Here is a 144,179-nt window from a genome sequence, read left to right as displayed (position 1 = left end):
GAGTTAGGTCGCTTCCTTTTGTCCAGTACAGTATGTCAGGCAGTTGTCATTTTGTGGCTATTTTGTGTATGGAAAAGTAATAGAAGTATGTCATTTACTATTTACTAATCTATATGAACATGTTTTAAGTGCTACCTTCATGTTTACTAGTCTCAATGTGCATGTGAGTTGTAACAGCTATGTAAAAGAGGTATAGCTGGTTATGGACATGAATATCTATTGTCAACATCCACTTGTCAATGCAAATGGAGTATAGGTGCAACAACTATGTCTCACATGTAAACTAGGCAGATACGTAAATTCCTGCCTGTCACATATTTATGCATGTAAAGTACATCTGAGGGTTTAGGGAATCTGATTCAAGGAAACAGTCATAGAATGCATAGCTTCGTGCTGTAAATCACATTTCAGATGTTTCATCTGACATCATATAGAGATATGTGTGGCATGTATGTGAATATAGTAATGATGTAGAAATTGAATCCCTCAACTATCATATGTTTTTGTCCAACATAGTTACACTGGCATGAGGAGAGGAAGACAACCTCCAGTGTACCGCCCACTAGTAGACCTGCACACCATGGAGGAGAGACACATAATACGAATCCATTGGATGAATAGGCATACAATCATAGATCTATGTCGTCAGTTGGAGCCAGAACTGATGCCTGCCATTTGCAATCCCAATAGCATACCTCCCAACGTTCAAGTCCTGTCAGTGCTACACTTCCTGGCCACTGGTTCCTTTCAGAATACAGTGGCCCTAACTGCAGGCATGTCTCAGCCCATGTTCATTCTGCTTTTGAAGGCAATTATGTCTGCATTTTTGAAACACTGGGACAGGTGCATCAGGTTTCCCCAATGTGAGGATTTGCCCTAGGTGAAGGCAGAGTATTATGCTTTGGGACACATTATGCATGTGGTCACACATGTAGCCCTGGTTCCCCCTCATTGCCAATTAACAGGTATTTAGGAACAGAAAAAACGACCACTCCATCAATGTCCAAGTGGTCTGTTTGGCTGATTAGTACATTTTACAAGTATGTGCAAAGTATCCTGGATCAGTCCATGATTCCTTCATCATGCGGAAGAGCAATATTCCACTGCTGATGACACAATTGTGCACAGAGAGGGTCTGGCTGGTTGGTAACTCATGGATGTCATGTGTGTGTGTAAAGTTTTTCTCATGCTATCACAAAAGTGCATGTCCAAGATATATGTTTGTGTTGTTGTACCTATTCCTTACAGGTGACTCTGGCTATCCAAACTGTCCTTGTTTGCTGACACCAGTGAGGTATCCAACCATATTACGGGGAGTCACTTCAGTGAGGCCCATGAAAGAACAAGGCGTGTCGTGGAGTGGACTTTTGGGCTCCTGAAGGCAAGATTTCGCAGCCTCGACACATCTGGAGGAGCCCTCCTCTACTCACCCAACAAGGTCTGTCAAATTATTGTTGCCTGCTACATACTCCACGACCTTGCCCTGAGACATCAGATATCATTCATACCAGATGAGGGTGAGCCACCAGATCCTGTGAGGGGAAATGCAGATTTGCTAGTGAGGATGAGCATGATGAAGATAGAGCTGGAGACATCAGGACAGATCTCATCAATCAGTACTTCAACTGACTAAAAGTATGTGATGTGTTTTTACAAATGAGAGTCCATGGTATATTGTATGGTGTATGCCTGCCATGTCATCTCCTATTTACCACCATCTGTGAGGTCTTAGGTTTCTCCAATGCCAGTGACTCTGATATGCATTCAGATTGTTTGGTAATGTGTAAATAACTGTTAAGTATACAGTGCAATGATTTGTAAAAGCACAGGCAAATTCACACTTGACCTAATGAACTATCAAAGTGATGTATGTGTACATATCTGTCCTATCACTTATTTTTGCCTCTCACAGATTAGCTGAGTTTCTGTTTGGCTCATCCTTATTTGGAGATCTCAGAGAGTGTCACATCCGGTTGGGATTTGCATGCTGACATGAGAAGTGGACATGTATGATGCCAGGTACTATTTATCATGAGTTTGTGGAATGTGACTTATATGGCCAGACTGTGAGGATGGTGGAATGGCAGTGTGCATTTCCACCAAGAAGACCTGTATGGTACTAGAGGTAGACAAAGGGTGCCATGTGTGTGGCCACTTGTGTCTGACACATGTCATGATGTGGAATCCAGGGCCTCTTCCATCACATTGGTTTCTGTTTTCTGTGGCCTACCTTGTACATAGCTGTCAGTGTGTTACTACTTTACAGACCACTGTGCATGTCTCTAAGGAATGACATAGATGAGTGGTAAGCCTACAGTTACCTGACCATGGTAAGTGAAAGGTTCCAGGACTGTGGACATCAGTACTGATCTCTGTTTGTATCATGGAGTATGGTTATTCGGAAGCAAAGGTATGGGTATGTGATAAGGCTTTACCTGGTAATGCATGGAACCCATCTATTTGCCTCCTGGGTTGCAGTAAGACTAACAGGTCCCTAACTTCAGTATTCTGTGGGTTAGTAGTGTATGATACCGGAGCTGACATTCTGGAGTCACCAGAAATGTTCCTCTATCTGCAGTTTGAAAATCTACTAATAAATATGTTGAGATGCACATTACAGCTGAATTTTGTCATGTCTATTTTACAATTCCAATGTCAAATCTATCCTGGTCATACAGTACACGTGTGATGACCCTAACAAATGTTGTAGATTAGAGTTTAAAAAGTTGGCACAAGAATTGTCATACATGACAGTTCTACATGGTTGATACATCACACTTACAAAGGACAGGGTCTAAGTTGTATTTATTGGAGATTGTACAGCTATATGAGTGAATGAAAAACGAAATAACACAATGAAAAGTGAGAAGGGGTCAGTCATGGTGGATGAAATCATCTGGGTAGGTGCTCCACTTTTTGGAGACACAAGTCCAGTGTTTATGAACAGTTATATGTCGGAACCACGGTTGCTTCGAGCACCCGTGACTCAACAACGAGGTCGGAACAACAACCTCGTTCTAACCACTAATGCCTTTACTACAAATGCGTTTACAACGATTTTGCCATTGTAAGCGCATTCCTGGTAAAGGCATTTGCGATCAGCATGCACGGTTCCAGCATGCTTTCCCCCCTCCCCCCAAACCCTAATCACCCCCAGCCCGCCACCCCACCCCAAAAACTAAAAATACCCCGAGTCCCCACCCCGCCCCCAAAACCTAAACACCCGAACCCACCCCTTAAACCTAAACCCTGACCCCCAAACCCTAATCACCCCGAGCCCCCCACCGCCCTCCACCCCGCTAAAAAATGACCCCAGTCCCACCCCAACTTACATACTCCTTCGCCTCGACTCCCTTCTTCTGTACCTTAACCACGCATGTACGTTGTTCAGACATGCGTGGTTAAGGTACCAAAACCAGGAAGTCGTGGAAAACGAAAGCGTTGTTTCGCTTTCGTTTTTCATGACTTTGTGGTTTCGGAGTCATTGTCCCGGGTGTTTCCCTCTATGAACCATTGGAAAATGGAGTTAGGTTTCATAACAGTCAACAGGGTGTATCTGTTGCACACAAGAGGAACCAATCAGGAGAGGTTCACTTCTTGGCAGTGGGTTTAGTCTTGGCATCTGCTCCTCGTGGATATATGAGTGGACGTCCACATTGGTGGTGGGGGGTTCTTCCGCTACAGAAGGTGGGGTGCCTGAGGCATGTCCTTCCCCTGGCAGGGCGTCCATTCCACTAGCAGCCGCAGATGTTGAAGGGCCTGATGAATCATTGCATGTGGAAGAGGCCTGAGGTTGAGTACAGACCTACTCAGAGTAGTGTTGATGTCCCTCATCACCCCAACAATGGACTTCAGGAGGGCATTTTGGGCCTGCCACTGCTGCATGGCTTCCTGGTGGTTGTCCCTCTGCAGCTGTTAGATTTCCCCCATCATGATGAGTACCTGGCACATCATGTTTTGGGAAGATTGGTAGGCTCCCCAAACTTGGGAGATGGTGTCCTGGTCAGTACTGTCCCTTTGAGCCCTCATCATCTGGCCCACACCATACCTCCCACGCACCCTACCCCCACGTGCCTGTGCCCCTGGCACAGTGTGCCCACTCCCACTGGTGACAGGACCATCATTGTCAGGGGTGACAAGAGGTGACTCAGATACTTGTACTGGGGGCACACAATGGTAGAGACTGTACTTGAGACACAGGTTTGGGGGCGATTGGTTGCCTGTGTTGTTGATGCATTAGGGATGGGAGGAGCCAATGTGGGTAGGGTGAAGCTAACAGTAGTAGACCGACCAGGTGTCCCTGATTGGCCAGCTTTGTCATAAGTGTCCAAACATCCAGGGGTGTGGTCCTCACTGAGATCTTCATCCAGAGGGGTTGTAGCAGTCTCGGATGTCCTCTCCATGGTGACATTGGCAAGGTTACCTGTGGGAAAAGTGGTACACACAATTTTTGTGAGTGATGCAACAAGTGATGTTTACGTTTGAGTACTAATGATGTTGTGTGAGATGCACACACTGCCTTTACATGCTCCCCTGAAATAACAATGACAGCTGCTACCAATTCTTAGTTAGAACAAAGTGAGAGTCAATTTTTTTAATTCCATACACCATGTTCAAAGCTGTTTGACTATGTTGGTAGTGTGATGACTGCTGATACCCTCTTCTGTTGTCTGACTAATAACATGAGTGATTACATTCTATGCCATCATATATCCAAATGAAAACTGAACAATGCACAATGTTGTGAGAGATGGCACACAGTATAGGAGTTAGCAGTTGATATTGGCCTGTATCTGGATGCATTGCAAGTGCATCCAGTTTGGCATCTAGTTCTCCAGGTGAGTCAATATTAATCCTAGGGAACTTTCTTTGAGGGTGGTTTGATAGGGCCCTCAGTTGTAGCTATGTTTTGCTATTAATGGTAGTGGAAGCGGGTCATTGCATTGCTGTCATTGCCATTAACTGTTTAATAGTGGAACATTCATGATGGGTTACATTACTTATTAGTTTCACATGCAAGACATCTCAAATTTGGTGCACTGTGCTGGATTTCTTTATGGTGGAATATGCCTTCTGGGAGTGGTAGTGCTGTCAGGTCCCAGTACTTCACATGCCATATCCAAGGACTGTGGACCCATGTGAGTTTAGTAGATATGTGGCATGCCAGTGAGTAGTATTTGTACACCTGGCACAGAGGGGTGGTGGATGGTTTTGGTAATTGAGGTGGGGAAAGGTGGCGAGGGAGCATGTAAGACAAAACTTTTTGATAACATGAATGTTGTGGGGATTTACCAGACTCCACTTCCCCAAGTATTCCTGTCAGGCCCTCAGGATGCAGGATGTCCAAGACCTTCTCTTCCCATGATCTGTGAACTGTGGGGGAGGAGGTGGGGGCCCACCACCAGTCTTGAGTACTGCCAGCTGGTACCCTGATGCCATGGAACATACCTTCCCCCTGAGGTCATTCCACCTTTCCTGATGATGTCCCTTGTGCATGGATGGCTGCCTGCAGAATTCACACTGTCGATTATTCTTTGCTCCAGCTCCTTTGTCCTGGCTATTGATGTTTGCTGGACCTATGATCCAACAAGGTGAGGCTTAACTCTGACAATTAGTCCACCATGACCCTCAACTCATCATCAGTGAAGCATGGGTGTTTTTGTGGGGACATGGTAGTGGTGATAAAAACGGTAAGGTAGTGTATACAAAAAAGGTGGAAGGTAATGTGAGTGATTAGGTGTAGGTGCTATGATGTGAGTGGATGTCGGTTGTTTTGCATTGTGTGTAATAGTAAATGTTGTGTTGTGTATGTTGCACAGGTGTGGGATGTGTGTGTGTGGTGAGATGCCTATGGGTGCCTAATCTTGCTTTTTGTTTCTCTGCAAAATGTTGCTTCTCCGTGGCTGTGTGTTGTGTTGTGCTTGCAAAGGATTGTGGGTTGTGCATGGGTGTGTTTTACAGTGCAGTGTGTCAGTGTGTTGTGTGTGTGTATGTGTGTCAGGTGTGGGGTATTCAAACTATCCAATGTGGAGTGGTGTTCTGATGGATGTGAGTTTAGACTTCCGCAGTTCGCACCGCTAATTGTTTTCCGCCATTGCAGAATAGCTTTCGTGATTTGTGGATCGTAATTTGATGGGAGGATTTTTACCGGGTTGGCAGTGCTGATGGTGAAAATGCCTCTTTTCCGTCCTCCAGTGTCCTGGCAGTTTCGGAAATTTGGCTGTTTTTATGGGGGACTTCAGAGTATGCCTCTTAATACGGCGGTTGGATGACCACCAACATTGTGGAATTTTGGCGCCCGCCACCACGGCGGTCTTACCGTCAGATCGCCAAACTCAAAATGAGCCCCTTAGTCTTTTCAGGCCACAATCAACAGGTGGATACATATCTTCCAGAATACATGTTTAACTGTATCTCTAGGCCTGGATTCATCAGGCCTCTGGAGTTGCGTGGGCAGTGACTCAGCTGCTGCACCAGGTATGGGCCTGCCGACATACTGCACCATGGGGAGCGGACAAAGCTCCTCCCAGCTGAAAGTAAACCCACTCTGACTTCCTGCCTTCCCCACACCACACCCAAAAGAAAACTTCCTCCACACATTTGACACCCGTTCCAAGGAGGTGGACCCATTATGTCTCATGGGAGGGAGAAAAAACATGGCCTTGAACCCTGTAGACGCAGTATGCATGCCAATCCCCATTCCAGAGGAAATACCCTGTAATTTCTAGATAAAGGAGCCAGGATACTGGCCAGATTCACAGCGTGTGTACCGGAAAAGTGGTCTGTGTAATGCCTCATAGCTATTTTGTATAGTAGGGAAGGTGTATACTCTTTAAACCTATGAGAACAAATTGGAGATATTCACTTGGAACTTGTCGGACACACCTGCTCATTGTGATACTTACGTCCATTGCTGAATATGAAGTCCTTGCAAAGGCAAAACAAGTTACCCAAAGTGCAAAAACTTCAGTTTATGTAGGGGAAACCAAAGTTCGAAACCTATATGAATTGAATAAGAAGACACAGAGAGGCTTCATGGCCATAGCTTTTAAATGTATAAAGTAAATAAACACGCAGAAACTTTTTTTTTTAATAGAAGTTATGTTAGAGCTCATAGTACTGGGCCTGACGTAAGAGTTAAGTTGCGAGATGTAGGGAAAAGCCATGCACAATATTTTCCTCCAGAAAGGAGAGAGCATGCAGTTGCCACCCAGCAGTTGTGGTGGAGTCACAATTGGTAACAGAGTTACCAAAGTGTATAAAATACTCGTGAAGAAATAGCGAACATGCACCTATTTATGTACACAGTGGTTAGAAATCCATGGTCGAAATGGCCACATACGAAATGTGGTTTCAAAACAGGGAAGAACATCAGCTAACAAGAACAGCCTGACTGTACTTATGCTCCAATAAATACTATGCTTTTGTTTCTTTGCAGTACGGCAGGGTAATCTTTCTCTATTATGAGCTTATTTTCAATTTTACAGCGCAGTAAATGACAGGGTTAAAAAGAAAAGAGTCTTTCCAACTGAAGATTATGGACAGTTTTTTGTTATCTCTGCTGTTTTCAATTATCACTTCTTATCCAAGTTTGACTTCTCTCTGCATTTTTTTCTTTTTCAGTGTATTTATTATCTGCCGAATTGGCTGAAGCTGGTGCATTTTTAAGGTTTTCTTTTTGCTAGAGGTAAGGATGAGACTGTTTTGACGTGCAATAGATACAGCTATACAGTGATAGTGTGTACAACAATTAGAGGTCTGCTTAAAAATGATATCCACTACTGCGGATCTGCACTTTATATTTCATGACTTCTCAGTCCTGTCTGTTGTATTACAATTTAAGGAGTACATTTGTTATGAATGTGTAGAGCCCCTGTTGTCGCGTTTTCGTGAGGGTGAGCAGTCCTGCAGTTAAACCTTTATATTTTTTAACACACTGTGTTTGCCTTCTATTTATTCCAAAGAGTAATCAACAGAGATTTAGAAACAGTGGAACTTAAATTGGTCGGTTTTCCTTCAGTCCCCCACTATTCTTCTTTCTATCAATAGGTTTGTTTTATTTTTATAAGTTCGGGTGTAACTTATATTTCTTTAAAAACACAGATAAGCACGCCAGAGGGTGATAGATGCAAAAAAAAACAATATCAACAGCCCCAAAAAGCAAAATATAGGGTGATTAGTAAACCAAGAGCCATGCTTAATCAAGAAAAAAAACTGGAAGTGACGTTCTGGAAAGTGTAGGCTGTAGCCCATACAGATAATTTACTGATAATCCTAAAATAAAAAAAAACATGAATAAATAAAACTTTCTTAAATGTAAGTGGAGCGGTCTCTCTCAAAGCTGGTTTATATCCTTGTATATGAACCTTGCCAGGAATGGAACTAAGGGCCTGATTAAGAGTTTGATGGTCGGACTTGTCATACCGGTGGTGTCGCCCCAAGCATATTACAACGTTCTCACCTGGCTGATCAGTGGGAACATTGCATTATGTGCTCCTGTCTGGACTATCAGCAGGAGCAATACTACAATCAATAAATCCCAAAAAAAATCTTAAGCGCACTACTCACCCGTTAGGGTCTCAAGTCGCCAATATTGGTCTTGGCTCCTTTAAGGATCAAAGCAGACAGCGCACATGCCAATGCCGCTGGGCAGGTGGGCCTCTGGGCATTCACTGTGTAGGGGCCTCCCTGTGCCCCCCGGCACTGGCTTTCTGCCAGCCTTTTCATGGTGAGGTCTCGCCATGGAAGGGCTGGCAGAAAGCTGAGTTGCAATCAGCCAGGTGGCACTGAGTTCACTGCCGCCGTGGCTGAGTACAACTTAGACAGCTGTCACCCTGTCAAGAATCATGTTCCTGGCAGGGACGGTGGTCCGTTGGCTGAGCCTCGCACAAGGGTTCTAATGTGGCGGTTGGAACATCTGGAGTGCGGCGGTCCGACCGTCACCGTGAGTGTGGTGGTCCTCGGGCTACTACACTCATAATGAAGCCCAAAATCCCAGTCAGGGTTCACTAGAAAGTGCTGTGAAGTACTGATATATGAAGACAGTTGTGAAAATTGCTTCTTCTCGTGTTTACATTTGCCAGGTATTTGGAGAAGTAGCTTTACAAATATTTTCAAAGGTTAACATTTTTTCTCAAGTTACAGCCTTTCACATTACATTTAAACCTAACCTGGCTTAAATAGTCGTTTATGACACTCCAAATTATCTCCTGGAAATAAATATGGGTTCCCTCTCAACATAGTCCCTCAAGGTTATGTTTTCAATATGTGTCAACCACGTAAGTTTGACATCAAATCTTAACCCAAAGGTGTAGCTGAGAATATCGAATCCTCAATATCGATAGAATAGAATATCAATACATCAATATGTTGCAAGGAGAGAGTCGCCACACACAGAGAACTGAAAGAGGTGAGTTGCTTTATTCGAGACAACAGCACAGAGCAGACTCTTCCCTGCTGGCCAGTAATCAACTGTCCACCTTGGAACGTCCACTCTTGAATCTAATGAAGGCACAATACTTAACTACATTTTACAGCACAATACAACAATATTAAGGGAAAAAAGAAGATTGAAAGGTAAGTTTTATGCATTTTCTGTACATAACTTCACATATGCATACCATGATGATGATGATATATATATATATATATATATATATATATATATATATATATATATATATATATATATATATATACTGAAAAAAACAAAGGTCACAGGGATGTTATAGTTAGGCTCACATTTAGCACATAAAAAACTGGTGTAATTCAGCAGGTAACTGTAACTTGCACCCCTGTAATGCACTGCTTAAGACCTCACATATAACGTCACACATGACATGGTCAGTGACATCACTGATGACATCTCAAATGACATCACTTATGGCATCATCCAGTGAGTGAAAGTGGTTGTGTAAATGTGTGAGTGGGTGTGGCTCTACAGGCGACTGGGTGCATGTTTGCTTGCATGGGTGAGTGTCAGAGTGTGTCTGTGACTGTATTAGTTAGTGAGTGGATAAGTCTGTGCCTGTACAGATGAGTAAGTGGATGTATCACTAGGGTTTTGCATAAGTATGTGGATGAGTCAGTGCCTTAATGGGAGAGTGAATGGATGTGCGAGTACCTATATTGGTTAGTCACTGGGTGTGTCAGTGTGTGCATTGGTGAGTGAGTGGGTGTATGAGTTGTTGTATGGGTGAGTGAGTGGGTGTGTGAGTGGTTGTTTGGAAGAGTTAGTGAATGTGTTAGTGACTGTATTGGTGAGTGAGTGGGTATGTCAGTGACTGTATGGGTGACTAAGTGGGTGTATGACTGGCTCTATACATAAGTGACAGGCTGTATCAGTGACTGTATAGGAGAGTAGGTGGATGTGTGATTAGTTCTCAGTAAGTGAGTTGGTGTGTTAGTGTCTGCATTGGTGAGTGACTGGGTGTGACAGTGATTGCATGGGTGAGTGACTGGGTATGGTAGGTGTTGTCCAGTGAGTTGCTTTGTGTGTAAGTGTCAGACAGGGAGTGGTTGTTTCTGTGACTAGATAGCTGAGTGTGTGGATGTGTGACTGCTTGTATGGGTGAGTGGGTATATTAGTAGATTTTAAGTGTATATATACTGTATATGTCAAACATGCTTTTCCTATGGAAACCTTGTCCTAACTACAACTACCTGCTGGTGACCGCCAGTAGGTAATATCTATATGTATATCTATATCTATTTATACCTAGTAGCGGTCACCACTGGGTAGTTGTAGTCAGGACCATGTTTCCATAGAAAAAACGATTTTTGACTTGGCCATATCTTTGGCACTGTTTGCCAAATCTTGACAAAATGTTTAAAAAAAGGTGTGCTGGTAATTCTTGTTGTGCATGGAAAGTTTCAGGATGATTCGTAAAGCAGGGGCTGAGAAAAAGAGGGGGGGGGAGGGTTAAAAAAGTTGTGTTTCCCAAATAATTCCTATAGGATATTTAGACATGACCACAGCCCAATCCATTGGACGTAATTACCCCAAATTTGGCAGAAAGCTAGCTTTCGGTAAGCACATTACACTTTCCCTTCTTTGGTGTAAATCTGTTCAGTAGTTTTGGAGATATTAAAGAGAAAACAAATTTTGTATATCTAGAGACGTGGATCCTTCGCAACTATCTTGGGGAGAATAAGAGCTTATGAACATCAAAAGTACAGCTCTAATTTCCTGCCAACACTTCAACAAGGAAGTGTTGGCAGCCATCTTGGGACTCTGTTTCAGCGGAGTCTCTCAAAAAAAGTGCACAAAAAAAGAAAGGGGCCAGGGTAGGGACAACCTGACCCTTTAGCTCTGGTGCTGGGGTCCTAGAGGGATCCCCCAGTTCTAAAAAGCATTTTATTTTGGGAATTTCCACCACGATTCACAGTGGATCCATGGATACAGTGAAAAAACAGTGCAGGCTCCCACACTTTTTAAACTGTACCCCCTGGATTGGCCAAGTCCCGGGGCATTCATATTTTGATGAAAGGGGCCGCTGTCCCAGGGACCATCACCTCCTGGGGGCAAATAAAAAGATGTGTGTGGGGGGCCACTCAGCCCCGCTGCAGCCCCTGGGACTGCCTCTCCCTGGGTCTATATTTAAATAGAGTGCGGGCCCCCACCCACAACCCCGTGGACTACCATCTCCCCAGGGCTATAATAAAACAAATGATAGGTGGTCCGTTTTGGACCCTCACATCCCAGGGGACCACCACCTCCCCTGGCTACGCTTGTTGGAGGGCGTCCTCACAGCCCTGCTCGTGGAGCCACTGATGGACCTAGGGTCCGTCACCCCCCAGGGCCTGCTCCTGTTATGACCCGGGGTGCCCACCCCTGAGACATAGCTGTTTGCTTTTGCTTGGTGGGAGCTTTAGTATCTCCCACCAAGCAAAAGCAAACAAAGTCCACTTTCTGCAAGAGAGAGCTGTCAAACAGCTCTCCCTTACAGAAAGGGGGGGGGGTTTATCTGTCTTCCCTGCACACACATATATGTGCAGGGAAGACAGATGAAAACATTGATTTAAGTAGCAGCTCCCTGCTTGTGGGAGCAATGCTGGCTCTCACAGGATGTGGGGAGCTGACTAGGACCGTGGGGGCCTTGAGGCTCTCCCTGCGGTCATGTCACTCTCTCTCTCTCTCTTCCATCCCACAATGGGATAGAAGAGAGAGAGAGAGAGATAGTGTAGGAGGCTGGACTGGCTTGTAGTGAGTACCAAGGGGTACTTGCACCTTGCACCAGGCCCAGTTATCCCTTATTAGTGTATAGGGTGTCTAGCAGCTTAGGCTGATAGATAATGGTAGCTTAGCAGAGCAGCTTAGGCTGAACTAGGAGACGTGTGAAGCTACTACAGTACCACTTAGTGTCATATGCACAATATCATAAGAAAACACAATACACAGTTATACTAAAAATAAAGGTACTTTATTTTTATGACAATATGCCAAAGTATCTTAGAGTGTACCCTCAGTGAGAGGATAGGAAATATACACAAGATATATATACACAATAGCAAAAATATGCAGTATAGTCTTAGAAAACAGTGCAAACAATGTATAGTTACAATAGGATGCAATGGGGAAACATAGGGATAGGGGCAACACAAACCATATACTCCAAAAGTGGAATGCGAACCACGAATGGACCCCAAACCTATGTGACCTTGTAGAGGGTCGCTGGGACTATTAGAAAATAGTGAGAGTTAGAAAAATAACCCTCCCCAAGACCCTGAAAAGTGAGTGCAAAGTGCACTAAAGTTCCCCTAAGGACAAAGAAGTCGTGTTAGAGGAATAATGCAGGAAAGACACAAACCAGCAATGCAACAACTGTGGATTTCCAATCTAGGGTACCTGTGGAACAAGGGGACCAAGTCCAAAAGTCACAAGCAAGTCGGAGATGGGCAGATGCCCAGGAAATGCCAGCTGCGGGTGCAAAGAAGCTTCTACTGGACAGAAGAAGCTGAGGTTTCTGCAGGAACGAAAAGGGCTAGAGACTTCCCCTTTGGTGGACGGATCCCTCTTGCCGTGGAGAGTTGTGCAAGAGTGTTTTCCCGCCGAAAGAACGCCAACAAGCCTTGCTAGCTGCAAATCGTGCGGTTAGCGTTTTTGGACGCTGCTGAGGCCCAGAAGGGACCAGGAGGTCGCAAATTGGACCAGCAGAGAGAGGGGACGTCGAGCAAGACAAGGAGCCCTCTCCGAAGCAGGTAGCACCCAGAGAAGTGCCAGAAACAGGCACTACAAGGATGCGTGAAACAGTGCTCACCGAAGTTGCACAAAGGAGTCCCACGTCGCCGGAGACCAACTTAGAAAGTCGTGCAATGCAGGTTAGAGTGCCGTGGACCCAGGCTTGGCTGTGCACAAAGGATTTCCGCCGGAAGTGCACAGGGGCCGGAGTAGCTGCAAAGTCGCGGTTCCCAGCAATGCAGCCCAGCGAGGTGAGGCAAGGACTTACCTCCACCAAACTTGGACTGAAGAGTCACTGGACTGTGGGGGTCACTTGGACAGAGTCGCTGGATTCGAGGGACCTCGCTCGTCGTGCTGAGAGGAGACCCAAGGGACCGGTAATGCAGCTTTTTGGTGCCTGCGGTTGCAGGGGGAAGATTCCGTCGACCCACGGGAGATTTCTTCGGAGCTTCTGGTGCAGAGAGGAGGCAGACTACCCCCACAGCATGCACAAGCAGGAAAACAGTCGAGAAGGCGGCAGGATCAGCGTTACAGAGTTGCAGTAGTCATCTTTGCTACTATGTTGCAGGTTTGCAGGCTTCCAGCGCGGTCAGCAGTCGATTCCTTATCAGAAGGTGAAGAGAGAGATGCAGAGGAACTCGGATGAGCTCTTGCATTCGTTATCTAAAGTTTCCCCAGAGACAGAGACCCTAAATAGCCAGAGAAGAGGGTTTGGCTACTTAGGAGAGAGGATAGGCTAGCAACACCTGAAGGAGCCTATCACAAGGAGTCTCTGACGTCACCTGGTGGCACTGGCCACTCAGAGCAGTCCAGTGTGCCAGCAGCACCTCTGTTTCCAAGATGGCAGAGGTCTGGAGCACACTGGAGGAGCTCTGGACACCTCCCAGGGGAGGTGCAGGTCAGGTGAGTGGTCACTCCCCTTTCCTTTGTCCAGTTTCGCGCCAGAGCAGGGGCTAAGGGGTCCCTGAACCGGTGTAGACTGGCTTATGCAGAATTGGGCACATCTGTGCCCAACAAAGCATTTCCAGAGGCTGGGGGAGGCTACTCCTCCCCTGACTTCACACCATTTTCCAAAGGGAGAGGGTGTCACACCCTTTCTCAGAGGAAGTTCTTTGTTCTGCCATCCTGGGCCAGGCCTGGCTGGACCCCAGGAGGGCAGCTGCCTGTCTGAGGGGTTGGCAGCAGCAGCAGCTGCAGTGAAACCCCAGGAAGGGCAGTTTGGCAGTACCAGGGTCTGTGCTACAGACCACTGGGATCATGGGATTGTGCCAACTATGCCAGGATGGCATAGAGGGGGCAATTCCATGATCATAGACATGTTACATGGCCATATTCGGAGTTACCATTGTGAAGCTACATATAGGTAGTGACCTATATGTAGTACACGCGTGTAATGGTGTCCCCGCACTCACAAAGTTCAGGGAATTGGCTCTGAACAATGTGGGGGCACCTTGGCTAGTGCCAGGGTGCCCTCACACTAAGTAACTTTGCACCTAACCTTTACCAGGTAAAGGTTAGACATATAGGTGACTTATAAGTTACTTAAGTGCAGTGTAAAATGGCTGTGCAATAACGTGGACGTTATTTCACTCAGGCTGCAGTGGCAGGCCTGTGTAAGAATTGTCAGAGCTCCCTATGGGTGGCAAAAGAAATGCTGCAGCCCATAGGGATCTCCTGGAACCCCAATACCCTGGGTACCTCAGTACCATATACTAGGGAATTATAAGGGTGTTCCAGTAAGCCAATGTAAATTGGTAAAAATGGTCACTAGCCTGTTAGTGACAATTTGGAAAGAAATGAGAGAGCATAACCACTGAGGTTCTGATTAGCAGAGCCTCAGTGAGACAGTTAGTCACTACACAGGTAACACATTCAGGCACACTTATGAGCACTGGGGTCCTGGGTTACCAGGGTCCCAGTGACACATACAACTAAAACAACATATATACAGTGAAAAATGGGGGTAACATGCCAGGCAAGATTGTACTTTCCTACAGATAGTCATTGCAATGGTCTCTCCATGCAATGACTACAGTAAGTAGTCATCTGTGGCATAATGGTGAAGGTCACAGACCCTTACACTGAAACTTGAGAATTATAGTTCAGGTGTGTCTGTGGTCATTCCATTATTTTCATTTCTTTAAAAGTTGAAGGTTCATACTGAAAGGTGATTTCACTCTTTTTAATTGATAAATGCATGTTTCTTTTTAATTTTCCAGAAATATCTTATTCTCAGTATATCATCCATCAAAGCCTAACAAATATGTTCTTTCTTTCACTCTCTCTCTCTCTCTCTTTCTTTCTCTCTCTCTCTCTCTATCAATTTCTCTTTTTGAATCTCTTTCACCTACTCACACACCATCTCAGACACTTACTCACCCACTCACAGACCCACTCACACTCATACACCACCCCAGACCCACTCACACTCCTGCACCCACTCACAGACCCACTCAGACCCTCGTACACCCACTCACAGACCCACTGAAACCCTCACGCACCCATGCACAGACCCACACAGAAACTGACGCATTCACTAAGACACTGAGGCACCCGCTAGCACACCCAAACACTCTCAAACCCACTTTCATCCCCAGATACACCCTCTCACACCTATTCTCAAACGCAGAGAGACAAGCTGCAGGCATCTCCCACCGTGCACAGCCTAAGTGTTGTGCGCAGTGTGGAGTTGGGGGGTTAGGGAGCTTGGCCGTGGGGTCTGGCCACAGGCCAGGCCCTACTGCTAACAAACAACATGCATGGCCTTTGGCCATGCACGGCGGTTGTTGGATTGATGTATAGTAATGGAAATTGCTTTATGTTGAAAAAAACATAGAAATTCAGTGAAAAAAACAAAGGTTACAAGGATATTATAGTCATAGTTAAAGTTATCTCAAGTAACTATAACTCTTGCCCTAAGGTAACTATAACTGGCACCCTCGCTATGCACTGCAAATTACCCGAGATATTACAGCACTCATCACATCTTTCATAACATCATTGATAATGGGGGTGATTCTAACTTCGGCGGGCGGCGGAGGCCGCCCGCCGAAGTTCCCCCACCAAAATACCGCTCCGCGGTCGAAAGACCGCTGAGGGTATTTTGGGATTTGCCCTGGGCTGGCGGGCGGCCGCCAAAAGGCCGCCCGCCAGCCCAAGGCAAATCAACCTTCCCACTAAGATGCCGGCTCAGAATTGAGCCTGCGGAGTGGGAAGGTGCGACGGGTGCAGTTGCACCCGTCGCGTATTTCAGTGTCTGCTAGGCAGACACTGAAATACTTTGTGGGGCCCTCTTACGGGGGCCCCTGCCGTGCCCATGCCATTGGCATGGGCACGGCAGGGGCCCCCAGGGGCCCCGCGGCACCCCCTACCGCCATCCTGTTCCTGGCGGGCGAACCGGCAGGAACAGGATGGCGGTAGGGGGTGTCAGAATCCCCCATGGCGGCGCAGCAAGCTGCGCCGCCATGGGGGATTCTAAGGGCAGCGGTAAACCGGCGGGAGACCGCCGGTTTACCCTTTCTGACCGCGGCCAAACCGCCGCGGTCAGAATGCCCTGCGGGGCACCGCCGGTCTGTCGGCGGTGCTCCCGCCGACCCTGGCCCCGGCGGTCTCAGACTGCTGGGGTTAGAATGAGGGCCAATATCTCTGTAATATTTAAAAAAGCTATGCATGGTGGGTGCATGAGGTGAAATCAAGACAATGCGTCTTGATATTATGCACCCTGACCTCTGATAGAGCTTGTGATGGATTTCTGAGCAAAACTTTGGGCCCTGGCACTACTCCTTTTACAAATTAAGCACTGGGTCAAAGAGTAAACGCTGGTTCTGACCAGCTATGCCACAAATGTTCCATGCCTGATGCTCTGTGTACAAATCCTCGGCTGAGAGGAAGAATCCTGCAGAAACGGCAGGCCTAATCATTAACAAAGATCTGTACATTGCAGCATCCACATAACTTCTGCTTCTCAAATTGTCTAGATAATACTACAAAGAGTTGCTTACACCAGTAGGACCAGGTTTCTGGCCAGTATACCGTTTAACTAAGCTGATTCACAAACAGTCACAAAGAACTGAGGAGGTTGTCCAAAAGGGTCCACTTCCACAGTTTGCATTTTTAGTGATGCATTTAAATTCTCATTAAAGAGAATGCACCATACATTTCCAAATCACAGATGGTGTGGATGTCTAACCTAGGTATGCATCAGTTTCTCTTACAGGCATCCACATATTGTTTTCATGCATAGATCAGGACAATTAGCACTCTGTAAACACTGCTCAATGTACATGAGCCCCATATTTGACTCTAAGGAGCATATTTAAGAGCCCGTATGTCATTTTATTTAAGCGAAGGCGGCGCTAAATTGTTTTTTTCCACGTGCATATTTACAAAGTGGTGCAATGCGTGAATTGAGCCACTTTGCAAAACCTTGCGCCACATTATGCCTGCGCCAGGCATAATGTAAGCAAGGAAGGGTGTTTCAGCACTAGGAGGCCCGCAAAAATGGTGGAGTGAAATTTAACAGATTCCATTGCCCCATTTTTGGCATCATTTTTAATGCCTGCTCAGAGCATGACGCTCCCATGGAACCCTATGGGCCTCCATGCACTTTGCTACACTAGCGTCAAATCTTTTGCTACTGACGCTAGTGTAGCAAAGCGCAACAATAGATTCAAAAATGTTGACTCTATTGTGCTAATGACTGCTATGGTGCGCTGTATTATAAGTACCGTGCAACCATAGTTTCAATAGGTGCCAGTAGGGGGGCACAGAAAAAGTGGCGCATTAGATGTGATGCACCACTTTTTCTTAAATATGGGCCTTAGCTTGTGCAGGTATGTTCTCCAAAATGTCTTAATTCTGGTCATCTCTGCTGCTATTTACATAAATGACATAAGTGCCTTTTTGGGAGACTAAAAAAGAAAGAATTTATCACCAACACAAACATGCTGTGCTCCCAGGCATTGCTTTACAGGCATTTGTCATTTTGACTTAGGATGTGAATCTCTAGAGGCGTTATGACCCACATCCAACCTGCAATGTGTCAGTGGCAATAAATCTGAGCCACAGAAGTGCTTAGGCAGACTCAACAGCCACAAAACGGGTCAAGGAACCAAAATATAGGATGCACCAGGACTGCTGCTCTCTATTTATGGGCCCATTGCCACAAGATATAGTAATAATAATAATAATAATAATAATAATAATAATAATAGATACATACATATATTTATTTCCTTGCTTGATGTCACCATAAACTTAGTCATGGAATAAACAATAAACCATTGTCAGTGGTGCATGGTGCCGTGCGTAGATTGGATACGAGAAAGGACCTGCAAATATATTTTAGAATTATTTAAAGCTTACGCTTGTCAAATAACACAAGATTCACTGCTACACACAACTCAAGGTCTTCAATCCTGATCAAGTTGCTCTCACGGCCCTGACCACATATGTTGACCTAAGGATGAATTGCAACAAGACTTGAGATTCTTCTCAGGATTATTGGCTCTATTATGGGCATTATATGCCTCCATTACTGGCAAACTCATCTCGATGAGCACTGTGGAGTTATCATATGTTAATTACATTGTTTAGCTGCAGCCATTGAGGAAGCCGGGGCTCTCAAAGTGACTGTTCAGGTTTGTTGGTGCATTGCATCAAGTGAGACTGCTTGTCAGAGCGCAACAACCGCACTGGATTGTGCTAACTGTATTCAGATCCTGTAGATGTCTCTCTGAATAATAACTATTGATTTAAAAATACTGGATTGTGTAGCGGTAGCTAGATTAAGGCGTATAAAATGGGTGTTACATAATCACATCTGGGCAGCTCTGAGATCAGCCATGCTCCTGCATTCAACACTTGAAGCATGTAAAGAGGTTTTTCCGGTCCGACAAACATATTGCACTGCCATGGTCAAGGGTGGGCTGGGCCAGGGTAGTCAGTATTTTTCTATCGTTCTATCATAGGCAGCATGCACTTCAGATTCTTGAGCTGCAAAACACAGGTATTTACACAAAAGTGTTGTAAAGGACTGTTGGAGTGTAACTTTTATAATCAATATTAACATGAAAAGCTTGCAATTTAATGTATAATGAAGCCGCGTAGAAAATATGTTAGAAGAAAAATAATGTACGTGTTTGAAATGTGCCCCCAGGGAGTGGCCACCAATCTATACGATGATTAATGAAACTGACTAATAATGAATTAACAGTGTACTAATGTATGATTTTGTATTAGCGTTAAGAGTTATGTATTAGGGTTATGCTAAATTACTCACTAGGCCTTAGTTAGCAAGAGTCTGGGCCTAGCTGCCTGTTCTCATATTAACTGTTTTTTCTAACGTGCAATGTGCTGCTTTCCTGAAGGACACGAAGCTGTACTTTTCCAGAAGCTAGAGATATGTGTGTAGCCGTAGTAAATTCTTTCTCATGGGACCCGACTTGCTGAAGGAGACATTTTTGCCGAATGCAACAGTGTAATTCGCAACAGGTCCAAGGTCGCCTGGACTAGGGGAAGACAATGGAACTACTGACTGGAGCGACAAGTGTAGCTTTTCTTACCTGACATTCCACCCGTTGAAGAAGTCAATCACAGGAGCCAATCAGCTGCATGAGAACTGTCAGATGAAAATTCTAGTGAGGTGTGTGACGGATTATTGGACAGAGATAACAATGCACCAAATACTGCCCAATGGGAAATTAGAGACTTGTTTGACAACTTTGATATAACGGTGTGACCTGAAGAGAAATCAGCCATTATCGAGCCATTCCTAGCCATTCTTACTCTGCCATTACGGAGCTATTCTTCGCCATTCTTCATCACCCTTTGCCATTCTGAGATACTTTGTCTTTAGCTGTCTTATACTTTAAACCATCCTCATCCCACTCCTTGCCTGTTATGCACTTCTCCTCCTTATGAGGGAAGAGTTTTCTTGCTATGCCCCACTGAGACTTACCTGCCTGCCCTGGCTGATGGCGAATCGACTAATGTCCTGAGGACGAAGACTGATCCTGCATGCTGACTCATTCGGATGGGTAACTATCTGATGATAAATTGTAATTGTCTGTTTGCCTTTTCTTTCTAGGTACCAACTGCTCTTTTGATAGAGGCCATATTTCGATGTTTTCCAAATTCATGTTGCTAAATTGTTTTGCATGAAGCCCAACATGCTGATGCTAATTAGAGGTTAGTTAAGGAGTTCAATAATATCGGGTGCGAATAGACAAATGACTGAATTTTTGCTTTGTTGAATAATGTACTAATGACTCATGTTAACATTGTGCTTTGTTCTAATGTTCATGACTTATGCTTTGATAAAGCCTTATTCGAGTTGCCAAGTTACAGTAGTATTGATGTGCTTATTGATGTTGCGACTAATAAATATGATACTAGAGTGTAACTAATAGGGAATAAATATCCTAAATCTTACTAGATTTGTGTGGTTATTCATGGCTTGAAGGTCATGGTGTGTTTGATTCTTAATAAATATTACTGATTAGCTTGATTGATCAGTTATTGTGAATATTGATGAGGTCATTGATCTATTGATTGAAATGCTAAACAGATATCTTGTTCTGGGAAGTCCCCAAACGTGGTCAAAAGATTAATTGGCCTAAAACGAGTCCCCTTGTAAGTTAAATTACCAATGTTTGGACGCATTATCAGTTCTGGCAGCAGAGGACGGTTTCGACCCTTTGGGGCCCAGGACGAGGGACCATTGTTTGAAAATTGTTTTAGAGATAATGCAAATTGGAGAGATGATGTGCCCTTAAGTCCCAAATGACGTTCCAGGAATCTCGGAGCTTGCTGAAGTGAGTTAGGGTATGTTCTCGGCGTTCTAGTGATAGTGTGAGTGACGTATGGTTTGCACTTGCACAGCTTATGCATATCGCAGGTGAATTGTGAGGTTTGTGAGAATTTAGGCCAGGTAATGTTTTAGTAGGAGTGTGCGTACTCCGCAGTATGAGAGTAGGGAAGTCGGCGAACTTCATGTGAGTGTGGCGCTTTGTGCTAAAAAATTGTCCACGTGGTTGTTGGTGATATACGGAGCCTGCATGGTCTAAGACTCCGGAGTATGTTGATGGTTTATGTTGTAATTTGCACGGTTTAATAGGTCAATCGGGAGTGGTTGACGAGTCGAGTTTGAGTCAAAGTGAGTGAATGAAAACTTCGATGGAGATTTGGTGAGTTCTAAAGTGCACTAGAACAAACCATTGACAAGTCGAGAGTAAAATTTGTGGGTCAAATTTTGCTTGCAAATGCGGGATCTGAGAAGGAGAGAGTAGCGACCAAGGTTAAAAGCAAAATGCCTGTAAAGTTCTGAAGCGATTGTGTTACCCTTCCCTGTAGTAAACTGGCAAATTTTAGTTTTTGTTGGTGCTCGCAATAAATTGCATTAGTTTTGTGTGAATCGAGAGTGAGGAAGACAAGCCGCAAGACTTTGTCAGCCACAGTGTGTGTGAGTGTGACATCATTGGAGCCGCGCTGGGATAGGTCAGTTAGTAAGAAGGGTCGCGCACGCATTGGCAGCCGTCCGTGAGAGGCAATTGGTTGAGAAGGTGAGTGAAGAGACTTCTGGGAATTAAAGTCACTTCCTGATCGATTGTAAACAAAATAAAAGACGTAAAAATGAAGTTTTTCAAGGCTCTAAGGAGCGCTTTGAGGGGAGATGTGTACATTACTGCAAGTGTGGGGGAGCCTACACTGCCAGAGGATACTCCGGCTTATGCCGTAATGGAGGAGAGGGGAGTCGCGCCATGTCTTTGGCGAAAGCAATGGTGTGAAATGACAGAGAAAGAAGGGTCTTTGGCGTTTCCGGAGCACGGAACATTCAATATAATGATTTTTGAAAATTTGCAGAGGGTGTTAAATGAGCAAAAGCCACCCCCGAGGCCAGCACAGTTTGAGGCATTAGCAATTTGGAAACTGATGGCCATATGACAATGGCAACAGAAATTTGAGAGGAGAATGAGGAAAGCAGAAAAGATGTTAGCGGAGGCTAGGTGGGATAGCGGGCACAGGATGTGGAGAAGGGAGATAATAGATGGAGTTAGGATGTTTCCGGCAATAACTCAAGAAGCCGGAACTCAAGGAGGGAAAGCCACTTGTAAAACGGATAAGGGGTCTAGCAAAGAAAAGGAGACTAAGAAGTCCTGGGCAGAGGCATATGGCTCAGATGATGATGAGTTCCTTAATCAGTTGCTACATGATCGAGCACCGCCTTATGCCCTAGATGATAACAGACCAAGTACTAGTGCAGGTCCCATAAATTCGACTCAGACCCAGGGGACAACAAACGCGGTACAGGTAAATACTGTTGCAACACCAGCTCCAATACAGAATAGTGTCAGTGTGTCTACTTCTCCAGAGATGCAGACACAGCTGCAGCCACCACCGGTTCAAAGGCTCTACCCTGATGTCCCAATATTAGAGACTACTACGAATTTGATGGTGCCGTCAGATCCGGCATATACAAGATCAAAGCTAATACAGATTGAGCCAACTCCACTTTTACTGCCTCAGGCACAGCAACAGATGGTTCCGAATTACACCTCAGTCATGGGACCATAGTTAGCCACAGCACCGATAATGAATCAGAACATAGGAGCTAATGCTCCACAGAGTTTGGGAAGCAGGCAGTCACCAGCCGCCATATCCTTACCTATCACAGTTGGTCCACCAGTACCCTTATATGCACAGGTGAAGCCTAGTGTATGCGATCAGGGAGTAATGACCCAAGAAGTGTCAAGAGGAGGGTTCATAGGGAGCTTTCAAGGGATGACTCCAGTGGAAAAGGCAATAAAAAGATCTAGATCCCTGTTAGACTTCAGTCCGATTGGGGTTCCTCCAGATACCATGAGACAATCAGGTTTGGGACTGCTGACCCCGCAGATCTCAAGTGCGAATGTACCGCAAACACCGATAATGCAGGCTGGAAATATCTCCTTGCAAGGTTTAACTGTGCAACAACTGAATGAATGGTTAGACAAGTTAAATTCACCACAGACTACCCTTGTGACAGCAGAGCGGTCGGAAAGCGAAGAGTACCTGAATTTTGTGAGGTTGGGCATGGAGGCAGCTGAGCTAGTAGAAGGGAGCATGGGAGTGAACAGGCTAGAGTCATATACTGAAGCAGAGTTGAGGTATATAAAAAAGTGAGCAAGGTGCACCAGAAGTTGGCAAATCTGGCAGAGAAATATGGCATAGACTTAGACAATACTAAACATCTGAAGAGAAGTTACAGGTTAGATTTTGAGCCCAAGGATTTTGATCACATGAGGTCTACTGGGAGGAAGGCACACCTTAAAGAAATATTGCAGAGTGCACAAGTTTGGGGAGCCTTAGAGAAGTGGGAAGGCAGATGGGCAAAGAAAAGAGATAAAAGCAAAAGTGACTGCTCGGAGCAGCAGGCGAAACCAGTGCCTGATACCGGTACAATAAAAATGTTACCAATGAGAGAGATGGCAGGAGGTGTTCTTGTCCATGTACTATTGTCGAGAGGTGACATTCTGTCATTCACAAATGACTTTCCCAGGCTGAGGGAGAAACCAATACTGTAGAGTGGTACCATCAGACAGATAGGTTTGTGAAGCTTGCGAAGAGGCTTTGGGAAGACCTGAATACTCTGTTTGAGATTACAGTTCCAGCTGACTTGTGGCTTGAGTGCAAGAGAAGTGTGGATTGGCCAACAGTGGAACCAGCGAGAGATAGAGCCACAGGAGTACCGCCTCCTGATGCAATGAGGTACTACTATAAGGTGATTGAGTTTTTGAAGCAGCAGGTGTTGCCGCAAAATATTAATTGGCAAAAGATTGATTGAATGGTGCAAGAGGCCAAAGAGTTGATCCATGCCTACTATGAGAGGTTGTTGAAGGCATTCAAGCACCACAGTGGTACAGAGGTCCTGGAGGCGAAGGACATGAATCACCTTGTGTTCAGGTTTGTTGAAGGATTGAGACCTGAGATTAGCCAGATGATTCAGAATCATTTGATCTGCTGGCAAGCGAAGCCGATTGACGAGGTGTTGCAGTATGCAAAATACTGTAGTGACAAAATTGAGTTGAAGCAGAGAAAGTTGAAGGAGAAGGTAATAGTGATGCAAACTAAGGCAGCAGAAGCAGGGATGCAGGGAAATGGTTTACAGCAGATGGTGCAACAGCCGCAAGGAAACGGGATATTTCAAGCGCACGTGAGAGGCAGAGGTCGAGGAGGTTTTGTGAACCGTGGTCCAGACTTTAATACCGTAGTGGTTCAAAATGATGTGCAGGGAATGAAGAAGGTGTTACCTTGTCATGCTTGCAGGGGCGTTGGACACTGGAAGTGGGAGTGCCCAATGATGGTGCAGGAGGGTGTTGTTCCACAAAGCAATTATGTTAATGCATTCCAAAATGTTAAAAGACCAAGAATGAGGGGTCCAAATCCGAACTTCCAGAATAACATGGTTCAGATGCAGGGTCTTCAACCCATGCAACAAGTGCAGATGCCACGTGTACAACCAGTGCAGATGCAGCAAGTGCAACAGCAGATTCCCGTGGTACCTAGACAGCAAATGCAGTTGCCCTTAGCACCAATGGGACATCAGCAGGTGATGCTTCCTCAACAGGTCACAGGTCAAGGAATGAGTCAAAATAACGCAGTACAACAGTTCCCATTGCATGGTGAGAATAGAATAAATGATGAATGGTCGGATGAGAGCTCAGATGGTGAGGAGTGTAGGCTTGCAGCGTTCTTAGAAGTAGATCAGAGAGGAACTTACTTGCAAGGGAAAGTAATGGGTCACAAAGTCTCATTTTTGGTTGACACAGGAGCTACACGCTCTACAGTCAGAAGTGCAGAGGTTCCGAAGCTGCCTCTTTTGGGACGTACAGTTAAGGTAGTAGGAGTGGCGGATCAGCTCCTGACTAACCCGATTACAGATCTGGTTCAGGTTGAGATCAGCACTTTTCAGGGATTGCACAGATTTGTGGTTTGTGACTCAAGTCCTGTGTCCCTACTGGGAAGAGACATACTGTGCAAGACGAGGTGTTCTATCACCTGTTCCAATGAAGGGATTGAGGTGCAGACAAACAGTGACGATGAAGGGGATGACGGACAGATCTCAGAGCCTGAGACGGAGACCACAGATGAGGCGTACCCCCGATAAGCTTCTTCCCAATGTTCACAGTGACTGATCTGCCAGCGGATTTGCAGGGGATAGTCAGAGAGAAAGTCTGGGACTTGACAGGAAACGCAGTTGGACTGATAAAAGGAGTAGAACCAGTTAAGGTTAGTGTGAAGCCAAATGCTGTGTTCCCTCAGGTACTGCAGTACCATATGGCGCAAGATGTCCTTATACAGGTAACACAGATAATTGCAGACTTTGTGAAGCAAGGAGTTTTGAAAGAAGTGATGAGCAGTCCATGTAATTCACCAATAATGGGACTGAGAAAGCCTTTTGGGAAAGTTTGAATTGTCCAAGACTTGAGAAAAATTAATGACACAGTGGTGAAATGTTGCCCAGTAGTGCCAAATCCAGCTGTGATCATGTTCCAGGTTCCATGCGATGCAGAGTGGTTCACAGTAGTAGATGTGTCCCAAGCGTTCTTTTCTGTGCCTCTTCATGAGGACAGCCAATTTCTTTTTAGTGTCAAATTCTTGGACAAGGTCTACAGTTGGTGTTGAATTCCCCAAGGGTTTTCGGAATCACCTTCCATCTTCAATCAGATACTGAAGAAAGATTTGGAGTCATTGGAATTGCCTTTTCAATCGACTCTAGTGCAGTACATTGATGATTTGTTGATTGCATCCAAAACAAAAGATGACTGCAAATATGATTTGATTGCCTTACTGAACCACTTGAGAAAGATTGGGCATAAGATGTCCCCCAAGAAGCTGCAGTATTGTCAGAAAGAGGTGAAATACTTAGGTCATGTAATTGAGAAAGGGTCGAGAAAGTTATCCAGGGAGAGAGTGACTGCTGTATTGCAGATGAATCCCCCAACGACACGGAGAGACGTTAGGATGTTTCTGGGAATGGTGGGCTACTGTCGCCAGTGGATCCTGAACTTCTCAGTCATCTCCAAGCCATTGGTGAGACTGACGGTTAAGGATGGGCCAGATGTCCTAACACTGACAGAGAAAGAAATGAAGGCGTTTATCAAGTTGAGAGAGTGTATGTGTAGGGCTCCAGCTTTAGGTATGCCTGATTACACGAAGCCTTTTGTTCTGTTTTGTCATGAACGTGATGCATGCTTTTTGTCTGTCCTAACACAGGTCCATGGAGGTGCAAACCGCCCAGTAGCACATTTTTCAGCTACTTTGGACCCAGTTGCAGCAGCCTTACCAGGTTGTCTGCGTGCAGTAGCAGCAGTTGGTCAAAGCCTCGCACAGTGTGAAGGCATAGTGATGGGACATCCTTTAACAGTTATGGTCCCACACTCAGTTGAGATCTTGTTAACCCGCACCAAAACGCAGCACATGACAAATGCAAGACTGATGAAGCATGAAATGATTATATTGGGGTCACCTAATGTAACGTTGAAAAGATGTACAGTGATGAACCTGGCAACTTTGCTTCCAAATGAAAATACAGAAGTTGAGGATGCTGATGATGTAGAACATGATTGTCTTGAGGTAACAGAAATGTGCACCAAACTGATACCTGATGTTAAAGATACTCAATTGGAGGAAAATGACAAAATTATCTTTGTTGATGGCTCATGTTTGAGAGACTCAGTAGGAATGCTGAGAGCCGGATATGCTGTGTGTACAATCACTGGTATCCTAGAAGCATCTTGGCTTGAGAGAGTGTATTCTGCTCAAGTGGCTGAATTGGTTGCTCTTACTAGAGCTTGTCATTCAGCTGCTGAATTGAAAGTGACTATCTATACTGATAGCAGATACGGATTTGGAATTGTTCATGATTTTGGCCAGCTATGGTCACAGAGGGGTTTCCTGACCTCTTCTGGTTCTCCAGTGAAAAATGGTGAAAGAATTAAGGAGTTGTTGTACGAGATTCAGTTACCTCATGAAATTGCCGTGGTAAAATGCAGCGCTCACTTGAAATCACAAGACTTTGTTTCAACGGGAAATGGATATGAGGATCAAGTTGCAAGGTTTTGCGCATTGAACTGTATATCACTCAAGGATCAGTGGGAATTGTTACCTGAAACAGAAAATGAGACATGCCCAGGTTACGCTATAAGGGTGGTTGACATGTTGGAGGAATTGAAATTGTTGCAGGGACGTGCTAGCAGAGATGAGAAACGCTCTTGCCTTAAGATGCAATGTGTACAAAGACCAGATGATTTGTGGGTTTCAGATGAGGGGAAAATGGTTTTGCCAAACAGACTTCTGTCACAATTTGCAAGGTTTTACCATGGGCAAGCACATATTGGGAGAGGTGCCATGATCAGGTTGTTCAAAATTAACTGGTTTAACCCAAAGTTCAGACAAGCCGCAGAAGTGATTTGTCCCAGGTGCATCATCTGTCAGCAGATGAATGCGGGAAAAGGGAAAGGGGTGAATTTGAGCCACATTGGGAGAGCCAGAAGTACATTTAGCAGAATGCAATTGGATTTTATTGAGATGCCAGTGTGTGGAGGATTGAGGTATGTGTTGGTGATTGTGTGTATCTTTAGTCACTGAATTGAAGCTTACCCTACACGCAGAAATTACAGTCTCACAGTAGTGAAGCTGCTGCTTAGGGAATTGATTCCACGTTTCGGGTTTCTGATCTCTTTAGAATCAGATAGGGGAAGTCACTTCAACAACGAGGAGGTTAAGTTATTGTGTGCAGCACTAAACATCGAGTAGAAGTTGCATTGTAGTTACAGCCCTGAAGCATCAGGACTAGTGGAGCAGATGAATGGTACCCTGAAGTCGAGAATGGCAAAAATGTGTGCAGCTACAAATTTGAAGTGGCCTGATGTCTTGCTTTTGGTATTAATGTCAATGAGAAATACGCCCAACAAGAAAACAGGACTGTCTCCTCATGAAATTCTCATGGGCCAAGCTATGAGCCTGCCCGCAGTGCCTGCAAATGCTCTTGTGAATATCACCGATGATATGATGTTGGACTACTGCAAGGGTCTGGCTGACGTGGTCCGCTCTTTCTCTCACCAGGTGGAAGCTACCACACTGCCACCGATAAATGATCCAGGTCATCAAGAAACACGTGAGGAAGTCGTGTTTGGAGCCACATTGGAAGGGGCCATATCAAGTAATACTGACAACTACTACTGCTGTGAAATGTGTGGGAATTCCAAAATGGATTCATGCCAGTCACACGAAAAAGGTGACATGCCCAACTGATGAGGAAATTTAATTGTTGAAAGTAACAGCAACAGAAAGGGAAGTCTCAAGGCCAGAGAGCAATCAAAGGAGAACTGAGACGGAAGGAGAGCCCGTTGAGGACGGCCTAGTCACTCCAATAAGAGGCGAAGGAGAAGAGATCCAGAGGGGTGAGCCTATCTCAACTGAGGCGCCAGGAGGACAGAGTCAGAAGGAGGTTCTCCCAGAAGCAGACGGATACGGACAAGATTTTGAGCCCCTGACAGACCCAGAAGGCGAAGGAGTTGAGGCGGAAAAGAGTCAGAGGCGGTCATTACAACATTGGTGGTAAAAGCCGCTTACCGCCATGCAGAAGACCGCCAACACACTGCCGCGGCCGCGGAATTCCGCCACAGCTATCATGACCCACATCTCGGAATCCGACAAAATTCAGACACCCACACAAGTCCGCCACACCAAAGGTCAGTGATAAACTGGCAAAAACAAAACCTCCACCGTCACGGCAACAGAAATATGCCCACAATATCACGACACACGAATCCACGTGGCGGTCTTTCAACCGCAGTATTCCATTGGCGGTACACACCGCTGCGCTCAAAATACACACACATATACAAAACACCACCACACTGGACAATTCGAAATACACACGCCTGATGCACATACACACACCACTCCCACACACCCAATACAATATAAAACACACCCACATCACCCACAAACCCCTACGACCACTATTACAGAGAGAAGGCCAGAGAGAGACACCACCATCCACAAACTAGCATCTACAGACACACAACACCATCACCCACACAACTTCCACGCACAAAACACCACACACCACTACACATCACCACACTCATCACCACAGACACCACCCCACACATCACCTACACCACCCCATTGCACGGCAAAGACACCCCAGGTTCTCGGAGGAGGAGCTCAGGGTCATGGTGGAGGAAATCGTCCGGGTAGAGCCACAGCTATTTGGATCCCAGGTGCAGCACACCTCAATTGCAAGGAAGATGGAGCTATGGCGAAGAATAGTCGACAGGGTCAACGCAGTGGGACAACACCCAAGAAATTGGGAGGACATCAGGAAAAGGTGGAACGACCTACGGGGGAAGGTGCGTTCTGTGGTCTCAAGACACCACCAGGCGGTTCAGCGGACTGGCGGCGGACCCCCACCTCCTCACCCACAACTAACAACATGGGAGGAATGGACTCTGGTAAGTCAAATCTTAACTACCATATCCCCCACCCTACCTGCATGCTATCACATACCCCCACACTCGCCCCCACCCCTATCACTCCAACTCCTCACAAATGTACCAATATCACAAACCACACATCCCAACACCAAGCCCTGTATGCAACACCAACGCATGGACACCCATCACTAAAGCATGCCCACAGCACATACCCATACACCCCCCTGAACCATCATCACACAAGCCCCCACACAGGAATGCCAGCACTGGGGTACACGGTCACCCACCCATTGCACACCATGACACACACAGATGCAATAATCATGCCTTTACACCCCTGCAGGACCACTACCCAACATCACCATACAGGAGGGTCCAGACATCTCCACTCCACCCACAGAAGAGGCCCACAGTGATGACAGCACCCCTGTCCACCTGGATCTAGATGACCAGCCCGGACAATCGTGGGCCTCAGGACAGTCGGTTCCCCTCACACAGGCACAGGCCAGCACAGACCTTCCCCCTCTGGAAACACAAGCACAGCACCCACCCAGCGGGCCCATACCTCCGTCCCTAGGACACGTCAATCAGCTGTGTGTCCACCACTTCAGGGAACCCAGGATAACCCACCACCCCCACAACAACAGGGACCTGGGGGCAGTGGCAGTGGGCACATGGTCCAGGGGACGGAGGCCCAGGAACACAGGGGAACTGGGAGGGCTGCTCTGCGACAGGGGGCGGACAGGCCAAGGGAACCCATTCTCCACGAGGCCCTCTCCTCCATCATTGGAGCATACCACCACTCCCAGGAGACGATGTCAATGGTACTGGCCAAGTTTCAGGAGACCCAGCGCATGCAGGAGGAACAGTATTTGGGGTTCAGGGAGGAACTCAGAACCATCAGCTCCGCCCTGGGCACCATCGTAGGGGTGCTGAAGGAAGTACTCAACACCAGGAGGGACACTGTGGCACTACAAGGGTCCCCTGATACTAGCATGGACAAAGAACTGCCCACCACCACTGCCGGCGCTAGTGGACAGGAGGCCCCGCCACAGGACCACCACACCAGCACCCCACCCCCTGCAGAGGGAGAACCACCTCGCAAACGGTCCCTGAGATCCAGGAACAAGACAGAGCATGATGCCAAGACCCCCGCCAAGAAATGAGACCACCCTGATTGTCATCCCACTGTCCCACTTTGTCACCCTGTCCATATTGAAACTGCCCCAGCTCCACTTCCTATGCCCATATGGGCAATGCACCTGTGAGACTAATAGACTGGACTCTGCCATGGACACTCCTTCGCCATCACCCCTCACCATTTAACTTCCCCCTCCAATATTTTGTATGTAAATAAACACACCTAAAGCACCAAAAGATCTTGAGTCTGTCTGCGATTTCGAAATAGTGTATTTGCAATTACAGTGACAAAATGTTCATGAAATAGTAATGTCAACATACACATGTCACACAGCTCTAGTCCATGAGGATTCTAAGCAGATGACACACGTTGAGACCCACACCTGTGAAACCGTAAGGGAAAGTGACAACTCAGTGACCATACACTGGGTGAAAACGACAGACAGGATAGAGGTAGAAGTGTAAGAGTACATGTAGTAGGCAGGAATGTATTCTCACCTGTGTTTCACTGGAAATATTGCTGGATTACTGAGTCCCTGTTCTGCATGTCTTCTTCCTCTGCTTCCTCCTCATCACTGTCCACAGGCTCCACAGCTGCCACACACCACCATCTGGACCATCCTCCTGCAGAAAAGGCACCTGTCGTCGCAAAGCCAAGTTGTGAAGCATACAGCAGGCCACGATGATCTGGCACACCTTCTTTGGTGAGTAGAATAGGGATCCACCTGTCATATGCAGACACCTGAACCTGGCCTTCAGGAGGCCGAATGTCCGCTCGATCACCCTCCTAGTTCGCCCATGGGCCTCATTGTAGCGTTCCTCTGTCCTGGTCCTGGGATTCCTCACTGGGGTCAGTAGCCATGACAGGTTGGGGTAACCAGAGTCACCTAATAGCCACACACGGTGCCTCTGGAGTTGAGCCATCACATAAGGGATGCTGCTATTCCGCATGATGTAGGCATCATGCACTGAGCCAGGGAACATGGCATTCACGTGGGAGATGTACTGGTCTGCCAAACATACCATCTGTACATTCATGGAATGATAACTCTTCTGGTTCCTGTACACCTGTTCCCTCCTGTGGGGGGGGTACCAAAGCCACATGGGTCCCATCAATGGCACCTATGATGTGATGAGGGGATATGTCCAAGGGCATAGAAGTCACCTTTCACTGTAGGCAAATCCTCCACCTGAGGGAAAACAATGTAGCTCCGCATGTGTTTCAGCAGGGCAGACAACACTTTGGACAATACGTTGGAAAACATAGGCTGGGACATCCCTGATGCCATGGCACAGTTGTCTGAAAAGACCCACTTGCAAGGAAATAGAGAACTGATAGCACCTGCACTTGAGGGGGGATTCCTGTGGGATGGCGGATTGCTGACATCAGGTCAGGCTCCAACTGTGTACACAGTTCCTGGATTGTGGCACGGTCAAACCTGTAGGTGATAATCAAATTTCTTTCCTCCATTGTCGACAGGTCCACCAGCGGTTGGTACACCGGAGGATTCTGCCATCTCCTCACATGTCCCAGTAGACGGTGTCTATGAAGGACAACAGCGAGCACAGAGTCAAACAACTCAGAGGTATGTACCCACAGTCTACACAGAACACCATTCATACACAAAATCTGGCCTGTATGTGTGTTGAGACTAGGCCTAGGTATGTGTGACGCAGTTGGTAATTAGGCCATGTGGGCCCCTGAAATGGCGGCTGCCTGACCTGTAAAGTGGGACAATGGGATGTGAGGTAACTGTGCTGGCGTTGTACACCGTCGCGGTAGGCGGTCGAAGACCGCGGCGCAATGCTGCATTGGTTAACATTGGACCCTATGAGTCCCATGAGCCAATGACGATGTACGTCGGCGGTGATGGTACGCACCGCCGCGGACGTGACCGCCGTGGACGTGACCGCCATTTTCTATCTGGTGAATCACTCGATACCTGATCTTCGACAGGAGAGGACCTACACTGCAAGTGCTGCTGTGACCTCGGTCCGGAAGAGACAATGGCTTGTGCGTCTGGGAAAGAGCCCCTGCCATCTCATCGGAGGAGTTGCAGGAGCTCGTCGATGGGGCCCTCCCCCAGTACACGCTACTCTATGGTCCTCCAGACCAACAGGTAAGTACACAGGGAGCATGTTGTATGGGCTATGCCTGTGTGGAGGGGGCTGGTAGTAAGAAGGAAGGGGGCAGAGTTCTGCATGCATGAAAGACGGTGGGTGCATGTGCCACATGGCAAGGGTAGGGATGGGGGCCACTCACTTTGACGGCGCAGTTGTTAATGACTTCTCTTCTTCCCCTGTACATTTCATGTAGGTCAGCGCCCACCAGAAGAAGGATATTTGGCGTGCCATCGCCAAGGACGTCCGGACCCTGGTGGTCCACCACAGACGGAGCACCCACTGCCGTAAAAGATGGGAGGACATACGCCGCTGGAGCAAGAAGACGGCGGAGGCTCAGCTGGGGATGGCCTCCCAACGTGGGAGGGGTGCCCGTCGAACCATGACCCCCCTGATGTTCCGGATCCTGGCAGTGGCTTACCCGGAGTTGGATGGGCGCTTGGGGGCATCACAGCAGACACAAGGGGGTGACTACACTCTCATTCAGCTGACTTTGCGCGCAGTGGAGGGGTCTGGGTGGGGGAGGAGGGCTGTGGGTTTCCCTAGGCCAGGGCAAGTTCCGTAGGCTAGGCCCCTTCGTAAGGCATGGCCCTGTGGCCCCCCACCCCACCTCTGTAGAGTGCCAAGTACAGCTATTCGTGCACCTGTGTCATCTATGTGTGCCGATGTCGTCCATAGCCTTGTAGGCCATTTCCCATGAATTGCACAGTAGAGCCCAACAGCGCGACATAGTGCAGGGGGCTTCTGTGTCTGTCTTGTCCGCCAACGGTAGCGGTAAGCCATGCACTCAACATGTCTTTCTTCTGTTTCCCGTCCCCCCCCTTTTTGTGGTATCCCTGTTCTTGTGTGCATTAGCATCATCAGGCGGAGGAGCAGTGGCACCGGAGCACGAGGGAGCTGCATCCCACATGGCCATGGAGGGCCACACTACAGACTCTGAATACACCAGTGGGACGGAGGGCAAGGGGAGCACCACGGCGGGACAGGAGCTGAAACCAGCGACACGGACTCGTCCTCCGATGGGAGCTCCCTTGTGGTGGTGGCAACATCTGTGCCCCCCACTTCTACAGGTTCAGCCGCCACCACCCCCTACCAGCACTGCCCTCCCAGCAGCCCCTCAGCCTTCGCCCCGTGCCCGCTCACCCAGGAGGGTGGGCATCACCTTCGCCCCAGGCACCTCAGCCCCTGTCACCTCTGCTGCCCTAAGTGAGGAGGCCATTGACCTCCTCAGGTCACTCACTGTTGGGCAGTCTACCATTTTGAATGCCATGCAGGGTGTAGAAAGGGAGTTGCAACAAACCAATGCATTCCTGGAGGGCATTCATTCTGGTCAGGCGGCCCTTCACCGATCCTTTCAAAATCTGGCCTCAGCACTGATGGCAGCCATTGTCCCTGTGTCTAGCCTCCCCCCTCCAACTCCCTCCACCCAGACCCGGACCCAAAGCCCTGTACCTCTGCCTATCCCAAGCACACCATCAGACCAGCCTGCACACACCTCACCACACAAGGGAAGCTCAGGAAAACATAAGCACCACACATCCCACAGGCACTCACACAAGCATCACACACATTCAGACATACCAACATCCACTGCCTCCACTGTGTCTCCCTCCTCCTCATCTCCCTCCTCCCTCCTAGTCTCATCTACACTCACACCTGCATGCACTACTTCTACAGCCACTACGTCCCGCACCAGCACACCCAACACCACACCCCGCTCAGGTGCAGTCACCACCCCCACTACCATTCACACGTCCCCTGTGTCCTCTCCCAGTGTGTCTGTGACGCCCCCTCCGAAGATACACAAACGCAGGCACACACCCACCCAACATACATCCACCTCACGATAGCCTCCAGCGCATGCACCTGCACCCAAAGCCACAAAACCTACACCTCCTACAAACACCACCTTTTCCTCCACTCCCAAACCCCCTCCAGCTACCCATCCCAGTGTCTCCAAAGAACTTTTCCTGTCCACCCTTAACCTATTTACCATCACCCCCGTCAAACTCATAGGTAACAAACTAGCACCTCAGCCACAAAATCTCCGGGACCAGTGGTGCCTGTTGTCACAGGTATGTGGAGTGCACCGGCCACCAGGACAGCCACTGTGTCACAGAGCCACAGCACAGCCAGTCCCCCCGTGAAGCACCAGAAGTTGGCCAGTGCCCGGCGGGATAGGGGGAAAACTCCAGCCACCCAAGCCGCTCCCAGGGGTCCCGGTGGGAGTGTGGACTCAGCTGGGACTCCTCCCAAGGTGGGGAAGGGCCAGAAGAAACCCAGCAAGTCTGGGAGGAGAAGCACGGTGGAGAAGACCGCCATCATCCCCGCTGCCCAGGAGGGCCCCACCAGCCCCATCGTCGCTGCCCAGGAGGCCACCAGCAGCCCCATCGTCGCTGCCCAGGAGGCCACCGCCAGCCCCATCGTCACTGCCCAGGAGGCCACCGCCAGCCCCATCGTCGCTGCCCAGGAGGCCACCGCCAGCCCCATCGTCGCTGCCCAGGAGGACCCCGCCAGCCACAGCCCAGCTGCCCAGGAGGGCCCCTCCAGCCACAGCCCAGCTGCCCATGAGGGCCCCGCAGGCCACAGCCCAGCTGCCCAGGAGGGCTCCGGCAGCCACAGCCCAGCTGACCAATGAAGGACCGCCAGCCCCAGCCCAGCTGGGCAATGAAGGACCGCCAAGTTAAGCACTGCTGAACAGGGCAAGCACCGCTGAACAGGGCAAGGACCGCCAAGTCAAGCACCGCTGAACAGGGCAAGCACCGCTGAACAGGGCAAGGACCGCCAAGTCAATCACCACTGAACAGGGCAAGCACCACCAAGTCAAGCACCGCTGAACAGGGCAAGCACCGCTGAACAGGGCAAGGACCGCCAAGTCAAGCACCGCTGAACAGGGCAAGCACCGCCAAGTCAAGCACCGCTGAACAAGGCAAGCACCGCTGAACAGGTCAAAGACCACCAAGTCAAGCACCGCTGAACAGGGCAAGCACCGCTGAACAGGGCAAGGACCGCCAAGTCAAGCACCTCTAGCCCATGAGCGGCAGGGGCACTGATGCAACAGGGACCGTCACGAGGTGAGTGATGCACTCTGGGCACCAGTCCCCCTCCAGAACCAGTGGAGAAAGACATCCACTATGTCTGTCCTTGGCAGGATGAAGCACTCTGGGCACCAGTCCCCCTCCAGAACCAGTGGAGAAAGACATCCACTACGTCTGTCCTTGGCAGGATGAAGCACTCTAGGCACCAAGCACCCTCTAGAACCAGTGGAGACAGGCATCCACTTGAGAGACTGTGGCTTGCACTCCCCAGGATTGAACAGTGGGCAACCCACCCACTGTAGAGACTTGAGAGACTGTGGCTTTGCACTCCCCAGGATTGAACAGTGGGCAAACCACCCACTGTAGAGACTTGTGAGACTGTGGCTTTGCACTCCCCAGGATTGAACAGTGGGCAACCCACCCACTGTAGAGACTTGTGAGACTGTGGCTTTGCACTCCCCAGGATTGAACAGTGGGCAAACCACCCACTGTAGAGACTTGTGAGACTGTGGCTTTGCACTCCCCAGGATTGAACAGTGGGCAAACCACCCACTGTAGAGACTTGTGAGACTGTGGCTTTGCACTGCCCAGGATTGAACAGTGGGCAACCCACCCACTGTAGAGACTTGTGAGACTTTGGCTGTGCACTCCCCAGGATTGAACAGTGGGCAACCCACCCACTGTAGAGACTTGTGAGACTGTGGCTTTGCACTCCCCAGGATACATCAATGGGCATGGAGCCCCCTCGTGGATCTGGCGTTGTGCACTCATCCGGCTGAGGTGCCCCCCCTTCCCTCCCCCCTGAGGTGCCTGTTGTATTTCTATCTGAAGACCCTGCAGTGTTCTCTCTGTTTTGATCTGGTATCGTGTGTGGGCCTCGCCCATGCATTTTGGGCCCAGTGGTCCACGGACTATAAATGGTGCTATACCTGGACTACTAATCTTGGTGTATATTTTGTTAATAGTGTATATATGTATATTTTTGCTTACTGATTTTTTATATATTACAGTGGTTACACTCATTTCCTTTTGTCTTTGCATTCTTCCGGGGGGGTTGGAGGGTGTGACTGTAATGTATAGATATGCATTGGTGTGTGTGTTGTAGCGGGTGAGGGTGGGGGTGGTGGTGGGGGTGTTGCATGTGTGTGTCCCTGTTTTTTCCCTCCCCCTCCCCTGTGTCGTAGGTGCAGTACTCACCGTGGTCTTCGCCACCGGCGTTGGTGCTCCTGGTACAGGAGCAGGAAGACTATCGCAGGGAGAATATGGAGTTCCGGCTCCATGGTGTCCTCCTTCCCCGTGGAGTGTGTAGAGGTGAGCGTTTTCCCTTCGAATTTCCTGTTTCCGCCGTGTTTTTATCCGCGGTGTATCCGCCCCGGAAAAGGTGGCGGATTGGCCATAATAGTGTGGTCGGTACATTGTCCTGCGCCTGTCTGTTGGCGGTGATCGGCAAGCTGTTTGTTTGTACCGCCGTGGAGGTCGGAGTGTTAAAGTGGCTGTCTTTGTTGGCGGTTTCCGCCACGGTCGTAATTCCAATTTTTTTACCGCCGGCCTGTTGGAGGTCTTACCGCCGCTTTAACATCGACCGCCAGGGTTGTAATGACCACCGGAGTGTCCAGACTCCTCCTGAGCAAATTGCAGGTCCATCAAGAGAAAACACGATAGAGTCAGAGGAGGGCGACGAGCTGCAACAAGGAAGATCAAAAACCAGAGAGACACAGAAAGGAGATAAGTGGCCAGAATTGCAAGTGACAAAAGGAAGAGTGGTTGTTGATGATGCGATAGAGGAAGAAGTTGATACAACAAGGAAAGAAGATCTGAGTGAAGGAGAGTTGCAAGGTGACCGCAAGTTGAAAAGAAAGAGAGTAGCAAACAGAAGGTACACGGGTCCGGAATGGGCATATGCAACGTCAGCTAAGTGGCAACAGGAGTTCTTGGCGTTCTGTTTTAATTGAAACATCCCAGGTCAGTACTTTGGTACCTGAGACTGGCCAGAGAAAGAGACTGTGTTGATGTAAAAAAATTGAGCTAAAGAAAACTGAGAAAAGAGACTGATAAATTACCAGATGTGACACTGTTAACCTGATTTGACGTTTGAAAACTGATTTTGACAAGCTGCTAACCGGAATTGACAAGGATCCTGGGAGTGAATGTGAAATCTGTAAATAATTGGGGAAGAAAGACTTTCGCTTGCTTTAACTTGCTGAAGAGGAAAAAAAAAAAGAGAGCTTTAACCATCCTCTGTTGGTTGTTGTTTGAGCTAATAATAATTCACTTTCTGATCCTTTACAGATCAAAGTTAACACTAGAGATGATAATAAGGGAAGTAGGCATTGTAAATGTTTGGGTGTTGCTTTGGGCATTGTATGTGTGATATTCATCATAGTTGTGATTGTGGGAATGCCTTTGGTGAATAAGAGTGAAACTAACAATGCTACAATTCCTGAAACAGCTGCTACACTAACAGCTTGGGAGAAGTTCGAGCAGGACACAAAATATTTGCATGAGGGAACTAACGTAAAAGGGGAACTATCGACTAATGTTTTCTATCGCTTGCTGAGTCAGTATGTTGACACTGTGGATACGAAAGATTGTTATGTGTGTACACAAATTCCTGTTTCAGTGCAAGAAGGAGTTCCCTACCATAGTTTGCCTTTAAAGTACGGGATAAGCTGTAGTCTGTTACTAACATGATTCTTTAACCAGGAAGAGACCCAGTACTTTTATTCGAACAATGATCTTGTGTTTTCTTATGTGCCTATCATAGAGGACTTAAATAGTGTAGAAAAATACTATAACATAAAATTAGTTAAGGGATTCTTTGAAGCGACATTAACGATTAGTACATCCTATGAACACCGCAATAATCTGACATGCTTGCTTACACCTCTAGACAAAAGCTTTCTAGATCACACGGAAGATAGAAGGAGGGCATTGAAGGGGAAATTGGAGAAAGGATTGCAGCAGCGAGCTTTTGTAATTAGTGAGAGCTATAGTGCAATTAGGGAACAGGGGAAATTAGCTTTAGATGCACTACACGTAGGTAAGCTTTGCATTATGCAACCAAAGTCATATTATGACAATGTGTTTGTGGGAACGAGTGAATGTAAGCATGTGTTTTTGTTTCAGAGTAAATGGATGTTCATGTTAATTGGACAGGATCCAGAGATCCCTGGGATCTATTATATATGTGGACTTAGTGCTTATTACCGTCTGCCAAAGGGATGGTATGGGACATGTTATTTGGGGATAGTTTTCCCAAAGATATATCAATTAGAGGACTTGAAAAAGTTTCAGAAATTTTCTGAATTACATCATACTAGACAAAGGAGAGAGACTGCTGCTTGTGTAGTAGGAGACATATTTGGAGCAATAATTCCTTCCGCGGGACTTATCTTGAACTCCATAAAGATTCGAAAGTTGTCTACTATTGTGGATAACATGCTGACAAATTTTACAGGAGCTATACTCCTGATGGATACTGAACTTGCTGCCGAGAGGGCTATGACTCTTCAAAACAGGCTTGCTTTAGACATTCTTTTAGCAAAAAAAGGCGGAGTTTGTAAAATGCTTAATGAGCGACATTGTTGTGCCTATATACCTGATAACAGTAATGAGATTAGAAGTATGCTTACCAACCTAACAAGAGATAGTACAGATTTGAAGGAGCTGAAAGAACCTGGAGTTTGGGAAAAAGTTGGAAAGGGACTTGCTAAAGTGGGAAGTTGGTTTAGTAATATTTGGCATGGGATACTGGGAAAAATAATACAGGGAATATTGATTGTTTTAGCTTTCTTATTTGGATTATGGCTGTCATGCAAAATTAGTAAAAGAATTAAATTGAAAATGGCGAAAAATAATACGAGGAGGGAAGAAAAGAAAAGGGAGAAAATGTTCAGAGCAAAATTAGAAGGGGCAAAGTTAAGGGAGGAAATTGAGATGAGAGAATTCTAAGATGCAAATTGTAAAGAAAGGGTTTGTGTGATGACAAGAGTCATCAGAGAAGGGATTGTTGGAGTGTAACTTTTATAATCAATATTAACATGAAAAGCTTGCAATATAATCTATAAAGAAGCCGCACAGAAAATGCGTTAGAAGAAAAATAATGTATGTGTTTGAAATGTGCCCACGGGGAGTGGCCACCAACGTATACGATGATTAATGAAACTGACTAATAATGAATTAATAGTGTACTAATGTATGATTTTGTATTAGCGTTAAGAGTTATGTATTAGGATTATGCTAAATTACTCACTAGGCCTTAGTTAGCAAGGGTCTGGGCCTAGCTGCCTGGTCTCATATTAACTGTGTTTTTCTAACGTGCAATGTGGTACTTTCCAGAAGGACACAAAGCTGTACTTTTCCAGAAGCTAGAGATATGTGTTTAGCCGTAGTAAATTCTTTCTCATGGGACCCGACTTGCTCAAGGAGACATTCTTGCCGATGCAACAGTGTAATTCGCAACAGGTCCAAGGTCGCCTGGACTAGGGGAAGACAATGGTGAAAAGTCTAGTAAGGTGTGTGACGGATTATTGGACAGAGATAACGATGCACTAAATACTGCCCAATGGGAAATTAGAGACTTGTTCGACAACTTTGATATAATGGCGTGACCTGAAGAGAAATCAGCCATTATCGAGCCATTCCTAGCCATTCTTACTCTGCCATTACAGAGCTAGTCTTCGCCATTCTTCATCACCCTTTGCCATTCTGAGATACTTTGTCTTTAGCTGTCTTATACTTTAAACCATCCTCATCCCACCCCTTGCCTGTTATGCACTTCTCCTCCTTATGAGGGAAGAGTTTTCTTGCTATGCCCCACTGAGACTTACCTGCCTGCCCTGGCTGATGGCAAATCGACTTATGTCCTGAGGACGAAGACTGATCCTGCATGCTGACTCATTCGGATGGGTAACTATCTGATGATAAATTGTAATTGTCTGTTTGCCTTTTCTTTCTAGGTACCAACTGCTCTTTGATAGAGGCCATAGTTAGATGTTTTACAAATTCATGTTGCCAAATTATTTTGCAAGAAGCCCAACATGCTGTTGCTAATTAGAGGTTAGTTAAGGAGTTCACTAATATCGGGTGCAAATAGACAAATGACTGAATTCTTGTTTTGTTGAATAATGTACTAATGATACTCTGCTAAAGTGACTCATGTTAACGTCGTGCTTTGTTCTAATGTTCATGACCTATGCTTTGATAAAGTCTTATTCGAGTTGCCAAGTTATAGTAGTATTGATGTGCTTATTGATGTTGCGACTAATAAATATGATACTAGAGTGTAACTAATAGGGAATAAATATCCTAAATCTTACTAGATTTGTGTGGTTATTCATGGCTGAAAGGTCATGGTGGGTTTTATTCTTATTAAATATTACTGATTAGCTTGATTGATCAGTTATCGTGAATATTGATGAGGTTTTTGATCTATTGATAGAAATGCTAAACAGCTATCTCATTCTGGGAAGTCCCCAAACGTGGTCAAAAGATTCATTGGCATAAAATGAGTCACCTTGTAAGTTAAATTACCAAGGTTTGGACGCGTTATCAGGACAATTTAGACTCGGAGTGCACTTCTTGGCTTTTGGCTGCTTTTGCTGAGGCTAGAGGAGCACCCACCATTGTCATCCACATTGCTGTGTTCCACAAAGAGGAAATGTGTTTTTTATAACAAGTTCATTATGAGGGAATCATACTTGAGATAATTTACTGACACTCACCAACATGTGATGGAGGGCAGTGCGATAGTTGTAAAGTACTCTCACTAGACTGCCAAGTATGAATGTGACAACCCAGCATAGTTATAAAATCTGAAGTTTGCAAAACGGCAAGAATCTTTAAGTAGAGATGAGAAATATTGGGAAACATGTGGACCCATAAAGGCATTTGGACAAAATATTAAATTAAAAATACTGTGATACATAAATATTGTGTCAAGAATATTGACATGTCAAAAATACCTGGGGGAGGCATATCAAAAGTAAGTTATAGTTTGAAGTGTTGTTTTTATTATTGTAAAACATACTGTTTTAAAAATATTGTATGTTATATTGTTTCTATGGGTTAATTTATAAGTAACAGTTATGTTTTAGTATAGTTGTATGTTAATTTGTGTGGTAGCATGTTTTGTATTTTTTTTAAATAATTTAATAAAGTATAAATCAATATTTTATTTTATATTTGGTTCATTTTAATAACTTAGGTATATATAATTATGTTATAGGAGCAGGATTTTCGGCATTTAGGGGAAAAGTGTGGGGAGATTATTAAAATATGGAAACAATATCTTGCTTGTATATTCAATTTTGTTTAGCGTATTTAAACATTGAATATTTTCTAAATACTTTAAATTAATGAATTAGGGCCTGATTACGAGTTTGTTGGCCCGTAGACTGCCGTGGCGGCCGCGGTCTAACCGGCATCAGGTTCTCGGGCAGACCACTGTATTACGATGCATGCAGTTTCATAGACAAAAGACTGTTGCGGTCCTGCCGGCACTGCCATGCAACCCAGACCACCACAGTTGCGAGATAGGCCAATGAGGCTGCTGGAGGATGGAGCGCTAGTCTTTCCCCCGGACATAATATGATGTTCCTTTTACACCAACGTCAGTGTTGTGATCCAACCACCACGTCTCAGCTGGCAAAAATTGAGGCATAAAAGGCAGGAACCCACCTGCAGGCAGCTTCACACATCCTGTGCTGCCACAGAGCCAATCCTTCATGTCCTGCCGCTGCTGTTGCTGATAGAAGGAGCCCAAAATCATTGCCGTCTTGGACGCAACTGACGGTAAGACAAAACACCTGACCGTGTCCCCAAACTCAAAAGCCAATCGACGGACTGCCATAGACCTAGTATGGGGCCCTGTGCACCATGGACCAAGTATATATTTGTGTGTCCTAGGTCAGAGTAGTGCACAATGTATGACCCAATCACAGCCCTGTGACACCTCCTGTGGGCAGGTCACTGACACTGCACTGCCACACTCACAAAACCACATATGTCTGCACATCCCAGTTTCAGGGGCAGTGAAGTGTACATAACGTTGTGTCACACAACAGGAACACCACACCAATATCACACCTACGAATTGAACTGTCAGACTCATATTGCTCACATGCCATGGCCTGTTGTGATATTGAAGGCACATATGTATGGATGTGTCATTTAACCCAAACACTCCTTTCTTGCAAGATCCCTTTAACGACCCACGCATATCACCCACATTGCAAGAGAATGAAAAGTAAATGAGATGCACAATACCTTGTGAGAAAATATCCAAAGCTCATAATGTAAACAATACCTGCAGAATAGGAATGAGAGCATCAGGGGGACTCCAGGAAGGATGCTGCCTGGGACAAATTTCACTTTGCACATGCCCCTAAAACACTATTTGCACAGGAACTGGGCTCCATGTCTCTCAGGGACAACCAATAGTATAACCAAGGGCCATGCCTATGTGCCAAATGTGTAAGTGCAAGTAAAGAAAGCAAATACAACAGCAACAGCATAGGTCACACATTCAGATGAAGTAGCTGGAAGGTATACACATGAAAATGGACACATAGCCAGTCAAAGGTATAGGAAGGTAGAACAATTGAACAACTTCCATGTGTAGACAAACAAAACTCTAGCTCGCGGACATGATAAGAATGTCCAATTGGCATCAGGGGGACAAATGTAACCCAGTAGATGTTGACATTGACCAAACAAAAATGAAATACCATATCAAACCACATACAATGCATTGACACCCCAATTGGATTTTAACCCACATGTCTATCCATTGAACATCTCCCCTTATCCTGAGTGACACCGGCGCTCCTGCCAAAGTCAGATCCTGCCAACTACAGCAAATGGATCAGCAATCAGGGTGAATCAAACACAACTGTAGGCATACATCACAAATTACTCAGGAACAACAAAAAGGTAGAAAAGTAATGGCAGGACAAATGTATAGCCAAAAAAAGAGAGCTTGGGTTTATTAACATAACTTAAATTTTGATTCAAAGCCAATGGCCAGTCAACATACATCAGAGCATGCACACTGCTGTGCACACCACATTGATTTCCTGATCACTGCCATAGAAACCTCCACAGGAAGGGACATCAAGTGGGTATGCCAGGCACCTCAGTGATCACCCTTGGGTGGGTCTGGTTTAGGCTGGGTAGGCTTGATTTGGGAGGGGTGGGATTAACTTTTGGAAGGGTGGGCTCCTTCTTAGGGGTGGGTGGGATATGGCTGGTTCCAGGGGGAGGGGACATGACAGGGTAGTACATGGACGTGGAAGGGATGGGTCAGGATGTGGGTGAGGTCCTTTGGGTTTTGGGAGGGGAATTTCACAGGGGTAAGGGCAAGGTCAAATAAAAACCTTTCATTGGAAAATGGGTAGGGTCTGCAGAAGGGATTAAGGGTTGGGAGGTGGAGGAAGTGCTTTGTTGTATTGTGTCTGGTGTGTGTGTCTGAGCTATGCTTAGATTTGGGTGGTGTCTGTTGTGTGCGTGAATGTGGGCATTTGCATCTCTTGGGGGCTGTGAGATGGAGGTGATGACTAAGGTGGGTGTGGTGGCTGTGTATGTGGGTGGTGGGGTGCTGTCGGGGGTATGGTGTGTGTGTGGTGGCTGTGTCTGTAGGTGCTGATTTCATGTCTGAGTGTATGGTGTGTGTGGTGTGTGGGTCTGTGGGTGTTGGGATGTGGTCAGGGGTATGGTATGTGTATTATGTGGGTCTTTGACAGTGGTGTCTGGGGGAATGGTGTGCATAGTGGCATTGTCTGTGGGTGTTGGGGTGGTGTCAGGGAGTATGGTGTGTGGGTTTTTGTGTGTTGGGGTGGTGTCTGTGGGAATGGTGGGTGTAATGGTATGTGTGAATGACTGTTGAGTGCTTGCATGCCAGTGTGTCTTGTGGCACTTGTGCTTATGTGTGCTGCTTGTGTGTGTTGAGGTACCAGGTACACAACTACCTGCCCCTGGATGGCATTCAGAAAGGCAGTGTGACCCTTAGAGATACTCCTTAGGATGTCAACAGCCTCCTCACTCAGGGCAGCAGGGGTAATAGGGCAGGGGGTGAAGTGCCTGGTGCGAAGGAGATGCCCACCCTCCCGAGTGAGCGGGCATGACCAACTAGGTTGGGAGCAACAGAGAGGGTGGAGATGGAAATGGGGGAAGTGGACAAGGATGGAACAGGTACAGGTCCTGATGGCTCCACCACCACTAGGGAGTGGCTACTAGAGGATGAATCCAAAGATGCAGATGTTGGCCCTGTGTCCTCTGTGGCACTCCCCTCAACCTCTGGGCTACTAGATCCCTCCATGTCTAATGTCTCTTGACTGGAGGTATCGTGGCCAGCTGCTTCCCCACTGGTTTTGGCCCTGTCTCCTCGGCTTGCCTGTGCTGATGCTGAAATTACAAAGACAAATAGAGTCATTACATGTGCCTGATTGCACTTGAACAACAGCTTTGATCACCAAACATTACCATAATGTACAGTAGCACTCAGCCACAAGCTACAGCAAAGTGGCTCCAACATTTGCTGTACCATATGCATGCATGCTACATGAACTGTGAAAAGTTGCCCACAGGAAAATCAGGCTCACAGACAACTCCAATTGCATAGGTGTAGTTGTGCAATCACAATACCTATGGAGCAAGTAGGATACCTTATCACCTTGAATGGTTTGGCTTAAGTAGCATTCCTCAGTAATATGTTATAGTATGCCAATGCCAAGTTCAATCTCACAGATCCAACACAAGGTCATGCATCCAGCTAATCTTCATATACCCAATACTACATCATGATGAAAGGATGGCCAAATAACTCAGCCACGTTGCAGCAATAAGTACAGTAGATGGAAGAAGGTGACATGGAAACACTCATGTCACACTGTGAAAAATGGTAACTTTATAATATGTCCATTGACTAAATAGATTAATGGAAGTTGTACTAATGTTGCTCTGATAGATAACCGATTATGCACAGAAACGTGCACTGGAGACAATTTGGCCAAAATGTCTGGGAGATTTGTCTGCAAATATCCACACCACAATGACTCAGCTAGCCCCAGAGAATATCACCTGTCTTGATTGGTACTGCTGGGAATATCCTACTCAGAGTGCATCAGCAAAAGCCAATACTCCATTGAATGTAGTAGAGGCTCAGGGAATCCCCAGTGTCTAAAGAAGGCCCTTATCATGTTGCCCAATGGGAAGGCACATCTCTTTCCCTTGTTGTCATGCAAGCACAGATTCACTTGGATGAATGAGTGTACACAACCAAACATTACCATAATGTACAGTAGCACTCAGCCACAAGCTACAGCAAAGTGGCTCCAACATTTGCTATACCGTACACTCATTGCATAATGAGCGTACACAACCACATATGAGTCACACATTCCTGCAAGTCACTCCCTGATGCATGTCAACAGTTAGGTAATTATCCTTCACCATCTACCACATGCTAAGCACTTTGCCAAATGATTCTACATCAATGGCAAGAAAATTTTAAAATGGTAGTAAAAACGGTAGTTCTACCTGTCATGTCCTTCATTGCTTCTGGAATTGCACATGTCAAATTACATGGAGTGATGTGTGAGGGTATGTGTGAGCCACTAAGCAATGGTGGCGCACCCCTGTCTGTGGCACCACATGAACTATAGCCCCATCACACATATCCAATTCCAAACACATGTTGGCATGCACACATATGTGAGGGAATCAGACATCATTCCATGAAGACAAGTAGACAATGCATGAAGCAGCAGTGAAAATAAATGTCAAAAGTGAAAGGTACACATGCTAACATGTAGGCACAAGGAATGATGGCAACAGTGATGTGACCAAAATCATGTCACTGGACATTCACAACTTACCAAGGGAAAGTATTGCTCTGTGACTCCTCTCAAAGGACAATGTATGCTCTGTCACATGTATGATGGCCACCTTCGCATGAGAGACAGTAATGAGGCACCAGCACTTGTCACTAGTCACACATTGAAGACAAGTGGCCTGTGGGGTACTGATGCCAATACACGCACTTGAGCATCATGTTGTTTGTTGTTGGGGCGGACACACTAAAGACTGTTAGGTACAAATGACACACACAACAACAATAAACATGACCTGATTGATCACTATACTCATCCATGTGTTGGCCCTTGGCGAATATATATTGGTAGTGGACTACTGTGTCCTAGGTCACTGGGCAAGGCGCATCAGCATGCACCAACTTCCATACTTTCACAAACAAATACTCATCTTGTGTGTCACACATGGTTCTTCTCCAATCTTCAGGGTGAGATGGCAGACTCTAACACTTCAACTTGGCAATGTAACAGGCAGGAAAATGTCCAGGACTCACCCCCTTGTAGCTGCTCCCCTCAAATTATCATCAAGCTCGAGGCAGGCCACTGCTAGAAATTGGGCCATCAGGGGGATCAGGCTCTGGTATTTGCCCCGCCCATGTTGGGAGGACAGCCCCAGCTGGACCTCTGCAACAGGGTGCCCACTCCAATTGGGTCCTGAACTCTCAGTGTCAGGAGTGTTGTGTAACACCACAGGATCCAGGACTGGGGGGCACAAGATGGTTGAAACTGTGCTAGGTACACAGGTTGGGGAGTGCGTTGTTGCCTGTGATGTTGACGCAACAGGGTTGAGAGGTGTTGTTGTGGGCACAGTGAGCCAGGATCGTCCTCCACATCCAAAAATCCAGGAGTGTTGTCATCACTGAGGGTTTCATCCAGGGGTAGTATGTGAGTCTGGTCAGTGGCCAAGGTCTGCCCATGGGCTGTGCCAGCTCTACCTGTTCAGTAATAGAGTACATTGTTATTGGTTGAAGTGTGACATCTACATCCAAAGATTTTGTGTTACAGTAAGTAGAGACATGGGGCATTTTTAAGTGGTGGGTTAGACTATTGTGCCATGTGACCATGGTATTGGAGTATTTGACATTACATGTGTGAAGCTTGTCTAAACTATTTGACTCAATAAGCTCATTAGATTTGCTGATCAGTTGTACTTTGGAAGAGGGAATGGCATCCTACCAACAGTGAAGCCAGCATGGGGATGAGGCAACATGTGCATTTGGACCATTCAGAGGCCTAGTTGAGTGTGATACAGGGAAACACACAACTGTGTTGTATCTGTATCTGCCATCATCATATGTGCAGCATTGTGTCAATGTGTTTGCTGCTGCTACCAATCTGCCCTAGGAATACTTGGTGTACACACTTGATAAGGTGTCATCCCTGTCCTCAGTGATTTAATCTTGGGATACGAGGTCAAAATGGAGCTAGGTAGACAGAGAGGTCTCTGAGTTGAGAGTTCACAAACAGGTGTGTTTGGGTATATGAACACTGGGCTGGTGATTGGAGTTACAGCAACAGAGCCTCCTGGGAGTTGCAGTCAGGTCACTTCCTCCACTTCCCAACACTTGTCAAATGGTATACTCCGAGGTGAGTAAACTTAATTTGAGAGTTCACAAACAGGTGCATTGGGGCAAGTGAACACTGGGCTTGTGGTTGGAGTTACAGAAACAGGACTTCCTGAAAGTTGCAGTCAGGTCACTCCCTCTGCTTCCCAATACTTGACAAATTGTATGCTCCCAGGTGAGTGAAGAGCATTTGTGAGTTCACAAGCAGATGTATTTGGGCAAGTGAACCTGTGCTGGTATTTGGAGTTACGGAAACAGCGTCTAAATGGCTTTGCAGTCAGGTCATTCCCTCTACTTCTCAACACTTGACAAATGGCATACTCTCCAGTGAGTAAACCTAATTTTACAGTCCATAACAGGTGTATTTGGGCAAGAGGACACTGGGCAGGTGTTTGGAGTTACACAAGCATGGCCTTCTGGAAACTGCAGTCAGGTCACTCCCTCTGCTTTCCAATACTTGACAAATGGTGGGTGGTACCTACAGTATTATATAAGGGGTTTTAGGGCTGATGAAATCTCTCTGAACAAAATCAGATATTGGTTGCAGTGGAGATGCGAAGTGAGATTTTCAGGTGAATCCACTGGGCCCATGATTGTCAGCTGTGTTGTTCTTGAATGCATCCAATGGGCACTTATCTGTTGCTTTGCAGGACGAGTACTGTGGTGATTGACTGCCATTGATAGTCGGCCACAAGAGGATTGGCATGTCGACTCTGTATTTTTAATTGGGTCAGTGGTTGGCTGCTGCACTGACGGTGCTGGAGTACGGACCGACATGATAACAGACCACTGCACTGCTGGCGGTCAGCACTTTGGCTTGGCAGGTGGCAGTTCTGCCTGTATGCATCGTAATACGGCAGTCTAGGGACCGCACAGCAGTGGTCTTTTACTGCTGCGGTGGCCACCTGGCCGTCCAACGGCCAAACTTGTAATCAGGTCCTTAATTTTTAAATTGTTGATTCATTTTTCTATTTTCCTTTAATTTCATATTTCAAATTTAGTATTTATGTAAATTACAGTAACATTTTTATAAGAAATATATGTGTGTGTGTATATAATTCAATGAGTTACAAGACTTTAAAAACAATTTACATGTTTTATTGAATAACTGTAATTCAAAATTGTATATTTTTTATGTTAAGTAAAATTTGTAATTTTGATGTAATCATTTACTAATGTTAAAATGTGTACTTGAAATTTATATCTATTATTATCTTTTCTTGAAATGTAAAAACAATGATTTATTATATGGTTTTAGTATAGTAACAAATAGAAACTTAGGGCCAGATGTAGCAAAACGCCAATTTGCGACTTGCAAATTACGAGTCCCTGCGACTCGCAATTTGCAACTCGCTAATTGGTATGCAGTATGGTGTCTCAGACACCGACTGCGACTCGCTATGGGGTCGCAATGACCCACCTCATTAATATTCATGAGGTGGGTCGCTAATTGTGGTCCCATAGCGAGTCTAGGCACTCGCAAACATGGAGGCCTGCTGTCGTCAGCAGACCTCTATGTTCGTGACTGCTTTAAATAAAGCAGTTTTTTTTTTTTAAGTGTAGCCCGTTTTCCTTAAAGGAAAACGAGCTGCACTTAAAAAAAAAAAAAAAACCTTTAGTTTCGGTATTTTTTCAGGGCAGGGAGTGGTCCCTTGGACCACTCCCTGCCCTGAAAAAATATTTGTGGGTCCATTCAAAAAGTGGAAGGGGTCCCCATGGGGACCCCTTCCAATTTGCGAGTGGGTTACCATCCACTTCAAGTGGATGGTAACTGCGACTCCATCAGCGACCGCATATGCGGTCGCAAATGGAATTGCATTCCACTCCGAAACGCAAATAGGAAGGGAACACCCCTTCCTATTTGCGATTCTGAAATGGATATTGCGAGTCGGTCCCGACTCGCAATATGCATTTCTGAATAGCAAAGAGGCTTTTGCGCCTCGCAAACGGCGATTTTCGCCGTTTGCGAGGCGCAAACCCTTTGCTACATCTGGCCCTTACTCTTTACCAATCATTTTGTGTATAAATAATTACAGATCAAATTATAAAATTATTTTTAATGCAATTTTAATGTTTTCATATGCTTACTTTTTAGGTTTTGTATTTAAGTATTTTGTATAAATATAAATGTATGTTTAAAACTTTTAAAAAATGTGAGTTTTAAAATGATGTTGTAATTTTTTTAATACAATATATTTTGTTATTTTATTTAGAGAAAAAAATGTAAATATAAATATGTTAATTGCAAGGTTAATTTACATATGTATGTGTATATATTAATAGATGATTTTTTAAATACATAATTTAATCGAATTTTGTAATTTGTTTACTTAGTTGTGATATGTCAGATAAGTGAGAATGGTCACAATTTTGTTATGTTTGGTGTTGCAAAAACAAGGCCTCATGGTAGTTGTAGTCTCTTCAATGACTACTTGCCAACACATACAAAATGGTTAGTGTTATGTACCTGTTCACATACTGCATTTGGGATGGACCATATATTGATGCATATAATGGGTCATGAAATGAGATTTTTTTGTGGGACTACACTTTAGACTCCATTCCAATATGTGGCATGTGATGGTAATTGATACATGTGATCTTATATGCAACAACACACATTGACAACAATAAGACAACCTCTTTCCTACTATGTGGATTACATGTTAGAAAACTAGGTAGACAACACAATGGCAAACGATGTTTGGGGGCAGACAGGACATTGAGGTCTTGTGACAGTAGTGAGATGTACCTTACCAGATTCTTCTCCCCCAGGTATTCCTGCCAAGCCTTTAGGATGTAGGATCTGCAACACATTCTCCTCCCACTGGAGCCAACTGATTGAGTTGCTGGGAGGACCACCACAAGTCCTGTTGGCCTCCAGGCACTGCTTAGAGACAAGGGAATGCCCCTCCCTCCTCAGGTCATTCCACCTCTTCCTAAGTTCCTCCTGTGTGCTCAAGCTGGTGTCTACTGCATTCACCCTGTCTACTATTATGGTCCACATTTCCCTTTTCTGAGTAACAGTCGTATGTTGAACTTGGGCAGCAAACAATTGTGCCTCTATTCTTATGATTTCATCCACTATGACTGTCAACTCTGCCTCTGAACAACCTGTTTTTAGGGCTGTGACATATCCCCAAATTAAAGTCATTGACAGTGCAACAAAAAACTACACAAGGGGATGAGAAAATAAGTGCTGGCAAGGTGTCTGATGAGTAGTAAGGGATAGGGGAAAAAAAGGCCTGCCTTTTCTCATCAAAATGCTGTGTCCAAATGGCCGTGCTGCAGTGGAATAGCAAAGGATCATGTCTGGAACGGGGTGTGTTTTATGGTGTGATTTGCATGCATATCCACTTGACAAATGGACATCAGGTGTGTTGTATTTATAGCCATCCAAGGGCCACTGTTATGATGCTTTGCAGAGCGTATACTGTGGCGGACGACCGTCATCAGCGAACCGCTCCAAGGAGAATGCCAGTGCTCACTGTGTTTTATCGTAATTGGCATGGCAGGTACCCACTTCCCTGGAGGCGATGGAGTATGCATAGCCAACATTGCAGTGTGCTGCTGTGCAGACGGAACACACTCCGTCAACGGGGTCGTCAGTCCAGGCTGCATGCATCATAACAGGGTGTGTGAAAGACCATCAGCTCGATGGAGTACTTGGGACCACCACAGCGGCAGACTGGTGGTACGACCGCCAAACTCGCAATCAGGACCTTAGTTGTGCATCACTTTCAAAAAGTCTGTATTCTATACAATAACTGCATAGGTAGCAATAATTGCAGGGCCAGTTCACATTAAAATATTTTGATGAGATTATAGGATACTGGTAATTCCATATCTGATGATGAGACCAAAACGTAAGCAAACACTCCTAAGAATAATTGTACAGGAATACCCAGAACAAAGAGAAAATAGGATCTCAATGGAAGAAGGTATCCAAATGGGGCGTCAGATTTCATAAGGTTTGTGACACATTATTACATGTGTCCACTACCAAAGAGCAATTTACTTCTATAGGTGTTCACACAGTAGGCTCCCCACCACCAAAACATGGCAACATCCAGTTGGCAGAGCAACAGAGTATTTGGGGACACCCAATGACCAAATGTCATGGGTGTACAACATAATCACAAGAGGAATAATGACCTTGTTTTGATTCACATGGTTTCATTTCTAGCTTTTTCCATTTTGTTGCTATATTCTTTTATGTATTTCCAGCTGAATATCATTTCATTTGTGTTTGCCCCTGCACCTTTTATGAAAATATCATACAAGTACCTCATTTGTGGTCTGTTTCACTGCAATGCTTCTTGTTTGTCTCAGAAATAATTGTGTCTGTTCACTTCTCATGTTGCACCCTTCCATGACTTCATCATCATCATCATTTACATGTGGCATCTTAGGCTATCCATTTACCTCCCAATCTGTCAATCAAGGCCTCCAAGCATTGCTGTGGCTATATTGTAGCATGGCACAAGGTCATCTGCCAATGATTAATAGACTTTCCTCACAGTAGACCAAACGATCAGCTAATCATATGAGCATTAGGATGGAATAACATGGTTTCTTGGTGGATATCTTACAGAAGTCTAAATGAGTAATTGATCAATTTAATGAATTGGAAAATACAGATGAACAGTACAATAATCTTTGATGTATTATTGTCTTAGGAAATGTTAATCAATTGATCCCTCAAGAGTCAATTTGTTTATGGTCGTGTAATGCCCAAGGCTCAAGTGGGTTATATTTAGGCAACCCCTATGTATGCACATAGTAGTTGGGTATACCTAGGCAGATGTGAGGGTCATAGTTTACCAAAGAGAGGATTGATGTCTCTGGGGAACCTGTAGCAGTGTTACTGTAGGTGGTGACTTTAGGTCTTAGACTCTGTAGGTTATTTTCACTAGGGAGTAGATTTGATAGGTAGTATGTCAGAGCCACTGACAGCGAGCCATACAGAAGAACAAATTTCTAGATTATTAGATAATCCATCTCTGTTAAATGGGCATACTGATACTCCTGCCAGCAATAAATTGGAAAAACCAGAAAAACTTAAACTTCTGAAAAAACAACAGAGTAGGACACATCTACATGTCCAAGTTTTATTGGAAAATTTGAGGAATAATATTATTCCGTTGGGATTGCAAGTATGGAACATCCCCATTATATTTACAGATGATAAACGGTATTTGACACAATTTGGGGTAGGACTAAATGCCCCTGTGATTGGTCGGCTCTCTCTGTGGAAACAGCATTAAAGTTGGAGAGCAATCCTTACCTGAAGCTAAAAAGCCTATTGAAGAAGCTGATAAACAGATAGTGGAATTCAAGACTATCACTATCAATTGGAAAACCACAAATGTAGTGAGAGACATTAAGAATTTTAGTCTGGAGAAGACATCCATACTTAAATGAAGAATTTTACAAGTCAAGTTCTCAAAACAATCCTTAAGCGTATGGTAGATTTAGAAAAAGATTTAGTTTTGGAGATCTCCTAAGATTCCAACTCAGATTCTAATGATGGGGGGCATACAAGATATAGAAACTTACAAGTAGAGCCCATTTTTTCAAGAGAGGCAACAGGAGAGCTGGGTGCAGCAGAGGGAGAGGCAGAGGGAGGAGCAGAGCTACATTTACCGGGGAGATCCAAATACTCAGTAAAACTTACCGGTGGTACAGCTCAGGAGAAATCCCCATATATATTCTCTCTAATGGAGTTTTTACACAAGCTGAAATTTCACTTTGGAAGAAGGGACTGTCTTTTGTACCTACCAAATATCAGAAACCCATAGATTCTAAATTTGAGGTTTTACAATTCCTAAGGAAGGGGAGATTACAGGTCTTTTTGAGAAACAAAGAAAGCAATTCTGAACGTTAGATACCCTTTAGGATTAAGTCCACTTTTTGCCCTCCATCTTCGATAGTGCCATCCCAGGTCTGATGTTTGAAGAAACAGTACTAAGAGAGGTACATAAGAAGAAACAATTTCTAAGACAAAGCTTAACAAGAGAGGAAGACATGGCTATCAAATCTCTGTGTTTGTATTCTAATTTGGTGATTGAACCAGCGGACAAAGAAGGAGGGATAGTGCTGTTGAATAAAGAGAAATATGAAAATGAAGTCTTAAGAGAATTGAATAATAATGAACATTACCATAGACTTCAAGGTGATCCTACCCCTGAAATCAGTCACCAGATATCTGTAAAAACCAAAGAACCAGTGGATAAATGTTGGATAGGAGGCAAAGAATGTGACTATTTAAATATACTCAATCCTAGAATGGCAGCCTTTTACATTCTACTTAAAATCCACAAAAATAGCTAGGAACCTCCAGAACGTCCCATAGTCTCTTGTTGTGGCTCTATATTCGAGTCATTGGCCCGATACATTGAGTCCTTTTTGAAGCCATTTGTGGCAGAAACCAAAGCCTACATCAGACGAAGATTTGGCAGTAATGAGAGATGTACTTAGTAAAAGAGCCGCGCCTCATGAGATACCTACCAAATTCTTGATGGAGTTAGCATCAATGTGCCTTAAAAAGAGGTTTTTTTCATTCAAACAAGAGCTCTTCTTAGAAGCAAAAGGTGTGGAGAAGGGCTGATAAAGGCTGATAAATTCTTTAAGAAAGGCAATCCGAAAAAACTGGTCAAGAATGCATTAAAGCGAGCATGATTTACTCCCAGGGAACATTTGCTTATCCCTTAAGAGAAAACACAGGAAGCACCATTGACGTGTACTTATATTTCCTCTCAGTGCCAATAAGATCAAGCAAATCATTACTTCCAACATCAAATTAGTTAGTAGCTTCAGAGAGCCAATACCTCTTTTCGCATTCAAGAGGAATAAAAATGTACATTAACATCTGGTTTGGGCACGGTGTAAAGAGGCAATGCCTACACCAACTAAAATACTTTGTTTACCTGCCCCTAATGAACACTACAAACGTACTAAAAGTAGAGCTTGTGATTTGACAAAATAACAGTCAGGAGGTACACACTAATGGGTAGATATGGGATCAAAAAGATTTTTCTAACTGTAATACTAAAAATGTGGTGTACTATATAAGATGTCCGTGCACTTTTATTTACATAGATCAAACAATCCGACAGATTAAACAGAGGATTTTACAGCACAGGTCTTGCATAGGATGTAAGACACAAGACACTGGGGCCCCGTTAGTACACCACTGGAGTTGTGCTCCAAAGTCTCTATTTCGTTTGCACATCCTTTGTGCAGTAAGATTCTGAGCACTTCATTTTCAAGGTCAGTTGTTCTGACTCTGTGAAAGCAACGTCTCAAGGGGCATATTTATACTCTGGTTGCGCCGGAATTGCGTTGTTTTTTTTTACGCAAATCCGATGCAAAACTAACTCCATATTTATACTTTGGCGTTAGACCCGTCTAGCGCCAAAGATCTTGGAGTTTGCATCATTTTTTAGCGCAGACACCTTCCTTGCGTTAATGATATGCAAGGTAGGCGTTCCCGTCTAAAAAATGACTCCGAGGCATGTGCGCCGTATTTATACTCCCGGGCAAAAATGACGCGGGTCAAAAAAAATGACGTCCAACAGCTTTAGCGTCATTTTTTAGCGCCTGGTCAGGGCAGGCGTTAAGGGGCCTGTGGGCTCGGAAGGAGCCCAGAGGTGCCCTCCCATGCCCCCAGGGACACCCCCTGCCACCCTTGCCCACCCCAGGAGGACACCCAAGGATGGAGGGACCCATCCCAGGGAACTTAAGGTAAGTTCAGGTAAGTATATATATATTTTTTTTTTTGTGGCATAGGGGGGCCTGATTTGTGCCCCCCTACATGCCACTATGCCCAAATGGCCATGCCCAGGGGACATAAGTCCCCTGGGCATGGCCATTGGGCAAGGGGGCATGACTCCTGTCTTTGCTAAGACAGGAGTCATGTCAATGGAGGGTGGGAGTAAAAAAAAAATGGCGCAACTCGGGTTGAGGCAGATTTTTTGCCTCAGACCGACTTGCCCCATTTTTTGACGCCCAAGCTCCATTTTCCCCTACGCCGGCGCTGCCTGGTGTTAGTCATTTTTTTTTACGCACACCAGGCAGCTCCGCCGGCTAACGTCATTCCATAAATAAGGCACCCGCGTGGCGCTTTGGAATGGCGTTAGCCGGCGTAAAAAAAATTTACGCACAACTGCGTTGGCGCAGTTGTGCGCCAAAAAGTATAAATACGGCCCCAAGTCTTTTGTGCAACAGGCCTCGGTGTGTGTTTCTTTAATTAAAAAAGTGCAAGAACCACTTGTGATCCGAAATAATCAGGGCTGCATTAATTCGTTGGGTCAACAATATTTTAAGATATATCTTCTGAGCATTACAACATAGATTTGTTCAAGATAGAATTGTTCATGCCCATGATAGGAACTTGGCATAGAGTGAAAACGAGCACAGTCCCAGAACAGCCTACTAGTAGCAGTTATGATCGAGTCTGAGAAGGTCGTTGAATTCTGTTAGGATGGCCTTCTGATAAATTTGTGAAAAACTTTAAGATAATTTATAGACAACCCTATGCTTATCTCATTATAGACAATCAGTTATCTGCAAATTTCAAAATCTTTGTGGGTTTTAGCATTCAAGATACCCATAGCTGACATCTTGCTCAAAAGTTATGTGAAGCTGTATACTTTTTGGAAGTCAAGGGTAAGATCGACTGCTTTAATGAAAATTATTTTCCATATGCTGCATAAATAGAGGATGTTACAGCCGAGCAAAAGGGCATCTCATGGATTCGGTTTGACAGAGAAGCTATTTAGACTAGACAGGCAAGTTTGAAGGACGAAACTGTCCACCAAGCGCAGTGGCTTTCAGTAATAAAAATAGGAATGCTCCAGCCCTGACTGCTGTCAATTATCTATGTTCTTTTTTCCTCTCTGATACTGTTTTTTCATTTTCTAAAAAAAATACTACTGACGATTTACTACTTATTCTGTGTATTACATAAAGTTATGACCAAGGTATCTGTGCTGTGCTCAAACGGTATTGTAAATTTGCAAGTATCACATAGAGAGGCAGATTTATTAACACTTCCTACTAGATTTGAATCGCAAACTTGCACAAAGTAAAAAAAATGGTAATTACTTTCCATTCAAAACTTGTTTTGTGCTGTAGCCCTAAAGAAATGCAAAGTAGTACAACGAGCAGCATTGTGCTACTTTGTGTCAAGGGCACATAACATTGATAGTTCAAAGGCATCTCCATGCAACCACCATTGTATAATGGCACTAAGACCTATCTAGTAAAAGCAGTAGGGCTTAGTGCCAAAAATATACCCCTCGTCGAGGAAGACGTAACATTAGAGAACAATTTTCTTTTCTCCAAACTTTTCCAACTTTATATTTGCGCTTTACTCTGCAGAATTCACGCAAACGTGCAAAAGATTTAAAGCATGTCTGTGAACAGTATGATGTGTTCATATGGTACCCTTCCAGTCCACACGTGCACTATTTTGCAAGGATGCATGTGTGCCTCCAGAGTCCCTGCAATGCACCAGGGTAGCCTCATGTCTCAGTAGATATGGTCCTGTTCTGCTCTATCTTGCCTTTTGTCGTAAAGTAGCACAACAACTTTGGCACTGGTGCTGCATTGCATCAACTGTTAGTAAAATTGACCAATAATGTGTAATCATTTAATGTGCCAACAGGAAGCAGCAGATGCTGATTTTTAAAACATAAGTAGGGCATGCACTGAAATAATGCACAGTGAAGTGTTACCCACTGGTATTTTTCTTCTATTTTACAGTGCAGATTATGTTTAATGTTTTGTTACACCTCTACACATTCTGGCTACATTGACATTCAACAGCTATAAAATGTGCCACTAATAAAATAACTTTTTACAGATAATAACAATATTTCATGTTATAGTCCGCAACACCATAGAATTGGTAAAATGCCACCATGAACTTAATAACACAACGCTGTCTCGTAAATGTTTGGTTGGAAGAAGCCACATTTATTGCCTGTTCTTCTAGGTCAAGCAGAAATATACAGGGCAGCTGGAGATTTTGGTTCAGAAACGTCTACGTTAGAGGATTAAATTAAATAACACACTCGCACATCTAACCGTATTTGTATAATACTTTTGTGCCATTATTTACAAGACAGCACATGTGCAGCATGTGATAAATACAGATGCACATAAAGAAAAGTGCATGGCAGGCAGCCATTACCATTTAACTGTCATGATAGTCACCAATTTTAATATCTGTTGTTCATGTTTGACACAGTAACTTAAATATGTGTGCACAAAAGATTGAAATAACTGTGCAATTAATCAATATATAAATAACTACACTTTGTCAATAAATGCAATCTAATAGAAATGAGGCTGGTTAATACCTGACCAAATAATCTACGGTTTTCGGCCTTTCAGGGTGATTTTGTGAGTGCTGTTTTCTAAACAAACAATATTTAGATGGTTCACATCCAAAGACCTGTATTACAAATAATTGTTATTGATAACTAAAATGTGTATACTGCACAATCTGCCAGATATATGGTGTTGAACCTTCTTAGGCAGTCCAAGGTATGACTTTCTAAATGTTTACATCACACAGTGGAGTCTAATTTGGTTTTGGGATGTGTGCGATCATTTTTTTTTTATGGGTTGTAGTATTTTTTAGTGGGTGAGATGGAGGTATGAAAAATTTACAAGTGTGGAAGTAGCTGACGGTAAGAGCTTTAAGTTCCCAAAACGTAGATGATATTGAAACAGATTTACTTAAGTCCAGAATAAAAAACCTCTGTGTCCAGCTTCTTAACTCACTCCAACGGCCAGCCTCCCTCCAGCCCCGATCTGGAACGCAGGCCAGCATGAGTTGGTAGGATACAACACCTCATGCCAGGCCAGCATGGGTAGCTAGGATACAACACATCCCCATTCTTACAAAAAAATAATAATAAACATATGCACATGTCGTATATTGTAACATTACATCTAAGTACATTTAAAAAAAATAAACCTATGTACATAATTATCATAACCTAACATTGCATCTAAGTATAACATAATTATATAAATTCAAAACATACATAGGCCCTCATTACAACCCTGGCGGTAAATGCCACTTACCGCCCTGCAGAAGACCGCCAACATACCACTGCGGCCGCGGAATTCCGCTACAGGTATTACGACCCACAGCTCGGAATCCCCCATACAAGTCCACCACACCAAAGGTCAGTGATAAACTGGCGATAACAAGCTGCCACAAGACCACCAGCTGGCCCATCCTACTGCAGAAAAGGCACCTGCCGTCTCAAAGCCAGGTTGTGCAGCATACAGCAGACCACGATTATCTGGCACATCTTCTTTGGTGAGTAGTAGAGGGAACCACCTGTCATATGGAGGCACCGGAATCTGGCCTTCAGGAGGCAGAAGGTTCGTTCGATCACCCTCCTAGTTCGCCCATGTGCCTCATTGTAGCGTTCCTCTGCCCTTGTCCTGGGATTCCTCACTGGGGTCAGTAGCCATGACAGGTTGGGGTAACCAGAGTCATCTGCAAATATCGAGGGACAAGTGTTAGACACACACTAACCCTTAAGGACAACCCCATACCCAGACACCTATTTACACTGTATTGGGTCCTAGGCCTCACCTATTAGCCACACACAGTGCCTCTGGAGTTGCCCCATCACATAAGGGGTGCTGCTATTGCTCAAAATGTAAGCATCATGCACTGAGCCAGGAAACTTGGCTTTCACATGGGAGATGTACTGGTCTGCCAAACACACCAACTGCACATTCATCGAATGGTAGCTCTTCCGGTTTCTGTACACCTGTTCACTCCTGCAGGGGGGTACTAATGCCACATGTGTCCCATCAATGACACCTATGATGGGCAAATCCTCCACCTGAGGGAACACGATGTAGCTGCGCATGTGTTTCAGCAGGGCAGACAACACTCTGGACAACACATTAGAGAACATTGGCTGGGACCTCCCTGATGCAATGGCCACTGTTGTTTGAAAGGAACCACTTGCCAGGAAATGGAGTACTGAGAGGACCTGCACTAGAGGTGGTATCCCTGTGGGATGGCAGATAGCTGACATCAGGTCTGGCTCCAACTGGGCACACAGTTCCTGGATTGTTGCACGATCAAGTATGTATGTGACTATTATGTGTCTCTCTTCCATTGTCGACAGGTCCACTAGCGGTCTGTACACCGGAGGATGCCGCCATCTCATCACCTGCCCCAGTAGATGTGCCCTATGGAGGAGAACAGCGAGCAGAGAGTCAGCCAACACTGAGGTATCCCAAAATGTCATTTGCACAAATGTATTAATCTGCAATGTGCCTGGAACTGTAGGCCTACATAGGTGTGACGCAGTTATCATTAATGCCATGTGGCCCCCTGAAATGGCGGCTGCCTGACCTGTAAGGTGGGACAAGGGGATATGAGGTAACTGCTCTGGCGCTGTACACCGTCGCAGTGGGCGGTTGAAAACCGCGGCACAATTCTGCATTGGTTAACATTGGGCCCTATGGGTCAGAGGAGCCAATGACGATGTACGCCGGTGGTGACGGCACGCACCACCGCAGACTTGACCGCCATTTTCTGTCTGTTCACTCACTTGATACCTGACCTTCAACAGGAGAGGACCTACACTGTAAGTGCTGCTGTGACCTCAGTCTGGAAGCGACGATGGCCCATGTGTCTCGGGAAAGGGCCCCTGCCTTCACTTCGGAGGAGTTGAAGAAACTAGTGGATGGGGTCCTCCCCCAGTACACGCAACTGTACGGTCCTCCAGAAAACAGGTGAGTACACTGTGAGCATGCTGCATGGGCAATGCCTGTTTTGAGTGGTGTGGATGGAAGATACATGGGGGGGGCTGAGGCCTGCCTGTGCGGATGGGGAGTGTATGTGAGTCAGGGCAAGGGTGGGAACGGGGGGCAATGAGTACGATGGTCCGGACAGGTAAGTAATTTCCTTTCCCCCTGTACCATGCCTCTAGGTCAGCGCCCACCGGAAGAAGGGTATTTGGCGTGCCATCTCCAAGGACGTCTGGACCCTGGGGGTCCACCACAGATGGAGCACCCACTGCCGGAAAAGATGGGAGGACCTGCGCCGCTGGAGCAAGAAGACGGCAGAGGGATGGCCTCCAAGCGTGGGAGGAGTGCACGTCCCACCATGACCCCCCTGATGTTCCGGATCCTGGCGGTGGCCTATCCGGAGTTGGATGGGCGCTTGAGGGCATCACAGCAGCCACAAGGGGGTGAGTACACTCTCCTTCAGCGGACTTTGTGCGCAATACGATGTGTAAGGGTGGGGAGGTGGCCAGTGGGTTCCCTAGGCGAGGGCGATCTTGGTAGGCAAGGTCCCTTGTGAGGCAGGCTATGTGGCACCCCAACCCCACTAGTGGTTAGAGCCATCTACACCTAGTCAGGCTCCTGTGACTTCCAGGTGTGCAGCAATTGGGCTTGGGCCTCGTACCCCATGGGCATGTGATTAATCTAGGAACTATAAGTGCATGGCGTAGTGCAAAGGGCTGCTCACTGTCTGTTGTGTACGCCAACGGTAGTGGTGTTGTTGCACTGAACATGTCTTTCTTCTGTCTTCCCCCCCCCTTTTTGTGGTCTCCCTGTTCTTGTGTGCAATAGCATCATCAGACGGAGGAGCTTTGGCACCGGAGCAGGAGGGAGCTGCATCCCGCTTGGCCCCGGAGGGTGAAGCTACGGAGTCTGAAGCCACCAGTGGGATGGAGGGCGAGGGGAGCTCCCCACAGCAGGGACAGGAGCATACACCAGTGACAGCGACTCCTCCTCTGATGGGAGCTACCTTGCGGTGGCGGGCCCCTCTGTGCCCACCGCATCAACAGGTACACCAGCCACCACCCTACCAGCACCTCCCTCCCAGCAGCCCATCAGCGTGTGTCCCGTGCCCACTCACCCAGGAGGATGGGCATCTCCTTCACCCCTGGCACCTCAGGCCCTGCCCCAGTCAGCCCTGCTGCCCTCAGTGAAGAGGCTATTGACCTCCTGAGATCTCTCACTGTTGGGCAGTCTACCATTCTGAATGCCATCCAGGGTGTTAAGAGGCATTTGCAACAAACAAATGCATACCCGGAGGGCACTCATTCTGGCCAGGCAGCCCAACAGAGAGAATTTCAGGCTCTGGCCTCAGCACTGATGGCAGCCATTGTCCCTGTGTCCAGCCTCCCCCCTCCAACCTCCTCCACCCAGACCCAATCCACTGTACCTCAGCCTATCCCAAGCACACCATCAGACCAGCATGCACACACATCAACACGCAAGAGTGGCTCAGGCAAACATAAACACCACACACCCCACAGGCACTCACACAAGCACCATACCCATGCACACATACCAACATCTACTTCCTCCACTGTGTCCCCCTCCTCCACATCTCCTTCCTCCCTCTCAGTCTCGTCTCCCCTCACACCTGCATGCACTACATCCTCAGCCACTACCTCCATCACCAGCACGCCCATCACCACACACCACTCACCACCCCCACTACCATTCACACATACCCAGTGTCCTCTACCAGTGTGTCTGTGAGCCCTCCTCCCAAAGTACACAAACACAGGCATACACCCACCCAACAGCCATCCACCTCACAACAGCCTCCAGCCCATGCACCTTCACCCAAATTCAGCAGATGTGCACCTCCTACACCACTACCTCTTCCTCCACTCCCAAACCCCCTCAATCTACCCGTCCTAGTGTGTCTAAAAAACTTTTACCGTCAAACCTTGACTTATTCCCTTCACCTCCCCCCCCTGTCCTTCCCCTAGGGCCAGGCTTTCCAGGTCCCAGACCAGCACCTCAGACACCACATCCCCAGGCACAGTGGTGCCAGCAACTGCGGGGTCATGGAGTGTGCCAACCATCAGGGCTGCCAGTGTGCCACGTAGCGAGGGCAAGGACATTCCGTCACCTGCCAAGGTGAAAAAGGTGCCCACATCCCGGAGGGAGAAGCCGAAAACACCAGCCACCAAGGGGTCAGCTAAAACGAAAGGGGATAGTGGCAAGACAACTGCACCACCTTAAAAGGTGGGGAAGGGCCAAAAACTGAAGGGCAGGTCAGGAGAGGGCATGGTGGCACAGACTGAAGGACCAGTGTCACACCTTCTGTCCACGTCCACGCCAACCTGTACGGCGGTGAACACCGCCACCTGCACCGCCACCTGCACCGCCTCTGGCATGTCTACAGCCACTGCGACAGTCCCCAGCCTCTTCCCCGGTGGGCAGCTGTCCAAGGCTGCAGGAGACATCCTGCTTTCTCCCTCAGCAGGTGCACCGCCACCACAGACCCCGCAGCCAGCACCGCCTCCCCAGACCCCGTAGCCAGCACCGCCATCACAGACCCCGCAGCCAGCACTGCCACGACAGACACCGCCGCAAGCACCGCCACGACAGACACTGCCACAAGCACCGCCAGTGGCCCTGCGGCATCCTCGGACAGTGGCACCAAAGCAGACATGCCTACCATCCCCAGTGGTCAGTCGCCGGAGGCTGGTGGTGAGTTCCAGGACCCTGGGCAGCTTCCATGAAGCATTACTGTCATCACTGTTGTCACCTGCAGGTGGAATGCGAAGCCGCAGCAGTGTGGGGTATGTCGCTGCCTCCATGGCGTATCATGCTACCTGTACCTCGGCAATCTCGTGGCACACACACCCAGGTGAGGGAATTGTACCGGCCACACTGCACGTGGAGCACTCTGGGCACCACGCCCCTTCCAGAACCAGTGGAGAAAGGCATCCACTACCTCAGTCCTTGACAGGATGAAGCACTCTGGGCACAAAGCCCCCTCCAGAACCAGTGGAGAATCACATCCACTACCTCAGTCCTTGGCAGGATGAAGCACTCTGGGCACAAAGCCCCCTCCAGAACCAGTGGAGAAAGGCATCCACTTGAGAGACTGTGGCTTTGCACTCCCCAGGATAAAGCAGTGGGCAAACCACCCATTGGAGAGACTTGAGAGACTGTGGCTTTGCACTCCCCAGGATAAAGCAGTGGGCAAACCACCCACTGGAGAGACTTGAGAGACTGTGGATACATCAATGGGCATGGAGCCCCCACGTGCAGCAGTGCGTCATGCGTTCATCTGGCTGAGGTGCCCCTCCTCACCCTCTCCCTGAGGTGCCTGTTTCATTCCGATCTGATGCCCCTCCAGTGTTCTCTCCGTTTCCAATCAGGTATCTAGTGTGGGCATCGCCCATGCATTTTGGGCCCAGTGGTCCACGGACAATGATTAGTGCACTATCCGGACTTGTGTAGTTGGTGTACATAATTGCGTTTACTGGATTTTGAACTTTGATAATGAGATTTCACATGATTACATTTGTTCAAATCAATTCCTTTTGTCCTTGCGTTCTTCCGGGGGGTGGCAGACCAGCATCGGCACTATCTGCAATTCGGGCTCCATGGCGTCCTGGTTCCTCGTGGGGTGTGGAGAGGTGAGTGTTTTCCCTTCTGTGTACTGTTTCCGCCGTGTTTTTGTTCGCGTTGGTTCCGCCCCGGAAAGGTGGCGGATAAGCATCTTGTGATAGGGTGGGCGGTACATTGTCTTCCGCCTGTCTGTTGGCGGTTACCTCCGCGCTGTTTGTTTGTACCTCCGTGGCGGTCGAAGTGTTAAAGTGGCTGTCTATGTTGGAGGTGTCCGCCACGGTGGTAATCCCATTTTTTTTTTTGCCGGCCTGTTTGCGGCATTACTGCCGATTTAACACCGACCACCAGGGTTGTAAGGAGGGCCATAGTCTTTATGCCAGACGGGTTCTTGTCTGCAACGACTGGTCCTTTCTACCAGAACCTCTGATGGTGGTGTAATTCCTTCTTCTCTCTCTCTCCAAACTTTGTACTCTAAATCGTTGCACAGGGTAACTTTTCTTACATTTCATTTCTTATCATTGTTTAACTGCACACTGTTACCAATTATTTTTCTTATTTCCTTGGGCTTAGACCATTTAGTGAGGCCTTGCTTCTGGTTGCCCACTAACACAGTTCGCACCCAATCCCCAACTGCAAAATTACGCTTACACTTTCTCAGCTTGTTGTTATGTATTTGTATATATTTATCCTGATATTTGGCCACTCTCTGCTTCAATAAACTCTTGTCAATCTCTTTCTCACTGGATTTATGCATCCATGTGGGTGTTACAAGTGTACACGCCTGTCTACCGTTCAATAAAGCAATGGTGTATCCCCAGTAGCTGTATGGGGCGTATTATGATAATTCCATAACATGCCTTAGACTGCATCCTTGACATTCTCTCCACACTTCTCCGCCAATTGCACACATTCTTTCACTACACAATTAAATCTTTCCACAAGACCATTTTCCCTAGGATGGTACACATCAGTCCTATGATGTGTTATTCCCGATTTCCTAAAAGCTCTTGAAGTTCTTCAGCCACAAATTGTGGGCCATTGTCACTGACCACACATCCAGGATAACCTTCACTCCTAAACACTTCTTCACAGAAATGTATTATGCATCCCACTTTAGTTTCCCTCACAAATGCCACTTCAGGCCTTTTAGAAAAGTAATCCACTAGATCTATGGCCCACCTTACTTCTATTCTCTTACAACTAAGTGGACCACAAATGTCAATGGTGAGTTTTTCCCAAGGCTTCCCAGGGAACATAGTAGATGCAATAGGCATCTCTTCTGACTTATGACTCTTATCACTGCACATGCACGCCGAGAACTGCCGCACAAATCTTTCAATTTCCTTGTCCATACTCAGCCACCAAAAATCGATACGTGCTCTCCTTTTCATGCTGGATATACCCCCCATGACCCTCGTGTAAAAGCTTGAGCAACATGTTACGCAATTGTTCTAGCACCACAAGTCTTTTATTTCTCCTTAAGATGCCGTCCAACACAGATAGTTCCACCCAAATCATTTTGTAATCACCATACTCCTTCTTTACACTTTCCTCAAGCCATGATGATGAATTAGCTAAACATTTGCTGAGCTGTCTTAACACATCATCATCTGATATTGCTTGCTTCCACTCCTTTTCCGTAATTGCTTCTCCACATGATTCACTCACACTCACAACTAACCATTCTTCCTGATCGCTGTCCTTATTCTTTTCCTCATCATCGTTTTGTAATGGTAGTCTAGATAATCTGCATTGCAATTTTTGTTACCCAGAACATATTTCAAAATGAAATTGTACCATTGCAGACAGTACAACCACTTGGCAAATCTAGGTGTTGCCTTGCCTGGCCCTTTTGGGTTGTCCATATCTATTAAAGGTTTGTGGTCAGATTTTAATTCAAATGTGGTTCCCCATACATACGTTTTGAAGTGATTCACACCCCACCAGCATGCTAATGCTTCCTTCTCAATTACTGAGTAAGTTCCCTCTGGCCTTTTTGAGAGTGAGAGAAGCAAAGTCTATAACTCTTTCCTGACCCAATTTCCTTTGCATTAACACTGCCACAAGAACATGAGCACTGTCATCTACCTCTATTATGGAGTCATTCTGAGGATCAAATGGTATAAGTGCCACAGGCTACAAAATGTTGGATTTAATCCTTTCGAACGCCTGTTGACACGTTTGCGTCCATGTGTATTGCTCTACTTTTTTCATCAAATCCCCAAGTACATGCAACCCTGTCTGCAAAATGTTGCACACATCTTGAAAAGTATTCAGCTAACCCCAGAAATGAACTCAGTTGATCTTTATCTATCGGTGAAGGTGCAGATTCAATTGCTTCTAGCAGCTTCATTTTTGGTTTCACACCCTCAGCAGACAAAGTATGTCCCAAATAATCTACTTGTGGTACCCCAAACCTGCATTTATTGACACTCGCTGTTAAACCTGCATTCTGTAATTTTGACAGTACCTTATTTAACCTATTAACATGACCTTCCATACTTGCACCCCATACTAAGATGTCATCCTTGAAAAACTAAAACATTTGACATCCCTGTCAGTACTTTGTTCATTGATCTTTGAAAGACTGATGAAGATGAAGCCAAACGAAAGCCATTCATAAAAACTGAAGTGCACCCTATGATGTTATGAAAGATGTAAGGTGTTTGGATTCGGCGTGTAATTTGATCTGGTGATACGCACTCGACAGATCAATAGAAGAAAAGTACTTGGCATTGTTAATGCTTGATATCATCTCATTTATACATGGCAGGGGATGGCAGTCTATCCATATGCATTGGTTGAGATCTCTCAAATCCACACACATGCACACCTTTCCATTAGCTTTGTGAGCCAAAACTATGTGAGTAAGCCAATCAGACGATTCTATTGGTTCAATCTTACCTGCAGCACACAAGCGATCAAGTTCTTCCTTAAGCTGAGACCTCAAAGCAAGAGGTATGTGTCTCACTTTATGTATCTTGGGTACGTTTCCTGACTTCAGTACAATACAATTTTAGAACTTCTTTAAGCACCCTAATTATTTGGTAAATAATTTTGGGAATTTACTTACCCATTTATCCCATTGTTGTACATTAGTTGACAATACCTGGTCAGGGTGGTTAGGATCAAGAATTATGCCCAGTGCCTTTTGCTCCTTCCAACCTAAGAGTGCTCTGCTGCTTTCTACAACATACACCCTTACCTTGGCATGTCTATCCTTGTACATCAATTTGCAATCAAAATATCCTATCAGGGATAGTTTTACACCACAGTAACCTTCAGGCTCCACATCCGATAGCATTAGTTCGCATTCACCTAATTCACCGAATTTTTTCCATAGATGCTTGTCAATAATGGTATAAGGAGAGCATTAATCAGCCCATAATGTAACTTTGTTTCCATTAATTTCCATTATTCATGCGGGAGGATAGCATCCTTCTTTTATCTCCCCAACAGTGTCAACATTTTTTTTTTATATCTTCGCATATCACTAAAACATCAACAGTATTCTTAACCTCATCAATTTCAGAAATATCAGTGTAATTGTCACAGCGTTTGTTTTCAATATGAGACTTTTTTCTTGTTTTAATCGATGCAGGGGACGCCCAAGTAAGAGTAACATATAATCTTTTATTGTTCTTATGTATCCCCGAAGAGCACCGCCGTCGCGTCTCCTGGCCTGCTTCTGCCTCTCACAACCGTCTCCACACGAATGCAGAGCACGAGATGCGACCGACCGCTCCGCGAGACAGTTCGGGTTCCGCACGCAACACCGTGCGCCAAACCTACACACAACATATTATCTCCTTTTTATTTTTTTAAATAAGAACAACTTACATAGAGAAGAACAAATTACATAAGAGCATTGCATAACTTTTACATTACATAACAATCACATCAGTGTGTCCTTGAGATGACAACAAATTAAAACATTCTTGCTAAACACTATGATGTTCCCTGAGTTTGATCGGTACCCGTTTCTCCCGGACAGATCTCCTCAAGGTGTAGGGTTCTAACAAATGGTTGTCTGACACCTTCCGTTCCTGATGGACGCCCTCTGACCCAGAGATTCCACTTCCTTCCATTCCACAGTGACTGACATCCTTTACCTTAACAACCTTACACATATTCCACCATTGACCACTCTCAACCATGATGGCATTGCCACATACTTTCTTCACCTTCACTGGACATCCATAGCAGGCCTCCCCTTTCCGCACAAATGTCTGTAACTTGACGCGCACCAGATCTCCAGGTTGAAATGAGAGTTTTTTTGTAGAATTCTTCAGGTCATACCTAGCTTTTACCTTTTCTTGATTTTTTTTTACTTCACCCAACACCCAATCCTTGTTCACAGAATCAGGAAATTTACCAGAGACAACTTTGGCCAACCATGCTGGAAACAGTCTTGACGTGCTACGTCTTCCTTTGAACAGTTCAAATGTAGAGAGTTTTGTCACAGAATGTTGAGTGGTACGATAGAACCACAACATAGAATTCACTGCTTCTTCCACATCCAGCTTACTTGCTTTAGCCCACTTGATACACTCTACAACCACCCTATTCATTCTCTCTACTAAACCATTCGTTTGAGGATGGTATAGAGAACTTTTCAAATGTTTCACACCAGACTCTCTCAGAAACGTTTCCATGTCATTACCCACAAACTGTACACCATTATCCGAAATCAAGGTCTCTGGAAAGCCTTCCCTCCAAAAACATTCTTTGAGAAACTGAATCGCACTACCAGCAGTAGGCTTTGCAAACAACCGCACTTCTGGCCACTTACTAAAGTAGTCCATTAGTACAAAAGCATAACGCATGTGGCTGGGGAGAAAATTGAAAGGTCCAACCATATCGACCCCAACTTTAACCCAAGCCTTGTCTGGTAACGAAATGGGTTGTAATGGAGGTTTTACAATCTTCAACCCTTTTTCTGCACCATTACACACCACGCATCCACCCACCACTCTTTCTACATCCCTGTCCATAGAAGGCCACAAATAGTGTGCTCTAATACATCTCTTAGTCATAGTGGCACCAAGATGACCCTCATGAGCATGATCCACCAACCTTGTACGAATCTCACACGGGGGTACACATTTATCATTCCTCAAAATGATCCCGTTTTCAATTGACAATTCATCGCCCACCTTGGCATATGGTTGAACTTCAGGATTCAAATTTCTTTCTTTAGGCCATCCATTGATTATATGCTGCTTAACAATGGACAACACCTCATCACTGCTTTCAGCCATCCTCCACACAGTCTCCGTGCACACCTTGGACTCATCAGCAACAACCGCAGCTATAAAACAATCTTCCACATCATCCTCCAAATCAAGATTAATTTCTTCATTGATAGGTAGACGAGATAGAAAATCTGCTGTGAAATTATCTTTCCCCGGAATATACTTGACCTGAAAGTCATACTGCAACAATTTTGTGGTGAGGCGTGCGATACGAGGGGTCGTATAGTTAATTTTATACCCATTTAAAATGTAAACCAACGGTTTATGATCTGTTTGGATTACATAGTTTCTGCCCCACACATAACTCCTAAATTGCTCGCAAGCCCAATAGCATGCTAGCAACTCTTTTTCAATCACTGAATAATTCAGTTCAGGATCACGTAAAACTTTAGAAGCATAACTAATAACTTTCTCCTGTTTTCCCAGACCTTGCGACAACACAGCCCCCAACCCATACCTACTAGCATCAACCGTAATGGTACACAATTGGCTGGGGTCGTAAGGACTAAGTGGTCTGGCGTCCACCAACTCTTGCTTAACCCTTTCGAAAATCGTTTGACACTCACTGTCCCATTTAAATTGAACTTTGCTTTTGAGCATATTGGTCAAGACTTTCATTTTGCTAGCATAGTTGGAAATTAACTTTGAGTAATATTCACACATGCCAACAAAAGATCGCAACTCATCTTTATCTTTAGGGTTAGGAGAATCTACAATCGCCTTTACTAGCCCAGGACGAGGTGTAATACCTTCCCCAGACACACAATGGCCCAAAAATTCTATCTTTTTCTTTTAAAACTCACATTTTTCTTTCTTTACACAGACGCCAAAGGACTGAAAAATCTTAAACACTGATCTAATTTTCTCACTGTGATCTTCTAAACCCATCGTGTTAATCAACACATCATCCTGAAAGATTAGTATACCATGAATTTCCCCAAAATGTTTGTGCATGATGCGTTGGAACGCTGACGCAGCAGAAGCCAACCCAAATGGCATTCTGCAAAACTGGAAAGTGCCAAAGGGTGAATTGAAAGCTGTGTAATGGCGCGAATCCTCATCCAATTCAACCTGGTAATATGCAGATGCCAGATCAATTTTTTAAAACCATACTGAGCCCCTGAGCCCTTCGAGTAGGTCACTGATCTTGGGTGAAGGATACGAGTCTACCCATATTTCCTTATTGAGACTCCTGAGGTCCACAAATAAACATAGGTCTCCATTACGTTTACGGGCAACAACCAAGGGAGAAAGCCACAAACTGGACTCAATTGGTTCAATAACACCATTCTATTGAAGCTTGTTCAATTCAGTTTTAAGATCTTCTCTTAAACTAAACGGCACTGACCTGACTTTATGTCTAACAGGAATGGCCCTATCCTTAACCTTTATCTTATGCTTGAAACTTGTAATCTTTCCCAAACCCTGGGCAAAAATACCAGGAAACTCATCTTCAAACTGTGCCTTGGAATCTGCGTTCTCCACCATCAACACTTGTTCTTTAGTTCCAGGTTTCAGCACCATACCAAACAAACCCTGATGGTACCACCCCAAAATGTTCAAACCCTTGTATGCCACATAGATTTTACCAAAAATCCTCCGACCCTTGAACACTTAACTTTCTTCTATGTAACCTTCTAACTCAATTTTTCTGCCTTCATAAGAGACCGGTGACCTATCGGGCGGGAATAACTTTCTGTCACCCCAAATATTATGGAACAAATCTGATGAAATCATAGTAATGCATGCACCAGAGTCCACGAATAAACGGAGCAATTTATCCACAACCCAAATATCTACCATGGGATCTATGCATTGGTTTTGCTCCTTGACCCCTAAAACTTTATCTGTGACCACAACAATCATGTCTGGAAAGGCTTTTACAAAACAATCTTCTCTATTTTCCTCATCATCCTCCACTACACACGTTACATTAGCTTGCTTATTACTTGTGGATTGACAGACTTTAGCAAAGTGACCAACTTTGCCACATTTTCTACACACAACGTTCATTGCCGGACACGTTTTGCCATCCTTGAAATGGGGCATGTTTCCACATCTAAAACAAATATTCGAAGACCTAAAAAAAGGATTGTCACTTTTCTTCATCTCAGCATTCTTTGCTGCGCCCATTTTTGTAACAACACTGACATGAAGAGGATCCGAGTCCTTCACAGCAGAGCTAGAAGAGAGTTCCATCAAAGAGATCTGGGCCAGCTCCACGCTCTTGGCTACTTTGATAGCTTCATCCAACGTTGGATTTCCCATGGTGAGTAATTTCTGCTGAATGTGTTTATTCGAACAATGACCAATGAACTGGTCCCTTATGAGTTGGTCTTGAAAATCCCGAAATTCACACTTCGAAGCCAGTTGTCTTAGAGCACTGACATATGCATCAACATCCTCACTTTGAAATTGCTGACGCTTGAAGAATTTGTGCCGCAAAACTACTAGACTCGGTAATACATCAAATCTTGTGGACAACTTTTTGGTAGTCATCAAATATTCATCTAGTTCTTCTTCATCAATTTGCGGTAGGTCAGGTAAGTGTTTGAAGATTTCTCTCCCTTCATACCCCAACGAATGTAAAAGCAAACATTTTTTTCTTTCAGGGCGAAAACGAGAGGCTCCTACAGCACCCAGGTAGGTTTCAAAACCACCAAACCATTGTCTCCATGGAATGGGAGGGGCACCAGGAGTTTCCAAGAAAGGTGGTGGAGGATTGACTGACTGCATTACTTAAGACCAGACGTGGCAATCAAAGTCAATGTGATGTGAACAACATAGCTATAATATTCTACTGGTGATATATTTCAGTGGAGATTCAAGCACAAAGTACTTCCAAGATGGCGCCTGAAAAGGCCATTCACAGTACAAGTAAAACACTGTCTATATCACCAATACAACTGCTGACAAACAAACCTCCACAGGGAAATACCCAGCATACACTTGTTTTCTTCAGTAAAACGATGTGGAAGGCGCTCCACACGAAGACAGAGCCAAGGAATATTGTCTATATGTTCTCTCACCAAACGCGTAGTAAGAAACCAGCTCGTCGCCAAAAATATGATGTTGTAATCGATGCAGGGGACGCCCAAGTAAGAGTGACATATAGGTGGTCATTACAACCCTGGCGGACGGTGTTAAAGCGGCGGTAAGACCGCAAACAGGCCGGCGGTAAAATTTTTGGAATTATGACCGCCACTTTAACACTCCGACCGCCACGGCAGTACAGACAAGCAGCGCGGCAGTCACCGCCAACAGACAGGCGGGAGACAATGTATCGCCCATAGTATTACAACCCGCCAATCAGCGACCTTTTCCAGGGCGGATTCTCCGTGGATAAAAACACGGTGGAAACAGTTTCTGCAATGGGAAAACGCTCACCTGAACACATCCCACGAGGAAGGAGGACTCCATGGAGCCTGAACTCCAAATCCTACCGGCCCTTCTCTTCCTACTCATCTACGAAGACCAACGCCAGCGCCGGCGACGACAACGGTGAGTACGGCACCTATGACATAGGGGAGGGGGAGGCAAAAGTTAGGGGGACACACATGCAACACCCCCACCCTCGCATATTACAACACACACACCAAAGCATTCACAAAAATCACATCAACAACCCACAACCCCCCCGGAAGAAAGCAAAGACAAAACGAAATCAGTCAAAACATTGTAATGTATCAATATACATGTCTCAAAAATATACAGATATATTAGCTAACTATACAAAAGTATATACATTCCGAGAAGTAGTGCAGATATGCACATATAAATGTCCGTGCACCACTAGTCCAAAAATGCATGGGCGAGGCCCACAAAAGATACCTGTCCACACAAGGAGAGAACACTGCCGGGGCATCAGATAGAAATACTTCAGGCACCTCAGGGGGAAGGGAAGGGGGGCACCTCAGCCGGAGGAGTGCAAAGCCAGATCCACAACGGGGCTCCATGCCCACTGTTGCATCCTGGGGAGTGCAAAGCCACAGTCTCTCAAGTCTCTACAGTGGGTGGCTTGCCCACTGTACCATCCTGGGGAGTGCAAAGCCACAGTCTCTCAAGTCTCTACAGTGGGTGGGTTGCCCACTGTACCATCCTGGGGAGTGCAAAGCCTCGGTCTCTCAAGTGTCTACAGTGGGTGGCTTGCCCACTGTACCATCCTAGGGAGTGCAAAGCCACAGTTTCCAAAGTAGATAAGAGCCTCCACTGGTTCTGGAGGGGGACTGGTGCCCAGACTGGATTAGTCTCCCCGTGGAAGTTCCTGTACCGTCCCTGTCCCACCCGCACATGGGATAACGATGCTTGATGTGGCGGACATTTCATTCTTCCCCGGTGCATGCCCTGTTCAGCGGTGTTTTGCCATGGCGGTGTCTGGACTGTTCTGTGGTGCCTTGCCATGGCGGTTCTGGACAGTTCAGCAGAGCTTTGCCATGGCGGTGTCTGGACTGTTCTGCGGTGCTTTGCCATGGCGGTTCTGTCAACACCAGAACAGTACGCGCTCTATTGGCGTCAAAAAATGCAAAAAAACATCACTTTAAAAATAACATGATTCATGCATTGTGCTGATATGTTGTATTTTACCCTTTTGCATTGCAGAGTTCAATCCTAAACACTTATTCTTAATATGTTTACAAATACTGTTTCTTTGCAAGGTATTGCTACAGGTTTTCAGAGTGGGTTAGGGTGTGGCCTCTTTCCAGGGCCTTCCAGAGACTTTCCCTACAACATGCCTGGGCGTGGTTCTGGGCTGGGCCAAGACTCTATATAAGGAGAGTCAGCCCAACTCCCAGTGCTCACTATTCAGAGGTTCCAGTGCAGAAGAGCAGCTATTTCCAGAACTTCAGTTCCAGTGGCCTTTTTGATCTCCCAGTTCTGCTTTGAAATCTTCATTGGTGCATCTTGTTCCTGGGTGGTAAGACGGAAGTTGGGTTTATTCCCAATACCGTTTATTTTATCTAGAATTATCTCATTCTAAGATCTGATCGTTTATTTATGTTAACAATTTGTTTTAAGGTCATAGTCATAAAAAGTGCACTCGAGTATTTTTGTTAAAGTGTGTACATGGATGTTTATGAATCGGCAAGAAGCGCAATTCGTTTATAGTTTTGAAACTCATGTTCATTGCGCGCCAGTGTTTATTGACATACATGTGGATATTTATGAATCAGCAGGAGGCACAATTCGTTTGAAAAGCTTTGAAATCTTGAGTTGCATTGCGCGCTGGCATTTATTGACACATACATGATTGATCACGAATCGGCAAGAGGCGCGGTTCGTTTATGAAGCTTTAAAAGCTTGTGGAACATTGTGTGTTACTATTTATTGACATTTAAAAGAAGGTTTTGAAGTGGCACGATGTATAATTCAATTTATGATAATTTCAAAACCTGTCGCTATTTATTGTGCAACCATTCCTTGACTTTGCATGGTGGCATTCGAGTCAGCAGGACATGCAATTTTTTACTAGAGTTTATTTATGTTGTGAACTGCATATTACCATTCCAGGATAATTGCTTTGTACAATTCGAGTTGACAAGTATGGGAAATATTTCTTGAACTATTGAACCCATTGAAAAATATTTCTTCTCTAGTGTTTTGAGAGTGTAATTTGTGTTGAAAACATTTCAAGGATAATATATATAGGATCAGAAGTTCTAGATGCAATATTATATGCTCCTATTATGCATATTCTTGTTATTCTAATTCATGCTTGAATAAGAAAAGTTTTATTTAAATTAATCTTGATTCCATTACAGGTATCTGATCATCACAAAATCTGTTCATTTTTAAAACTGCAATTCAAGATTGCTCATATTTTCAGAAAGACTATGTTTATTAATATTTACTTCAGGTAATATTGTGTGTTCTAACCTTTTTTCCCATTAAAGGTCTCCTTCCCAGCAGTACCCTTACTAATCCCCTCTTCCCCTCTTGAACTCTCACAGTCTCTGTGAATTGTCTATCAGAGTCTTGGAGTTGTTCATTAGAGGACGTGTTGGGAATGTGCGCAAACCCCGAGGATCTGGTGACTCTGACAGAATAGTGAGCCCACGAATTATTATCCTCCTGGTTTGTGTATGTTCTCAGCATGGCCACGCTAGACGAGTTAGTTAAGGCTATCACCCAGCTCCAAGCAGAGGTGGTATCATCCAAAGAATTGACAACCAGCTTAGCAGAGAGAGTGAGTCAGTTGCAAGATAAAGTAGTGAAGAAGGAGCAAAGTCCCACAGGGGTGTTTTGGCCAGGTACTTCTTCTCAGGCTTCTGGAAGTAGTCCAATTTCCCTAAATGTTCCTGCTGCTATTCCTTTAGCTCCCCCAGAACCTTTCTCAGGTGACCCATTGAAAGCGCAATCTTTCCTGGTTCAAGTGGAACTACACTTCACCTGCAGACCAAATACCTTTCCCGATGCCCAGTCCAAAGTAGCTTTCTTGTTATCATATCTGACTGGAGATGCAGCTACTTGGTCAATTCCTCTTGTGTGTAAAAATAGTCCCTTGTTGTATAATTGGAGAAATTTTGTTTGTGAATTTGAGAGAGTTTTTGATCGTAGAACTGTAACACAGTCAGCAGATCATGAATTATTAAACTTACGCCAAGGAAATCAAGACCTAGTGTCGTATTTAGCCAACTTTAACCGGCTGGTTGCCGAGACTTCCTGGCCTGAAGAAAAACAAGCGGTCTTGTTTTACAAGGAACTCAAAGAGGAATTAAAAGATATCTTAGCACAAATCGATCCACAACCTACAGACTGTCAAGAGTTAATAAATCTTGTCTTGAGACTTGACCATCGTTTAGCAGAACGTAAAGGAACGCACAAAAAGATTGAAAAATATTCATGGGGCGTTCATGATAACAGAGATTCAAGAACTCCGAAAGAAAGAACGTCGGAACCGATGGAAATTGGAACCATCAGAAGACCTTTGACTAAAGATTAAAAGGACTTACGCAGAAAAAATGGACAATGTCTTTATTGTGGGCGAAAAGGTCATTTTGCCAAAGATTGTCCCATCAAACCAAAGAACAAGCAAGGTCCAGTTCAGAAGGTCGCAGCCAATGCACCAGTCGAGTTGGAAAACTAAAACACCCGAGATGCAGAGAAGGATTGCTCTTGGGTGTCACCATGGACCCTTCACAATCTAGACATCTTAAACTGGAAATAAGAGTTCAGGTCAAGAAAGAGATCTATTTAAAAAAAGCTCTAGTCGATTCTGGAGCTACTGGGAATTTTGTTGATGTCCAATTGGTTCGTGCATGGGGGATCCCATGTATTGAAAAGAAAAACCCAGAAATCATCCAGGCAGTCGATGGAAAACTCTTGACTGGTGGTCCGGTAACTCTTCAGACTATCCCCTTGTCAATGATTTGTGAAGATAAGATTCTAAGAAAGAAACATGAAGAGAAAATCATTCTAGATGTGATCCATGCTCCCCAATATGGGATTATCCATGGCTTGCCATGGTTAACTCATCACAATCCAGAAATCAATTGGGCAGAACGACAAAAAATTGTGTTCTCATCTGTAATGAACAATGTCTCCAAAACAATCAAGCACCAACAGTTTGCAACTCTAACATAGCTACTGCTGCGGAGAAAGGAACTCAGTTGCCCAAACAGTATTCATCGTACACAGATGTTTTTGATGAGAAAGGAGCAGAGACTCTACCTCCTCATAGATCTTATGACTGTCAAATTGACCTAGCCCCAGGTGCGACACTTCCCAACTGTCGTGTATATGCTCTGTCAGAACATGAAAACCAACATTTACGAAAATACCTAGATACATTTTTGGAGAATGGCTTCATTCGCCCCTCTAAGTCTCCTGCAGCTTCGCCTTTATTTTTTGTTCCAAAAGCTAATGGAGAACTTCGAACTTGCATTGACTATAGAGGTTTAAACAAAGTCACCATCAAGAATAAATATCCTTTACCCCTAATTCCGGTTTTATTGGAACAAGTAAAGAGAGCAAAGATCTACACGAAGCTTGATCTTCGAGGTGCTTATCATTTGGTCAGAATGAGAGAGGGTGACGAATGGAAAACAGTGTTCAAGACAAGATATGGCCTTTTTGAATATACTGTCATGCCTTTTGGTCTGTGTAACGCTCCAGCAGCTTTTCAATTTTTCTTGAATGACGTTCTTAGAGAGTACCTCGACATATTTGCCATAGTCTACATCGATGACATTTTGATCTACTCAGACAATGAAAACGAACATGCACAACATGTCAAGAAAATTCTTGCAGCCCTTCGAAAACACCATTTATATTGTAAACTAACCAAGTGTGAGTTTCATGTTACCACGGTGGAGTTTTTGGGGGTTATTCTTACCCCTCAAGGTATGGTGATGGCAGAAAAGAAAGTAAAAGCTGTATCTGAGTGGCCCATTCCAAAAACTGTTCGTGATGTACAGTGCTTCCTGGGGTTTGCAAATTCAATCACTAAGCTACTAAGAAAGAAAGAAAAGTTTGTATGGTCCCCAGAAGCTGATCAAGCCTTCTCGACTTTAAAGAAAGCTTTCTCCACTGCCCCAGTTTTAACTCATCCTGATGCGAATCAACCTTTTATAGTGGAAGCTGATGCTTCAGATGTAGCAATAGGAGCCGTCTTATTACAACGAAATAAAGACACTGGTCAACTTCATCCTGTAGCTTATATGTCTCGGAAGTTGAACGAAGCCGAACAAAACTATGTCATTGCTGAAAAAGAACTTCTGGCAATTCGGGACGCCTTTAAAGAATGGAGACATCATTTATTGTGTGCCAAATACACTGTTACAGTATATACTGATCATCGTAATATTCAATTCATGAGTTCCGCCAGACTTTTGACCCCTAGGCAATTACACTGGATGCTTTTTTTTGCCGAATTTGATTTTGTAGTAACCTTCCGGCCTGGTAAAGATAATCGCAAGGCTGACGTCTTGTCCCGTCAAGAGTCTACCACATTGCCTGCATTACAAGGTTCTATGTATCATAAAAACTGAAGATTTCTTTGAAGAAATTTGCAATTCCTTCACTGTTGAAAAATGGCAAACATGGGCCCAAGCTGATCCCAAAAGGTCAATCAAACAAGGTTTACCCTTTCATGACGCTCGTTTATTCATACCCACTATCAAACTTCGCAAGATAGTGTTTCATTGGTTACATGTTATACCTACGGCAGGTCATCCAGGTATTCCTAAAACTCTTGAACTGATCCAACGTTATTTTTGGTGGCCTACCCTAACAAAAGATGTAAAAGCAATGGTAAACAACTGTGAAGTTTGTGCTCGCATTAAAACAAGTCATTCTAAACCAAAAGGATTATTACATCCACTTCCAACTCCAAGTCATCCATGGGAACACATTTCATTAGACTTTATTACAGGTCTGCCAGTGGTTCAACAGCATTCAGTAATTCTGGTGATAGTAGATAGTCTCACAAAATATGGACATTTTATTGCCTGTAAAAAAATTGCCCACTTCTAGTGAATTGGCAAACATTTTACTGAACAGAGTGGTTCGTTATCATGGACTACCAAAGGTTATCCTCTCCGATCGGGGGTCACAATTTTCCTCCAATTTCTGGAAGACATGGTGTAAAACACTCCAAGTGACATCTACACTATCTACTAGTCACCATCCTCAAACAGATGGTCAAACAGAAAGACTAAATCAGACTTTAAAACAATACCTACGTGCCTACGCTGAAAAGACACTTCATTCTTGGACATCTATGCTCTGGTTAGCTGAGTTAGCTTACAATAACTCATTCCACACTTCCATTGGCGTTACACCCTTTTTTGGTTTATTTGGTTATCATCCTGACACCTTGCCCATCACAATTCCTCAAGAAAGTTCTCTTACTCCAGCTGTGTCAGAAACCATTCAGCATTTACATCAAACCCAGAAGCTGATTCAACAGTATCTAGAAAAAGCCAAACAAAAATATAAAAGACATTATGATAAGAAACATTGTGAGGGACCGCAATATAAACCAGGTGACAAAGTGTGGCTTTCCACAAAACATATAGGGGGTCATTACAACCCTGGCGGACGGTGTTAAAGGTGCGGTAATACCGCAAACAGGCCGGCGGACGAAAAAAGGGAATTATGACCCTGGCGGAAACCGCCAACAAAGACAGCCACTTTAACACTTCGCCCGCCACGGCGGTACAGACAAGCAGCGCGGCGGTCACCGCCAACAGACAGGCGGAAGACAATGTACCGCCCACAGTATCACAACAGGTCAATCCGCCACCTTTTCCGGGGCGGATTCACCGTGGATCAAAACACGGCAGAAACAGCTATTGCTATGGGAAAACGCTCACCTTCTACACATCCCACGAGGAACGACGACTCCATGGACCCGGAACTCCAAATACTGCCTGCCCTTTTCTTTCTGCTCCTTCACGACCAACAGCGACGTAGGCGCAGAAGATACCGGTGACTACAGCACCTACGACATGGGGGAGGGGGAAGGCAAAAGTTAGGGGGACACCCACCAAACACCCCCACCCCCACCCTCGCATATTACAACATACACACCAATGCAGTCACAAAAAGAACAGTAACAACCCACAATTCCCCCGGAAGAATGCAAAGACAATGCGAATTTCGGTCAAACTTTGCAATGTGCCAATATACATGTCATAGAAAAATATACAAATATATGTATTCTAAATTCACTCGTATTTACATATATACAATCCGAGAAGTAGTGCAGATATGTACACAACAATGTCAGTGCACAAACAGTCAAAAAATGCATGGGCGAGGCCCACAATAGATACCTGACCAAAATTGGAGAGAACACTGCTGGGGCATCAGATAGAAACACTACAGGCACCTCAGGGGGAAGGGGGGGCACCTCAGCCACATGAATGCAAAGCCAGATCCACGACGGGGCTCCATGCCCATTGATGTATCCTGGGGAGTGCAAAGCCACAGTCTCTCAAGTCTCTACAGTGTGTGGTTTGCCCACTGTTCAATCCTGGGGAGTGCAAAGGCACAGTCTCTCAAGTCTCTACAGTGTGTGGTTTGCCCTCTCTTCAATCCTGGGGAGTGCAAAGCCACAGTCTCTCAAGTTGATGCAGGTCCATACTGGTACTGGGGGGTGACTGGTGCCCAGACTGGATGAGTCTCCCCGTGAAAGGTAGTGTCCTGTCACTGTCCCAGCTGCACATGGGATAAGGATGCCTGATGTGGTGGCCATTCATTCCTACCCGGTGCATTGCCCTGTTCAGCGGTGCTATGACATGGCGGTCTTTGCCCTCTTCAGCGGTGCTTTGACATGGCGGTCTTTGCCCTCTTCAGCGGTGCTTTGACATGGCGGTCTTTGCCCTCTTCAGCGGTGCTTTGACATGGCGGTCTTTGCCCTCTTCAGCAGTGCTTTGACATGGCGGTCTTCACCCTCTTCAGCGGTGCTTTGACATGGCGGTCTTTGCCCTCTTCAGCGGTGGTATGACATGGCGGTCTTTGCCCTGTTCAGCGGTGCTTTGACATGGCGGTCTTTGCCCTCTTCAGCGGTGCTATGACAAGGCGGTTCTGGTACGAACATTGGTGTGTGGCATGACGATTTCCACCCTGGACATTGGTGTGTGGCATGACGATTTCCACACTGGACATTGGTGTGTGGCATGACGATTTCCACACTGGACATTGGTGTGTGGCATGACGTTCTATCATTGCCAAGCGGGGCTGTGGCATCCTGGCCCGGCCTGGGCTGTGACTCCGGCGGTGCTCTCCGGACCAGTGACGATACTTGAGCCCTCCTTGGCTGTGACTCTGGCGGTGCTCTCTGGACCAGTGACGATACTTGTGCCCTCCTGGGCTGTGACTCTGGCGGTGCTCTCTGGACCAGTGACGATACTTGTGCCCTCCTGGGCTGTGACTCTGGCGGTGCTCTCTGGACCAGTGACGACGGTGCTGGCGGTTGTGTCTGGACCACCGGAAATGATGGAGCACTTCTCCGCCGTGACACTCACAACAGGCTGGGCAGACTTCCTCTGGACCTTCCCCACCTTTTTTGGAGTTACAGCTGACTCACCAATCGCCTTCGATCCCATTTCACTTGTTGTCCCACCAGGAGTCATCCACTCTCCAATTTCGGAGCCTTTACAGGGGGTGGGCTGCCAGTGCCTTGGCTCCGGGTCCTACTGCCTGCCCTGGTGGCCGGTGCACTCCAAAGACCTTGAACAGGCACCACTGGTACTGGAGGATTTTTGGCTGAGGCGCTACGACGGGACTGATGAATTGGAGGGGGGGGGCAAAAAGGTCAATTTGACAGAGGGACAGTTTCTGACGAACACTGGGATGGGTAGCTGGAGGGTGTCTGGGAGTGGAGGAAGAGGAGGTGGTTGTAGGAGGTGTCACTTTAGGTGTTTTGGGTGCAGGTGCAGGTACGGGAGGCTGTCGTGAGGTGGATGGATGTTGGGTGAGTGATTGCCGGCGTTTGGGTACTTTGGGAGGGGGCGTCACAGACACACTGGGAGAGGACACAGGTGACGTGTAAATGGCAGTGGAGGTGGTGAGTGCAGGTGAGCGGCGTGTGGTGCTGGGTGTCCTGGTGCGAGTCCTAGTGCCTGTAGATGTGGTGCATGCAGGTGTGTGTGTAGACGAGACTGGAAGGGAGGAGGGAGAAGAGGAGGAGGGGGACACAGTGGAGACAGTGGATGTTGCTGTGTCTGTATGGGTGTGATGCTTGTGTGAGTGCCTGTGGTGTGTGTGGTGCCTATGTTTGCTTGAGCTACTTGTGTGTGTTGACTTGTCTGCATGCTGGTCTGTAGGTGTGCTTGGGATGGGCTGGGATACAGGGGATTGGGTCTGGGTGGAGGAAGTTAGAGGGGGGAGGCTGGACACAGGGACAATTGCTGCCATCAGTGCTGAGGCCAGAGATTGCAGGGTTCGCTGAAGGACAGCCTGACCAGAATGAATGCCCTCCAGGAATGCATTACCGTGTTGCAACTCTCGTTCTACACCCTGGATGGCATTCACAATGGTAGACTGCCCAACAGTGAGTGACCTGAGGAGGTCAATGGCTTCCTCACTGAGGGCAGCAGGGGTGACTGGGCCAGGGCCTGAGGTGCCTGGGGCGAAGGTGATGCCCACCCTCCTGGGTGAGCGGGCACGGGCGAACGCTGAGGGGCTGCTGGGAGGGCGGTGCTGGTAGGGGGGGTGGCGGCTGTACCTGTAGAAGTGGGGCGCACAGATGGTGCCGCCACCACAGGGGAACTCACATCGGCGGACGAGTCTGTGTCGCTGGTTGGTGATCCGGTGGCCGACGTGAAGCTCCCCTCGCCCTCCGTCCCACTGGTGTATTCAGAGTCTGTGGTGTGGCCCTCCATGGCCATGTGGGATGCAGCTCCCTCGTGCTCCGGTGCCACTGTACCTCCGCCTGTTGATGCTGATGTTCAAAAGGACAGGGAGAGCAGGAAAAGGGGGGGAGACAGAAGAAAGAGAGTTTTAGTGCATGGCATACCGCTACCGTTGGCGGACAAGACAGACGCAGAAGCCCCATGCACAACGCCGCGCTCCTGCCCTCTGCACATGCAATTTCATGGATATGGCCTACATGGCAATGGTGGAAATCTGCACACATGGATGCCACAGGGGCAACTATACCTCAACTTGCTAATTTTCTGAGGTGTGGTAGAGTGCCACATGGCCTACATAACGGAGGGGCTTGCCTAACTAACTCGCCCTGGCCTAGGGACACCCACAGCCCACCTCCCCCACCCAGACACCTCCACTGCACGCAAAGTCAGCAGAATGAGGTTGTACTTACCCCCTTGTGTCTGCTGTGATGTCCTTAAGCACCCATCCAACTCCGGGTAGGCCACCGCCAGGATCCGGAACATCAGGGGGGTCATGGTACGACGGGCACCCCTCCCACATTGGGAGGCCATCCCCAGCTGAGCCTCCGCTTCTTCCTGCTGCAGCGGCGAATGTCCTCCCATCTCTTCCGGCAGTGGGTGCCCCGTCTCTGGTGGGCCCGCAGGGTCCGGACCTCCTTGGCGATCGCATGCCAAATGTCCCTCTTCTGGTGGGCGCTGACCTACATGACATGCACAAGGGAAGAGGAACAGTCATTACCAATTGCACCATCAATGTGTGTGGCCCCCTCCATACTCTGACCATGTGGCCCATTTATTCCCATGCTTTACTGTAGTATGACTTCTGCCCCCTTCCCTCTTCCACCCAGCCCTGTCCACCCAGGCCTAGCCCCTACAACGTGCTCCCTGTGTACTAACCTGTTGGTCTGGAGGACCGTAGAGTAGCGTGTACTGGGGGAGGGCCCCATCCACAAGTTTCTCCAAGTCCTGTGCAGTGAAGGCAGGGGCCCTTTCCCCAGACGCAGCAGCCATTGTCGCTTCCAGACCGAGGTCACAGCAGCACTAGCAGTGTAGGTCCTCTCCTGTCGAAGGTCAGGTATCTAGTGATTGAAGAGATAGAAAATGGCGGGGACGTCCGCGGCGGTGACGTCCGCGGCGGGGCGCATCATCACCGCCGGCGCACCTGTTCATGCTCCTGGGACCCATAGGGTCCATTGTTAACCAATGCAGCATTGCGCCGCGCTCTACGACCGCCTACCGCGACGGTGTGCAACGCCAGCGCTGTTACCCCACAATCCCATTGTCCCACTTTAGAGGTCAGGCAGCCGCCATTTCAGGTGCCCACATGGATTCATTTTCAACTGCGTCACACATACTGAGGCCTACACTCAACACACATACAGGAAGGGTTTATTGTCTGGTGTAGTCTTGTGTGTGACTGTGGGTACATACCTGGAGGAATAGTGACTGTTTCTTCGCTGTTGTCCTTCGTAGGCACCGTCAGCTGGGACATATGAGAAGATGGCGGAATCCACCGGTGACCCGACCGCTGGTGGACCTGTTGACAATGGAGGAGCGACATTTAATCGTGACCTACAGGTTTGACCGTGCCACAATCCAGGAACTGTGTACCCAGTTGGAGCCAGAGCTGATGTCACCAATCCGCCATCCGACTGGAATTCCCCCCTGACGTGCAGGTGCTGTCAGTGCTCCATTTCTTTGCAAGTGGGTCATTTCAGACAACAGTGGCCATGGCATCAGGGATGTCCCAGCCTATGTTTTCCAACGTGTTGTCCAGAGTGTTGTCTGCCCTGCTGAAACACGTAAGGAGATACATCATTTTCCCTGAGGTGGAGGATTTGCCTACCGTGAAAGGTGACTTCTATGCCCTTGGACATATCCCCAACGTCATAGGTGCCATTGATGGGACCCATGTAGCTCTGGTCCCCCCCGCAGGATTGAACAGGTGTACAGGAACAGGAAGAGTTATCATTCGATGAATGTCCAGATGGTCTGTTTGGCAGACCAGTACATCTCGTAGGTAAATGCTATGTTCCCTGGCTCAGTGCATGACGCCTACATCCTGCGCAATAGCAGCATTCCCTGATATGATGGGTCAACTCCAGAGGCCCCATGTATGGCTATTGGGGGACTCTGGTTACCCCAACCTTTCCTGGCTATTGACCCCAGTGAGGAATCCCAGGACCAGGGCAGAGGAACAGTACAATGAGGCCCATGGGCGGACTAGGAGGGTTATCGAGCGCACCTTCGGCCTTCTTAAGGCCAGGTTCAGGTGCCTCCATATGACAGGTGGATCCCTATTCTACTCACCGAAGAAGGTGTGCAACATCATCATCGCCTGCTCCATGCTCCATAACTTGGCATTGCGACGCCAGGTGCCTTTTCTGCAGGAGGATGATCCAGATGACGGTGTTGTAGCTGCTGTGGAGCCTGTGGAGCCTGTGGACAGTGATGAGGATGAAGCTGAGGAAGACGAAAACGACAACAGGGAGTCAGTCATACAGCAATATTTCCAGTGACACACAGGTGAGAACTTTTTCTTTTTTACCATTACATTGACTTTCACACATCTACCTCTATCCTGTACCTCCATTTCACTCACTATTTGACAACTGAGTTGTCCCCTTCCATTTCAGTTTCACAAATGTGGTAACCTACGTGTCAACTGTTTGCATCCTTGAAGGGCTTGTGATGTGTGACATAGGTATGTTAGCCTTCCAATGAGTAACCCATTATGAAACTGTAATTGATAATACAGATTTACAAATCATAGACTGACTCCATTTCTTTTTGGTGTTTCAAGGGTGTTTATTTAAGTGCAAAAAAATGAAGGGGGGTTGTAAAATGGTGATGGGTGATGGTGGAGGAATGCCCATGGCAGAGTCCAGTCTATTAGTCTCACAGGTACATTGCACATCTGGGCATTGGAAGTGGAGCTAGGTCAGTTCCGATTTGGACAGGGTAACAAAGTGGGACAGTGGGGGGACAATCAGGGTGGTCTTATTTCCTGGCGGGGGTCTTGCAATCTTGCTCTGTCCTGTTCCTGGATCTCAGGGCCCGCTTGCGTGGTGGTGGGGTGCTGGTGTGTTGGTCCTGTGGCGGGGCGTCCTGTCCACTAGCGCCGGCGGAGGTGGTGGGCATTTCATCGTCGTGGCTAGTGTCAGGGGCCCTTTGGAGTGCCACGGTGTCCGTCAAGGTGTTTTGAATGTCCGTCAGCACCCCTACGATGGTGCCCAGGGCGGAGCCGATGGTCCTGAGCTCCTCCCTGAACCCCAAATATTGTTCCTCCTGCAGACGCAGGGTCTCCTGCAACTTGTCCAGGACCGTGGCCATCGTCTCCTGGGAGTGGTGGTATGCTCCCATGATGGAGGAGAGCGCCTCGTTGAGAGTTGGTTCCCATGGCCTGTCCTCCCTCTGTCGCACAGCAGCCCTCCCAGTTCCCCTGTGTTCCTGTGCCTCCGTCCCCTGGACCGTGTGCCCACTACCACTGCCCCCAGGTCCCTGTTGCTGTTGGGGTGGTGGGTTAGCCTGGGTGCCCTGTAGTGGTGGACACACCGCTGATTGACCTGTCCTGGGTAGGGAGATTTGGGCCCGCTGGGTGGGTGCTGTGCTGGTGTTAACAGAGGGTGGAAGCTCGGTGTTGGGCTGTGGCTGGGCAATGGGAACCGACTGTCCCGAGGCCCACGATGGTCCGGGCTGGTCATCAAGATCGAGTGGGGCAGAGCTGCTGTCGTCACTGTGGGCCTCTTCTGGGGGTGGAGTGGTGTTGTCTGGCCCCTCTGGTGTGGTGACGTTCCTTCGGGTTCCTGCCGGGGTATAAGTACATGATTATTGCATGTGTGTGTTTCATTGTGTGCAATGGTTGGGTGTGCGTGAACCCCAGTGCAGGCATTCCTGTGGGGGGGCTTGTGTGCTGATGGTTCGGGGGTGTTCTGGGTCTGTGCAGTGGGCATGCTTTGGTGATGGGTGTCCATGCTTAGTTATGTCATGCAGGGCTTGGGGTTGGGATGGGTGGTTGGTGTCATGGGTAGATAGGTGAGGATTTGGGGTGATAGGGGAGGGTGTGATGATGGGGGTGTGTGATATCATGCAGGTAGGGTGGGGGTTATGATAGTTAAGATTTGACTTACCAGTGTCCGTTCCTCCAATGACTCCTCCGAGGTCCTCAGGATGCAAGATGGACAAGACTTGCTCCTCCCATGTTGTTAGTTGAGGGGGAGGAGGTGGTGGTCCGCCGCCAGTCCGCTGTACCGCGATGTGGTGCCTGGATACTGTTGAAAGCACCTTCCCACGTAGGTCGTTCCACCTCTTCCTGATGTCCTCCCTATTTCTTGGGTGCTGTCCCACAGCGTTGACCCTGTCGACTATTCTTTGCCATAGCTCCATCTTCCTGGCTATTGATGTGTGCTGTACCTGTGAGCCAAATAGCTGTGGCTCTACCCGGATGATTTCCTCCACCTTGACCCTGAGCTCCTCCTCGGAGAAGCGGGGGTGTCTTTGGCGTGACATTGGGTGGTGTGTGTGTGATGTGGTGTATGTGTTGATGAGTGTGGTGAGTGTGGTGGTGTTTTGTGCATGGATGTTGTGTGGGTGATGGTGTTGTGTGTCTCTGTGTGGTGGTATTGTCTATTCTGTGCTCTCTCTCTGGCCTTCTTTATGTATTTTTGGTCGTAAGGGTTTGTGGGTGATGTGGGTGTGTGTTTTATATTGTGTTGGGTGTGTGGGAGTGGTATGTGTATCAGGTGTGTGTATTTGGAATTGTCCAATGTGGTGGTGTTTTGTATATGTGTGTGTATTTTGAGCGCAGCGGTGTGTACCGCCAATGGAATACCGCGGTTGAAAGTCCGCCGCATGGATTCGTGTGTCGTAATAGCATGGGCGTGTTTCTGTTGGCGTGGAGGTGGAGGTGGAGGTTTTGTTTTCGACAGTTTAACACTGACCTTTGGTGTGGAGGACTTGTGTGGGTGTCTGTATTTCGGCGGATTCCGAGATGTGTGTCATAATAGCTGTGGCGCAATTCCGCGGCCGTGTATTGGCGGTCTTCTGCACGGTGGTAAGCGGCTTTTGCCGCCAATGTTGTAATGACCCCCATAATCTTTTATTGTTCTTATGTATCCCCGAAGAGCGCCGCCGTCGCGTCTCCTGGCCTGCTTCTGCCTCTCACAACCGTCTCCACACGAATGCAGAGCACGAGACGCGACCGCCCGCTCCGCGAGACAGTTCAGGTTCGGCACGCAACACCGTGCGCCGAACCTACACACAACAGTTCTACACATGCAAGAACAATTTATCTGTTCTATCTTGGAATGAATCAGCCTTAAGTTACTTCAAATACCTAGAAGTAAGTTCTACACGTATTTGCTCTATCTATAGTCTTTTGTAATGAAGGTTCCTTAAGTTCTAATAATTTCTCTTGAATTTTGGTGTTGTTGGTTCTATTTATAAATTGATCCAATATGATTTTTTCATGTAAGTCATTAAGGGGCATATTTATACTCTGTTTGCGCCGAATTTGCGTCGTTTTTTTCGACGCAAATTCGACGCAAAACTAACTCCATATTTATACTTTGGCGTTAGACGCGTCTAGCGCCAAAGTATGAGGAATGAGCGTAATTGTTTTGCGTGAACGCCTTCCTTGCGTTAATGAGATGCAAGGTAGGCGTTCCCGTCTAAAAAAATGACTGCGACGCAAATGCGTCGTATTTATACTTCCGGGCAAAAATCACGCCCGGGAGTGGGCGGGGCAAAAAACCCCGCATTTGCGCCTCTTTTTAACACCTGGGTCAGGGCAGGCGTTAAGGGACCTGTGGGCTCAAAATGAGCCCACAGCTGCCCTCCCAGGCCCCCAGGGACCCCCCCTGCCACCCTTGCCCACCCCAGGAGGACACCCAATGATGGAGGGACCCATCCCAGGGACATTCAGGTAAGTTCAGGTAAGTATAATTTTTTTTTTTTTTTTGGCATAGGGGGGCCTGATTTGTGCCCCCCTACATGCCACAATGCCCAATGACCATGCCCAGGGGACATAAGTCCCCTGGGCATGGCCATTGGGCAAGGGGGCATGACTCCTGTCTTTACTAAGACAGGAGTCATGTAAATGGCGTCTGGGCGTCGTTAAAAATGGCGCAAATAGGGTGGAGGCGATTTTTTTGCCTCTACCTGACTTGCCCCATTTTAAGACGCCCTAACGCCATTTTCCCCAACGCCGTCGCTGCCTGGTGTACGTGGTTTTTTTCCACGCACACCAGGCAGCGCCGGTCTGCTAGCGCCGGCTAACGCCATTCAATAAATACGGCGCCCGCATGGCGCTTCAGAATGGCGTTAGCCGGCGCTAATCTTTTTGGCGCAAAACTGCGATAGCGCAGCTTTGCGTCAAAAAGTATAAATATGGCCCTCAATCTTCAAAATATAGCTAAGGTTCTCCAAGCTGAAATATATTGTTCTACAGATTCACCTGACAACTGAGGCCTTGAAAAGAATGTATGTCTCTCCACTACTATACAAGTCTTCTTTCCGTAATTGTCATCAAGTGCTTTCATTGCGTTCACATATTCATCTGATGTGATAACTTCAAGACCAATTATTTCTTCCACATCTCCTTCCTGGTTGCTCGCTATATTACGCGTTGGTTTGGGCAACGTCTTCAACACCTTTGTCCCCTCAATTCTTAAACAATGCTTCAGTAAAGCTAATTTACATGATGCTTCAAAGGTTGTACCTCCTACTGCTTCCAAATAAGTTTCAAAAGACTCTCGCCAGTCCTCCCATATCATTACTGGAGGACCTGGACTTTACAGAAATTTTGGAGGTCCTAAAGTTGACGTATCCATTGCAAGTTATACCAGTATAAATACTCCTTATTGAAAGTTCTTAATGTTAATAGTAATAAATATACCCTTACACAACAGTATATCTTGAAATTATTCTAACATTTATGAGAATTCAACAAGTTACATAGATATGTATGTTACTAATTGTATATCCCAGATACATCAAATGAATAATCAGGAAGAGGAAAACACTGAATAAAGGCTTGGAAAAAAAATAAAAATAAAAGTAGTCACCGTTGCCTCTTAATATAGTTCAGCCTCATACACTGATAACCGATGCTGCTGGCAAAAGCAATCCACTTACAAAATCCACATTGAAAAACCTGATGCTTCTTACTACATGACTTCCTGAAATCTTTGCAAAAATGTCCTCTGGATGTTGCCAGGGAACGCATAGGAACACGTGTCCACGTCGCACATGTTGATCCTGTTATCAACTTAGCGCTCTTACGTAGTGTTTGCGACTAATGACACGCTGCAAAAGCCTCCTCTGGACATTGCCAGGGAACGCACAGGAACAGGTGTCCACATCACACACGTAGAGGCTGTTACGCGCTTAGCACTCTAAAGTAGCGTTTTCTACTAATGACAAGCTGACTGATGTTTCACCAGCTAATTTCCTTGGAAGATGGTTCCAATGTACAACGGAACCTCCGTGACCAACGGTATTGTTTAAAAATAAAGTTGTAAGAGTTTGTTAACGCGTCCGTCTATGTCGATTTATACACATCAGGACTCGTTTTAGGACGATGAATCTTTGGGCCCAGTGGTGAGATACCGTAGGACGAGATAACTAATCAATATATCAATCAGTACGTCAATAACATTTTCAATAGTTAACACCAAAATATATCTTACTTTAGTCATTAATAAACCTTCGGCGCAATCATGACCTTTCAGTCACGAATAACCACACCTTAATGGAGTTTTATGAATTTTAATCCCTATTGATTACAATCTAATAGCAAAAGCATTAATCTCAAAGCCAGGAAACATATAAGCACAGTCACAAGATGATAATCCTAATAAGCTTTCAATAATGCATAGATCAGTAGCATAGATAATCAGATGGATATAAGTGAATCGTAATACATCGAATACATCGAATGTTCTAAGGTACTAGTTCAGCATAGCATCACGTCAGTCACGTTGGTTTGTCAGTCAAAATGAATACCTCGTCTAACCTCTAATTAGCATTAGCATGTTGGGCTTCATGCAAAACAATTTGAACACCAATTTGGAAAACATCTAACTAAGGTCTCTAATCAAAACATACAGCAGTTGGTACCTAGAAAGAAAAGGCAAATAAATGAATTTTCATTAGCAATTTTATAATTACCCTCCTCTGATTAAGTCAGCATTCAGGATCAGTCTTCGTCTTCAGGACATCAGTTAGATCGCCAACAGTCTATCTAAGTTAAGGGCAAAGACACTCTCCTCCTACGGAGAAAAGTGTAAGGGGCAGTCTATGGGCAAAGATAGTTTTCTCTAAGTCTCAAGTCACCAAATAGAGTGACAGAGTTTCAAGATGCAATCAATATCATTCCCTCCCTAATTACCGTTTATCTCTTGTGTCATGGGTTTTTATCCTTTTTTCGTGATACATTCCCCCAAAATTCTATTGGTCAGCCAATACACCCCACCATTGTTTTCCTATCAAATTATACATTAAGTAATGCATTTTGTCATTTTCGATAAAACATTATGTTCTAATTGGTCATCATAATTGACGTATTTTCGTAGGTGGTTCATCCGGGATTACTTCATTGTCTTTATACATATCAGGTCACAAGTTCTCTTCTTCTCGCTCCATCGTCCTTGGAAGTGTCAAATAATGTTTCAAAGCACATAACTCTAAACTAAAAACTGCTAGCATGCGGATGGGAAAATGTGGTTCTGTTGCAAACTATTGAAAGGAAAAGAACAATCGCTGGGTCATGGTCTTTTACAAGTCAGCACACTGAAGAGACAGAAAAATACACTTTAATATGAGTGCTACACAGCTTTGCTTGACTCATGCTAACTTAAGATATACGAGTTCTAATGAATGCAGTTTTATACGTTTTAATAGGCACAGTTTTAGCAATCTATGAACGATTATTTCTTATAGATGACATTAGTTAACAAACATAAAATCATTTATGTTAATGTATATATTTCAATGAATATCTTATTTAATGTAGCATTGTTAATCATAAGCATTTCACGTCTATAATATGTAATAAAAACTACGCTCTCTCAGTCCCTCCTCTGATGACGCTCGTCATCACAAATCTTTTGGTCTTAATTTTTCACCTTGCGCGTAATACGCATTTCAACATCCTGCCCTTTATGTGAGCTTTCCCATATTTAATTGAACATTTTCTCTCTTTCACTTTCTTCGTTTCTTTTGGTTCTTTTAGTCAAATTTCTTTTCACTTTATCTTAATCTTGCATATTCCCCAAAATCCCAATAAACAAAACAGAACAATTAATAATCCCATCATGATTTTTGCAAGTACCCCATTCCAAATGTTGGTAAACCAGCTTCCCACTATGGCAATTCCTTTTCCAAATTTCTCCCAAACACCAGGTTCTTTTAGACCCTTCAAATCTGTACTATCTCTAGTCAGGTTAGTAAGCATGCTTCTAATTTTCTTACTGTTATCAGGTATATATGAGCAGCAATGACGTTCATTAAGCATTTTGCACACACCTCCACTCTTTGCTAAAAGAATGTCTAAAGCAAGTTCAGTATCCATCAGAAGTATAGCTCCTGTAAAGTTTGTCAGCATGTTATCCACAATAGTAGACAACTTTTGAATTTTCATAGAATTTAGGATAACCCCCACTGAAGGGATTATAGCTCCAAATATGTCACCAATGACAGCCGCCACTGATTCTCGTTTTTGTCTGGTATGTTGTAATCCAGACGTTTCAGGTATTTGTTTTAAGTCATCAATCTGGTAGATCTTTGGGAATATTATTCCCAAATAACATGTCCCATACCATCCCTTAGGGAGACAGTAATATGCATTTAACCCACAGATGTAATAGATTCCAGGAATTGCTGCGTCTTGTCCATTTAACATAAAGGTCCATTTGCTCTGAAACAAAAACACAAGCCTACATTCACTCGTTCCTACAAACAAATTATCTTGATCAGATTTTGGTCTATATATGCAGAGTCTACCTACGTGTAATGCATCTATAGCTAACTTGCCTTGTGTTTTAATTGCAGTATAAGCATAATCATTTGCATAAGTGCGTTTTTCTAAACCTTTTTCTAATCTTTCTTTTAATGCTTTGCGTCTATCATCTGTATGATCTAAAAAGCTTTTTTCTACAGGAGACAGTAAGCATGTTAAATTATTGCGATGTGCATAAGCAGTTCCAAATGTTAGTGTTGGCTCAAAGAATCCTCTAACTAATTTTATATCATGCTCTTTAGCTAGCTTATTTAAAATTTCTATAACAGGCACAAAAGAAAACACAACGTCTAAATTTGAATAAAAATATTGCACATGCTCTTGATCATAAAATCTTGTTAGTAGCAAGCTACAGCTGATCCCATACGTAAGAGGGAGTCTATGATAAGTAACTCCCTCCTGCACTGATGAAGGAACTTAAGTACATACATAACAGTCTTTCGCATCCATAGTTTCCACATACTCATTTAGTAAGCGATAGAAAACATTAGTAGAAAGCTCCCCTTTTGCATTAGTTCCCTCATGCAGATGTCTTGTGTCTTGCTCAAATTTCTCCCATGGTGATAGTTTATTAGTTGTAGTAGTAGTCTCAGGTTTTAAAGTTGCATTAATAGTTTCACTCTCTCTCCATGGCATCCCCACAATCATTATTGCGCATACAACACCTATCATAAGTCCTAACCAGCCACACACTTTACTTCCTTTGTTACTATAAGCCATGTTTGTATAGAATCAGAATAGCAGATCAACAATCAACTCTGAGCAGTAAACTCTCTCTCTGCGTATTTTACAGCGTCTTCACTCACTCCAGGACCCTTTTCGTCAATTCAGGTTAGCAGCTTGTCGTAATTATGTTTCTATAAGTCAAATCCAGGTTTAATGTCACTTTCCGGTAGTTTTTTTTTCTCCTTAAGATTCTTGATTATTATTTTTCAGCTTTCACAATTTCGATCTTTTATCTCAGTTTTCTTGTTGTATATTCTTCAGGTACCGTAGTACTGGCCTGGTATTTCTCGATCAAAACAGAATGCTAAGAATTCTTGCTGCCATTCAGAAGTTGTAGCATATGCCCATTCAGGACCTGTATATCTTCTGTTTGCTATTCTCTTTCTTTTTAATTTTCGTTCTCCTTGTTGTTCTCCTTCACTCAGATCGTCAGTTTGTGAGGTATTGCTTTCCTCTATTATTGTCTCGTTTGCTATTTCTCTTACTCTAAGGTGTGATTTGTTTGGCCAATTGTCACCTCTGTTCGTCTTGCTTCGGCGTTTCCCTTCAGTACCTTGGACAGCACCCTCCTCTTGTAATATGGTGTTTTCTCCTGATAGGCTTGGAACTTGTTCAGGAGATTCTGATTCGTTCTGATTTAAATTTGCCACTTCTTCGTCTCTCTCTCCTTCTTGTTCGACGCTGTATTCAGACTCTGAATTGTATTCATCTGCTTCTGGGAGACCCTCTCCTTGCCTTTGTTCTCCTGCTGCCTCCACTGAGATTGGCACTCCGTCACCTCTCTCGAACTCACTGATAGTTTGAGGGACACGGCTGTTCTCAGCAGGCTCTCCTGTAGTCTCAGATCTTTCTTGACTGATCTCTGACTCTGAGACTTCTCCTCTTGAAGTTGCTGTACCGGAATTTTCAAGTTCCTCTTCAACAGGACACGCTACCCTTTTTGTATGGCTGGCATGTATCCAATTGGGAAACCCCGGCACACTTCACAGCAGTAGTGGTCGTCTATATCACTTGATATGGCCCTTTCCAACGCGGCTCAAGACAAGATTTTCTTACGTGCTTCTTGACAACCACCCAATCTCCAGCTTGCAGAGAGTGTCCTGGTTCGCCAATTAGTGGTAACGTGTTAGCTTCCACCTGGTGAGAGAAAGAGGGAATCACGTCAGCCAAACTTTTGCAGTAATCCAACACCATATCATTTGTAATATTCACTAGTGCATTTGCAGGTACCGCCGGTAACCTCATTGCTCTGCCCATGAGGATTTCATGTGGGGACAATCCCGTTTTCTTATCTGGCGTGTTTCTCATAGACATCAGCACTAGAGGTAATGCATCTGGCCACTTCATGTTTGTTGCTGCACACATTTTTGCTATTCTTGATTTCAAAGTACCATTCATCTGCTCGACTAGTCCTGAGGCTTCAGGGCGATAGCTACAATGCAGCTTTTGTTCAATGTTGAGTGCGGCACACAGAAGTTTAATCACCTCATTGTCGAAGTGTCTTCCCCTATCTGATTCTATAGAAACCGGAAACCCGAACCTGGGTATTAATTCTCTGAGTAGTAGTTTTGCAACTGTAAGACTGTCATTCCTACGTGTGGGATATGCCTCAATCCAATGGCTAAAAGCACACACAATCACCAACACGTACCTCAATCCTCCGCAAACAGGCATTTCAATGAAATCCATTTGTAGTTTATTAAATGGACCACCAGCTCTCCCAATGTGGCTCAAAATTACCACTGTTCCTTTCCCAGCGTTCATCTGTTGACAGATGACGCACCTGTGACAAGTAATTTCTGCGGCATGTCTGAATTTTGGATTGAACCAATCAATCTTAAATGATCTGATCATGGCATCTCTTCCTAAATGTGCCTGCCCATGATACAATCGGGCAAATTGTGACAGAAGCCTGTTTGGCAAAACCAGTTTTCCCTCTTCTGATACCCAAATATCATCTGCTCTTTGTACACACTGCATTTTCTGCCAGGAACGTTTTTCTTCTTTGCTAACGTGGCTTTGTAATGTCTTTAATTCGTCTAAAGTATCAACCATTCGTAATGCTAGACTTTAAGGTTGTGTCATTCTCAGGTTGTGGTAACAGTTCCCACTGCTCTTTAAAAGATATACAGTTTAATGCACAAAATCTGGCAACTTGGTCTGCATAACCATTCCCCATTGACACAAAGTCTTGTGATCTGGTGTGAGCACTGCACTTCACCACGGCAATCTCGAGAGGCAACTGAATCGCATGTAACAAATCTCTTATTTGTTCTCCATTTTTTACTGGTGAACCAAGGGATGTCATGAACCCTCTCTGTGACCAGAGTTGACCAAAATCATGTACAATTCCAAATCCGTATCTGCTGTCTGTATAGAATGTGACTTTCAGATTTACAGCAGCATGGCAGGCTTTTGTTAGAGCTATCAATTCTGCCACCTGTGCAGAAAACACTTTCTCGAGCCAGGAGGCCTCGACTATACCAGATATGGTACATACTGCATAACCAGCTCTCAAGGTTCCTGTTGAATCTCTTAGACAGGACCCATCAACGAACATAATGCAATCGTTTTCCTCTTACTGGGTATCTTTTATATCTGAGCGAGGTTTGGTACTGAGCTCAGTCACCTCCAGACAATCATGCTCAAACTCTTCCCCATCTTTTATTTCTGTATTCTCAATGGGAAGTAGAGTTGCCGGGTTCAGCACAGTGCACCTTTTCAATGTGACATTGGGTGACCCCAGAATAATTGTCTCATATTTGGTAAGTCGTGCATTTGTCATGTGTTGTGTCTTAGTTCGTGTCAGCAGAATTTCAACAGAATGTGGAACCAATACTGTCAAAGGGTATCCCATGACTATGCCCTCACATTGTGAAAGGCTTTGACCAACTGCTGCGACTGCTCGCAAACAACCCGGTAAGGCTGCTGTGACAGGGTCCAAAGTAGCTGAAAAATATGCTTTAGGGCGACTTGCATCTCCATGGACCTGTGTTAAAACAGACAAAGAACAAGCATCACATTCATGACAGAACAACAAAAATGGTTTCTCATAATCAGGCATTCCTAATGCTGGAGCCCTGCACATGCACTCTTTCAGCTCCAGAAATGACTCAAGCTCTTCTTTTGTCAATGTGATTGTGTATGGTTCATCCTTAACTTCCTTTCCTGTCAGTTTCGTTAATGGTTTTGAAATGATCGAGAAGTTGGGTATCCACTGGCGACAGTAGCCCACCATTCCCAAGAACATCCTGACATCTTTCTTTGTTGTTGGGGATTCATTTGTAAAACAACTGTTATTCTCTCTTTTGATATTCTTCGGGACCCTTTTTCAATCAGATGCCCCAAATACTTCACTTCTTTTTGACAGTACTGCAGCTTTTTAGGTGACACCTTATGTCCGTTTTTCCCTAAATGGTTTAATAATGCAATGGTATCATATTTGCAGCTGTCTTTGGTTTTGGATGCAATCAACAAATCATCAATGTACTGTACAAGAGTCGAATTGTAAGGCAGCACAAGAGGTTCCAAATCCTTCTTCAATATCTGATTGAAGATAGATGGTGACTCAGAAAACCCCTGAGGAATTCTGCACAACTGTACACCTTTTCCAGGAATTTGAAACTGAACAAAAACTGCCTGTCTTCGTGAAGTGGTATCGAGAAAAACGCTTGTGATAGGTCTACTACGGTAAACCATTCAGCATCACAAGGAACCTAGTACATTATTACCGCTGGGTTAGGAACCACAGGGCAGCATTTTATCACAATTTCGTTTATTTTTCTCAAATCCTGCACAATTCGAACTTTCCCACAGGGCTTTCTCAAACCCATAATTGGAGAGTTACACGGACTGCTCAGGACCTCTTTCAAAACTCCCTGTCTGAGAAAATCTGCAATTATCTGTGTCACTTCAATAAGGACATCCTGAGTCATGTGATATTGTGAACCTTGTGGGAACACTGCATTCGGCTTTATCTGCACCTTGACTGGACCTACTCCCTTGATTAATCCAACCTCCTTTCCAGTCAAATCCCACACCTTCTCTGTTACCGATCCTTGCAGATCAGCAGGTAGATCGATCAAGGTAAACACTGGAAAAAGGGTAATTAGAGGGTAATCTTCATTCATCTCTCCTCCTTCTTCTATGAGTTGACCCTCATCTCCCTCATCATCACTGTTTGTCTGTACCTCTATTCCACCATTGGAACAGGTAATCGAACATTTGGTTTTGCATAATAAGTCTCTTCCTAATAAGGATTCTGGGCTTGAGTCGCATACAACAAATCTATGCAGGCCCTGAAAATTTCCGATTTCAACCTGCACTGGGTCAGTGATTGGATTAGTCAGGTACTGGTTAGCCACACCAACCACTCGTATGGTGCGCCCTGAGAGAGGTAATCTTGGTACCTCTGCACTGCGAACCGTAGAGCGTGTAGCTCATGTATCGACTAAAAATGAGACTTTGTAGCCCATTACTTTTCCCTCCACATATGGGCCTCTCTGGTCTACCTCTAAGGATGCTGCGAGTCTGCACTCTTCACTGTCTGAGCTGTCATTAGACCAATCCTCATTCATCTCATTTTCACCTCGTAATGGGAATTGTTGTACAGTGTTGTTTTGATTTGTTACCTGACCTGTGACCTGTTGAGGAAGCGTCACCTGTTGCTGTCCCATCGGAGCCAGGGGTAACTGCATTTGCTGTCTAGGCACCATAGGGATCTGCTGTTGTATTGGTTGTACTGACACTGTTTGGAAACGCGGCATTTGCATTTGCTGCATAGGTTGCACCCCTGATATTTGCACCAAATTATTTTGATAGTTTTGATTCTGGTGTCTCATTCTTGGACCGCGTGAATTTTGCAGTGTACCGGCATTAATACTCTGCTGAACTGTACCATCCTGCATTATATTCGGACAATCCCGTTTCCAATGTCCCATGCCTCCGCACGCATGACATGGTGACATCTTTTTCACTCCTTGACCATCACCTTGAACAACAACATTATTCATGTCCGAACCACGGTTCACAAACCCTTGACCTCTACCTCTCGGCTGTGCCTGAAACACACCATTCAAATGCGGTTGTTGCTGTATCATTTGCTGAACACCATTTCCCTGTATTCCAGCCTGTGCAGCCCTTATCTGCATCACCATCACCTTCTCCTTCAACTTTTTCTGCTTCAACTCAATTTCGTCACTACAGTATTTCGCGTACTGTAATACTTCATCAATCGGTTTAGCTTGCCAACAAATCAAATGATTTTTAATCATTTGGCTGACCTCCGGATTCAGCCCTTCGACGAATCTGAACACAAGATGATTCATGTCCTTCGGTTCAATTGTTTCAGTACCACTGTAATGTTTGAATGCCTTTAACAGCCTTTCATAATATGCATGTATTGACTCTTTAACATTTTGAGAGGTCCGGTCGATTTTCTGCCAATCAGTTACCTTCGGCGAAACCTTTTGTTTCAAAAACTCAATTACTTTATGATAATATTTCATCACCTCTTCAGAAGGTGCTCCAGTCACTTTATCCCTTGCTGGTTCCTTTGTGGGCCAATCTACCCCTCTCTTACACTCGAGCCACAAGTCTGGCGGAACAATAATCTCAAACAAGGTATTTAAGTCTTCCCAGAGACATTTCGCAAGCTTCACGAATCTATCTGTCTGTTGTTACCACTCAATCGGTTTTTCTCTTAACCTAGGATAATCATTCGTAAAGGACAAAATGTCTCCCCTGGACCAAGGCACATGCTCCAAAACACCACCAGCTGTTTCTCTCATAGGTAGGATTTTCACGGTCTCTAAATTTGGTGTGACTGTTGTTTCATTAGATCCTGGACTATCTCCTTCTCCCTTATCTCTTTTCTTTACCCATCGGCCTTCCCATTTCTCTAGTGCACCCCAAATTTGTGCGCTTTGCAGCAACTCTTTCAAATGTGTCTTCATGCCTGCAGATCTCATGTGTTCAAAATCCTTAGTGTCAAAATCTAATCTGTAACTCCGTTTCAAATGTTTCGTGTTTCCAATGTCGATATTGTATTTGTCTGCCAAATTTGTTAATTTCTGGTGTACTTTGCCTACCTCTTTGGTGATTTTAGGGCATAAGTACCTTAATTCTGCCTCAGTGTAAGACTCTAACCTATTTACTCCCATTGTTCCATCCACCAATTCAGCAGCTTCTGCTCCTAGTCGTACTATATTTAGGTATTCATCTTGTTTTTCTTTCTCAGGTTCGATTGTAATCGCTGTAGTCTTTTGTGATGTGCAAGTTTTCTCTAACCACTCATTTAACTGTTGTACTGTAAAACCCTGCAGTGAAATGTTCCCTGCATGTATCATTGGAGTGTATGAGGTATTTGTACTCATAGTTTGGGGAGTCAGGACTCCCAACCCTGCTTGTCGCATTGCCTCAAGAGGTGCCCCTATTGGACTGAGGTCCATTAAGGGTCTTGATTGTTCACAAACCTGTCCTCCCTGGGCCACTATTTGTGGAGTTATAATAGGCCCTCCTCTTATCGTTTCATGAGTTATGACCCCCTGTTCGCGTGTCCCTGTTTTCTCCTGTGCATATAATGGTACTGGGGGACCAACAGTAATAGGTAGTGATATAGCGGCAGGTGTCTGGCCTGATCCCAAGCTTTTTGGAGCGGTGACACCATAGGTCTGTTCTAATAACCCTGGTGCAGGTCCTTTCAAAGGACCCGCTACTGGGTTATAACCAGGTATCAGTTGTGGCGGTTGTGACACCAACTGTGGAGTTGACTCAATCTGCATTAACCTGGGCTTTGTATATATCGGGTCTGGCGGTACCACCAAGTTCGTAGTAGTCTTGAGTACTGGAACATCGGGATAAATTCTTTTTATCTGTGGTGGAGGTTGTAACTGTATCAGCGAGTCTGGTGCAGTGGGTACACTGACACCATTCTGTATCAAAGCTGTATCGCTAGTCTGCACTGTATCAGTAACACCCTTCTCCTTCGTCTGGTTCCCAGGATCCAAGCTAGTACTTGGAGCACTGTTGTTCACCGCATATGGTGACGGACGATCATGTAACAATCTATCCATAAACGCCTCATCATCTGAATCGTCCTCTTCTTCCCAGGATCTTTTATTCTCTTTGTGTTTGCCTGGTTCTTTGTCAGTTTTGCAAGAAGCTTTCTTTCCCTGTGTCTCCTCTCCCTGGGTTATTGCCGGAAACAGCTTTAACCCATCCACTATTCCTCGTCTCCACATTTTGTTCTCATTATCCCACCTAGCCTCTGCATAGGATTTTTCTGCCCTTGTCAATCTTCTGTGAAATCTTTCTTGTCTATGTTTAAGAGCCATCAGGTCCCAAATTGCCAAAGCCTCATATTGTGCCGGTCGAGGAGGTGGTTTCTGCGTACTTAAAATCCACCTCAAATGTTCTAACACCTTTTGATTAAACGTTCCATGTTCCGGAAACGCTAGACACCCCTCTTTCTCGGTTAATTTGCGCCATTGTTTTATCCATAAACACGGTGCAACACCCTTTTCCTCCATAACCGTGTAAGCTGGTGTACCTTCAGGTGGTGTAGGTTCCCCATCAGTTGCAACAATATACACATCTCCTTTCAAAGCGCTTTTAAATGCCTTAACAAAATTCATTTTATTTTATATTTAATCAGAAAACGGCTTAGTTCCCAGGACACTCTTCACCTACCCTTTGCTCAACCTATTGCCTTTCATGGACGGTAACCAATCCGTGCGCGACCCCTCTCAACATCTGACCTATCCCAGCGCGGCACCACTGACGTCACACTCACACACACTGCAGCTGACAAAGTCTTGCGGCTTGTCCACACCTTGCTAACTCCTCACAACTCATACAAACTAATGCAAATTATTGCTAGCACTTGAATGACAACACAAATCTGCCGGTTTACTACAAGAAGGGTAACACATTTGCTTCAGAACTTTACAGAGATTTCACTTGAAGCCTCGGCCGCTACTTTCTCCTTCTCAGTTCCCTCATACGCAAGCAGAATTCGACCTGCAAATCCTACTCTCGACTTGTCAATGACTCCTTCTAGTGCACTTTAGAACTTGTCAAATCTCCATTGAAGGTTTCACACATGTATCATAACTCAAAACTTGACTTGTCAACCACGCCCGATTGACCTACTAAACCGCACAGATTACAACATAAACCATTTTAACATCATACTCCGGAGTCTTAGACCTCAATAGGCCCATATACAACAACCAACCACGTGGATAATTTTGAGCAACAAGCGCTGCATTCACATGAAGTACGCCGACTTCCCTACTCTCATGCTGTGGAGTACGCCCACTCCTTCTAAACAACACTTAATTTGGCCTAATCGCACTCAAATATTCACAATCGCCTGCAAAGTGCATAAGATTTAATAAGCGCAAAAGACCCTAATCACACATACTATGGTGCCGAGAACATTCCCAACTCATTTAGGCAGGCTCCGAGATCCCGGGAAAACCATGGCGAATCTAGCAACTCATCATTTCTCCAAATTGTATTATCACAAGAAAACAATTAAACAATGAAAACTCCGTCCTAGGGCCCCCAAGGGCCAAACCGTACTCTGCTACCAGAACTGTTAACGCGTCCGTCTATGTCGATTTATACACATCAGGACTCGTTTTAGGACGATGAATCTTTGGGCCCAGTGGTGAGACACCGTAGGACGAGATAACTAATCAATATATCAATCAGTACGTCAATAACATTGTCAATAGTTAACACCAAAATATATCTTACTTTACTAATTAATAAACCTTTGGCGCAATCATGACCTTTCAGTCACGAATAACCACACCTTAATGGAGTTTTATGAATTTTAATCCCTATTGATTACAATCTAATAGCAAAAGCATTAATCTCAAAGCCAGGAAACATATAAGCACAGTCACAAGATGATAATCATAATAAGCTTTCAATAATGCATAGATCAGTAGCATAGATAATCAGATGGATATAAGTGAATCGTAATACATCGAATACATCGAATGTTCTAAGGTACTAGTTCAGCATAGCATCACGTCAGTCACGTTGGTTTGTCAGTCAAAATGAATACCTCGTCTAACCTCTAATTAGCATTAGCATGTTTGGCTTCATGCAAAACAATTTGAACACCAATTTGGAAAACATCTAACTAAGGTCTCTAATCAAAACATACAGAAAGAAAAGGCAAATAAATGAATTTTCATTAGCAATTTTATAATTACCCTCCTCTGATTAAGTCAGCATTCAGGATCAGTCTTCGTCTTCAGGACATCAGTTAGATCACCAACAGTCTATCTAAGTTAAGGGCAAAGACACTCTCCTCCTACGGAGAAAAGTGTAAGGGGCAGTCTATGGGCAAAGATAGTTTTCTCTAAGTCTCAAGTCACCAAATAGAGTGACAGAGTTTCAAGATGCAATCAATATCATTCCCTACCTAATGACCGTTTGTCTCTTGTGTCATGGGTTTTTATCCCTTTTTCGTGATACATTCCCCCAAAATTCTATTGGTCAGCCAATACACCCCACCATTGTTAACCTATCAAATTTACATTAAGTAATGCATTTTGTCATTTTCGATAAAACATTATGTTCTAATTGGTCATCATAATTGACGTATTTTCGTAGGTGGTTCATCCGGGATTACTTCATTGTCTTTATACATATCAGGTCACAAGTTCTCTTCTTCTCGCTCCATCGTCCTTGGAAGTGTCAAATAATGTTTCGAAGCACATAACTCTAAACTAAAAACTGCTAGCATGCGGATGGGAAAATGTGGTTCTGTTGCAAACTATTGAAAGGAAAAGAACAATCGCTGGGTCATGGTCTTTTACAAGTCAGCACACTGAAGAGACAGAAAAATACACTTTAATATGAGTGCTACACAGCTTTGCTTGACTCATGCTAACTTAAGATATACGAGTTCTAATGAATGCAGTTTTATACGTTTTAATAGGCACAGTTTTAGCAATCTATGAACGATTATTTATTTTAGATGACATTAGTTTACACACATAAAATCATTTATGTTAATGTATATATTTCAATGAATATCTTATTTAATGTAGCATTGTTAATCATAAGCATTTCACGTCTATAATATGTAATAAAAACTACGCTCTCACAAGTTAAATGTATTAGCGCGCACATGTGCAGCCCCGTTGGTATGCCTTTCACTTCTGTAGCTGAAAGCAACTTCTAGCGATGCATGATCCGTTATGCCAGCCAGTAGAGATCTAAACAGCAGTATGGGGGTGATTCTCACCCTGGCGGGCGGCGGAGGCCGCCCGCCAGAGTTCCCCCCTCCAAAATACCGCTTCGAGGTCGAAAGACCGCTGAGGGTATTTTGGGTTTTGCACTGGGCTGGCGGGCGACCGCCAAAAGGCCGCCCGCCAGCCCAGTGCAAAACACCCTTCCCACGAGGACGCCGGCTCAGAATTGAGCCGGCGGAGTGGGAAGGTGCGACGGGTGCAGTGGCACCCGTCGCGTATTTCAGTGTCTGACACCCCATACCGCCAGGAACAGGATGGCGGTATGGGGTGTCAGAATCCTCCATGGCGGCGCAGCGAGCTGCGCCGCCATGGAGGATTCATTTGGGCAGCGGAAAACCGGCGGGAGACCGCCAGTTTTCCGCATCTGACCGCGGCCAAACCGCCGCAGTCAGAATGCCCTGCGGGGCACCGCCAGCCTGTTGGTGGTGCTCCCGCCAACCCTGGCCCCGGCGGTCCATGACCGCCGGGGTCAGAATGACCCCCTATATCTCCACACTTCGACCAGTCAGGTTTTACCTTGCAATTGTCCCCGTAATACTTAATTGGATACGTTAGTACAGTCTCCAACTAAAAGTAAAATCCAACACTCTATGGGGATCGGGTATTTTCATCCCAGCAGGCAAAAACAGAAAAAACGCTTAATTTCGGTTCCTGGCAGACTTCGCACACAGCTGAACACAAAAACAAATAACCGCTTGACGTCAGGTTTCTGCCAGACTTCGCACACAGCGCAACACTTACTGCTTAACATAAAAAAAAAACTTGCTTATGCTATCAAGATGAATCTCACTGGACTCTCTTTGAGCGTGCTGCAAGTGAGTAAGCATCCACTCTGTGCTCCCTTTGCAAGTCTTGACAGAGGTGGCAAGGGGTTTCCAATATTTCAAATTGAAGTTCTGGACCGCAGCGAATGTATGGATCCCATCCTTGTTGCCATTTTAAAGTTCATGAAATGTAGATGATATTGAAATAGATTTATTTAAGTCCAGAATAAACAACCACTCCATGTCCTCTCTGTGTCCAGCTTCTTCACACTCTCCAACTGCCAGCCTCCCTCCAGCCCTGATCTGGAACCCAGGCCAGCATGAGTTGCTAGGATACAACACCTCATGCCAGGCCAGCATGGGTAGCTAGGATACAACAAAGAGCTTTTGAATGCTATACTAGCCAGATCATTCCAGATGTCGCTGTATTGGGTGTCTGTTCAGAGTCCTTCCTTACTGTGTGCATTTATGAAATGATGAGCTAAATGTTCAGGGACAGTGCTCTTGTAAACTGGTTGACTCCCAACTTCATGGTATGTCTCCACTGTGTTGCTTGCACAGAGGTCTGTAGGAGGGCCAGTGTTGCTGGGGAACCAGTCAATTACGGCATATTGGATATGCGTTGAGTGTGTGTGCTGTTAATATAAAACACAACATGTGGGAAGCCAAAAGCTTACAATTCGTTTAATGCAAAAATTACAACTGCACAACAGATAGAAAGAGATAATTGTCATTTCAAATGACCAGAGGTCTCTCTCAAAATGGCCAGTTGGAGAATGTAATTCTACAATGCATCCAAATTTGAGTGGTGTATACATAGGTTTAGTACTTGCACATGTCTTTACCATACTGTCAGTAACTAGTGTGGGCAGGAGTTCCTTTCGGTCGGGGTTCTCTAAATTGAGATTTCTCAGCTTTCGTCTCTACTACTTGTTGCTCGCTCACACCTTGGTAATCAGAAAGAGTTAAGCTGGCCTTGTGACTACAGCCCAGCTTCTGAAGGGGTAGAAAAGGAGATGGGAACATGAAACAGAGTTCTCTCAGGTATACTTTCTTCTAAATTATCTCATGGATGTGGGAGGGAAGGCATCGCACACTCGCTCTCAGTGATCCCTTGCATTCAATGGACCTTCAGTCAAAACCCGAAGGGGTTAATTAAGGAGTCTGGCTGGCTAGATCAGAGGCCCTCTTTCTCACTCATGTTCATTCTCCAAGGGTCTGTGCTTTGGGCCCTTTCCCCTTGTCACACTATTTCTACAGCCAATTCACTGTAACTCATGCATTCACACTGATTCACATTCTCTAGCCACTGGACTCCTCCCAATCCTATCTGCCTAACCAACGTGCTTTCCCTGTTGCCTCCTACCCAGACAACAATTGTGTGTATCCTTTGTGTCAACATATTTACAACCATAAAACAGTGCAGGCACGTCAAAGCATGCAAGCAAACAAAAATATGATAAGCGCATTTAGACTTCATCAACATTTCCTTAGTTCAGTTGTTCCCCTGCTTTCAGTAATATTTGCAGGCCCAGTGTAGGTCCAGTGGTGGACCATGCTCCACTCCAGCTGCCCTGGAGAAGTTTCCCTCTTATCTCTTTTATCCAGGATCATCGTGTGGAATCCAGTCCATTGCTCTCACATATAGTGCTTAGGGAGCTAATTTCCCAGCCAATGTTAAAATAAAACACAGCATGTCAGGAATAACGTGTTTAATGTATGTATACCAAGCAGCACAGCAAAGAATTAAGAGAAAATTGTCAGTTGAACGGACCTGAGCTCTCACTCAAAACAGCCAGTTGGCGCATGTAATGGAAAAAAGTAAAGCCAGTTTGAGATTTTTATATACATTTTCCCGCGGTACACATCTATGGAGCTCAAACAAGTGAGAGAAGCCTGCTACTTTGTTATCTTATGATCATGTGGGAGGATCATCTCACAGAGAAAATGTGAGCCGTCCTTGAGGTAATATTTGCCTACGTTGTTGACTCCATTAACAGATGAGACCTGAAATCACGTTTCTGGTTGGTAGTGCCAAAAAGGAGGTTATGTCTTAATACAAAATGCAGTGGGAGAAGGTAACCAGGGATTTCGGAGCCCTGTTCATTTTGAGGGCCCATAGTGTAAGACCTATATTGTAAACGTCCTAACTTGATATAAAGCAAAATGGAAATGTTGAGATGTTTGCAGCCACCAGTGATCAAAGTGCCTCAACTCCGCAGTTTTCGTCATCCTTTAACCACAGCTCCTGCAGTTCCAAGTATGATAAGGAAATATACTCACAGTATGTTACCTGGCATTCTTTTTGGTCGTAGGCAGGTGCAACAGAAAAAAATCCTTTCCAAGGAGACTCTGTCCATACTAATGAAAGAAAGTTAAATATTCTCACGGTGGGATAATGCAATCACTGGTGCTCATCTTCACCTCTTTGATAATAGGACATCACTTTTTAATTAAAGTACAGTGTTTGCTAGTGTGCCCATATGATAGTCAAGCACTGCCTGTTGCGGAATAGCTTATGACCAGGAATCAATCTGTATTCCATACTCAACTTTAACCATATTGGACTGCAAACTTATTTATGTTAAATCTGTGCTTGGAATTGCCTGTTGCTGCTTTTAATCTCCTATTTCGTCCTGAAGTGACTCTTCAATGTTTCACATCTATTGTGAACTTGATACTGACATGGGTCGTCATTATGACCTTGGTGGTAAATTCCGCTTAACACTGTGGTGCCGGCCGCCAACATACCGTTGCGGAGACGAACATCCATTTTCCATATTATGACACACACACACACACTAAACCGACAGAATACTGCCACAAACACATATCCGCCAGACGAAAGGTCAGTGGTAAACTGTCGGCAAGAACACCTATACCGTTATACCAACAAAACAACACCCTCCACATAATGACCCAGGAATCACCACGGTGGACAATCAACGGTGGTAAACCATTGGCAGTACACACCAGCGTGGTCAGAATGGCCACCCAATTTGATAACAAAACAACATTGGCCAAAACTAAAATCACACACCTGACACTGATACACACACCACACCCACCCAACCACAGCACTATAAAATACACATCCACATTCCCCACAACCCTTTACGAACACAAAAAATAGCCAAGAATTAGCCCCTCAAATCAGAGACACAACTACACACACACCACAAACACCAATCCATCCGTGACGCACCCCACATCCCACCACATTACTCAACACCCACTGCACAACACACACCGCACAACACCCATGTCCTCACAAATGCACCCCCGTTTCACAGATGAGCAGTTGTGGGTCCTGGTGGAGGAAATAGTCAGGTTAGAGCCACAGCTGTTTGAAGCACAGGGTCAGAAAATCTCCATTGCAAGGAAGATGGAGCTATGGTGGAGAATCGTGGACCGGGTGAACGCCGTGGGACAGCATCCAAGAACAAAGGATGACATCAGGAAGAGGTGGAACGACCTATGGGGGAAGGTGCATTCCATGACAGCAAGGCACCAGCTCGCCATCCAGAGAACTGGCAGTGGACCCCCACCTCTTCACCCAGAGCTGACAGCATGGGAGGAGCAAGTCTTGGCAATACTGCATCCTAAGGGACTCACTGGAGTTGCCGGAGGACTGGACACTGGTGAGTCAATATTTACTACCTATCCCCCCACATACCTGCATGCCACCACCACCATCACCCCTTTCTCTGACACCCATCACTCCACTCCATCCCACACAGTGCGCCACCACAATTAACTAAACTGAATGCCAAGCCCTGCATGCCATACCCACTGCATGAACATCTCTCCTAGACATGCATGTACACCCACCACCAATGCATGCACAGCATGGAGTACTAACACTCCCACAAGACATCATCATACACAAACAAAGGTGGCAGAGCAATAGCAACGATATAGGGGAAGCTAGAGATGTAGAAAATGTCAGACATGTAACAAGATACACCACTTACATCCCCACAAGTGTCCCAGCCCATCTCAGCGGCGAGAAGGTGCCACAGCTACCCAGTCCCCCATCAGAAGATGCCCCCAGTGATGGCCCATCAGGGACCACTGGTCAGTCAGCTACCCTAGCCTACACCCACTCAATCACAGAGCCTTCCCCCTCGGTATCCAACACCACAGCAGCCATGCAAAATCTCCACACCCCTGTCCCCAGGACACGTCAATCAGCAGTGTGCCCACCTGTACAGGGACCCCAGTCTACACCTCACAGCCAAGATAATCAGGATTCTGGGGTCAGTGGCAGTGGGCACACCGTTCAGGGGACACCGTTCAGGGGGACCAGGGCACATGGAGGACAGCTGTGCGCCAGGGGGAGGACAGGCCCAGGGAACCGACTGCCCAGGAGGCACTCACGAATGTCCTGGGGGCTTACCAACAATACCAGGACAGGATGGGTCAGATGTTAAACATCATGCAGGAGAACCAGTGCTTGCAGGAGGAACACCACCAGGAGATCAGGAAAGATTTGCAGGCCCTCAACACCACCATGGTCTCCATAGCAGGGGTGCTGAGTGATATGGCCAGCACACCAGCGGGCCCCTTCCACTAGCCAGTCAACTGAACAGCCCTTCACATCTGCTGCAGCTAGTGGACAGGTGGCCCTGCCACAGGACCCACTGGCTACCAGCACCCCTTCCACTTCATAAGGTGAACCACCCTGCAAACATTCCCTGCGACCCAGGCAGATGCCAGAGACACTTGCCAAGACCAAGACTACCACCAGAAAATTAGGCCCTCCTGAATGTCCCGCTTGTGTTCCTCTCTGTCACCTTGTCCACTTTGAACTGCCATTGCTCTCCTTTCTATGGCCCCTTGGACACTGGACCTGTGCTACAAACAGACTGGACCAATCCTCTGGACTTACCTCTACCATTACCCCATGCCATTGCACTATACCTTCTATATTTGTCATCACAATAAACACCCTTGAACACAACTTGAGTGATAGTGCTATATGTGATGAAAATGTGCAATATTACCATTTTCATCTTGTGCAATTGTCCTGAACTTTGTGATTGCATACAAATAATGGCCTGTAGCTGTCTTTAGTCATCACATCCCTACACAGTTGTAACCACACCAACATCTGTAAAATGAGAAGGCATATGTGACGGTCATTTGAGATGGTAAGGCAGTGACTGCCATCATGGTACAGCCACACTGAAGAGATAAATAACCAGAGGAATGGTCAGTTTCACTGTCTTACCTGTGTGTTATTGGAAGTGCCGCAGTATGACTGATGTCCTGTTGTCCACATCCTCATCCTCTTCCTCCTCATCCTCACTGCCCCGAGGTTCCACTGCTGCCACAGGAACATTTTCACCCTCCTCCTCCTGCAAATAGGGCACATGTCGTCTGATGGCCAGGTTGTGTAACATGCAGCATACAACAACTATCTGGCAGACCTTCTTAGGAGAGTAGCAGAGGGATCCACCTGTCAGATGGAAGCATCTGATTCTGGCCTACAGGAGGTCGAAGGTCCGCTCAATTATTCTCCTGGTTTCCCATGAGCATCATTAAACCTATTCTCAGCCCCTGTCCTGGCATTCCTTACAGGTGTCAAGAGCCACAACAGGTTTGGGTAGCCAGAGTCACCTGCAACAACTGAGGGACAAACATTAGCCTTGCACAATGGTATGGGGAATGACTCCTGAAGGCATACACTGACATGCATTGGGTGGGGAGTCAGGCTCACCTATTAGCCACACCCTGTAGCCTCTGTAGTTGTGTCATCACATTTGGGATGCTGATATTCCTCAAAACCAAGGCATCATGCACCGACCCTGGATACTTGGCAGTGACGTGGGAGATGTACTGGTCAGCCAGGCACGCCATTTGCACATTGAGTGATTGGAAACTCTTCCGATTCCTGAACACCTGTTCATTGTGCCGAGGCAGGCGGGGCCAATGCTATATGTGTTCTATCAATGGCCCCAATAATATTTGGAATATGTCCCATTGCATAGAATTCAGCCTTCACAGTGGCCAAATCTTCTACTTGGGAGGAAAGCGATGTAGCTGCACGTGTTTGAGCAAGGCAGACAAAACCCTTGCAAGCACTATTGAGAATATTGACTGTGACATTCCTGCTGCCAAGCCCATTGCCACTTGGAGAGAGCCAGTTCCACAAGAGGGGGGATCCCAGTGGGATGAGGGATAGCAGATATCAGATCAGGCTCCAATTGAGCACACAGCTCTATGATTGTGGCCCTGTCCAGTCTATAGGTGAGTATTATGTGCCTGTCCTCCAGTGTAGCCAAGTCCACAAAGGGTCTGCACATGGGGGCTTACCTCCTCCTATGCCTCCGCAGTGATAGGTACCTAAGGGACAGAAGAGTGAGAAGGGAGTGACAAACTGAACAGTGAAACCACCACCTCAGTGTACATTTAGCTTTTATGCTTTTATGTCATTGGACTATGTACATGGCAATGTTTGTACAATTGACAGCAATGACGCAGTTATCTATTTCAGAATGTTGACCAGCACCATAAAATGGCGACCATCTGTCTGGAATGTAGGGACAGGTGGAAGTGATGTAACTCTGCCAGTGTTGGGCATCATGGCGGAAGGCAGTCTTGCTCCGCCGTGCTATTCCTCATTGGCTAAAATGGGGCTCTATGGAGTCGTGGACGTGACCGCCATTTTCTGACTATGACCTCACTTGATTCCTGACTTTCCACAGGATAACACATCCTCTGCATGTGCTGCTGTGACCTGAGTCTGGAACCTGCCATGGCCTGTGTGACAGTGAAAAGGGCCCCTGCCTTCACTTCAGAGAGTTGGAGCTCCTGGTGGATGAGTCCTACCCCTGTGTGGACAGCTGTATGGGCCTACAGACCAACAGGTGAGTACAGCATGGGTGACGATGCTTGCAACAAGGTTGCATGGAGATGTGTGTGTGCTGTCAGTGTGTCATTTGGTTGGGGGGTATGGCTGGTGGTAGTGTACATGTAGGGCTTCGGGTGATGTGTGTGCCATTTGAGGGGAAAAATGGTAATTGTGGGTCATATTGGTGACAGGCTGGATTGTATGGTTAATGGTGTCCTCCTGTCTGTTTTTCCTCTGCAGGTCAGCGCCCATCAGAAGAAGGGATTGTTGCGTACCATCGCCAAAGATGTGCAGACCGTGGGGGTCTATAGCAGGCAGAACACCCACTGCAGGAAACGGTGGGAGGACCTCAGACGGTCAGCCCAGAAGACCGCGGAGGCCCAGCTGGGGATGGCCTACCCCCACCTTGCTGTGGTACCTAGCCAATGGAATGCCAGTGCGGTGTATAGTGCTAAATCTTGATCCCTGTGTGTGATGGTAATGTGTATGTCATCTGTGGTGTTGGTGCTGTAATTGATCCAGTGCTCCCTTTTTCTCTCTCCCCCCTATATTCTTCTGTCATCCTGTCCATGTGTGCATTAGCATCATCTGGTGGAGGAGCAGCGGCACCAGGTACTGAGGGAGCTGCAGCCCACAGGACCCAGGAGGCTGAGTCCACCAATGCCGAGGGGACCAGTGGGACAGAGGGTAAGGGAAGCACCACAGCGGGGACAGGAAGTGACAACACTGACTCTGATTCCTCCTTCGATGGAAGCTCCCTGGTGGTGGCGGACAGTTCTGGAACCACCTCAGCTACAGGTAGAGCTGACACCCCCGTACCAGCACCACCCTCCCATTAGCCCCCCACCGAGTTCGCAGTGCCTGCTCATCAAGGAGGGTGGGCATCACCTTCGCCGCAGGCACATCAGGCCCTTCCCCAGTGATCCCTGCTGCCCTCAGTGAGGAGGCTATTGACCTCCTGAGATTGATCTCTGTAGCACACTCAACCATAGTGAATGCCATCCAGGGGCTGGCATCCCAGATGCAGCAATGCAATGCCTACCTGGAGGGCATCCACTGTGGGTTGGCGGCCCTTCAGAGATCGTTTCAGGCTCTGGCCTCCTCTCTGATGGCATTCAGTGTCCCTGGTCCTACTGGCCACCCCTCCAACTACCACTTCCCAGTCCCAGTCCCAGTATCCTCAACCCCTACCCATCCCATGCACACATACAGACAAGCATGCACACAAAACATCACACAAGAGTGGCACAGACAAGCACAGGCAGCACACTTCAAGCCACAAGCACTCACAAAAAGAACAGACAGTTGCACACACAACAACATCCACTGCCTCCACTGTCTGCCCTCCTCACTCACAGTCACATCCGCACTCACACCTGTATGCACTGCATCAACAGCCACAACCACCATCACCACATCATGCAGCACACCCACCTCACTTACAGACACCTCCACAACATCCATCCACATGTCCTGTTTGTCCTCTCCCACCCTGTCTGCCCACCTCTTAAGAGACACAAACGCTCCCACTCATACACCCAACACCTATCCACCTCACACATGCACACTGTCCATGCACCTGCACCCAAGTCCACCAGACATGCACCTCCTACAGCCACTCCCTCTACCTCCACTCCCATCCCTCCTCCCACATCCTGCCCCAACGTCCCTAAGAAGCTTTTCCTTGCCCAACTTGACCTCTTCCCTCCTCCTCCACCCATCCTCATCCTGCCCATAAGAGCAGGGTCCCAACGACCCAGCCCAGCACCTCAGCCAAACAGTCTGCCACAGCTCCCACCAAAAAAAACAGCTGCTGGCACAAAGGGGCCCCTGAGTGTGATGGCAGCCATTCCCAGTAAGTGTACACCTCCACCTCAGAAAGGGAGGACTAGGGTGGCAAAACCCAGGGGACAGAAAACAGGGTCAGTGGAAGCACCTCTTAGACCTGGAGGCAAAGACACCAGTCACATGTCAAAAGCCAAGGGGGCCTTTCAGAACAGGGAACACATGGATCCCCCTCCACCACCAAAGAAAACCAAGGAGCTCCCTCCACCACCAAAGAAAGCCAAGGTTCCCCCTCCACCACCAAAGAAAGCCAAGGAGCCCCCTCCACCACTAAAGAAAGCCAAGGAGCCCCCTCCACCTGCAGAGGGCAATGAGCCCTCTCCACCAGGAGACGCACCCAAGGAGCCCTCTTCACCAGCAGAGGCACCCAAGGAGCCCCCTCCTCCAGCTGAGGGCATGTAGCCTACTCTCCAGTGACAATTGGGCAAGGAGATCCCTCCAGAACCAGTGGGCATGTTACCCACTCTAGAGACTGTGGCCTTTCACTCCCCTCCAGTGACAATTGGGCAAGGAGCCTCCTCCAGAACAAGTGGGTGTGTAACCCACTTCAGCTGAGGTGCCCCCCAACTCCGCTTCCCCTGAGGTTCCTGCCCATTTCCAACATGATGTCCCTGAACAGTGGAGTCGGGATTATGTCAGGAGTCAATTTGGGCCTTGGACTGTGCTCTTTGACCACGTGGATCCTGTGACATTCATTTTACTCCGCAGCTGGTTCTGTGTATGGTGTGTGTGAATGGTGTGTGTTGTGCATGTGTGTGTCACTCTCCTTTTCCTCTCTCCCTCCCTTGTGTGCTAGGCAGCTGTACTCACCGTCATCGTCTTCATCTGCGTTGGTGTTCCAGGACAGCCATGGTGTGGTAGAGCATCGGGAATACTTGGAGTTCTGGTTCCATGGCGGCAGCTGAGTCCTCTGTGTTCCTGGTGGTCAGTCTTTCATTTTCTGTGAAGTGTTTCCGCCAGGCTTTTGATGGCGTTGGTACCTCCCCAGAAATCCTGGCAGTTTGCTATGTCACAATATGGAGGGTGGTACCTTGACTTCTGCCTGGCTGTTGATGGCTACTGCCGTGGTCAGTGGTTTTAACGCCCTGGTGGTTGGTGTGGTACATTGGCTGTCTATGGGAGGTATCACTGCCTTGGTCATAATTTGGCGGTAATTACCGCCAGGCTGTTGGCGGTATTACCGCCACTTTAATGGTCACCACCAATGTCATAATGAGGGACATGGTCTCTTTATTTCCTCATCTGCTTTTAAATACAAAAGTTAATCCAAAAATAAACCTAATAAATGTGGAGACGATTCACCCAACCCTAGTCTTTACATCTTGGGTCTAGTTCACATCATTCCAGTTTCAGAGGTCAGAATTTACATTTGCAGGGCACATACATAGTTTCATGATATTTGCGCGAGTACCTATCACAATCGGGAACAGTACTTTTCTTTGAAACTGCGCACATTGTAACTCAAATTCAAGTGGTGTATTTGGCTTACAATAGTTTCAGTGTTGACCATCTCACATAACTGAGCTGTACTACGCGATTTTCTTTCCTTTGATGCATTTCAACATTTCAGACTCAAACATAGTGACATATGAATCTAAGCACTTGTCTAACCCCGATGATGTAAATTGGATGATTTATTTTCAGTATCCTAAATGTCCAACAGCCACACAGTTTTCACATATATTCATGGTATATGGCCAATCCCAAACTTTACTCTGTGACAGATTTACAGGTTCTACTTGAGAATATTTATAACATTCATGCTGTATGCCCCTTATAACATTCATGCTGTATGCCCCATTCACAGTTTAGCATGCTTTCACATCCTCTTTTATATTCCATTTGACAAAAATACCACTTTTAAAAGTAATTGGGGAAATTATCTCAGCGTTAAAGCACTTTCCTCGGTAGATTGCAATATTTAAATATGAGCGCATTTTATGTTTAACACAAACAGCCATTTCTGTTTAATTGAAAGGATATGAAATCAGAATTACGTAACTTATTTTTGCTGTGTTAACCCTCTCTGTATTTAATAGCTTACTTGCATTTTTGGCTCCTTTTCAGAAACTAACATAAAAGAGGAAGGGACTAAACCTATACTTGTACTTTTTCCTAATTGGCAGTTTTAAGCCTAAAATTGTAAAATCTGAGATACAGCCAAAGCAGACATCTAAAAAGAGGACCGTAGCATCAGGTTCAACACTGAATACTATATTTTATTTATTATACTAAATGTAATCCCAGGAGGTAGGTGGATTAGGGTCTGCCCTGTGGTTCTGCCTGTTTATAATGTATCATGCACAGCTGTCTCAAGTGCCAATGTAAAGAACACCTTCGCAGGTGCGGGGAGTGTATTCCCTATCATTTGAAGATATGTTTAATAGCACACTCGCCATTATTCTTCTCATGTATAAGGGACAGTTATTTCCACTCATCACTGTATGTCCTTTCTTTGGTATCACAGTAATGGTTTGGTGGGAAACTTAGTGAAGCACACCTTCGCCTCAAGAAGCTATTATTCTTTTCTCCCATTAAAAAACAAGTTTAAAAAATAAAAGCTCCAGAAAAAAAACAACATGTTATCAAATAGCTATTGTGAGAAATATATTGAACAAAGGCTTCACACATGCTGTGGATGGCCTGTTTCTCATAAACTCAGAAAAATACCACATTTGAGAAGAAGCAGCACAGCACATACCAAAGGAAGTTTTAAATGTGAACCGGTTGCATTATTTTGGATAGATGATAATAAACAATGGTTGCTACTTACCTCTTGGCGTTATTGTCTTTGTATTAAGAAACCAATATGGAGTCTATGCCGTATGTTCCTTTTCTGAGACCTTGGAGGCATCCTCTCTCTGAATGTAACTCCAGAACAAATGGCAGAATTGGTAGCATTGACAGGACTTTTCTGCTTGATTATGACAATTTACACACACAGCCAGTGTGGTTTTAGAGTTGTACATGACTTTGATCAGCAAAGGGGATTTATGACATCTTCATGAACTCCAATTAAAAATATTGCCTACATATTGGACTTGGTGAAACCAGCAATATCTAATAGAGATTGCCATGGTCCAGTGTGTTGCCAATAGGGCTAGAAAGGATTTGGTAATACTTGGAAATAAATATGCTTGTCAAATGGCTAAGTACTTGCATAGTAAATCACCTGCAGGAAGAGACAGTCCAATACGCATATTTAAAAAGTACTGGGAAAATTACACATTTAAAAATATTGCAGAGGACATCTAGTGTAGGAATATAATATGTCAGTTGAATAATCAGGGCAGGGAAACACAAACAGTTATAAACCATATTAGCAAATTAGAGGACCCCTTTACAAGACTCCAGTCAGACTTTATAAAGGTGCCAACTTAGAGTGGATTAAAGGACATCTGGGATATTGTCTGCTTCTCTTACAGTTTTCCATATTGAGGTAGTTGATACTGTGGTTTGGAATTTTAAGTTCCATTAAGAAACATCACGCTCTTCATTTTAAGAATGAGGTTTTGCCAATAATCTGCACGGGATTTCAGATCAATCAGAAATTCAATTGTGCTAATCATCCACAATGTTTGGGGGTTGTTGAGAGAGCTAGCAGTACTCTTGAGAACAAAACTTGCCAAAGTGTGTTCTTCAACTGCTCTAAAGAGGCCTGATGAACTTCCTATTGTTTTATCGAGCATTAGAAGTACTCCTGAAAGGAAGATTTGTTTGCCACCTTATAAAATTATCATGAGAAGAGCAATGATACCTGCATATGTGCCTTCAGGTGCACTAGTTTCAATAACTGATTACAATGTGCAAGATTACTGCAAAGGTCTGGCTGATATGGTAAAATCAGCCTTTCATCAGGTGAATGTGGCAACAAAAAAAACAAAGGACATGCTCGCCCACTCAGGCTGTGTGCCGTTTTTTAAGGCCTGCCCCCTCCTGTGCGTCAAAATGACGCAGGAGTATAAATAAGACGCACAGGCCTTAAAGTCATTTTTTGGGCGGGAACGCCTACCTTGCATGTCATTAACACAAGGCAGTTTCCCACATCCAAAAAATGACGCACACGGAGGAATTTTGACGTCCGCGGGCTCGGGCGTCAAAGTTTAAATATGGTGCACGGTTTGCACCGAATGTGCGTCAACATTTTTGATGCACATTCGGCGCAAACAGAGTATAAATATGCCCCTTAGTTCTAGCAAGTTGTAGCAATTTCTCTCCCTTCGACCCTGTTTCCTTTCACTATTCTTGTCTATGCAGTTGGAAAATATAAATGTGTGTCTTGCAAATTCTAGTTAACCATCAATTTCTGAAAATACCCCAGTGCATCTCTTTCCCTGAATCACTATCTCTTCCTCTCTCTGTGTTTCACTCTCTATGCCTTTCGCTTCGTCTCTCTCTCTCTCTCGTCTCATGTTCCTTCCCACAAACAGATTTAGCTTTAAGTTGAAAAGTATTTTGCTTAAATTTTGGCCATGCTCCTAGTATGGACATCTCTATAGATTGCCTCACAACCTTGGCCTGTCACCTAAGGAAATGATTTGCTTTTCTAATTCTCAGTCAATCCATTTTCTGAAAAATGTCTCTGTTATATTATTTCAAATTACAGAGCACAAATGTTACAAAAATGGGGCATCCTGGAACTGAGAACTCTCGTTGTACAGAAAGAAATCTAGTGAATTTTTTTTTTTTTTTAAGTTTTCTTTTCATAACATTAAGAAATCTAGCTAGTTGACATACTGAAAGTGGAAGGTCAATCTGTTTCTTATGAAGCGAAATATGAAAAGGAGTGAATCAAGGAGTAGAACCCAAATTAAGTTTAGCAGAGATAAGGACGCATGTGGGTTGGTAGAAAACTAAGGGGCATATTTATACTCTGTCTGCGCCGAATGTGCATCAAAAGTTTGACGCAAGTTCAGCGCAAACCTTGCACCATAATTATACTATGATGCCCGACCCCGCGAACGCCAAAATTCCACTGTGTGCATCATTTTCTGGATGCGGGAAACTGCCTTGCGTTAATGACATGCAAAGTAGGCGTTCCCGTCCAAAAAATGACTTAAACACCTGTGCGCCATATTTATGCTACAGCGCAAAAATCCCACACGGCCAGGAGGTGGAAAAAGACGCACAGCCCGAATTGCGTCAAAAAATAACACCTGGGTCAGGGCAGGCGTTAAAATGGTGCAAACACACCAGTACTTAAGGAAAACACACAGAAGCAACAGCAGAGCTCCAAAAGGAAGACATGGAGGTGCTTTTCATCCAGCATGCATGAAGACGCAGAGCACAGGACCAACACCAGCAGCTTCCACAACACCAGCAAGGACCCCAAAGGCAACGCAGAAGGCAGGAGAGGATTTTCCAGACCAGGACAACCCTTCTGGGACTCCGGCAACAAGACATCATCCAGAGGTACAGACTCAACTGGCATGCCATTCAGCAGCTTCTGTGCAACATTGAGCCACAGCTGGCACCCAGCTTGCAGGCACCCCACATCATTCCACCAGAGACCAAACTGCTAGCTGTCCTCTACATGTTGGCAAGTGGCTCGTTTCAAACCACTGGTGCCCTGGTTGCCAGGATTTCACAGCCCTCATTCTCTGCCTTACTACCCAAGGTATTGGTTGCCATCATCTCCCTCACACCCCACCACATCAGCTTCCCCAACACACAGCAGAAGCAGCAGGAGACAAAACAGGGGTTTTATCAAGTTAACAGCTTCCCACACGTGCTTGGTGCCAGTGACTGCACACATGTACGCAATGTGCCACCTGCTGTAACCGAACATCTATACCGCAACAGGAAGCACACACACTCTGTCAATGTGCAGGCCATTGTCGATCACCAGCGATTGATCACCAACATCGTGGCAAAGTATCCTGGGATTGTACATGATTCATTCATCTTCCGCCACTGCACCATCAATCAACACTTCCAGGATGGACGATATGGAAATGGCCTACTTGTTGGTAAGTACAGAAACCTACTTATATACACACAGCACAGCAATATGTAGGACACACAACACATACACCACTACATTGACACGTGGCCAGGAAGACAATGAGGTTGTAACACTGCTAGTCATGTGTGATATCCTGACCCATTTGGAAACACACCTATGGACAAATGACAGATCCAAATAACAACAGATGCCACTCCACAGACACAAGGGAACAATTTAAAACAACACAATGACATGGCCTTAACTGGCAGTACAACTTGGAAGATTAATCTTTCAATATCACATCAATAACACTCAATCAAACACCCTTCCAAGCAATAAGTACTGTGTAAGGGGTGTGTAAAGTGTTTTGCTGCAGGTCAAACACCATGAGACACATAGCATGATGATGATGATTCTAATGAAGGTGACATGGAATCACTGAGGCAGTCAGTACCAATATCTCACATCACTCCTGCTCTAACATTACCCACTACCAATAAGCAAGTGGACTGTGCTAAGAACACATATTGATGTGACAATATTACAAAGTGCACATTGCTACACATACGGTTTCAGACAATTACACATATACACAACAGATGTACAGGCATATGGACCTTCTGACACTCAAAACGTCAACCTCACAACCATGTTAGCCAGCTGAACTGGACCAGGTTCAGTAGTATAGGTACACGTTTGAACACAGGTCTACTTGGCAAGGGCAGAGAAATAGGTCTGCAGAGAAATTGTCACACATGGTATATTTGTGCATTGTCAATTGTCAACACGTCAGTGCTGACAACTTATGGAGATGTGTTGTACATTGTCACCTAGCCAAATCAAAGGGCCTCACTGATGTTTAACAAATTCTATTGCATATGTTAAATTGGATGGGATGTCCAAGCCTTAAAGATGCAACCGTGTTACCACCACTATGGAATCGATTCTGTGTATGGAAGTATCATGTCACACCCAGTTAAGACACATGGACACCTCTTTCACATGACATAATGCAAGGGAGTACACAATGTACTGCAACTCTACAGAAATACTGCTGACATCCAGTCAATCAGCCAAACACCAATTTAGATCATGAAACAACCCAATGCTGATGGTACATCCTAGAAGCCTAGGATTCTACACAATAACACAAACACAGATAGGTCACAGACACCACAAGAGAACAACTGCCATGCAAAGTGATAATCATGGTACAAGCAACATCAAAATGTTCTCACTCATTTTCTCTTTCAGCTGATCAGGGGTATGGGAACCAGCCATGGATCATGACCCCATTTGCAAACCCAAGAACAACATCAGAGCATGCCTATAATGAGGCACATCGGAGGACAAGCACCATAGTCAAGAGGACTTTTGGCATCCTGAAGTCAAGATTCAGGTGCCTCGACATCACCGGAGGCAGCCTCCTATACTCACCAAAAATGGTCTGCAAGATAATTTTGACATGTGCCATCCTGCACAACATTTGTGTAAGGAGGAACATTCCCCTCTATGAACCTGACCGACAAATGGCTAAAGAGGAGGAAGAGGAGGATGTTGTCCATCATCATCAGGGGGACCATCCAAAATCAGCTGCAGGATTGCGTCGGTGACAACACATTGTCCAAAACTTCTTTTAACTATAGTCACCATCATTGCTGTCTTACCATATGTCATTAAACACCTATTCTAATCACTATATCATGATCTGGGTAATCACTTATGCATCACATTATCACTAAGATTCATAATCAGAGTGTAGCCTCATTGAGCATTCCAGAAATACATATTAGGATACTGAAAATTCCACATCACATTTGACGGGTATAAATGTACAGCCAACTTCACACACACTGTAAATGACCTATATCCTGTCCATTTAACATTTGAAGGGCAATAACAGAGGACCACGGATATTTCACACATACATGTTGTCAACGTGGTTCCTTGCAGCATATGGCACACAACAAAGACACCATCATTCAATAAGGAAAGAAAATGCCTCATGCATGAGGCAGTGGATGTGCTATTGCATTGGTAACAGGAATGTATGCCCAGACCCTTGACAGCAGTAAGTGTGACAGCAGCTATCTTTGCAAGGAGTATGTGCGACAAGAAATCCATGTAAGCTGCAAATGGATAGCACGAATGCCCCAGGTATGACTAACATTGCTCACAAGACATCCCCTGCACATGCCATCCCAGGTCATAAGTCCTGCCACTGCCATGTTTTCAGTCTCTACCCACCCTTCTATATGGGGCCCTGGAAATTGAGTATTTGCACTCAGATAATCCTTCATCTACACACACCCAGACTCTCATTCTGACTCCAGTGTGCTTCCCTCTTTAGTATGGTGTGCCATAGTCATAGTTCATCTGTCTGCATGGACTTCTGGTCAGATAATGCACTGCCTCGTAGTCTGTAGGACCTGCAATCACCTGTCCATTGCTTCCCATGTGAAAGGTACTGTTGGCCATTTTAACTTGATTCTCACCTACATGACTTGTGAGAGACTGAAGTTGCACACACCTGTGAGCACCTCCATGCAGACCAGCCATTTGAACATGCACTGCCCTTGCTTCTGCCTGGAATGGCATGGAAACTGCCATTACATGTATATCCCTGTTATGCATTGCCGTATAAATCACTTGTGTAACACAGGTCTTGGGTTACTGTGTAACGTTGCAGCACACAGGACAAATACAGTTTACATTTTCCACAGTGTTGTTCCAGCTTTAACCAGCCTCAGTCTGCTCACTGTGTATTTGCCTTGTTCATTTTTGTTCCTGACTGATTCTGCATCCTGTTAGCCTGACTGGTTCCTGTCTTTGCGTTACCATAAAGGTTCACTGTGGCTACATTTGTCTCATAGTTGCTTTCCATGCCCTCACCACTCTCCTCCTGGGGTATTGTGTCAAGTAGGTCTACAATGAATGCTCAAATACATTGTATAGCGTAATCAGTTTACTTATCGTATCATGGGGTGGGACATGTCTTCAAATAGCCTAATAACGGCCCATCCCTTGTCTGGGTTTCATGTATGCATGAGTGACAAATAGTGACAGTGTACCATGGCTGTATGCATGGATTGGGTATGATGCCTCCAGCACAACAAACAACGTTTGATAATGTGCATTAAATGTCAACACATGTTTGTACCCTGATGGTCCACACACTGATTCACATCGGCCCCAACATATTGATGGGGCTCGCGTGGTGAATAGCTGTGAGATTAATCAGCACAGAGGCACTGATGTTCCCGGCTACAGTGGGAATTTTAGAGGCCACCCTGTGTACAAATGTTGTGAGGAAACCTGCCGGTTTAAAATTACTGATCCATTAACTTTGTGAGCACACCAAGGTTGCCCTGTTGTCAGTCTCATAAAACTTCTGCAGTGCCATAGCTGGACTATCCCCATGTGTGTCCTCAATTCCTCTTCGGCTTTCGTTCAATTCAGCTGTGAAGGATACTTTGTTAATGCAGGTAATGGCTCCACAGACTCATGACTAGACCTGCACATAACTGTGACAACATGAACCCCAATAATGTTACAGGCTACACATGCTACACATGGGCCCACACACTTGAACTGGACACCTTTGTGCAATTAACCACTGGAAATATGTTAACACGTGCTGCTTGGTCTGCTGGTCCTCCACTGCCAGAGGAGAAACATAGGTCATTTATATGACTCAAACTGTGGAGTGACATTACATTTGTGGATTGGTTTTGGGACTCAGTGTCACAAACACTGTATCCACATAGGTGGTCATTACAACCCTGGCAGTCGGTGTTAAAGCGGCAGTAAAACTGCCAACAGGCCGGCGGAAAAAAAAATTGAATCACGACCATGGCGGAAACTGCCAACAAAGACAGCCACTTTAACACTCCGACCGCCACGGTGGTACAAACAAACACTGCAGCGGTAACCGTCAACAGACAGGCGGAAGACAAGGTACCACCCACAGTATTACAACAGGCCAATCCGCCACCTTTTCCGGGGCGGTTTCACCGTGAACAAAAACACGGCAGAAACAGGACTTGGAAGGGAAAACACTCCCCTATACACACCCCACGAGGAACCAGGACGCCATGGAGCCGGAACTCCATATTCTCCCTGCCTTTGTCTTCCTGCTCCTCTACCTGGAACACGATTGCCGGCGGCGAAGACCACGGTGAGTACTGCACCTATGACACAGGGGAGGGGGGAGGGGGGAGGGAAAAGAGAGTGACAGACACAAGCAAAACCCCCACCCTCACCCACTACAACACACACACTAATATATGTTGATACATTACAGTTACATCTCCCTAAACCCCCCGAAGAATGCAAAGACAAAAGGAAATGATTTAAACGATTGTAATCTATTAAAATCCCGTACTCAAAAATATATATACACTATAAACAAATATATACACCAATAATACAAGTCCAGGTATTGCACCATTAAAGTCCGTGGACGACTGGGCCAAAAATGCATGGGCGAGGCCCACACTCGATACCCGATCAAAACGGAGAGAACACTGCAGGGGCATCAGATAGAAATACAACAGGCACCTCAGGGGGAAGGGGGGGCACCTCAGCCGGATGAGCGCATTACGCCAGATCCACAAGGGGGCTCCATGCCCACTGTTGTATCCTGGGGAGTGCAAAGCCACAGTCTCTCAAGTGGGTGGTTTGCCCACTGATATTTCCTGGGGAGTGCAAAGCCACAGTCTCTCAAGTCTCTCCAGTGGGTGGTTTGCCCACTGCTTTATCCTGGGGAGTGCAAAGACAGTTTCTCAAGTCTCTCCAGTGGGTGGTTTGCCCACTGCTTTATCCTGAGGAGTGCAAAGCCACAATCTCTCAAGTCTCTCCAGTGGGTGGTTTGCCCACTGCTTTATCCTGGGGAGTGCAAAGCCGCACTCTCTCAAGTGGATAACAGTCTCCACTGGTTCTGGAGGGGGCTTGGTGCCCAGAGTGCTTTATCCTGACAAGGACAGAGGTAGTGGATAACAGTTACCACTGGTTCTGGAGGGGGCTTTGTGCCCAGAGTGTTTCATCCTGACAAGGACAGAGGTAGTGAATAACAGTCTCCACTGGTTCTGGAGGGGGCTTGGTGCCCAGAGTGCTTCATCCTGCCAAGGACAGAGGTAGTGGATAACAGTCTCCACTGGTTCTGGAGGGGGCTTGGTGCCCAGAGTGCTTCATCCTGCCAAGGACAGAGGTAGTGGATAACAGTCTCCACTGGTTCTGGAGGGGGCTTTGTGCCCAGATTGCTTCATCCTGCTCGTGGCGGCCTCAGTAGCAGCGGTGCTTGCAGTGCTCCTTGGCCTGCGGTCCTGGTGGGTGGCTCAGTGAGCGTGCTGCTGGCGGCGGTGTCCTGGGCAGTGGTGCTGGTAGCAGCGGTGTCCTTGGCAGCGGTGCTGGTGGCGGCGGTGTCCTAGGCAGCGGTGCTGGTGGCGACGGTGTCCTGGGCAGCAGTGCTGGTGGCGGTGGTGTCCTTGGCAGTGGTGCTGGTGGCGGCGGTGTCCTTGGCAGCGGTGCTGGTGGCAGCGGTGTCCTGGGCAGCGGTGCTGGTGGCGGCAGTGTCCTTGGCAGCTGTGCTGGTGGCGGCGGTGTCCTTGGCAGTGGTGCTGGTGGCGGAGGTGTCCTTGGCAGCGGGGCTTCTGGCGGTGGTGTCCTGGGCAGCGGTGCTGGTGGCGGCTGTGTCCTTGTCAGCAGTGCTAGTGGCGGCGGTGTCCTGGGCAGCGGTGCTGGTGGCGGCGGTGTCCTGGGCAGCGGGGCTGGTGGCGGCGGTGTCCTGGGCAGCGGTGCTGGTAGCGGTCTTGTCCGCCGTGCTGGTTGGCGGCGACTTCCCTTTGTTTCTGTGCCCCTTCCCCACCTTGGATGGTGGCGCAGCTTTCTTCCCACTCCCCCAACTGTGGTCCTGGAAGGGCCCTTGGTGGCAGGTGTTTTACCCTTCTCCCTCCAGGCAGTGGACAACTTCTTATGCTTCTGAGGTGGGGGACTGTCCATGGTCTGGCTCCTTGGCACACTGGCTGCCCTGCTGCTTGGCCCACTCCAGAAGCCGGTTACTGCTGGCACCACTGTTCCCGCTCATGTGGTTTCTGAGGTGCTGGGTTGGGACCTGGAAAGGTGTGCCCTAGGGGACTGAAGGGGTGGGGGAGGTGAGGGGAAGAGGTCAAGGTTGGACAGGAAAGGTATTTTAGAGACACTGTGATGGGTAGATGGAGGGGGTTTTGGAGTGGAGGAAGTGGTTGTAGGAGGTGTACGTTTGCTGACTTTGGGTGAAGGTGCATGGGCTGGAGGCTGTCGTGAGGTGGATGGCTGTTGGGTGGGTGTGTGACCGCGTTTGTGTACCTTGGGAGGTGGGCTCACAGACACACTGGGAGAGGACACAGGGGATATGTGAACGGTAGTGGGGGTGGTGACTGCACGTGAGCGGTGTGTGGTGATGGGTGTGCTGGTGATGAATGTAGTGGATGAAGTTGTAGTGCATGCAGGTGTGAGTGGAGGCTGTGACAGGGAGGTAGGAGGGAGACAAGGAGGAGGGGGACACAGTGGAGGCAGTGGCTGTTGGTATTACTGCATGGGTATGATGCTTGTGTGAGTGCCTGTGGGATGTGTGGTGCTCCTGTTTGGCAGAGCTTCCCTTGTGTATTGAGGTGTGTGCATGCTGGTCTGATGGTGTGCTTGGGATAGGTTGAGGTAGAGGGGTTTGGGTCTGGGTGGAGGAAGTTGGAAGGGGGAGGCTGGACACAGGGGCAATGGCTGCCATCAGTGCTGAGGCCAGAGTCTGAAAAGCTCGTTGTTGGGCTGCCTGACCAGAATGAATGCAATTGTCTGTTGCAACTGCTTCTCTACACCCTGGATGGCATTCAGAATGGTAGACTGCCCAACAGTGAGGGATCTGAGGAGGTCAATGGCCTCCTCACTGAGGGCAGCAGGGCTGACAGGGGCAGGGGCTGAGGTGCCTGGGGCAAAGGAGATGCCCACCCTCCTGGGTAAGCGGCCACAGGGCACATGCTGAGGGGCTGCTGGGAGGGCGGTGCTGGTAGGGGGGGGGGTGGCTGTACCTATAGATGCGGGGCACCGAGGTGCCCGCCACCGCAAGGGCGCTCCCATCAGAGGAGGAGTCTGTGTCGCTGGTCTCAGCTCCTGTCCCTGCTGTGGAGCTCCCTTCGCCCTCCGTTCCACTGGTGACTTCAGACTCCTTTTTCTCGCCCTCCAGGGCCATGTGGGATGCAGCTCCCTCCTGCTTCGGTGCCACTGCTCCTCTGCCTGATGATGCTATTGCACACAAGAACAGGGAGACCAAAAAAGGTGGGGAAGACAGAAGACATGTTGAGTGCATGCAATACCGCTACCGTTGGCGGACACTACAGACACAGAAGACCTTTGCACTACGCTGTGCACTTAGAGTTCCCTAATTAATCACAGGGACATGGGGTACAAGGCCTATGCCCGATTGATGCACACATGGAAGTCACACGAGCCTGACTAGGTGTAGTTGCCTCTGAACACTGGTGGGGTGGCGTGCCACATGGCCTGCCTTACGAAGGGACCTTGGCAACTAAACTCGCCCTGGCCTAGGGGAACCCACAGCCCACCTCCCCCACCCAGACACCTCATAATACGCAGTGAATCAGCTGAATGAGAGTGTACTCACCCCCTTGTGGCTGCTGTGATGCTCTCAAGCGCCCATCCATCTCCGGATCCGCCACCGCCAGGATCCGGAACATCAGGGGGGTCATGGTGCGATGGGCACCCCTCCCACTTTGGGAGGCCATCTCCAGCTGGGCCTCCGTCGTCTTCTTGCTCCAGCGGCAAATGTCCTCCCATCTTTTCCAGCAGTGGGTGCTCTGTCTGTGGTGGACCCCCAGGGTCCGGACTTCCTTGGCGATGGCACGCCAAATATCCTTCTTCCGGTGGGCGCTGACCTAGAGGAATGGTACAGGGGAAAAGGAGAAGATATAACCGTCTGGACCGTCACAGTCATTGGCCCGCATTCCTACCCTTGCCATGACGCACATGCACTCACCGTTGTTTTATGCACGCCTCATTCCCCCCCTATCTTCCATCCACACCACTCCACACAGGCATTGCCTATACAGCATGCTCACAGTCTACTTACCTGTTTGTCTGGAGGGCCGTAGAGTAGCGTGCACTGGGGGAGGACCCCATCCACTAGTTTCTCCAACTCCTCTGTGGTGAAGGCAGGGGCCCTTTCCCCAGACACATGAGCCATTGTCTCTTCCAGACTGAGGTCACAGCAGCACTTGCAGTGTAGGTCCTCTCCTGTCGAAGATCAGGTATCAAGTGAGTGAACAAATAGAAAATGGCGGTCGCGTCCGCGGCGGTGAGTACCGTCACCGCCGACGTACATCGTCATTGGCTCCTGGGACCCATAGGGTCCAATGTTAACCAATGCAGGATTGCGCTGCGGTCTTCGACCGCCTACCGCGACAGTGTACAATGCCAGCGCAGTTACCTCATATCCCCTTGTCCCACATTACAGGTCAGGCAGCCGTCATTTCAGGGGGCCACATGGCATTAATTTTAAATGCGTCACACATATCTAGGCCTGGAATACACATTACGACAGGGACATAGCGGATTGAAAAATGTGTGCAATAAAGTAGTGTTTTCGTACCTCAGTGTTGGCTGACCCTCTGATCGCTGTTCTCCTCCATAGAGCACGTCCGCTGGGGCAGGTGAGGAGATGGCGGCATACTCCGGTGTACAGAACGCTGGTGGACCTGTCGACAATGGAAGAGCGACATGTAATTGTCACCTACAGACTGGACCGTGCCACAATCCTGGAACTGTGTGCCCAGTTGGAGACGGACCTGATGTCAGCTATCCCCCATCCCACAGGTATCCCCCCTCTAGTGCAGGTGCTGTCAGTACTCCATTTCCTGGCAAGTGGGTCTTTTCAGACGACAGTGGCCATAGCATCAGGGATGTCCCAGCCTATATTTTCCAACGTGTTGTCCAGAGTGTTGTCTACCCTGCTGAAACACATGCACAGCTACATCGTTTTCCCTTAGGTGGAGGATTTGCCAACAGTGAAAGGTGACTTCTATGCCCTGGGACATATCCCCAACATCATAGGTGCCATTGATAGGACATATGTGGCCTTGGTCCCCCCCGCAGGAGTGAACAGGTGTACAAAAACCGGAAGAGTTACCATTCTATGAATGTGCAGATGGTGTGTTTGTCCGACCAGTACATCTCCCATGTGAACGCCAAATGTCCTGGCTCAGTGCATGATGCTTACATTCTAAGGAATAGCAGCATCCCCATCCCTTATGTGATGGGGCAACTCCAGAGGCACCGTGTGAGGCTATTAGGTGAGGACGTGGACCCTATACAGTGTGAATAGTTGTCTGGGTCTGGGGTTGTCCCTAAGGGTTAGTATGTGTCTAACATTTGTCCCTCGACATTCGCAGGTGATTCTGGCTACCCCAACCTGTCATTGCTACTGACCCCAGTGAGAAATCCCGGAACAAGGGCAGAGGACCACTTCAATGAGGAACATGGACGAACTAGGAGGGTTATAGAGAGGACCTTCAGCCTCCTGAAGGCCAGGTTCAGGTGCCTCCATATGACAGGTGGTTCTACTCACCAAAGAAGGTGTGCCAGATCATCGTGGCCTGCTGAATGCTTCACAACTTGGCTTTGTGACGACAGGTGCCTTTTCTGCTGGAGCATGGTCCAGGTGGAGGTCTTGTGGCAGCTGTGGAGCCTGTAAACAGTGAAGACGAGGAAGCAGAAGAAGAGGATATCGACAACAGAAACACAGTGATTCATCAATACTTCCAGTGAGACACAGGTAAGAAGACATCACTGCCTGCTACATCTGATACACTTGTTCTACCTCTCATCTGTCTGTCACTTTCACCCAGTGTATGGAGCCTGAGTTGTCACTTTCCCTTTCGATTTCGCAGATGTGGGTCCCACTGTGTGACATCTGCTTTGTTTCCTCATGAACTAGAGCTGTGTGACATAGGTATGTTGACAATACAATGAATATATCATTTTTCCTCAGTTATTGCAAATACACATTTTCAAAAGCACAGACTGACTCCAGTTAGTTTTATGATTTAAGGGTGTTCATTTAAGTGCTAAACAGTGGAGGCGGTTGTAAAATTGTCAGAGGTGATGGTGGAGGAATGTCCATGGCAGAGTCCAGTCTATTAGTCTCACAGGTGCATTGTCCAAAGGGGCAGAGGAAGTGGAGCTGGGGCAGTTGATGGATGGACACGGTGACAAAGTGGGACAAAAGGATGACAATCAGGGTGGTCTCATTGCCCTCATTGCACAGCGGGGGTCTTGGCATTGTTCTCTGTCTTTGTCCTGGATCTCAGGGCCTGCTTGCAGGGTGGTTCTCCATCTGCAGGGAGTGGGGTGCTGGTGTCGTGGTCCTGTGGCGGTGCCTCCTGTCCACTAGCGCCGGTGGAGGTGGCGGGCAGTTCATCGTCCAGGCTAGTGTCAGGGGCCCCTTGTTGTGCCACAGTGTCCCTCCTGGTGTTCACGAGTTCCTTCAGCATCCCTACAATGGTGCCCAGGGTGGAATTGATTGCTTTGAGTTCCTCCCTAAACCCCAAATACTGTTCCTCCTGCAGCCGCTGGGTCTCCTGAAACTTAGCCAGTACCGTTGCCATCGTCTCCGGGGAATGGTGGTAGGCTCCAATGATGTTGGAGAGGGCCTCGTGGAGAGTGGGTTCCCTGGGCCTGTCATCCCCCTGTCGCACAGCAGCCCTTCCAGTTCCCCTGTGTTCCTGGGCCTCTGTCCCCTGAACCGTGTGCCCACTGCCACTGCCCCCAGGTCCCTGCTGTTGTTGGGTTGGTGGGTTAGCCTGGGTTCCCTGTAGTGGTGGACAAAGGTATGGGCCCGCTGGGTGGGTGCTGTGCTGGTGTTTCCAGAGGGGCGGATGCTCTGTTGTGGCTTGTGCCAGTGTGAGGGGAACTGACTGTCCTTAGGTCCCAGATGGGCCAGGCTGGTTATCTAGATCCAGTTGGACAGAGCTGCTGTCATCACTGTGGGCTTCTTCTGTGGGGGGAGTGGACATGTCTGGAACCTCCTGTCCGGTGATGTTGGGTAGGGGTCCTGCAGGGGTGTAAAGGCATAATTGTTGAATCTGTGTGTGCCATGGTGTGCAATGGGTGGGTGACCCTGTACCCCAGTGCTTGCATTATTGTGTAGGACCTTGTGTGATAATTGTTTAGTGGTGTGTGTGGGTATGTGCAGTGGCCATGCATTGGTGATGGGTGTCCATGCTTTGGTGTTGCATGCGGGGCTTGGTGTTGGGATGGGTGGGTTGTGATAGAGGGATATATGTGAGGAGTTGGAGTGATGGGGGTGAGGGCGAGGGAGGGGTATGTGATAGCATGCTGGTAGGGTGGGGGATGAAGTAGTGAAAGCTTTGACTTACCAGAGTACATTCCTCCAGCTACTCCTGCGAGGCCATCAGGATGCAGTATAGCCAAGACATGCTCCTCCCATGTTGTTAGTTCTGGGGGAGGAGGTGGGGGTCTGCCGTCAGTCCTCTGAACCGCGATGTGGTGTCTTGAGACCACCGAACGCACCTTCCCCCGTAGGTTGTTCCACCTATTCCTGATGTCATCCCGTGTTCTTGGGTGCTGTCCCACTGCATTGACCCTGTCCACGATTCTGTGCCATAGCTCCATCTTCCTAGCTATGGTGGTGTGCTGCACCTGTGATCTGAATAGCTGTGGCACTTCCTCCACCATGACCCTGAGCTCCTCCTCAGAAAACTTGGGGTGTCTTTGCGGTGCCATGGGGTGGTGTAGGTGATGTGTGAGGTGGTGTGTGTTGTGATGTGTGGGGTGATGTTTAGGGTGTGTGGTGTTTTGCGTGTGGATGTGTATGTGTGATGGTGTTGTGTGCCTCTGTATGGTGGGGTTGTCTTTGCTGTGCTGTCTCTCTGGCCTTCGCTTACATTTCTGGGCGTAAGGGTTTGTGGGTGATGTGGGGTGTGTTTTATATTGTATTGGGTGTGTGGGAGTGGTGTGTGTATGTGTATGTGTATCAGGTGTGTGTATTTGGAATTGTCCAATGTGGTAGTGTTTTGTAAATGTGTGTGTACTTTGAGCATGGCAGTGAGCTATAAAAAACAGAGATATCAAATATCCTGTGGCTACACACGTACAGTCTTCCCATCCCACCAACACTCAGGTATGGTTTCATGGTTTAGAACATGTACCTCATGATGAAAGAGGAGGCGACAGGGAATTGACATTAAGAAAAGCTGAGGCAAAATGGATAAATAGATTATGAACAGTCCAAGAAGGATTAAATATTAATAGCAAATTTCATTATTTTTTGGGAACTTAATGAAATGTGTGGTTAAAAGTTCCACTTTTCAATGGCTATCACTGTTACATGATTTAAAGTGAGGTTTTCTATAACTGCGTTAGGTAGAAGTGTCTAGTATGAGTATTAAAATGATGTATAAAAATATAATCGACGTCTTAGTGATATGTGGCCTGATGGCTTTTGGCAGTGGAGCACGTTATAGGTATTAACCGTGAGGTATGGACTGGTGTTTCCACTTCAATAATTTGCATTATTGTTATATGTTGTAGCAGGTATATTTTAAGTAGAAGACAAAACAATAATATATATTTTAGAACTCTTTGTACATGATCAATATAAATGTGGGGAAAATAAAAAGTGTGATTCTAAAATGGCCCCACTGTTACATATTTTAAAACGAGGTTTAAAACGTCGTTATTGTTATATGTCTTAAAATTAGGTCATTTTGCTTGTTTAAGGTGAAAGCGACAAGTATTAAAACGTCTATTTTGTCTTAGTAGATGATGAAAATAACAACCTACATCAAATTCGCTTATGTAGATTCTGTACAAATATAAGGTAAAAGGTGCCTTTCTAAAATGGCTGCCACCAGTATATGTTTTCAAATTAGATTTTACTGGCATGCTGAGTGCATTATACATAAAAGGTACCATTTCAAAATGGCCGCCACTTTCACATGGTTTAAAAAATGAGGTTTTCTAAGGTTTTTTAGTTTGCCCCAGATGTTAGTGATTGCACAAGTATAAAAACGCACACTTTGTTGTAATAAGATGATAAAATAACAACATATTTTTAACCCGTTTATGTAGTGTTCATATAAATATATGGCAAAAGGTGCCTCTTCAAAATGACTGCCATCATCACATGCAAAAAATTTAGATTTTATTAGCATGCTGAGTGTATTACATGCTGCAAGTGCGAGGTATGGATCAGTGTTTCTGGTGTGATAATTGACATTTTTGCCATATGTTATTGTAGGCACAGTCTATTTTATTTTAGTGGGTGACTAAATAATAATATATAGGAAATCGTCAGTGCACAGCTTATATAAAAGTGTAGTCCAAGTGCCATTTCAAAATGGCCGCCACCGTTACATATCTCAAAAGGAAGTGTTTCAGTTTGCTTCAGGTGGAAATGGTTAGTGCAAGTATAAAAATTATGTGTGAAAACACAATCGGTTTCATTGTCAGGAGATCAGATGACGTTCTGCCGTGGAGCGCGTTACATACTGCAATTAAGAGGTATGGGTTGATGTTTCTTCTGTAATAGTGTGTACCATCTTTATTTTGGCCTAATAGATGATCAATTGACAATAAAAAATGTATATGTAGCCTTACTTCTAATGGAAATGGAATAGTGTTGGAAAGATTGAAAGATGAGAATCAGTAGAATACAAAATAAATCTTTGAAATTTGGAGTTGTTTGTAATTAAAACTAATTGATAACCAAAATTAAGTTAAATGTGGAGGATAAAGTTTGTCATTTGGTAGGAAGTAACATATATGCAATTACTATATTAAGAAACAATTTTTGTTACAACATTTGATACATTTTTAATAAGAAAAAGAAAAATAAATATATAAAAAAATATAAAAATGAAGAGTTTAAAATAAAATAAAATACATAATAAGATGACAGAGGTAGTTTTGGAGGAAGTGAAGGAAATGAAGAAATTAATAAAAACTGACAACGTTGGAAATTATTGCAATTATTTCAAAAATTCAAATTAAAAAAAAATATTTTAATCTTTTTCCCTCTATTTATATTTTTCTATAAGTTAAGTCATTAGTTTAATTTCTTTAATAAAATTAAAAATTACCATGATGGTGATTATTGATGATTTTAATTTTTTCACTGTATTTTATATTTAATATGGGTGGAGGATGTATATAGAATATTATATTGATTGATATTTTATGTATTTGTATATTTTTTATAGCCCTGAAGAAGTCCGTTTGGACGAAACGCATTGGCTATGATGGATTAGATATTGTCATTGTGGATAAATAAAGAACAACAAGTTTTCATAAGAACCCTATTGAATTATGTGATTTTTGAAGAAATGTGATAATTTTGTGGATATCAATGGACACTTCGATGTGCTGGGTCTCCTTTTCAATACAAATAAAGTTCCCTAATACTTTGCTAGTTTTGATTGCCACGCCCCTGCTGATCTAGTGCAGCATATGTTTAATAACTAACTTCCCAGTATGGAGGCTATCACAGCCATGGGTGTATGCTAAGATCAAAAGACCAGAATTCCTGTGACTGCTGCTATTCCGAAGGTACATACAAATTGAAACCTACATCATCATGATTGACATAGTGGTACATCTGCTAAACCATGTATTAATAATATGACAGTGTCAGTGTGCTGTATAGCCACTGATAAACCAACATGGAAAATGTAAGATGATGAATGTGTCTCACTGTGATTTCCAAAACCCATAATGGGTACACAGGGCAATGAGTGACACATTTCAGGTGCAATGACTACACCTGTGCCCATGCAGTCTGTCATGGATGACTACAATATACACTGTCAAACATATATCTCCTTGTGGTATCCAAATATTAAAACTGGTCAATCCATGGCTAGCCTCAAACTGTCACCAATTAATGCACAGGATCCCTGCCATTATGGTGTCATAGGGGGCATATGTAGCTCAGGGTACACTGTTCATGTAGCATTTGTAACTTAGACACAACAACGGCCCTACATGTGACGGAAGGTAGAAAGCATTATAAATCATGACCTTAAATCAACCCACAGGTGCGTCACACAGTAAATGTTTGTCCCTTGATGCACAAGCCACAATACCTGAGTGACTGGTATTGTAGTGCTCCAGGAAAGTGGCTTTGCATGTCTCTCATTACTACAAATGATGAGAGGAGTACACTCCATAAATGAGTCTGCAAACAATTGATGGAGCATGTTTGTCACCACATGATAGTTAGGGCCACTGCATGTGTGCAGATATGTGTGCATCACTCACTGGAGTGACCGGGTCTGTACATGTTTGCAGTGGTATGTCTGTTGCAGTATCATCATGCCTGAGAGGCTGGACTTTCATATTTAATGTTACACACAGTAATTTTATTTGGAAGTGTTGTACAGTGCACAGACATTGAGCACATTTCTCCCTTCCGTGCCTTACAGGTGGACATGCCCCCTACACAATCGGAGAAGTGGCTCGAATTGCGGACCCAGACATATCCAGTAAGTGTTGATATTTCAGTTCTGTGTTGTGTTTGCCGCTGTTGTGTGATTGACTCCTGTTTGTTGGACACATAGCAAGGTATGATGTGTTGGTAAATGATCGGATATGTTACTTGAGTGGAGTATCACTTTTTTTCGATCTTTGATTTGGACAATCAGTAGTGTAGAGTCATATTTTGGGATTGTAGTGCAGCCCTGTAGGCATGGCTATGTGAGGAAGGTGACATTTGTATTTGAAATTGTTATAAAGAAAAATTTGCAGCCGCCCATATTCATGATTTAGTCGGCAAGTCAGACCATGAATCTCACAGAATAGGGATGCCAAAGTCTTACCCACAGACTTGAGCCTCCCTGTTCACTAATGAATATGTTCAACTGTATGTTTGACTTCCTAGAAGCATCTAGCGCCACATGTTGTGCTACGTGTATGTGGCACTTGAGTACAATGTCAAGTGCTTGCATTTATCTGCGTGTTGTAAGACAGGTATTAGTGGTATTAAATGATCTTGACAATTGTCTGCATTTACAAACATAAATGTGGATGAGATTGTCCAAGTTTTGGGTGTATCCTAGTTGGACATCCTCCTTACCTGTGGTGGACGGCCCAAACTCCTGTACAGCTGTCCAAAGCTTCCTGGGTGTCCTAGATGTTTGAAAGTATGTGTTGCTTGTTCATCGCCCCCCCCCCCCCACAGGCTTAGGGTTATGAAATGTGTACCTAGGTGTGATGATCCAAGTTTAGTACACAGACATGTAAATCTATAAATCACTTGTACTAAACTAGGGTTCCCACTCATGATTAGCAACTGCATTCCATCCTGGCAATTCCATTAACAAATCACAGATCTTGTGGCCCTTGATTGTCATCCAGAAGATAGTCATTAGTTGGCCTGTCACATATGGAGGACTTGCAGCATTTTTTACGTGACAAATGGCTTAAGAATGATGCATAGGTCATTTAAGTTGTTACACATCTTTTAGAGCATTGCTGTGCTGTTAGATAGGACGTGTGTAGGCTGCGTTGGCATGTACTTCCTCAGGGAGAATCTGTGATCTGTATGGTGATATGGCGTGTTTCAGCTACATTAGATGTATTGTCTGATTCTCATCAGTAGCTATATCACACAATGAAGTACCTAATGTTTGGCTTTATCTTTTTTAACAGCAGCCAATATGAATGCCATTCAGATTCGTGAGTTTCAGCGCTGGGCGATGTGTTACCGCCACATTCTGGATGTTGAGTCTGGGTTCTGCCACATGGCACTGTGTTATCACCATGAAAGAGCCTCAGACGTGTAGAGGGCATTTGCCCAAGGGGGCCCTTCAGTGTCCACAACAGCCGCCACCACCACCACTACCACCCAGGTGGCACCAAGGATATCAGGCACCACTGCAGGACCATCGACCTCTACTGCTCCAGGACCACAGACAGCAGCACCTGCACCTCCCCCTACAAGCATGGCACCACCAGCCGGACACACATCTACAACTGGCACCTAGACAAACCCTGCTGCAGTCATTGACCCTGCAGATTTCAGACTGATGCAACGTGACATGCAACAAATGTTGCAGAGACTGAACAGGCTGCAGCAGGAGGTGTCACAAATTAATAAGAGGGTGCGTGCCTACAGGATGACCCTGCAGAGGGCGAACTTGTAACAATTATTCCCTCAGCCATGATTCCCTCCCATCCCTCCTCTTTCTTGGTTCTTTTAATTAGTGGGGTTTAGGGGGCTTAGTGTTAGGGCAGAATAGGCTGTTAGTTTAGTTAGTAGTAGTGGGTTGGGTGGTGGGGGTATGATATTTTGAAATGTTATTTTATTATGTGTGTGGGTGGGTGATGATGTTGGAGTTTTGGGGTTTAAAAAAAATGTATATGTATAAAAAATAAAAATACAAAAAAATATATATTTGTTTAGTATAAGATAGTATGTGTTTAGATTAGTATGGGCCTGATTCTAACTCTGGAGGACGGTGTTAAACCGTCCCAAAAGTGGCGGATATACCACCTACCGTATTACGAGTTCCATAGGATATAATGGACTCGTAATACGGTAGGTGGTATATCCGCCACTTTTGGGACGGTTTAACACCATCCTCCAAAGTTAGAATCAGGCCCTATATGTTGTCCTTCATGTGTCCTGTCTTATTAGGGGTTTGGGGGGCTGATGTTTAGAGTGTTTAGTTAAATGTGATAAGCATGTTTAGCTTAGGTTAGTTAGATCCAGTTGTGGGTAATGTGTAGTTAGGATAGGTTAGGTTAGTTAAGGTGTTTTCCCAGGTTTTATTGTCCTTTTTACTGTTCAATAAATATTTAGGTACTCCTTTACAGTATGTGTCATATGCTTGGGGATCAGGGCCTTGGCATGGGTTAACAGTGTCTCTTTAGTATTTGCATTTGTGTCCCATCCTGCAACCAAATCCCAATTGAGCTGTCACATTGGCAGCTTCTTTGCTAAGAATCTGTCATCCATTGCACCCACCACTCAAGGTTACTATGGATCCCAATGTTTTTGGTGTATGTTTTCAATCACACAATCTTTGGGACCGGATTTGGTATTGAGGACACTGTGTTACGTCAGCCTGCAGCCTGATGTTCAAGTGAAGCCTTATAAGGTGAGTGATGGTATATTCTCAAATAATATAGTATACATGACTCACACCTATCATTTTTTACATTGAACAGCCAGGTCACTTATTTGTATGTACACTCATACACACCCATTTCCTCTGTATGGTGTGTGTTGAGAAAAGTGTGACAAATGTCACATATGTAAAGATTGTCTAGTACAATAATTTTGAGGCAATATTTTTCGGCTTAGACATTCCTTGAAGAAGACTTATTCAGTACAACACAGCATTTTAATGTATAGTTTTGAGTTACCTCACAATTGACCTTCATGAAGGGTAGATGATAGTATAATCAAGACCACAGTGCATAGTTATCAGCCCACATTCTTTCCTAGCAGTTGTATTGACATTCTATAATCATTGACATGAGGCAAACCTCACTGATCTCCCTCACAGTTGATGTGTCACATTAAACAGACAAAGTGGTTGGGTAAGTGCTATTTATTTTAAAGTGCTGTAGTGCTATATTTACATTGTCCATGATTGTGAGTTCATTAGTGTGACACCTTCCATTGTGATCCAACACAAGTGCAAAAGGACATGTCATTGGACATGCTGGGGTGAATTGTCATACAGTGCAGAGGGACATGATTTGCCAATGAGTTGGTGAGAGACAATCACAGAGCAGAGTGACAAGATGAACAGTGGGCTGGAGAACAGTGCTTGAGAGCAGCTGTTGCAAGACTAGCATGTTACAAAGCACGGGAACTTGGTTATAAATGGCCAGGTGGCAGGGACTAGTGCTACCAGATACTCTTACGGGTGAAGGTGATCTGTTCCACGTCTTCATCTTCTGATGTGTGTGTTGTCTCCTCTGCCCTTGGTGGTGGTGGGTGTGAAGGTGCAACAAACACCTCAGTGTTTGAAGGCATGGAGTCAGACATCCAGGTAGCGGCCAACTGTGGGGCTATTAAGGGCAGTACTGCAGCAAGGAGGAGCTGCTGGTTCTTAAGAATAGCAGCCACATCACTGTGGTAGGCAGCCAGGTCGACCCTGAGGGGGTCAATATTCCATTTGTGCACGCAGTGAAAGGTTTGTTGTTGGAGGTGTTGTGTCAACTCTCTTACAGCTGTGCTGATTTCCTTCACACTGTTGAAGTTCTTGCAAGATTGATGTTCACCCTTGCATGGCTGCTGCCTGTTCTGCAGTTTACATCGTACACGAACACACCCCCTCTAGGCTGGCTGCCATATTTTGCATCCCCACCCGCACCTCCTTGGCCAGCTCCCGCTGTACTCCAACTACAGTTCTCTCAAAGCTGGTTCCAGTGTCGTCAGAGTCCTCAGCTGGGTTGGAGCTGGCAGGTCGTACAATTGGGGTGGTGGGTGGGTCCTCTGTGATGGCGGCTGTATCTGTGCTCCTCCTTGTGATAGAAGGTGGGGTCTGGAGGGTTCCAAGGACATCTTGGAGGGTCTGCTGGCTGTTGTTTGTCAGCTCGTCATCCATGTCATCAGGGAAGTCCAGGACAGGCATATCCCTAGGAGAGCCATCGTCCTCTGCAATGAGATATTGTACAATTAGTGTGTCTGTGTTGTGGCATATGTAATGTGACATGCCTGCCTTCCTATTTGTTGCACATTGTGATATAGGTTCCTGTTCATTGTTCTTGTCTATAATATTAGCATTCTCCCAAGCCTATGCCCCACCCGCATGTCACATGTAGTGTGGTCAGTTTGGGGACTTGTCAGCATCACGTCCTCTAGGTGTTGGTTCTGGCCAAATTGTAGATTGCCTCCTTCTTGTCCTACTCAACCCTCTGTCTACTTCCATTCTCATGGTGAGGCCTTGCACTGGCTGTGGGTGTTATGATGCCACTTGCACCACACTTAACAATCTGGAACTGTGCCAGTCTCAGGTATTTCACATCCAGCTATATGCTGCTGAGACCTAGCATAACTATGTATAGCATTGGTATGACACACTACAGATGTCAGCATTGGTAGTGTATAATGTTGATGTTGGGGAATGTTTGCTACATTGGATTGCACTGATGGTCCTAGCAGTGTTCCATTATCTCTTCTGACTGTGAGGGTGTATTTCACTAGCCAGTGACATATGTCCTCCCCCTCAATGTTGTTGCCTGAGCAGTATGACATTTGGGATTTTGCATGGTGTAATTGGAGCTATTGTGACCCAGGCACAGGGTGGACCCTGACATATGCAGCATGGGTATGACATTAGTGCTATGTACCTTATAATGTTTATGACAATGGCTGATGTTTGTAGCAACTATGGACATTCACATTTGACAGGATTAGAACATTTGTATTGTTTTCAGGAGACTGATAACGTTGTCATCCTGAACACTCTAATTTGTGTGTGTTTTATCCATGGGGACGTTACTGCCATTAGCTACTTGACCTGCACACACAGCAGAGGTGGTAGTGGCAACTGTTGTCAATATTACATTCCACTTGCGGATTTGGCCTGAGACTGTTCATTGAGCCCTAGTTCATGCAGGGAGAATACCAGCTGTCGTGTGACAACAGGCCAGTTTTACGTTGTACCCTACCGTTCTGGACTGGCTTTACCTTTCCAACCTCCTTGGCATGACAGCATACCCCCATGCAAAGGTTGTTGGTGTTGTGTATTACTGTGCACCAGATTTCCTCTGAACAGCCCAGGCCCTGTGCCGTGCCCCTGTACCCATGCCACTCCCTGAATATCATGACTTCCATGCATTGTGTAGTAGGTATGTCCCCCCCCCCGGTTGCAGTTAACAACTAGGCATTTTAGTTCTCCATGCGACTTACCCTGCATCTGTGTTGTCTCCTGGTAGTCTGCACTGTCCTGTCCTTGGATCCCTGTGACAATCTCCTCATGTATGACGGCTGCCACCATCTCCTCCATGTGGTGCAGGGCCTCCTACGGTGCTGGACTCCCACCTCCAGTCTGCAGTGCTGCCTTCCTGTTACTGGCCATTTTTTCCTTGGTTCTGAGCTTGCAGTCATGCCAGCTTTTCTTGCACTCGATGACTGTTCTCCGTACGTCTGCCACACTGTTTATCTTGTCAACAATGTGTTGCCAAATTGCCTCTCTCCTACTAATTGGCAATTTAGAGGTGACAAACAGTTGGTGCTTGTGAGAAGGTAGCCTCTTTCTAGCCTTGTTACCCCCACTTTTGGCCTGTTTGTGAGTGTATGCCAGGGTGTTTGTCACTGTTTTCACTGTCTCACTGGGATCCTGATAGCCAGGCCTCAGTGCTCATAGTGAAAACACTATGTTTTCAGTATGGTTGTTATGTGTCACTGGGGTCCTGCTGGTCAGGACCCCAGTGCTCATAGGTTTGTGGCCTATATGTATGTGTCACTGGGACCCTGTCACACAGGGCCCCAGTGCTCATAGGTGTGCATGTATATGTTCCCTGTGTGGTGCCTAACTGTCTCACTGAGGCTCTGCTAACCAGAACCTCAGTGGTTATGCTCTCTCATTACTTTCAAATTGTCACTAACAGGCTAGTGACCAATTTTACCAATTTACATTGGCTTACTGGAACACCCTTATAATTCCCTAGTATATGGTACTGAGGTACCCAGGGTATTGGGGTTCCAGGAGATCCCTATGGGCTGCAGCATTTCTTTTGCCACCCATAGGGAGCTCTGACAATTCTTACACAGGCCTGCCACTGCAGCCTGAGTGAAATAACGTCCACGTTATTTCACAGCCATTTTACACTGCACTTAAGTAACTTATAAGTCACCTATATGTCTAACCTTTACCTGGTAAAGGTTAGGTGCAAAGTTACTTAGTGTGAGGGCACCCTGGCACTAGCCAAGGTGCCCCCACATTGTTCAGAGCCAATTCCCTGAACTTTGTGAGTGCGGGGACACCATTACACGCGTGCACTACATATAGGTCACTACCTATATGTAGCTTCACCATGGTAACTCCGAATATGGCCATGTAACATGTCTATGATCATGGAATTGCCCCCTCTATGCCATCCTGGCATAGTTGGTACAATTCCATGATCCCAGTGGTCTGTAGCACAGACCCTGGTACTGCCAAACTGCCCTTCCTGGGGTTTCACTGCAGCTGCTGCTGCTGCCAACCCCTCAGACAGGCAGCTGCCCTCCTGGGGTCCAGCCAGGCCTGGCCCAGGATGGCAGAACAAAGAACTTCCTCTGAGAGAGGGTGTGACACCCTCTCCCTTTGGAAAATGGTGTGAAGGCAGGGGAGGAGTAGCCTCCCCCAGCCTCTGGAAATGCTTTGTTGGGCACAGAGGTGCCCAATTCTGCATAAGCCAGTCTACACCGGTTCAGGGACCCCTTAGCCCCTGCTCTGGCGCAAAACTGGACAAAGGAAAGGGGAGTGACCACTCCCCTGACCTGCACCTCCCCTGGGAGGTGTCCAGAGCTCCTCCAGTGTGCTCCAGACCTCTGCCATCTTGGAAACAGAGGTGCTGCTGGCACACTGGACTGCTCTGAGTGGCCAGTGCCACCAGGTGACGTCAGAGACTCCTGCTGATAGGCTCCTTCAGGTGTTAGTAGCCTATCCTCTCTCCTAGGTAGCCAAACCCTCTTTTCTGGCTATTTAGGGTCTCTGTCTCTGGGGAAACTTTAGATAACGAATGCATGAGCTCAGCCGAGTTCCTCTGCATCTCCCTCTTCACCTTCTGATAAGGAATCGACCGCTGACCGCGCTGGAAGCCTGCAAACCTGCAACATAGTAGCAAAGACGACTACTGCAACTCTGTAACGCTGATCCTGCCGCCTTCTCGACTGTTTTCCTGCTTGTGCATGCTGTGGGGGTAGTCTGCCTCCTCTCTGCACCAGAAGCTCCGAAGAAATCTCCCGTGGGTCGACGGAATCTTCCCCCTGCAACCGCAGGCACCAAAAAGCTGCATTACCGGTCCCTTGGGTCTCCTCTCAGCACGACGAGCGAGGTCCCTCGAATCCAGCGACACCGTCCAAGTGACCCCCACAGTCCAGTGACTCTTCAGCCCAAGTTTGGTGGAGGTAAGTCCTTGCCTCACCTCGCTGGGCTGCATTGCTGGGAACCGCGACTTTGCAAGCTACTCCGGCCCCTGTGCACTTCCGGCAGAAATCCTTCGTGCACAGCCAAGCCTGGGTCCACGGCACTCTAACCTGCATTGCACGACTTTCTAAGTTGGTCTCCGGCGACGTGGGACTCCTTTGTGCAACTTCGGCGAGCACCGTTTCACGCATCCTCGTAGTGCCTGTTTCTGGCACTTCTCCGGGTGCTACCTGCTTCAGTGAGGGCTCTTTGTCTTGCTCGACGTCCCTTCTCTCTGCAGGTCCAATTTGCGACCTCCTGGTCCCTCCTGGGCCCCAGCAGCGTCCAAAAACGCCAAACGCACGATTTGCGTGTAGCAAGGCTTGTTGGCGTCCTTCCGGCGGGAAAACACTTCTGCACGACTCTCCAAGGCGTGGGGGATCCATCCTCCAAAGGGGAAGTCTCTAGCCCTTGTCGTTCCTGCAGTATTCACAGTTCTTCAGCCTAGTAAGAGCTTCTTTGCACCAACCGCTGGCATTTCTTGGGCATCTGCCCATCTCCGAGCTGCTTGTGACTTTTGGACTTGGTCCCCTTGTTCCACAGGTACCCTCAGTCAGGAATCCATCGTTGTTGCATTGCTGATTTGTGTTTTCCTTGCATTCTCCCTCTAACACGACTATTTTGTCCTTAGGGGAACTTTAGTGCACTTTGCACTCACTTTTCAGGGTCTTGGGAAGGGTTATTTTGCTAACTCTCACTATTTTCTAATAGTCCCAGCGACCCTCTACAAGGTCACATAGGTTTGGGGTCCATTCGTGGTTCGCATTCCACTTCTGGAGTATATGGTTTGTGTTGCCCCTATCCCTATGTTTCCCCATTGCATCCTATTGTAACTATACATTGTTTGCACTGTTTTCTAAGACTATACTGCATATTTTTGCTATTGTGTATATATATCTTGTGTATATTTCCTATCCTCTCACTGAGGGTACACTCTAAGATACTTTGGCATATTGTCATAAAAATAAAGTACCTTTATTTTTAGTATAACTGTGTATTGTGTTTTCTTATGATATTGTGCATATGACACTAAGTGGTACTGTAGTAGCTTCACACGTCTCCTAGTTCAGCCTAAGCTGCTCTGCTAAGCTACCATTATCTATCAGCCTAAGCTGCTAGACACCCTATACACTAATAAGGGATAACTGGGCCTGGTGCAAGGTGCAAGTACCCCTTGGTACTC

The sequence above is a fragment of the Pleurodeles waltl genome, chromosome 4_2 (assembly GCF_031143425.1).
Source record: "Pleurodeles waltl isolate 20211129_DDA chromosome 4_2, aPleWal1.hap1.20221129, whole genome shotgun sequence".
Taxonomy (NCBI): Eukaryota; Metazoa; Chordata; class Amphibia; order Caudata; family Salamandridae; genus Pleurodeles; species Pleurodeles waltl.
The sequence above is the reverse complement of the archived record's forward strand: the minus strand, read 5'-3'. Positions refer to the sequence as shown.